This window comes from Mastigoproctus giganteus, chromosome 6 (assembly GCF_048544385.1).
Source record: "Mastigoproctus giganteus isolate SK-2022 chromosome 6, ASM4854438v1, whole genome shotgun sequence".
Taxonomy (NCBI): Eukaryota; Metazoa; Arthropoda; class Arachnida; order Uropygi; family Thelyphonidae; genus Mastigoproctus; species Mastigoproctus giganteus.
Genome location: NC_143580.1, coordinates 227,874,758 through 228,018,936, shown reverse-complemented (window position 1 = coordinate 228,018,936; position 144,179 = coordinate 227,874,758). Strand labels below are relative to the sequence as shown.

The following is a 144,179-nucleotide window of genomic DNA, read 5'->3' as shown; positions in this document are numbered from 1 at the left end:
ATAAAACTGCCTCCTGCCTGTCGTGTCTCTCCTTTCTGTATACATTGTGCTCCACATACTCAAATTCTGCATCCTTTATGCCTCAGAGATTTCATGTCTTAGATATCTCGACAACGACTGCATTTGCTGACTTAATTGGTACTTCAAAATCATCAAATTTATTTACTATGCTCCTACTCGTGATGTATATGCAAGTATACAGGCACCTGTTCCTACTCGTTGTTACCCTAACACAGTCCATATTTCTTCTTTCCATTTCCTTGTTTCCATAAATTTTCTTGTTTCATGATGATCCACAGCATGCCTTGAATTGGCCAGTACCTTGCTATTTGTAAGGAAGGAGAGGACAGAAGTTTACTAAACTCTAACAGGGAGCTAAATGATTTTGTAATAACAGAGAACAAAGTGAAGAAGAAATTGTTGAAGTAAAACATAAAAAAGGCGCCTAGGGGCAGATGGAATCTATCCAGTTATATTTAAGGAGGCAGCGAAGGAAGTAAGCAAACCCTCAGCTATAATTATGGAAGGTCCCCGTGGACTGGAGATGTGCAAATGTGTCCCAAATTCACAAAGGTGGTGAATAGGGTCACGCAAATAATTATAGACTTGTTAGTTTAACTTCTGTTCGGGGAAAATAATGGAGTCACTAGTTAAAAAAAGTGATGCAAGATCACCTAAACAAGACTGCAGTAATAGTACAGACACAGCTTGGATTTGTTAAGGGAAAGTCTTGTCTGACAATTTGATTGGATACTACGATATAGTCACAAAGGAACTAGATACAAAAAATAATTTTGATATCATATACTTGGATTTCAGCAAAGCTTTTGTCACTGTTGCACATGGAAGAGTGCTGTACAAATTGGAGCAGTATGGCATTAAGGCGTTTGCTGCAATGGATAAAGGGATAGTTGAGTGAGAGACTGCAGAGAATGGTAATAAATTGGCACTGCTCCATGTGGGCTAATGTTATTAGTGGAGTCCCCCAGAGTTTGGTGCTGGACCCATTGTTGTTTTATGCATTTATTAATGCTATCGATAAAGGCATATAAGGCTTAATATCCAAGTTTACAGATGATACAAAGGTTGGCAGGGTTGTTAATGATAGTAAAGACAGTATGCTAATGCAACAGGATCTAGAAAAGTTAGGCAGATGGGCTGAGAAGTGGCATCTGAAGTTTAACATTGACAAATGCAAAGTACTGCATATGGGTAGCAGTAAACCAAGAGAAACATATTTAGACTCCGTGCCTCACAGCTGGTTAATAGAGGCGCTGAACGTCTACAAAGTCAATCCGATAGTGACAAACTTCCTAGTAGAAACGATGGCGAAATGGAGTACCACCATTAAGGCAGAGAACATCACAACCACGCCAATCCTCATCAGGAGAGGAATCTTTCAGGGAGATGCTCCGAACCCATTGTGGTTCTGTCTAGCACTTAACCCGCTATCCGCCATACTGAACAGTAGCAAGTACGGATATAACCTCAAAGAAGGAAGGAAGAACCTGTACACCCTCACCCAGATGATGTACATGGATGACATCAAGCTCTACGCGGGAACCGAGAAGCACCTCCAGAAACTACTCCAGATCACCGAAGAATTCAGCAATGATATTGGGATGGAATTTGGTCTAGACAAATGCAAGACCCACGGATTGCACCAGGGAAAATTAGCCAACCGAAACTACCAGCTGCAGACTGGTAAAGAGATCGAAGCCATGGCAGAGGGAGAGACCTTCAAATACTTGTGGATGATGCAGGCTCACCAGTTACAGCACAAGAAAATTAAGGCCTGCCTGACCGAAAAATACCTTCAGAGACTAAGAAGCCTGCTGAAAGCAAAGCTGAACGGAGGGAATAGAGTTAAACCCATAAACACCTATGCAGTTCCAGTCCTAACATACTCCTTCGGGGTCATATATTGGACTAACACTGAGCTGGAGGATATCATGAGAAAGACAAGGGCAATGATGACCAAGAGCCGCCAACACCACCCGAAATCTGCCGTGCAGAGATTGACAATTGCCCGGGAAGAAGGAGGAAGGGGCCTGATAGAACTCATTGAGCAACAGAAGACAGCGATTGTTAACTTGAAGGATTACTTCCAGAAGCACACAACAGCACTCCACTATAAGGAAGATAGATAAGCGGTATACCCCACTTATGGTGATATACTCCACCATAAGCCATAAGGAAGATAGATAAGCGGTATACCCGACTCAACCTAAGTGAAGAGCCCTCCTCCCCAACCTCCTACAAACGAAGCTAGAAAGATGGGCAAAGAAGACATTCCATGGCAGACGCTACAGTGATCTCCATTAAGATCACATAGGCAAAATTGCTTCCAAAGCATGGCTCACAAGCGGGATGCTCTTCCCCGAGACTGAAGGATTCATGCTCGCCATCCAAGACCAGGTAATCAACATCAGGAACTATAGAAAATACATCGCCAAGGAACCCGGAGTGTTCGATGACACATGTCGATGACCACCTGGCCTCAGAAACGATCCAACACATCACCGCGCAGGATGCAAGGTGATCCACTCATAGACACGACCAGGTAGCCAGGATAATACATCAGAAGCTAGCAAGGAAATACCAGTTGATCAAAGAAAATTACTACAAATACGAACCCTAGGCAGTACTAGAGACCCCAACCCACAAGCTGTACTGGGACTGCGCCATAATAACGGATAGGACAGTCCCTACTACAGACCGGACATAACCCTTGTGGACAAGATAGAAAAGGCTACCTATCTGATTGATATAGCGGTGCCCAACACTCGCATCCTGCAGAAAACCCATGGGAAAAAAATCAGGAAGTACACGAACCTAAGACAGGAGATCAAAGAGATGTGGCATATGCAACAAGTAACGACCATCCCTATTTTCGTGTCAACCACAAGTACGGTGCCAAAGACCCTACATAACAGCCTAGCAGCAATAGGTCTCCCAGCGAACACCTACAAGGAACTTCAGAAAGTCACAATTCCGAACACCTGTAGGATAGTCAGAGAGTTCCTGGAACAACAGTGACACCAGACATAACAACAACCACCCTGTGTACTTGGTAGCAATACCAGTCACGAGGTGGTACCCCTCCCCAATTAGGGAGAAATAAATAATAATAATATGTGCTCTACAAGGTCATCTATTTTTACACCTGGCCGACATGCCCTGCTCCTAATGTACCTATCGTTTTTGCACAATATATTTTCTTGTTCCCTGACAATATTATCACTGGTAATAACTGCCTGGTGTTAGCAAACTCTGGCGTTGAGTTGGAAAGCTGAGAGCTTTACAGGCCCCTTTTTTTTTTATTCCTTTGGGCATCCATCCTATTTTTCAATCTCTTATGAATGGCCATCATAAACCTGAATTTGCGCGAAATTTTTCACATTCTTTGCACTGAACACACACAAAGACATCCTACCCATACAGTCTACTACTGGGTAGCACAGTTGGTAGAATCGTCTTCCTCCCCACACCTGATAGAAAAGACCAGAGTTCGAGTCCCCTCAATGACACGAGGAATTTTTATGGACCTTTTTCACAACGTGGTTCAGTCAGTCGGTCTCTTGTGTGGGTAGCATAGTTTTTCTTCTGGAAACACGGGTTTTTAATCCAGCAAACACAAAATCGACCCAAAGCAAGCACACCTAATTTATAGAAAGTATACAAAGAGAAATATGGCCTCAGTCGCTGATGCTCTTAAAACCCTACAACAAAATAACAACAACGACATCCTCCCTGGCTTATCACGTCCCATTTTAACAGTAGCCACTGGCAGAGGTGGAAGTGATTCTTGCACTGCTTCTATTCAAATGAGCAGAAGTCTGAAAAACAAGATGCAGGATATTTCAGAGACTGCTGGTAGTCATTGCGTTACAAGTAAACACATCGGTTGTGTTAGGGTAGCTAAGAATAGAAACAGGTGCATGTATACCTGCGTGTACACCAATGCTAGGAGTTTGGTAAATAAATTTGATGAATTTGAGGTATTGCTCAAAACATCAAAGGCAGATATTGTTGGGATATCAGAGACGTGGTGTCACACAGATATAAGTAATGCGGAACTGGAATTTGGGGAATACAATGTATATAGAAAGGATAGACAGGACAGGAGGGGAGGAGGGGTTATGCTATTAATTAAGAAACACATAAAGTCAAAGGAAGTGAAGCCAGTTGACATCGATGGACAGGGCAGTGTCGAGTCAGTTTGGTGTGACATAAGCATAGGGAAATCAAAATTGAGAGTAGGAGTGTGCTATAGGCCTAATGACTCTGATGAGTATAATAATATATTGTACAGGGAAATAGAGTGGGCCAGTAAATCAGAGAGTCTTATAATGGGGGATTTTAATTTCCCAGATATTGACTGGAATTTGTGGGTTGGTCACTCGCACACTAGCAAGGCTTTTGTGGATTTATTGGATGATTGTTTTCTACATCAGCATGTTCGTGAGGCAACAAGAGGGAGCAATACTCTTGATCTGATTATCAGTAGTGATTCTTCATGCATTACGAACCTGCAGATAAATGAACCACTAGGTGGCAGTGATCACAGTGTGTTGAAGTGGGATTTACTCAAGGAGGTAACTACCATCAGAGGTAAAGGGAAGGGTTTTTGTTTTCGTAAAGGCGACTATGATGGTCTGAGGCAGTATTTAAATTCTATACAGTGGGACCAAGTGATGATGTTACCAACAGCAAACTCAAAATGGGAAGCATTCAAGGAACTAATCTTGGTGGCTACCAGGCTTTACATACCAACTAAGAAATATTGTTCAAGGTTTAGGCCTAAATGGTTGTCAGATGGACTAATGAGACATGTGGCAGAGAAGAAAAATGCATGGGATACATACAAATTAATGGGTGACATGGAAGCCTATGATAGATATAAGTTGGTCTGTAACCAAGTCACAAAGGAGATTAGGCAGGCAAAGGCAGACTACGAAAAATCCTTGGCAAAGGATGCAAAGAAAAACAGAAAGGAGTTCTTTACATACTTGAACTCGAGAAGGAAAGGGATGAATCAGATTGGTCCACTGGATATTGATGGTACAACAGTTGAGGATCCTGCTCAGGTGGCTAACAATCTAAACGAGTATTTTGCATCTACATTCACGCATGAGGAGTTATTCAGGAAGGAGAATGATGTAGGTAAAGTAAACATTGGCAGTGAGCTGGATGATTTTGTAATAACTGAGAGGAAAGTGGAGGAGAGATTGTTGAGGATAAACATAAAAAAGGCACCTGGGGTGGATGGGATCTATCCAGTTATATTAAAGGAGGCAGCAAAGGAAGTAAGCAAACCCCTAGCCATAATTATGAGAGCTTCTTTGGACTCAGGGGAGGTACCCATAGACTGGAGATGTGCAAATGTAACCCCAATTCACAAAGGAGGATCAAAGGCTGACACAAGTAATTATAGACCTGTTAGTTTAACTTCTGTTCCAGGTAAATTAATGGAGGCACTGGTTAAAGAAGCACTGCAGGATCATCTAGACAAGAATTCAGTTATAGCTCAGACGCAGCATGGTTTTGTTAAGGGCAGGTCTTGCCTGACCAATTTGATTGGATACTATGATGTAGTCACAAAAGAACTGGATGCAGGGAATAACTTTGATATTATATATTTGGATCTTAGAAAGGCTTTTGATACTGTTGCACATGGAAGACTGCTGCACAAATTGGAGCAGTGTGGCATTGGAGGCAAATTGCTGCTATGGATAAGGGGATGGTTGAGTGGCAGAAGACAGAGAGTGGTAATCAATGGACACTGCTCAACGTGGACTAATGTTATTAGTGGAGTTCCTCAGGGTTCAGTGTTGGGTCCGTTGTTGTTTTCGGTGTTTATGAATGATATTGATGATGGGATATCAAGTTTAATGTCTAAGTTTGCAGATGATACAAAGGTTGGCAGGGTCGTTAAGGACACTACTGACGCTATGCTGCTGCAACAGGATCTGGAAAGGTTGAACAGATGGGCTGAGAGGTGGCAAATGAAGTTTAACATTGACAAATGTAAAGTACTACATATGGGTAACAGTAACCCTAGAGCAATGTATCAACTCTGCGGTACTACACTGACAGTGGTGGAGAATGAAAAGGACCTGGGGGTAATTGTGCAGGCAGATATGAAGTTCTCTGAGCAGTGCAGACGAGCTGCAAGAGTAGCTCATGGTGTCTTGTCAATGATATACAGGAATTTTTCTAGCAGGGATAAGGAGGTGATTATTCCCTTGTATAAGGCAATGGTTAGGCCACATCTTGAGTACTGTATACAGGTCTAGAGGCCTCATTTCAGGAAGGATGTAGAGCTGCTGGAACGGGTACAGAGAAGGGCAACAAGATTAGTAAATGGAACAAAGGGTTGCTCTTACGAAGAAAGGCTTAAGTTTTGCAAATTACAGAGTCTGGAGACTAGGCACCGGCGAGGTGATCTGATAGAGGTGTATAAGGCTTTGAATGGTTTGAGCATGCTCAATGCCAATGGGATTCTTCATCTTTCTCAGAATAATCACCTCAGAGGGCATAAATTCAAATTGAGGAAGGACGGATGTCGGATAGATGTGCGGAAATTTGCCTTTGGCCAGCGGGTGGTTGGTTGGTGGAACCGACTTCCATCACTTGTTGTTGAAGTTGATAGCCTAAACAAATTTAAAGCTCAACTGGACAGGTATTTCGAACGATCGGAGGGGTGAAATGGGAGAGGGTTTTTTTTTTTTTTTTTTTTTTTTTTTGGCTGATGCTGAATAAGCTTGCTTTCTTGCATCATATGCCTCTACTAATGCTAATGCTAATGCTAATGCTAATTTTACTCCGTAAACATCGCCCAGGTATCACATTTTGTATGGCCGTGATTCGTAGGAGACTGCCCCATTCAATTCTCCCTTGAGCCATGGCACTCCCTCTACTTTGAGCTCGTTGCTTAGCTGCTCTGGTCTGAGGCAGGATTTCCATTTATATTCAATTTAATTTGATAATAATAAACTAATAGTTCCCTAAATGAAATCATATATATGATGGTATCATGTTTACGTTTCACTTTACTCTATACTGTTACGTTCGTAGAATTTTAAACAAGATTTAATTTGATTAGATTTAAATTAGATTAAATTTTCTTAAAAATCATAAAAATATGCCAGCCAGATTTGAATCTCAGACCTACTTATTGACCACAATTAAAACATTACAATTCTATCACCATTCATTTCCCTATACTAAAGTGATACGATGTTCGCGCCAAATCACCCATATAAAAGTTCTACGAATCTTAATTCGAAACTTATAAAATCTCTCACTAAATTTAAAAATAAGCTGAAGAAAGTAACAAGCTAAACTATCGAACACAATTCAATAAGTTAATTAAAAAAACGACAAAATTTTCAAAAACACTTAGCCGTATCAGGAGGGGGTGGCATGATTTTTTTCTGCTATAAACTCCGATTTTTCAGTCAACAAACAGCAAATCGACCACAGAACACACACAATTAGACATTATATACAGGCAAATGGCCTTTAAATCTTAAAATGGATTAAAAAAGCCCAAGTTGGATTATATCGAGACACCTGATTTTAAAAGACTTGAAAGAGCCTGAATAACTAGGATTATCGCGTATGGTGATGTGGAGTTTTAGTTAATCCTCCAGACGACAGAAAACTTCGTCAATAAAGGAGACCGAATTTGCTCTATAAGCGAAAGCTGTGCACACAACCTCTTGCTGAATGGTGCATAGTCGGTGCACAAGATTCTAAGATTCGCGGTTTGAAATCCGCTCACATACGCAGCAACAGATATAATCAACTCCAGGGGCTCACATGTGGTGAGTATGGGCTTGGCACACCAGGTTCCTGAGCTAGATATCATCATTCCTCTCTTTCTTGGTGATTCCCTTCCACTTCTGACTCTTATTTTCTCTCTCATGGAGTAGCTCATTGAGTATTGTCAATGATATACAGGAATTTTTCCAGCAGGGATAAGGAGGTGATTATTCCATTGTATAAGGCAATGGTCAGGCCACACCTAGAGTACTGTATACAGGTCTGGAGGCCTCATTTCAAGAAGGATGTAGAGCTGCTGGAACGAGTACAGAGAAGGGCAACAAGATTAGTGAATGGAACAAAGGGGTGCTCTTACGAAGAAAGGCTTAAGTTTTGCAAATTACAGTGTCTGGAGACTAGGCACCAGCAAGGTGATCTGATAGAGGTGTATAAAGCCTTGAATGGTTTAAGCATGCTCAATGCTGATGGGATTCTTCCTCTAGCTCAGAAAAATCACCTGAGAGGGCATAAATTCAAATTGAGGAAAGACAGATGTAGGATAGACGTGCGGAAATTTGCCTTTAGCCAGCGGGTGGTTGGTTGGTGGAACAGACTCCCATCCCTTGTGGTGGAGGTTGATACCCTAAATAAGTTTAAGGCTCAGCTGGACAGGTATTTTGAACGAACAGAGGGGTGAAGTGGAAGTGGGTTTTTTTTTTTTTTTGGCTGATGCTGCATAAGCCTTGCTTTCTTGCATCAAATGCCTCTACTAATGCTAAAATGCTAATGCTCTCTCTCTCTCTCTCTCTCTCTCTCTCTCTCTCTCTCTCTCAGGGTGAATCTCAGGCATTTTCAGCAAAAGCCTCAGGCTTCCTTGCACCATATGGCTAATAATAATAACCTTAAGAAAAATACAGCACACATACACTGATGATCTAAAACATTATGACTAGCGAGTCGTTATGCAAATCAAAGCAACTGCAGGTGAACTACGGCGCGTGCTTGGGTCGGGACACGGTATAAAAAACATCAGATACTGAGCTACGTTAATCAGTGTTACTCTTGTTCTTCAGATGAGAAGGGCAGCGGACTTAAGCGAGTTTTACAAAGGTCAAATTGTAATGACCAGACGACTGGGTCGGAGCGTATCGGAAACGACACGGCTGGTGGAGTGCTCACGGTCAGCCGAAAGTTGTCCGAGGAGGGAAGACCCATGAACCGCCGTCGAGGTGTTGGACGACCACGGATCATCGATGCTCAAGGTACGCGAAGGCTCTCCTGAATGGTACGTGGCAACAGAAGGGCGACTGTGGCGCAACTTGCCGGTAATTGGAATGCTGGTGAGGGCAGTAATGTGTCACAACACAGTACATAGAACCCTGCTGAAAATGGGGCTGCGTAGCCGCAGGCCGCTCCGAATGCCCATGCTAACCACAGGTCACTGGCGACAGCGCCTACAATGGGCATGCAAGCATCGAAACTGGACCTTGAGTGATTAGAAGAAGGTCGTCTGGTCCGATGAATCACGTTTCCTGTTGCACCATGTGGACGACCGGGTACGTGTGCGTCGTTTACCTTGGGAAATGATGGCATCTGGATGCACCGTGGGATGAAAACAAGCCGGTGGCGACGGTGTCATGCTTTGGGCGATGTTCTGCTGGAATACCCTGGGTCCAGTCATCCACGTACCGGGCTCTGATGTCTACCACCTACCTAAACATCATTGCTGACCAAGTACACCCTTTCATGGCAACGGTCTTACCCTCTGGCGGTGCCGCCTTTAAGCAGGATAATGTGCCATGCCACACCGCACGGATTGCTCGAGATTGGTTCGCGGAACATGAGGAAGACTTCCAGTTATTGCTCTGGCCTCCAAATTCCCCAGACATCAATCCCATCAAGAATCTGTGGTTTGTGTTGGAACAGCAACTCCGATCTGCGGCATCTCAACCATGGACCTTACAGGAGTTAAAGGATCTGCTTGTTACATGTTGGTACTAGATACCACAAGACACATTTAGAAATCTTGTAGCATCTATGCCTCGCCGAGTACAAGCTGCTTTGGCTGCACGTGGAGATCAACATCATATTAGGTAGGTGGTCATAATATTTTGACTCATCGGTGTATACATGCTATTCTGGCATCTGTAAAGCTACGTGAGTTAGTCGACAATGCCTCCCCATTCATCTTAATTCCTTCCCACTTTTAATTTTTTTTCTGAGCCATGAACAACAAATAGCGTGAATAAAGAGTGAGTAGTTCAACTACAGATTCACCAGGAAATCCATTTCATCTCATAGTGGAGTTCATTGTTCATCTGTAGACTTCAAATCGCCATTCTTCGTCTGCTGTTCTAAATTTTGTACATTCCTATGGATGAATCATTCTTGAACAGAACGGTATTGCATGGAACATTATCCTAAATTTTATATTTATATTAAACGTGTGTTCTGTGGTCGATTTTCTATTTGCTGGAAGAAAAATCCGACACTGCTGGAGAGAAAATAAAGCTTCCCTCACCTGAGACCAAGCCGACCGGGCTAGCCGAGTGGGTAAAGTACCTGCCCGGCAACCCAAAGGTCGCGGGTTCGATTCCCGCCTCGGGCTTGGATCACTGTACTGCAAAAACCTTTGGAGGTGCAATATGGCCACAGAAGCCGATGCGCCAACAACTACCAAAATCAAAAAAAAAAATCAATCACCTGAGACCAACTAACTCAGCACCTTGTGAAAAACGACCATAAAAATTCCTCGCTCGTGTCATTGACGAGATTTGAACTCAGGTGTTTTCCACCCAGTATAAATAATATATTATTACTATTTGCTTATTATAAAAGAGGCAATCATTTAATTTGTGGACTGGTGCAAGATTTTATGTTTACCGCGCGAGCTTTCCATAACTGCCGTTAGAGACGCTCTCCCTGATCGCTACTGAGCAGACTCTGTGCGCATGCCAGTACTTGACGATCTAGTGTTGACTGAAGAGTTTTTTGAGATGCGTGTCACTGACGATCATTTTGAAGCAAGTATCATGTCGGACAAACAGATTGGACAGCGATATATGATTCGTTATTGTATCAAACGGGCTTAAATGCATCGGAAATAGTTAAAGAGATGATTGAAGCGTATGGTAATGAGTGTCATGGTAGAACGGCAATGAAGGCTTGAAGTGGTTTCAACATCAAGACAACGCCAGGCCCCATATGCTAATATTGGGCAGGCAGTAATCATTGCCATAGTTGCCAAGGTTCTTCCACATCCCTTATTCATCGGACTTAGCCCCTTTTGATTCCCTCTTATTACCACGTCTGAAGAAAGCTCTGAAAGGCAAGCGTTTCGCGTCCAACGCAATGATGTTTGTAAAGCCACAACGGAAGCACTTCGCAATCTTTCGAAAAATGGCTTGCAAGAAGCATTTAATGCGCGGGTGCAACTGTGGCGAAAGTGTGTAAAGTTCAAGGCAGAGAAGGAGAAATCCACAGAAGGTTCAGATGATGATAATTAAGATAGTCTTCTGCACCAGTCGGCAAAATAAATGATCACCCCCCCCCCCCCTCGCATTAATCTTGGCAAAAACATGACATCTTTCAATTGTTATTAAAATAAAGGGGAAATAAGTAAAGCATATTACAAAAATGTTGATTGTATGGCACAATCGGGAGGTCCATGAAATATGTGTTTAGGATTGAATAAATATAATTCTTCAAAATGTTGAGTACTATTATTTTGTAGAGTGTGTACAGTGATGTATAAACAATGGCTTTTATATTTTATTAGTTAAGTTATTAATAATCAATTGGTTACCAGATAATCGTTTATTTACTTTTCACTTCTAATCACGGAAAAGAAAAAATCAATTAATTAAAAAATATATTTTAAAGGGACGTTTTTAGCATATTATCACTATATTTGGTATTATGCAGAAGACCACAGAAACTGGGGTTTTTTTCGTACAGCAAAACAGGCAAATCGACCAGAGAACACACGCAATTTACAGTCATAATACATATATGGCTATATGTAAGAGATTAGGAGTGACCCTAATATAATAATTTTAATTTTTTTTATTGAATTTGCAAATTTCTGAGTATGTCCCTCCTCAAATTTACAGCCTTCAAAGATCACTTACAACAAGAAACATCTTGTAATTTCACAGTCTTAGGTAGTGAGGGGATATAAAAGGAGCTTGTTCACATTACTTCTTTGCCTGTCACTAGATCTGCAGATCAAAGGTTATCGTCCCGGATAGGCTATCACTTTTACTAAATAAAAGATAAATGGGTTACCAAACACACTGATAATTTTGACTTCCATCCTTTGAAATGAGCTCTGGAAAATAACCTTGAGAGTCACGCGACAGTAGCATAAAGAACCTTTTCAAATGGAGCGAAATACCTTTCGTCAAGATGGTGTTTGTGTTAGTAAAATATGTAAACATGTACACCATTACAAGACGCAAATAAAACTTTTATATCTGGAAGAGATATTTAATATCGCTGGGAATACATAGTTACTACTCATTGCCAACAGGCTGATAATATTGATGACACGTACATCTTAAGTAATTATATTAGTCTTTTAAAACAACAATAACTCTTCCCTCTCTTCGGGATAATACAAAACAAGATTAATGGGACCACATGACCTTCCTCGTTCCCGAGTCCAGTCTTTTTTTTTTTGCTCTTCACATTTGGTACCGCAATTGTAAATAAATACTTTTTTGTTATAAAGTACTTCTAGCATGCCCTCGTTCAAGTGATGTCAACTTAGCATGCAAATCCCATGATGCCAGGAATTTTTATAGGACTTTCTCACAACGTGGCCGAGCTAAACGGTCTCAGGACGATTTTTCGTTTAGCAAATAAAAATTCGACCACAGAAAACACACAATTTATACACAAAATGGTCAATATGGTCTAAGTCTTTGTCACCTAAAACCTTACAACAACCAAGGTCTATGAGAGCATTTTACATTTTTGTACCAATATAAATAAAATACTATTTCATAAAAGTTTATCCAATTAAAACGAAATTCAAACAATTGCATAATTTGGTATAAACGTCCAATTTGCTTATGTGTACCTGCAACCACTTTTTTTTTTTTTATAGTGTGTTTGATCCAACTCCACAATGAATATATTTTCAGCTACGACACAAATGCAGGTCTCCATATTACTCAATGTCTGTTGGAATTGTCAAATTGGTTGGTTTGTTGGTTGTTGTTAAGTTTTACGTGCATCAGCAACTTAGGCATATTGCGCTGTATATAAAATATATGCAAATCACAGAACACATGCAATATCTCTAAATTGCATGTGTTCTGTGATTTGCCATTTGCTGGATGAAAAACCGTAATGTCCGGGACAAAAACCATGCTACCCTAACTTGAGACCGACTAGTTCAGCCAAATTGTTAAAAATACCTATAAAAATTCCTTACATCATCGACGGAATTCGAACTCGGAACGCGGTATGGGGAGGACTGTGATTGTACGAACTGTGCTACCCACAAGTGCAGTAAAGTAGTAGTAGTAGTTGTTGTTGTTGTTGTAGGGTTTTAGGAGCATCAGTGACCAAGGCCATATTTCTTCTTGTGCATTGTCTGTAAATTGCGTATGTTCTGTAGTCGATTTTCTGTTTGCTGGACAAAAAACCCGAGTTTCTCGGAGAAAAAACCATGCTAACCTTCCTGAGACTGACTACTCAAATAATTATAGACGCAAATAATTATAGACCTGTTAGTTTAACTTCTGTTCGGAGGAAAATAATGGAGTCACAGGTGAAAGAAGTGACGCAGGATCACATATACAAGACTGCAGTAAATAAATACATTTTCTGTTTATACTCCGGGACGACCAAACGATCAGAGGAGTTCACAAGACAGACAGAATACAAGAAACAGCACCGTATTCAGCAGTCACGGGCTTGAATCACGGTCACTCAAAGAAGTGTACTTATGCATTCGCGCGCCTAACCACTAGGCTACAGCGGCCTTAATAGATCAGGCACCGCATGGGTTTGTTAGGGGGGTCTTGTGTGACGAATTTGATTGGATACTACGATGTGGTCACAAAGGAACCGGATGCAAAAAAATAATTTTCATATCATATACTTGGATTTCAGGAAAGTTTTTGATACTGTTGCACATGGAAGACTGCTGCACAAATTGGGCGTTATGGCATTAAGGGCAAGTTGCTGCAATGGATAAAGGGAGGGTTGAGTGGGAGACGGCAGGAAGTGGTAATAAATAGACATTGCTCTACGTGGACTAATGTTATTAGTGAAGTCCCCCAGGCAGTGCTGGGCCCATTGTGGTTTTGCGTATTTATCAATGATATCGATGAAGGTATATCAGGCTTAATGTCCAAGTTTGCAGTGATACAAAGGTTGGCAGGTTTGTTAATGACAGTGAATGACAGTATGCTACTGCAACAGGATCTAGAAAAGTTAGGCAGATGGGCTGAGACGTGGCAACTGAAGTTTAATATTGACAAATGCAGAGTACTGCATATGGGTAGCAGTAACCCAAGAGAAACGTACTAACTGTGTGGTACTACACTCAGGGAGGTGGAGTATGAAAAAGACCTGTGAGTACTTGTGCAGTCGGATATGAAGTTCCGACACGCTGCCAGAGCATGGAGTTTTGTCAAAGATATATAGGAATTTTGCTAGCAGAGACAAGGTGATTATGCCTTTGTATAAGGCAATGTCAGGTCACACTTTGAGTACTGCGTACAGGTCTGGAGGCCTCATTTTAGGAAGGATGTGGAGTTGCTAGGACGAGTACAGAGAAGGGCAACAAGATTGGTGAGAGGAACAAAGGGGTTCTTTTACCAAGAGAACCCCTTTGTTCCTCTCACCAAGGATTAAAGTCTGCTATTTGCAGCATATGGTGACTAGGCACCTATGAGGTGATCTGATTGAGGTGTAGAAGGCCTTGGATGGTTTGAGCAGTCCCATTGTTGATGGGATACTTCCGCTTGCTCAGATTAAGAGCCCGAGGGGGCATAGATTCAAATTAAAAAAAGAGAGTTGTAGAATAGATGTGCGGAATTTTCCCTTTAGCCAGCAGGTAGTTATTGCTGGAACAGACTTCGATCTGTTATTGTGGAAATTGATAGTTTAAATAAATTTAAAGCTGAACTAGACAAACATTTGGAATGACCGGGTGGATGAAATGGAAGGTTTTTTTTTTTTTTTTTTTTTGGCCGATAGCTTGCATTCTTGCATCATATGCCTCAACTATACTAATGCTAACTCAGACACATAAAAAAATCCCATAAAAATTCCTCTAGAGCATCTAGAATGCTTGGATTAATAAAAAGAGCTTGTTTAATTTTATTGGCCGTGATATCCAAAAATTGGCTAATATCTTATTTGTCCGACCAATTTTGAAGTATGCAACACAGGTGTGGCCCCCTCAGAAAAAAATTATATAAATTTATTAGAACAGGTGCAAAAATCTCTCATCAGGTATTTAGCTTATAAATCAGATCTAGACTTTTATTTGTACAATTATAAAGATTGCGGTAAAATTTCCAACTGCCCCCCCCCCTCCTTGAAAGATAGAAGAAATATCCTTTTAATAGAACGGTTCTATTAAATGATGGGGTCACCATAGCTTATATAAAATATAAATGCGGTGTTATTATTATAGTAATACAGTACAGTATTTATATTTTAGGTTTTCTTTGATCCTGTTGGCTCGGTTTCAAAATAAAGTCCTTTTTTTTTATTTTGCATATTTATTTTAATTTAATTATCTATTTTATTATTATTATTTTATATATTAATACAACTAATACTAATACCAATACGAGTGTTAGGCTTACACATGCACGCGTACAACACATTATTTACGTACTGTATTTGAATGTTAGTGAAACAAAAATAATAATATATATACAGTATACATATAAACAGTTGTGTGACCTTGGTTATGAGTTTTATTTGAGACTTTAAAGAGATAGCAAACTGTAAACAAACGGTCCCAAGGACCATGTTGATAAGCCTGTGTATGAATGTACGTGTTTCTACATTGCCTCATAAACGAATCTTTAACATCTTCTCTCACATCTATAATTATTATTATTATTATTAAATCCTTACGTAAGCATATGAAACGAGAGATTTAATAACACTAGCCAATACGATTTTTACCTCCACTAATATCATCTGTTCCCAGTAAATTTTTATGCGTAGATTTTGAAAATAAGCCTTAAAATTTCCCATCACGTCACTTTTCTACATATACAGATTTTTGTGTTTACCCATAATTCCACAGTGGCGGACAAAAAACTGCATCACTTGGGAATTTTACAAATTTTGCGCTGCATTGTGGGTTGAAGATGTGTTCGAAGTGCATTTGTTAGATGGAATATATATATCTGTGGATAAATTCCAATAAAATTACTCCACCTGATATACCTAATTGCCATAAATATCTTCTCAAAGGGTAAAATGCTTAATTAATAGAAATATGAGAAATCATGCAAATGGCAATCATGACAACCAAACATATATTTTATTGCATTTGCGTGTACAAACTGAAATGACAAGTTAATTTAAGTATTATGTACTGTAATTCAGCAAAATAAGTCCTCAATATTTTGTTGTTTCTCCTCGAGCTGCAATTAAAGCCGTGCAACGATCTGGCATAGAGTTAATCAACTTCTGGATATATGGTTACCCAATTTCGTGGTACTACATCCTTACAATGCTCTCCTGCAGCTGAATCATACTTGTTGGCTTCTTCTGAGCAATTTTAGACGACATTATGTACCAGCAATTTTCAGATCTGGACTGTTGCCGGACCAGTCCAACACTAATGCCAGCATTTCTGAGATATGATTGCACATTAAGGGAGAAAAAAGAGATAAAACATTGGTGCAAGTATGTTTTAAGCCTTGTGAGATAAGAAGACAAACTCATCATTAAATCTAAATAGCATAAAACTTACCAATTTTGCTGTGTGGCAAGGTGCTGGATCCTGTTGAAAAATGCAGTTTTGGACGTCTGTGTAGTGATCCCTAATAAGAGGTTTCAGGCACTCCTCCAAGACAGCAGTGTAGGTTTCTGCGTTCAAAATTTCGTTAATAAACTTAATTCGCCCCACCCCTTTGCTTGTTATGCATCCCCAGACCATCTGACCGGCGAGGAACTTTACAGTCGGTGTTATGCAGTCAGGATGGTATGCCTCCGATTTTCGTCTTCTGACATATCGATTCCCATTCCAGGCACGCTGCTGAACCCTACTGAGGGGTGGGATATTTGCTGCTGACCCCACTTTGGGTGGAATCTTCACTGCCTGCTAACTCCTACTGAGGGTGGGATTTGTGCTGCTGACCCCCACCTGGGTGTAGAATCTTCACTGCCTGCTGCCCCTGCTGTGGGTTGGGATTTCAGCTGCTGACCTCCACATGGAGTGGGATCTTCACTGCCTGCTTACCCCTACAAAGGGGTGAGATCTTTGCTGCCTGCTGACTTCCCACTGAGGGGTGGATCCTTGCTGCTGACCACCACCTGGGGTGGTCTTCACTGCCTGCTGCCCCTACTGAGGGATGGGATTTCAGCTGCTGCCCCCCACATGGGGATGGGATCTTCACTGCAAGCTGACCCCCTGCGGAGGGGTGGGATCTTTGCTGATGACCTCCACCTGGGGTGGGATCTTCACTGCTTGCTGACCCCTACAGAGGGGTGGGATCTTTGCTGCCTGCTGACCCCCACTGAGGGGTGGGATCTTTGTTACTAACCCCAACCTGGTGTGGAAAATTCACTGCCTGCTGCCTCTACTGAGGGGTGGAGTCTGGGGGTGCAGTCTGTACTGCTGACCCCTACTAAGAGGTGGGATTCATGGACATACTGTCTGGTGCACTGCTCTATCACTGTAACTAACAACTCCTCCTTCCTATTTCTATGTGGATGCCTCTAACTATCATCTCCATATTCCTATCACTATATACCCCCAGTCCCTTCTTCCCCATCTTCTTCCTGCTATACATCCACTCTCCTTTCCTATATTTCCACGAGCTTCCCCAGACCATCAGTTCTGGGGACGCCCAGCAGGAACTAAAAGATGAATCTGGCCTGCCTCTGCGCAGCTAGAGATGTGAGACAGGGGGCAATCAAACTCGTGTCTGTTGCCCCCAGTTGCTAAATTGCCTGACGCCGGCTACTCAACACAAAAAAAAAAACACACACATCACGCCTTCACATATAACAACACTATGCACAAACGGCTGGCGATGGTGCTTCCTCAGCACAAGATGACAAAGCGTCGATTGGGGGAACCCTAGAATCCGCAAAAAAACCACTAATAATAATAATAATAATAATAATAATAAATTCAGGTTGAATTTCGATTCGTCAAAAAAGATGACGGTGTGCCATTGCTCTTTTGTCCTTGAAACATGCGTTTTAGCCCAAGCAAGTCGCTTCTTCCTCATTTGTTGGGTCAACATAGGCTTCTTCTTGAGCCGATAGGCATGCAGACCACATTCGTCTTTGGATAGTTCGCGCACTTATTTCAACACACCAGAGGTAATCTGGTATTGAAACAAGTGCACGAACACCAGAGGCCATCTCAAAGTCCAGTTTTAGATCAGGAGCACTAGCATGGCGATTACGAAGGCATAGCCGTTTGAAATATCGATCTTGGGTAGGCGTAGTCACTCTCTTACGGCCTGATCCAGGTCTTCTCTTCACATCACGCTTTAATTTCAGCACCCGGGATACTATTGACTGGTGGCAGCCTATTTTATCAACGATAGCACGCGTAGAAAGCCCTTCCTGGAACAGAGCAACAGCTACATTTTTTTTCTTAGTGTGAACTGAACATATGGAGCCATGCTTACACCTCCGCAAAATAGGATACTAATGAGCGTGTATGCCCTTCCAACGCCGCATTTATAGAAACGGCTGAGAAGCCTTGCAATTACTGCCTGATGCAATAGAAGCGTTATCTGAAGCAATACCTTTGCTTTGTGACTGTTATCAAACAATATCTTATACGTTTCACTACAAATGTAAGCTTTTTTAAGGTGACGCAGTTTTTTTTTGTCCGCCACTGTACATCTTATAACAATTTAGGGGAAATAGATATGACACCGATCTGTTGTATAACCTGCAAATAATAATGTCTGCATGGCTCATATATGGCAGTAATGTCGGAGAGGGTTAACACCTTCAATCTTCTCTCTCTCTCTCTCTCTCTCTCTCTCTCTCTATCAGTAATTGAGAGGCAGTTCTAGTGTGAGTACGTGTACACTTTATCCCCGTTTCTATTGCATATTGCTTATTTTTCCAGTGTTTTGCTTAGCTTTGTATTTTTAACATGTTTAAGCAGAAGCAAAGGAAGTGTCGGAATCACCCTGACAATTTTTGTTTCATGCGTGGTCGGTTAAAAAAAAAAAGAAAACAGAGGCAGCAGTAGTACTAAACGTGCATATTCCATACTTTGATTGCAAAACTGGTGATCATTGGCGTACCTTGGGGTAGGCGAAGGGTGTCAACCCCGGGCGGCACTTTTTTGGGGGTGACACTTTTCACGTGAGACACAATTTTATTTTTATTTTTTATTTTTTTTAATATTAGAATGTTGGAATTAAAGTTTTACTTCAATGGTCAGGAGCGGGAGTGCAGTAGCACACGCTCTTTGAGTAGACCGGGGTTCAAGCCCCTGACTGCTAAATACGGTCGATCTGCCAACCCACACTGGACCAGCGTGGCAGATTATGGTCCATTTCCATCACCATGAATTGTTGAGGAGGCTTCCATCCTGCAGTGGGTTGATAATGGCTGCAGTTTACTTTTTTTTTTTTTTACGTCGTTTTGACTTTTTGTAATATTTTTGGTGTGTATTGAGAGGGGCGGCAAACTCAGGGATCGCCCTGGGCGGAAAAAGCTCTAGGTACAAACTTGGGCTCTACATATGGTTGTTGTTATATTGGGATTTTAGGAACATCAGCGACTAAAGCCATATTGCTTCGTATATACTGTATGTAAATTGCATGTGTTCTGAAGTCGACTTTCTGTTTTGCTGGACGAAAAACCTGAGTTTCTGGGAGGAAAAAAAAAAAAAACATGATACCCTCCCCTGAGACCGATTAACTTAGCCATGTTGTGAAAAAGGCCATAAAAAATTCCTCAAATCGTCGGGACTTTAACTCAGGCCTTTCCGACCCGGTGAGGGGAGGCGATTCTACTAACCGTGCTACCCACGAGGGCTACATATGTCCTGTATTGTCTACCACAAATCTGAGGATATGGCTAACTGAGAAAATTAAAAGTATGCACTTTGCTGTTCCTATGGTGTGACGATAACTGCTCAGCCATATTGACAGTTTGCTATTTTTGAATGACAAAAAAAAATTCAGAAAAAGTAAGCACAGTATCAAATATTCTAAAATATCGACTTCATTAAGGCGTGCCAAGACCTGCTGATATCAGACCCCCAAAATCATGGGATAAAGGCAGCAGTGATGAATATAGTGAAGATTCTTGCGTTGAAAAATTGTTGGACAGTCCACTTCAACAGATTTGGACTACCAACCAGAAAATTATGACCCCAGCACTTAATTAAGCAAGAAGAGTTCAATGAATTTGTTCGTAATTCGAACTTATCTAAAAAGCAAGCAGGATTCCTTGGAGAGTATATCGAAAAGGTAATAAAGTGTTTTCAAAATATTTCGTCATGGAAAACGGTATGTGTTTCTGTAAAGATATTATCAATCTTCTGAACAAACTGGACATTAAACACAATCCTACTGAATGGCATATATTTATAAAATTTAGTTTAAAACAAGTTTTTCTGCACAATGGAAATGATTTACCATCATTCCTCTACATTGTGCTGTTGTTGGCTTGAGTCTGCGCGGTAGCACAATGGTATCATCACCGTCCTCCTCACACCGGCTAGAAAAGGCCCAGGTTCGAATTCCGCCGATGACGCGAGGAACTTTTTGGGCCTTTCTTTCACTTCGTGGCTGAGTTAGTCCGTCTCAGGCGTAGATAGCAAGTTCCCCCCCCCCCCGTAACTCGGGTTTTTCGTCTAGCAAAACAGGCAAATCGGCCAAAGAACACACGCAATTTACAGACATAAGACACACAGTACGGCAGATGAATTTAATTATTCGGGTGGCCTAAAAATAATAGTTTGTTGTTGGCTTGAAATAAACAGTGAAAGTACAGCCAAGGTCTTGAGTGCAATAAAGTACCGTGACTTTGCGTGAACTGTCTCTGGTAATCTTAAGATAATTGGATTACTCATTGATTTATAGAGTGGTTTCCCAAAATGCTGTTAGTTTTTATGTTTGTAGAACAGTCATGCAATAGGAAAATTCCCGAGTTACCCTGAGAGAGAAAGAGAGAGAGAGAGAAGTAGAAGGAAATCACCAAGAAAGAGATGAATGATGATATCCAGCTCAGGACTTCTTCCCCAAAAAACTTACTACACTCATGGACTTCAGAAACTTGTTCGCGAAAATGGACGACACTTGAAAGTGTGGTAAAATAAAAATGTTTCCCATGAGGTTAAGCATAATTAATAATAAATTAGTTTTTAGGAAACATTTAAATGTGCCAACATTTCATGCGCCGTCCTTTACACAAAGGTTCACCGCTGAGAACTGTTCATACAAAAGCAAGGAGACTACATTGGAATGTAGGAAGGATTTCTCGGCTAATTTTGTCTCCATTAAAATTAGTGGCAAAAGCCTGTGTATCTCTCAAATATTTGAAACTTATTTAATAGTAATTGTACCGCATGTAGGAACCAATAAACTAATTTCGTCAGTTTTCGAGTAGACTTTTTTTATTACTTTCAATTTATATACAACATAACATCATGAATATTACAAATGGGCTACAGTACAATTGATTAAAGTATAGTTGTAGATATTTAGGAAATATAGAAATATACATACAATATATGAAAATGAATCAGTAATAAGGCGAATTTTCATTTTTAAAGGACATAATTATGAATTCTTTACTTATTTCTAATACTTAGCATTGTTACTGTACACTGAGTGGCCACTTTATTAGATATATCCACCCTTTTCATGAAATAGTGGGCTCCTTCAGTAAGAACAACATTACGTATTACGCTCATACCATGCGATATGTAGCAGGTGGGCAGATATGTAGGGATGCTACGTGTGCAATTCAGTCAAAAAATGGGGAAGATGAAAGATTTAAGTGATTTTGAAACGGTAATCGGCACCATAAGTGCAACTATGAGCTCGAGTGTATCAACATTGGTTCAATAATCAAATAACAACCTGTCACGGGGAAACCCCGTGGTCGGAAGACAGCTCGTTTTTGAGAGAAGCCAGTGAGGGCAGATAGGATTTGTCCAAGGTAACAGATAGGCCAAAGTCAGTCAAATAAAAACTAAGAACAACAATGGTACCTAAAAAGGCATTTCAGAGCTCAAAACTCGTTGTATCTTTTCGCAGATGGGAGATCGCAGCCGATGACCAGGATTCCACTCCTGTCAGTGAAAAACAAGAAGGTACGGTTACACTGTGGGATGAAATGGAACAAGCTCTTCAGATTAGAAATTTGCAACCATCCAACTTGCAACAACTACTGGAAACAGTTGAGTGAACCTGGAACAGCATTACTGTGCCCGCTTTCCGCACCTCGGTGAGTCAGTTCGGTGATGGATACTATTAAGAAGCTATATCTAATAAAGTGGCCATTTAGTGTATGCCTTAACATTGGTTATCGCTATATAAAGTTGCTAATATTGGCACTTGAAGATACTTTTCCAAATGGCAGCTGTGACATCCGATTGAAATATGCTCTTTATCAAGCACTTTTCTGGTGAATTCAAAAAACTTATTTTTTATCCTATAAAGCTTGTCATTCGCCTGAATAAATTTTCAGAGAGAGAGAGAGAGAGGAAGTATTTACATTGAAAAATAATACATTCACAAGTTTTTTGGAATCAACCTATTTGAAGAGATATCGAATTTCATCTTATTTATTGATTGCTCTAAAGAAAAGTAAAAGGATCCGTCGTTCATGTGAAAGAACTTTAGTTTGGGGATTATATTGCAGAAAGATCAGTTCATGTAGTTTCGATTCTAAAGGTAGGAAGCAATCGTCTCTTCTTTGAGGTACTCAGTTTTGAAGGTAGTAATATTGGAACTGTAACTTGTGAAATTGGATAAATAGCATACATTTCCCCTGCAAGGTCCTCTGTTCATTTTTCTTGCTGAAGTTGTGCTGTTTTTATCTGGTCTGAGAAATCTCATAGTCCAGCACCCATCTTAGCAATAGTTTCAGTTTTAGAACATAATAGATCTGGGAGCAAGATATTTTGTAAAATAAGATGTTAGCAGTTAAAAGTCGTTCCCAAAGTTCCTTAAAATACAAGGGTTGTTCTAGAAGTTCGTGTTTTGAACATTAGGAACTAAATTATATGCTTTAAATGTAATTTATAGGTAATGTATGCCTTATTATTTTACGCTAACTGTTTCTAAAATAGCCTTTGAAATGTGTACATATGAACAACTATGCTATAAACACTTACCTGTCCGAATTCAAATTCGATTATTGAGTGAATAAAGGTGGGTTTAGTTTATCACAAAACATGACTTAATATTTGTCTATGCAATCGGTATTTACAAAAAAAAGTCTTTACATGCAAGGAGTGGCGAATGTTTGCAGTAATTTTCAAATGCTTCCGCCTTAAACGAATCAACTTTGTTGTGACACCAAGGCTTTCAGTTCAGTTCACTCCCTCGCTGGAACTGTTATTCACACCTGAAGATCTCTCAGCCTTTTCGTCCTTAGTAGGTAGTAAACAATAATCCAGTGATCCAGCTCGGTTCCTTGTCATAATTATAGTGGTTGTAACTTTCGCAGTAACCGAAACCCTCTACAGGCATTGGATACACCATCCCAACGGGGACCATGGAGGCGACGCCAAAGCCAATGTAGCGACAAGTAACCAAAGCAGCATGACGAACTCTCTTCCATGTCTGAAAGAAAACAAAGACTTGAACAGTAAGCACGAGACGTTTTTGATAATAGATATTAATTAAAATAATTTTTGGCAAATTGCATTAGGCAAAAATTGGCAATATGTGTGTTTGTGCGACAAACACGCATATGTGGGCATAATCCTTTTTCGGCGGTCGAAAAAGGATTATGCCCACCCACGAGTCGACCTACAGTTACTATTATCATTTGAAGCCAAATAAAATCACCAAGAATTTGAATCCATTATCCATTGAAAACTCAAAAACAATGTTGTCTACTTTTGGATTTAGTATTTGGTTCGTTATGATTGTTTGTTGGTTTTTAGAAGCATTAGCAACTAAGGCCATATTGCTCCGGGGATATGCGGTGGTCATTCCCTGACCTTTCCGCATCCTCCGTATTTGGTGGTCACGAGCTCGAACCCCCGTCTAATCAAGAAGCGTGTGCTACGCACTGCTGCTCCTGCCCATCTGGCTACGGAGGCGCCGGTTCCTTAAGAAATAATAGATTGCCTCAATTGTTAATTGATGAAAAACGATATTAATAACTGTAGGTCGATTCGTGGATAACCATAGTCATTTCTGAAATTATTGTAAGCCGAGATTTTTCTCCAATGACAATCCCTGTCATTGGAGAAAATTGTGTAAATTGTGTGTATCGCGTGGTCGATTTGCCTCTTTGCTGTACGAAAATCCCGATTTTTTTCAGGAATCAAACCTATGAAACACTAATCTGAGACAGACTAACTCATCCACATTGTGCAAAAGGCCCAAAAAGATTCCTCACGTCATATGCCGGGATTCAAACCCATGGTTATTCCATCCTATATGGGGAGGACCGTGATTATATCAGCTGTGCTACCCACGAAGGTAGCACAGTTGATATAATCCTGGATTTAAATGGCATCGATGGTATTAACCTGGACTTAAATGGTATCAATTAAGGTAATGTGTTTGAAACCATTTGGGAAGGTAAGGATTCGAATATTGTAAATAACGTGAGGAAATTGAAGTCTCGACTAACGACACATTTTTACAGATATTGGTTCTCATTGTAAAAAAACAGTATGAGAAATCTAACGTACAAGTAAGAAAATGATCTTCTATATTTTAGAAATTTAATCCGAAAATTTAAAAGAGATACAATACCCTTTAAATATATACTGTATATATTGTATATATATAATAAATAAAATAAGCCTCCATTTTTGATATGTGGTGTCGTTGTGTGTCGCTGCACGATTTCAACTGGTGCTAAGTTAATCTTAAGATTTTAAGTAATTTTGTGCTTTTTACTTCAATACTTATGTAACTGTTTATTGCTATAGAACTATTCTTTTGACGGAATCCTATTACAGTAAGTTTTGCAAATTATATTTTTTAATCTCTGAAAGTTTTCATTTCGCTTTAGTAAGTTAAGCCTAACTTAACAGGGTTAACACATAGCAACCTCTCATTCATGTACACACGTGATTGTTGTTATTTTGAAAGGTTTTCGATAATTGCAAAAGTCAGGGAACCTCAGGTCTACTGTGAGTGTGATATGATGAGCAGCCGAGGTGTAGCGTCTATAGAATCATTTTTCAAACGTTTGTTCGCAATTATAGAACTCGATCTAGAAAACAGAAATTGATAAAAATGTTTTTCTCGAAAGCTTGCAGTCTCTGCCAAATCAGATCCGGTCAATCGTTGTATTGCAGCACTGTTATCATCGATTGAGACTTCTCCCATTTCTCTCTTGGGCAGCACAGTTACAATAATCACGGCTCTCCTCCGGGTGGAATATTTATTGGTCTTTTTTACAATGTGGCTGAGTTAGTCTCAGGCGAGGGTAGCATGGTTCTTCTTCAGGAAATTGGGGGATTGTAGTCTAGCAAACCGACCACAGAACTCACGCAATTTACACTATTATATGCAAAATTTATACTTATCTATTATTTCCTCCTAAATAATATGTCTTGCGAGGTATCGTGAACCGATGGAGCTTTCAAAAATCGCATGCTGTTTATCGATTATTGAAATTATTCGATTTTAGCTAACACTAGAAAAACCAGAGTTTTTGGGAAGTAAAACCATACTACCCTCCCTTGAGAGGGACCAGCTCAGACAATTTATAAAAAAGGCACATGACAATTCCTCGAGTCATTGGCCGGATTCGAACCTAGCATGAGGTGAATTGGCGCCATGTTCCTAATGTAATTTGACACGTTATCAGTGACAGAGTGAGACCATTATCTAACAAAAAATGTCATAAGTTTTGCTGTGTCATTCCTTGTTAAGATAACTTTCAGTTTTGTAAGGAAGAAGGTCAGGATGTTTTCTCAGTTCCACACTGTTGACTAACGTATTTTAAGTTTGCACTTCCTTAGTAGTGATAGCATAGACACACGCAACATATATCTTCTTGGATAAACACGTTCAGTTGTTGCTGCACTCTTAGAAGCTGAAACAAAACCTGAAAATATCTTTATTGTATAGATTATTTTTCAACAGCTTTTTTTGCTTTTTTTTTTTATTACTGTTAGTATTATAACGGCTAAATGATGCAAGGAAGTGGACTTGCTCTGCATTTGCCAAAAAACAAAGAAAAAAATGGGGGAAAAAAATTCATATAATGTCCTTATGACTTCGTCATAATAATTAACTGGATTGGAGAAGCAAGACTTCCCCTTCACGAGCCCATGCTATGATACATTAAGGATACCATTCCTGTCGAGGTGCTCCTGTATCGTGTGTTGAACCATAGATTCCATGATCTTATTCATCAATAAAGTGAAACTCACTTATTTTATTAATTTTAGGATATTCAATTGTATGTATGTATATTATATATTGAATTCCTCCCCACATAGTGTGGAAAAGACCCGAGTTTCAGTCCTGTTGATAACGTGAAGAATTTTTATGGGCCTTTTTCACAACATGGCTGAATTAGTTGGTCTCAGGCGAGGGTAGCATGGTTTTTTCTCCCTAAAACTCGAGTTTTTCGTCCAGAAAACAGAAAATCGACCTCATTATCGCCTTAGTAGTTGATGCTCTAAAACCCTACTACAACAACATAACTGCGCAAAGATTTGAATCCAGATAGCATTAGTATTTGGTGAATGAGATCTAGGTCATCATTATTTACTAATCTGATGCTGTTGTATGACGCAGTTGATAATCTTACAGCATATTCACATGACAATACGGTTAAAATTAGTACTGATTTTATTTAATTCCACTCTTTTGTAAACATCTCCGAAACATGCAGATTAAAACAAAAGAAAATAAACCCAGAAATAACAAAATATAGAATGCTAGTTATCTGAATGTGAAGAATTCAATGTGTAATAATTTTTTTATTCTGCAGACGAGATCTAAGAGAATGCAATCATGTAATATTCCCCCATCATGCCTTGCGCATTCCATGGGAAGGCATACAAAATGCACCGGCGGCGGGTGTGGGTGACTGCCAAGAATCACCCACACCTTCCTAGGGTTATCGCAGCTGAAAAATTTCAAGCTCAGCTTATATAAATTGTCTATAAATTCATTTCTGGCATTTACAGAGTCCTGTATACTTCACAAGAGTACAGATGGTGTAGTTGTGGGAGACCACAGGTGGCGCCTTACCCTAAACACTATGCCACTATGTCCAGAAATTCATTTAACAATAGAAAATCCAGTACAAAATATACATTAAGTGCAATGTATGGTTTTAAAAAGAGGTTTTAACGAGCGAAGAATTCGAATATGGTGCATATAAATGAAAAAGAACGAGTGAATTGGAAGAAGAAAAAACTAGATTAAGCGGATCTCTTGTGAAATATTTGAAAACAAATGATGATTATGAAGTTAATTTTAGTAGTAATGAAAATGGAGAGCTGTTGGAGATCAACCATGATCTCCAACAGCTCTTCAATAAAACTTAAAGGGGACGTCAGTTCAATAGTCACTGAGGAAAATCGAGACCCTTTTGCAAACATCGGAATCTCATCGACGTGAGCATAGTGTGTGTTGTATCACTCAGAGTAGTGGAGAATGCAAAAGGGTAATTGTGCAGTCAGATATGAAGTTCTCTGAGCAGTGTGGACAGGCTGCCAGGACAGTTCATGGAGTTTTGTCAATGATATACATATTTTTTTGTCAGCAGGGATAAGGAGGCGGTTATTCCGTTGTATAAGGCAATGATTAGGCCACGTCGCGAGTACTGCATACAGGTATGGAAGCCTCATTTTAGGAAGGATGTAGATTTGTTGGAACCGGTGCAGAGATTAGTGAAGAGAACAGAAGGGTGGTCTTACCAAGAAAGGCTTCAGTTCTGCGAAGTGCAGCGTCTGGAGACTAGGCACCTGTGAAGTGATCTTATTGAGCTGTTTAAGGCTTTGAATGGATTGAGGAAGTCCAATGCTGATAGCATTCTTGCTCTTGTTCAGATCACACACACGTGAGGGCATGCATTTAATTTGAGGAAGGGTGATTGCACGATAGCTGTGCGGAAGTATGGCTTCAGACAGCGGGTGGTTGAGTGTTGGAACAAACTTCCATCCGATGTGGAAGTGGGTAGTTAATAAATGTGAGTAGTTTAAATTCAAGGAAGAAGTAGACGACCATAGAGGATGGACAGGTGATATGTAGAGTACCCAAAGGATGACAAAAACAGGCATTTTGATAATTTTCACTACTGGTGTTGGCCTATATTCTAAGAACTGCGTTTATTTGAATGTCAGTTATTTTAAATAAAACAGACACCATTATGTTAGTGGTATGTGGCAGCCTAGTTAGTATAACAGGGTCATCTTCTACTCCTTTGGAGAAGTCTGGGTTCGATTCCGTTGACGACTGGACTAATTTCTAAAGTTCTCTTCATTCCAAGCCTGCAAAAAAAATTAGCCGATCTCAGGCAGAGGGTTAGTAATTTACCCTTGAGTTATTCTCGGATCTTTTGGTTCATATGCCCATGAACACACACTTCTACAGATATAATACACTTATTTTTTTTTTTTTTTAGTTAGTTGTTGGCGTATCGGCTTCTGTGGCCATAAATCACCTCCCAAGGTTTTTGCAGTACTGTGATCCAAGCCCGAGGAGGGGGGAGTCGAACCCGCGACCTTTGGGTTGCTAGGCAGGCACTTTACCCACCCGGCTAGCCCGGTCGGCATAATTACGTTATGGCTCTGCTTGTTTTATGCCTGAGAAAGTTCTTGTACCTGTTTGGTGATAACTGTGTTGGTTTAATTTGAAAACGTTGCATTAAAAAAATTAAGTTAATTTTTGCAGCCAAGCGTGTTTTAAATTAAGTACAGAAATGGGTTAACAGTAGAGAAAACGTTTCATATTTAATGAAATAATGCCTGTTTACAAAGAATTCTTGTATTTGCTACGCCGCACTCAAATCATAGAATAACATTTCATGCGCCACAGAGCCTCTGATAAGAATCAGGAAATAGTTGTGATATATGTTGACAGGTTTATGACCTTTCATACACATCATAGTTTATTTTGATTGTCAAATTAAGATGTGAATCATTTCAAAGCAGAAGCATTCTTGGAACATGGAGATATGTTAGTTCCGTGTTAATGAAGCATGCGACACTTTGGACTAGCTAAAATGAAAGTATCGAAATCAAGGTTACAGAATGAAATGTATGGACTTGAAGATTTAACTTTTTTTTGTTGTTGTTGTTCTTGAATTTGTGTGTACACTTGAATTTTTCCATTCCATCACTTCGTGTTTATTTTTGTAATTTTATTCTTTCGCGATTTCTGGAGCGTGATATAATTTTTGGACCCGGCTTATTTGGAATTATTTTAATTTTGGGATTTATAATGCAATAGGAGGTAGTGACCAAGTCGATCTATTTCACTGAATAATTCTGGATTTTTCCCTTCCATCACTTCATGTTTACATTTGTAACTTTTGTTTAGCTTAGGGCTTCGCATTACAAGGGGCCTCGCTCCATCTTAAAAAATCCTTTTTTAATATTGTCACAGGTAAACTGTAAGAGAGAAGGGCCTGATACATGTTATAGCTTAGGGTCACAACAAGTTTAAATCCGGCCCTGGACTAAGATCATATTGCGCTGTGTTATATCTGTAAATTGCGTGTGTTCTGTAGTCGATTTGATGTTCGCTGGACCAAAAATCCGAGTTTCCGGGAGAAAAAACGATGCTACTCTTGCCTGAGACAATTTACTTAGTCACATTGTAAAAAAAAGCCCATAAAAATTCCTCCTGTTATCTACGAAATTTACTGCGGTCTTTTCTATAAGGTGTGGGGGAAAGACGGTGATTATACCAACTGTGCTACCCATGAGGTCAGTGCCGGATTAAGGCACGGGCTAGAGGGCCCTTACCCGGGGCGCCATTCTTTAAGGGGCGGCAAATTTTACAAATCATGAAAAATATATATATCCTTAGTAAAGGGGGCGCCGAAAACCCTTTCTGTTCGTGGCACGAAAATACCTTGGTCCTGCACTGCATGTGGGCAAACCATCGTGGCGTGTATGTTGTCATGATCATCTTAATGATGGCTGGGAAAAGAAAAGCATTTTATGGAGTTCGTTTTTCTGATCATTTCTGGCTGAAAATGATAGAGGAGGTGAAGTATCTATTGATGATGAAAATACACACTAAATTTTTGTTTTATTAGATACAATTTTTGATATATGAGATCAACAACTCAGTTTAAAATCTATGCACACGGAATAAACATCATTACCACTAGCACTGACAAATTATGCAAGAAAGCAAGATAATCGATGTAACAAAAAAAAAAAAAAAAAAAACAATTTATTAGGACCACCAGGAAAGTTATTTCATCTACCCGTGTGTATTGTGTCTGTAAATTGGGTATGTCTTTGGTCGATTTCCATGCTTTTCTGGACGAAAAACCCTGGTTTCCGGTGTTTTTCTGGCAAAACTCGGTCTCGGGAGTATTTGACAAAGTTCTCCCCCCCACACCGCGGGGGGAAACTTTGTCAAAAACTCCCGAGACCGACTAACACAACCACGGAGTGAAAAAAGCCCATTAACGTTCCTCGCGTCATCAACAGGATTCGGACCCCGGCTTTTTCCATCCGGTGTGGGGAGGACGGTGACGATAACACAGTTCTACCCGCCGAGATCATTCCCTTCAATAGTTTGTCTACTTCTTCCTTGAATTTATTTACACTATCAACTTCCACAACAACAAATGGAAGTTTATTACACCAATAAACCACTCGCTGTTAAAGGAAAACTTCCGCATTATCTATTCTGCAACCGTCCTTCCTCAATTTGAATTGTTCCCCCCTCCTCATGTGTAATCTGAGCCAGAGAAAGAATCCCATCAACATTGAGCTTGCTCAGCCCATTCAAAGCCTTAAACACCTTAATCAGTTACCTCGCAGGTGCATAGTCTCCAGACGCTGCAATTTGCAGAACTGAAGCCTTTCTGGGTAATAGCATCCCTTTATTCCCCTCACCAATCTCGTTTCCCTTCTCTGTACTGTTCCAGCAGCCTGCGTCCTTCCTAAAAGGGGGACTCCAGACCTGTTCTCAAGGTGTGACCTTACCATTCTTCTTCTTCTTCTTCCTTGTCTCTGCTAGAAAATGTTCTGCATATCATTAACAAAACCCCATGAGCTCTCTTGGCACCTGTATGCACTGCTCAGAGAACTTCGTACCTGACTATGCAATTACCGCCCTGTCTTTTTCATTTTCCACAACCCTGAATGTAGTACCACACATTTGATATGTCTTTGCATAGCAACTAAGAAGTACTGTTCAAGGTATAGGCCTAAATGGATATCAGATGAACTAATGAGACTTGTGACAGAGAAGAAAAATGCATGGGATGCATATAAATTATCAGGCGACAAGAAGTATATGGTAGATATAAACTAGTCTGTAATCAAGTCACAAAAGAGGTTAGGTAAGCGAAGGTAGATTACAAGAAATCTTTGGCGAATATGCAAAGAAAATCAGTAAAGGCTTCTTTATTTATATAAACACTAGAAGAAAGGGGATGAATCACATTGGTCCGTCTGATATCGATGGCTCGACTTTTGATGATCCTGCTGAGGTTGCTGACAAACTGAACAGTATTGTGCATCCACATTTACACATGAGGAATTCTGTAGGGAAGTGGAGGCTAGAAGTTTATCAAACTCTAACAGGGAGCCAAATTATTTTGTAATAACTAAGGCGAAATTACTGGAGTTAAACATAAGAAATGCACGTGGAGTGGATGAGATCTATCCAGGTATATTAAGGGAGGCAGCGAAGGAAGTAAGCAAACCCTTAGCCATAATTATGAGAACACCCTTGTATTCAGGGGATGTCCTCACAGACTGGAGAAGTGCAAATGTATCTCCAGTTCACAAAGGGGGATCAAAGGGTGACACGAGTAATTGCAGACCTATTAGTTTAACTTCTGTTACAGGGAAAATAATGGAGTCACTGATAAAATAAACAATACAGGATCATCTAGACAAAGCTGCAATTATACTTCAGACACTGCATTGGTTTGTTAAGAGGAAATCTTGTTTGACCAATTTGATTAGATACTACGATGTGGTCACAAAGGAACTGGATGCAAAAAATCTGTCCACCACCTGTCTATAGTCTGAGTTTAACCAGATTCAATCCCAGACTCTCAAAACAAGTGACAGGTGGTGAAAGTACAGTGGTGTCACAGAGACACTGGAATATCTGCAGCGGGAAAAAAAAAAAATTGGGATAGATTACTGAGTAAATCAGTTATTTAACAACACTGAATGACTCACCTTTTTCTTCTGTTTTTTCTTCGTTTCCTTGTCTGTTTTTGTTTCTTTAACAGTCGGCTTGATCTTTGGAAGCTCACTAGTATGGTCGTTTGCCACAAGGTGTTCCCTGTCTTCTGCTGTGTGCTTCCAGAACTTCACTTTCCTCACTTTCTTTATCTTTTTGGGAAGCGGAGTTTCCTGGATTAACAAATCCTCTCCATCATCTTCGCGCACTTCCACAATGACGTCTAGATGTTTCCTGTGGAACAGTCGAAAATTCTTCTTTCCGTGCCTCGTTTTGCATGCCTTTCTGTTGTCCGTCATGCTAGGTTACAAAGGTCGCACTATAAAAATAAATAAATAAATAAAAATAATAAATAAATAAAAAAACAACAGTGGTTACTCTTCATGTTACAGAACTGAGTTTACAAATGATTAAAGGGTGTTACAATCAGTTAATAAGAAGTTTGGATTCGTTGCATCATGTCGCACACCCCAAAAAGCCTATAGGATGATTAGAACGTATGTACAAGGTCATAAAAGTGATATTGTTCTAAGTCAGATATTCGGGACTTTCCTTCTACTTTATGGTGACAAGATGTTGATGGTCAGAACCAGGGCAATTAAAAAATTAGTTAATGTTGATGTTCTATTAGTCCGATTTTATTGAAATTTGGGAAATATCGACAAGTCGTTCTAACAGAGCGAAATATAAAATTTCATGACAATCCATTCTCGGGTAGTCCAGTTATTACATGCGGACGGACAAAAAAATAATACTTGCTAGATTTCTATGGTCCAATTCTAATGACATTTGGGAATACCTTGAAAATCGTTTCAAGAGGCCTAAAAATAAAATTTAATGAAACCCCATCCACTGGGAGTTGAGGACAGAAAAAAAAAGTATTATTATTACCGGGTTTTAGTATTAGTATTAGGATTAGCCATATAGTGTAAGGAAGCTACAAGCTTTACTTGCATCGGCCAAAAATCTAGTCTAAACCTCTTTCCCCTTAATTTGAATTTGTGATCCTTAGTTCTGGAATTTGTTATAACAGTGAAAATTCCGCCTTCATTCATTTTACTAATTCCTCTCAGAGCCTTATAAACCTCAATCAGGTTCCCTGTGAGGTGCCTGGTTGATAAGCTGTAGCCCACATAATCGAAGTCTTTCCTCGTACGAGCATAATTAAGAACATGATTTTCTGTTTGCTGGACGAAAAACCCGAGTTTCCGGGAGAAAAAACCATGCTACCCTCTCCCTCTCATTACTCAACCACGTTGTGAAAAAGACCCTTAAAAATCCCTCACTTTATCGACGAGACTCAAACTGAGGTCTTTTCCACCCGCTGTGGGGGAGGACGATGATCCTACCAACTGTGCTACGCACGAGGGCTAAAACCATATGAACGAAACAAATTTTTTCAAGAAAATATATTTTTTAGTGTGATCATAAATTACAAAGTTTTTTAAATGATTTATAGATTTTTCCCAAATATAATTTGAGAACTCGATACCAATGTGCTAGAGCTGAGGTGTGTGGCCAATTATAATAATTTTGAATAACGATTCAGGAATTTATGAAAATATTCTTTTAACCTTTTTCATTATGTATCTGAATGGCAAACATAAAGCTAGTTAATTTTTAAATTTTCTAGACAAGACCTATTAAACCATAGTCATTCCTCTCTTTCAACTCTCCAAAACTGGTATACCTTTTAAAAGCCTTCATGCCCTCATGGGTAGCACAGTTGGTATAATCACTGTCCATCCTCTCCACACCGGGTGGAAAAGACTGGAGTTCGAATCCCGTAGATGACGAGAGGAATTTTTATGAGCCATTTTCACAATTTGACTGAGTTAATCGGTCTCAGACGAGTGAAGACGGTTTTCCTCCGGAAACTCGGGTTTTTTGTTCAGCAAACAAAATCGACTACAGAACATAGGAATTTACAGACATTATATATATTGAGCAATATGGCCTTAGTCGCTGCTCCGCCTAAAACCCAACAACAACAACAACAAAAAAGCATCCATTCCATAAATCTGAATTTATTGAAGGGTTCAATCCATTTTCCTAGGTATTCACAAGTAGCTTTATACATATCAAACATTTTATCTTTAATTATCATCTCTTCACCCTGTCTTTGTGATCAAAGACAGGGTGAAGGCAGGCTCGGACCATGGTCTTTTCGAGCCCCGGGCAGAAAGATTTTTCGGCGCCCCTTTACTATGGATATATACACATTTTTTCATGATTTGTAAAATTTAGGGCCCCTTAAAGAATGGCATCCCGGGCTCGCCACTGACTTAATGGAACAAATTTCTGTTCAGTATATAATCATATACACTGAGTGATCACTGAATTATGACCACCTACCTAATACTTCGTAGGTCCTCCTTTTGCCCTCGGTACAGAAGCTATCCGACGTGGCATTCATTCAACAAGATGTCGGAAGCGTTCGGTAGATATGGCCAACTAAGCTGTGAATAATGCGGTCAGCAATGCAGGTATGGAGTTGATTGGTGTATTCAGACGCCTGATGTGCCTTTCCATAGTGTCCCACAAGTGCTCTGTGGGATTCATATCGGCAGAGTTCGGAGGTCAATCGATATGCTGGAAGTCAGAACTGTGTTCCTCAAACCATTCCTGCACAACAAGTGCTCAATAGCTCGGCGCATTGTCATCTTGGAAGACACCATCGCCATTCGGAAAAAAGTGTAACATAGCGGGGTGTACACAGTCAGCAAGCAGTTTACGATAGCGAAGAACTGATACGGTGTTCCACATGCACCAGGAGTCCAAGTTCCTGCCAGTGAAACATGCCCCACACCATACAACCACCTCCACCTGCCTGCACTTTTGATACCATGGATCAAGAGCGTCATATTGTTGACTCCAAATCCGTACACGACCATCCACGGTATGGAGTAAATAACGTGACTCATCCAACCAGCACACCTTCTTACAGTCTTCTAACGTCCAACTTCCATGCTCTTTGCACCAGGCGTCTTTTACGCCGATGAACCTTGGTTAGGAGAGGATTCCGTACGGGTCGTCTGCTGGTACACATGGTCATGCCAGACATTGTTCCGGGTTGGCCCATGAGTATTGGGTAGTCAACTCTTCAACAGTGTTGCGCCTGTTCGCCTGTATGAGTCGTCGGACCCGGCGCCCACCTCTAACATCAACCTTTTGCAGTTTTGTCGTCTGGTCGTTGTTTGGCCATTTTGACGCCAGGCCTGTTACACATTAATTACGGCGGCTCTCGAACACCCCCACCAGTTCAGCCGTTTGGGAAATCGAGGCACCAGCTCGTCGAGCACCCACAATCAGAGTCCGATAAATCTTTCCTTTAACCCTTCACGCTCGAAATTTTACTGCCTACTGAACCACTGACACCTTATCTATGCTATAGGTTGACTAACTCCGCTCTCTCATACCTCACGTGGTCAACGGGTCGAATTCAGTTTTCATAGGGGTGATAATAATTCAGTGATCACTCAGTGTATATCTCTCTTCCATTTTCGCTCGTCTGGTGCACATTACTCTGTTACGCAATTTTCGGAACATTTAAATTTTTAATAATTGTTTTTTCATCATGCCAAGAACATTATACATAATGTGGAAGTAATCTTCATTTAATGATGAATAAAAAATGTCCAATAATTCGAAATTTTTTTATACTCTATTGATCGCTAGGTGTGAATTTAACCACACCTAGCGGCAATAACTTTTTATATGGTACCTCTTTCAAAGAAAGGAAGGGAAATATATGTCCAAATTTCATCCTTATTTTCTTAGGAGGAGGAGGTCTTGGTGAGCTTATGCGCATAAGTGGTTTTTTAGTCACTAGAAATGCGAATGCCTTTTATAAAATTAAATTTCATAGATCACCCCACACCGGGTGGAAAAGTCTTGACTTTGAATTCCGTCAATGATGCGAGGAATTTTTATGGGGCTTTTCCACAATGTGGCTGAGTTAGTTGGCCTCAGACTAGGGTAGCATGGTTTTCCTGTCCTGGAAATTCGGGTTTTTCGTCTAGTAAAAAGCAGTAAATTCACTACAGAATGCAATTTACAGAAATGTTACATAGGCCTAAGTTGCTGATGCGCCAAAAGCGCTACAATAACCAACCAAATCTTACTTTAAGATTGAAATTGCATTCCTGCAAATTGTGATGATAAAAAACTATTGTTTAAAATTTCGGAAAACCGGGACATTCACGTGCACAGAAAAGACACTTTCAGGACAGTGGAAGAAAACATTTTAAACATGGGCGTCTGGTCACTCTACCCTATCCCACCACAAATAGACCATTCCAGCAGGGCCGGTCCCTAAGATGGTGCTGTGAGTGGAATGCACCTTGTACTTCCGATAGAAACGGGCCGAAATTCAAATAAACGGACTCCTCAGTCCAGAGTTAATTCTTGCACCCAGATTACCTGAATTTTAAGGCCGGCCCTACATTCCAATCTTGTGCCCACGAATCAGCTTCCTTGTTCGTGACACTTCCATCCAAGTTTAAGATATTTTATTATTGAAAGGAACTCACGTTCTTACTAATAAAATATCGTCGAGAAAATAAAATAGCATCTTACGTTATCATTTAACTACTATCTCCATATGTAGTATATACAATCTTAAGATTTACAGAAAGTGCTGATCAAGACAGCAAAGGCAGATATTGTTGGGATATCAGAGACATGTTGTCGCACAGATATGCAGTGCAGAATTGGAATTTGGGGAGTACAATATGTACAGAAAGGATAGATAGGCTAGGAAGGGAGAAGGGGTTATGCTGTTAGTTAAGGAACCCGTTAAAAAGAAGGAAAGGTATCCAGTTGGCATGGGTGGACAGTGCAATATTGAGGCAGTTTGGTGTGACATAAGCACTGGGAAAGGAAAAATGAGAGTAGGAGTGTGTTATAGGCCTAATGAGTACAACGAACACCTGTGCAGAGAAATAGGGTGGGCTAGTAAATCAGAATATCTTGTAGTGGGGATTTTAAATTTCCAGATAAAGACTAGAATTTATGGGTTGGTCACTCGCACGCTAGCAAGACTTTTGTGGATTTATTGGAGGATTGTTTTCTACATCAGCATGTTCGAGGAGCAACGAGAGTGAGTAATACCCTTGACCTGATTATCAGGTTTATTCATGCATTAAGAATTTGCAGATAAAGGAACCACTAGGAAACAGTGATCACAGTGTACTGATGTGGGATTTACTTAAAGATGTAACTACCATCAGGGGTAAAGCGAAGGGTTTTTGTTTTCGTAAAGGTAACTACAGTGGTCTCAGATAGTTTTTAAGTTCTATACAGTGGGATCAACTGATGATGTTAAAAACAGTGAATTCTAAATGGAAGCCTTCAAGGAATTAATTTTGGAAGCTACTAGACCTAAATGGATGCCAGATGAACTGATGAGACTCCTGGCAGAGAAGAAAAATGTGTCGGATGCATATAAATTTTCAGGTGACACAGAAGCCTATGGCAGATATAAGCTAGTCTGTATTCAAGTCACAAAGGAGGTTAGGCAATCGAAGACTGGTTACGAGAAATTCTTGGCAAAGGATTGAAAGAAAAGCAACAAAGACTTCTTTACTTATGTAAACTCTAGAAGGAAGGGAATGAATCGGATTGGTCCATTTCATGTTGGTGGTTCGACTGTTTATGATCCTGCTCAGATAGCTGACAAACTAAACCAGTGTTCTGCATCTACATTCACACATGAAGAATTCTGTAAGGAAGGGGAGGACAGAAGTTTATTAAACTCTGACAGGGAGCTAAATGATTTTATAATAACGGAATGCAAAGTGGAGGAGAAATTGTTGAAGTTAAACGTAAAAAAAATTGCACCTGGGCAGATGGAATCTATCCAGTTATATTGAAGGAGGCAGCGAGGGAAGTTAGCAAACCCTTAGCCATAATTATGAGAGCATCCTTAGATTCAGGAGATGTTCCCATGGACTGGAGATGTGCAAATGCATCCCCAATTCACAAAGGAGGTTCAAAGGCCGAGACAAATAATTATAGACCTATTAGTTTAACTTATATTCCGGAGAAAATAATGGATTCACTGGTAAAGAAGTGATGCACGATCACCTAGACAAGACTGCAGAAATAGATCAGAGACATCATGGGTTTGTTAAGGGAAAGTCTTGTCTGACCAATTTGATTGGATATTACGATGTGGTCACAAAGGAACTTGATGCAAAAAATAATTTATTTTTATATCATATTCATGGATTTGAGGAAAGTTTTTGATACTGCTGGACATGGAAGACTGCTGTACAAATTGAAGCAGTATGGTATTAAGGGCAAGTTGCTGCAATGGTAAAGGGATGGTTGAGTAGGAGACGGCATAGAGTGGTAATAAATGGACACTGCTCTACGTGGACTAATGTTATTAGTGGAGTCTCCCAGGGCTCGGTGTTGGGCCCATTGTTGTTTTGGGTATTTGTCAATGATATTGATGAAGGTATATCAGGCTTAATGTCCAAGTTTGCATATGATACAAAGGTTGGCAGAGTTGTTAATGAAAGTAAAGATAGTGTGCTACTGCAACAGGATCTAGAAAAGTTAGGCAGATGGGCTGAGAAGTGGCAGCTGAAGCTTAACATTGACAAATGCAAAGTACTGCATATGGATAGCAGTAACCGAAGAGAAACATACCAACTGTGTGGCACCACACTCAGGAAGTTGGAAAATGAAAAAACCTGGGTGTAATTGTGCAGTCAATTATGAAGTTCTCTGTGCAGTGTAGAGGGGCTGCCAGAGCAGGACATGGAGTTTTGTCAATGATATATAGGAATTTTGCTAGCAGAGACAAGGAGGTGATTATACCTTTGTATAAGGCAATATTCAGGCCACACCCTGAGTACTGCGTTCAGGTCTGGAGGCCTCATTTTAGGAAGGATGTGATTTGCTAGAACGAGTACAGAGAAGGGCAACAAGATTGGTGAGAGGAACAAAGGGTACTCTTACCGAGAGGGGCTAAGTTCTGCAAATTACAGCGCCTGGAGACTAGGCACGTGCGATGTGATCTGATTGAGGTGTATAAGGGCTTGAATAGTTTGAGCAGGCTCAGTGCTGATGGGATACTTCCGCTTGCTCAAATTAAGAACCTGATTGGGCATAGATTCAAATTGAGGAAAGGCAGTTGTAGAATAGAGTGCAGAAGTTTGTCTTTAGCCAGCGGGTAGTTGATCACTGGAACAGACTTCCATCTGTTGTTGTGGCAGTTGATAGCTTAAATAAATTTAAGGCTGGACTAGGCAAACATTTGGAGTGACCAGATGGGTGAAATGGGAAGCGTTTTTTTTTTTTTTTTTCTGGCTGATGCTATATAAGCTTGCTTGCTTTCTTGCATCATATGTCTCAACTAATGATAATGCTAATGTTATTGCACCCACTAGAAGAATACTAGAAAGGAAGCTAGAAAAATGATTGGCATGCTATTGCTAAGTGATGGAAGCTAGAAAAATGATTGGCATGAAGGAAGCTGTGAATCTTTTGTTAAAATGGAATCTTCAAACTATTCTTTTTTTTGTGTTTTAATCTGTTTGGTAATAAGTTAATTTAATAAATTTTAATCAACGAACAATGCACGTACTTAATGTGGAAGAAAAATAAATCATTGAGCAGAATGAGACCTAATCACGATAAGCGTACAGCTGTGCACAACTACACAGTGAAGGAACACGAAAATTACTACAATTATTTAATTTATGCCACCAGAAAAATATTCATGGAATACCTTTGAGTGTGGCGCTGGTGTTTGGCTGCCCTAAACATTTATAATGAAGACTTAAAATCTTCTGGCCAATTGGTGGCTTTACGGAATATAAAAATAAACTATTTTTAATTGATAATTTCTGTTCGTAAAATTTTCACCTCCGCGATGCATTATAAAGGAAATTAAAACCTAGTTAGGAAGTTGAGTCATGGCAAAGTTTACCAACGTAACCTTAGCTAACATCATGCCTTCCTGATTGATGAAGGCATAAATCACATTTAGCAACAGTCCAATGGTGCTTAGCAAAGTTCATTTTTATTGATAAATACAAGTCATTTCTGTATTATTCTAAAGTTAGAATACCAAAAACAATATCTAAATGCAAAACTTATGTTATATTGCATTCTCGTACTGAACCTACGTACAGTCACCCTATCTGTAATACTGTATATAAATCAAATTAAGCTAAACGAAATATCATAAATAACACGATTCACTGTTAATTATGAAGGACAAGGAGCCCACATTTTTAACCTTAGCTAACATCATTATGTGAAAGAAGAAAAAATTGCCTGTGTTCTGTGGTCGATTTTCTGTTTTCTGGACGAAAAACCCGAGTTTCCGGGATAAAAAATCATGCTACTCCCCCGTCCTGAGAACGACTAACTGAGCCATGTTGTAAAAAAGGCCCATAAAAACTCCCCACTTTATCGATGGGACTCGAACTCTGGTCTTTTCCACCCAGCGTAGGGAGGATTCCTACCAACTGTGCTACCCACGAGGGCTTATATTCTACCTACTGTACTTAAAGTAGGTTCTAATCCGACTAGATTTAGGGGTTGTTTTTATGCTGTTTTTCAAAACCCTGTAGGAAAGGCCTGGGTTCAAATCCAAGACGGACAAGGAGCAGTTTTTATGAGCGTTTTTACATAATGGTGGAATTAATTGGGAGAAGGTTTTTTTTATATGGAAAGTGGATGTTTTTCATCCACTGAAACTGGCAAATTGACTACAAATGCCCTTTATTTTCAGATTTTCTTGTCGTATTTTTTTAAGCATAATAGAAAATAACGGGTTAAGTTTTTGTGTACGTTCTGAGAGAATAGAAAAGAGAGAAAAGAGATTATTTTCATGTTTCGCCGCACTAAAATAGTTCTGTCCCTATTAAAGCAGTGGTTTCATTCACAATGACGTCATAATGACTTATTAATGAATTCAAACGACTTATATATGCTGTAACTGGCAATCATTCAATCATGCAAGAACCACTGTAGCTGTGATATGCAGGATGACGCCAAATTGGATTAATATACAGGATATCACGTGGCAGCTGAAGGGATTTTTTTTTGCTGTTATATTGGCAAGCCTTGAAAAATCGCTCGATTGTCAAGAAACAAAAAAAAAACACTCATGATGAAAAAATAAACCCATTTAATAATCAAACTATGTTTCTGAGATACTGTCAAAATTAGAGAAGCTTTGAAAGTTTTGAAACTGTTTTTTATGCCCTTTCTTTGGAGTTATATTGTACAGAGTATCTTGACATTGTAATTCTGAACAGATTCTATTAATGAACCCCGGTGTTTGGGAAAATATTACCTCCAAATTTTTACTCAGTGTACAATTGGTAGAATCACTAACCAGTCAATATTTTAAAATATATATTAATTCCGAACTAAAATCTATTTTATTCAAAAAGAAGCTAATCCACTGAAGACGTTCATTCCAAACATAACAGATCCCAGATAAAAGATCCCAAACGTTTCGTTATCGAAAACGAGTACAGTGAATCTCTAATGCATGGTACAATGACCCTCCGAGCAGGAGACATTTATTACCGAATCAATTTCCCGTATGAACTGGGTCATTTAACCCCACTGCCATTGGGCTCCATCTATAACTGCAAGAAGTTCCAACTCTGACTCAGGCGAGGGTAGCGTGGTTTTTTCTCCCGAAAAGAAAAGGGTTTTTCGTCCTGTAAATAGAAAATAGACCACAAAACACACACAATTTGCAGATAGTATACACGGAGCAATATGACCTTAGTCGCTTATGCTCCTAAAACCCTTCAAAAACCAACTCTGATAGTATCACAATGACTTTTCATATTTACTGTTCTTATTCTTACGTCCTCAAAATCTCTTAGAAACACCTTTGAGGTTTGATCATTTACACGATCAGTAGGTACAGTCCTAATAGCATTATGCATGTATCATTTTAATAGAAATAACAAAATAATTAGAAAAGTTTAAGGCGAAACTAAAATATTGTCAATAGGAAAATTAAAATTCGTATAAAGTAACCTCATTTATGAATCAGCAGATTAAAACACAGTTTTTCTTGGTAACCAATCACTTCAAGGGGAATATTTCAAAAAAGGTAAGCACACAACTCCCCTCTGAAGGAGACTTATCTCCCACAAACCGAAGCACGAGTACCACTAGTATAAAACACCAAAGACAGGGGACTCACAAGTACCACCTTTTCAAGGGGCATCAGCACTTGTGAACTTCGAAAAGGATCTTGTTTCTTATTTCGTTCACTGCTATCGAGCCAAATGCCAATGGATGTCCTTATAAAGACCCCCGAACACAAAAAGAAGTAATTCGTGAATATTGGAGTATCTTCGTAGGGATATTGCATCGCTCTACCGACTAACTCAGCCATGTTGTGAAAGCAGCCCATATGAATTTCTCCCATCATTGACCCGCGAGGGCAACCCCATTTGTTTGGTTGTTATAAAGTGATTTTCTCTAAATCAGACAAGTTAAGAGAATTATTTGTGTAAATAATAAGTGTTTTTATATTCATATTTGTAGAAACATTTTAAAGAAATTAATAAAATCACACTTTTATTTGTAATATCTATTGCTTTAATTGAAATTTTAATTTTTTCCTCTGCTTCACTATCCTTTTTAGGCACTATTATCTCCTTCGTAATCCTATTCATCTACCCATTTTTCAATCTTGCTACTCCATTACAGTAACAGATATTCCTGGTCTAATATTTGTGCTTCATGTCGTGTGGCAATCGTTTCCTGTTTTTATGCACGAAAGTTATAAAAATACGAGGAAAAACTTCCATAATCATAATCTGACAGTAACGGGTAGAAAAAAATTCTTGTCACGTATTCAAAATACCCCCGCCCCCAAAGCATTAAATATATGTAGATTATGAAGGCATGGCACACAACCAGTACGATCAGATAACTCTTATATCATTGTCACACTTTATGACCCAGCAGAATTTGGATGAAACTTTTCATATCTTGGAAAACGGGTTGTTGTTTGGGTAACAGGGCTCTTATTACCCACTTTTTATTCAACTGGCAGTTAAAAAAAAAAAAAAAAAACATGTTCAGAAATATGTATTAAAAAACGACGAATTGCCTGAGAACAGTTATCAACTGAGACCTTTCACTTAAATGAAAAGTCAGTAGGATCAAATACACTGAGCGGACAGAAATCATGCGATACCCACCTAGTAACGGGTAGGCCCACCTTTTGCCCGCATAAGGGCAGTCACACGGCGAGGCATTAGTCCACTAGTTCACGAAAGCGTTGCACAGGTTTTTTCCATCCATGCTTGCTGCACCGCTGTCCATAATTTCGTCGCATTCCTGAGTGGGGGATCCAAAGCTAGAACGGACCTTTCCGCAGCATCCCAAAGATGCTCCACAGGGTTCATGTCTGGTGAACAACGAGGAGGCCATTCCATGGTGGTAAAATCTGCGGAATGCTCTTCGAACCACGTTCGAAGAGCATTCCGCACCTCGTCACCACGGCTCTGTGAAGAGGCGCATTGTCCTGCTGAAAGAGTTCATTGCCCTGTGGGTGCACGATGACCATGACGCACCAGAGGTCCCACCGTGTGTCAGTTTAACACGCCCCAGACCAATACAGACCGTCCACCTGCCTGAACAGTTCCTTTTGACATGACGGCTTCAGAGCTTCGTGCGGTTTTTGCCAGACACGCACCCTCCCGTCCTCTCGAAATAACTGGAAACGGGACTCATCGGACCAATCTCCAATCATCCAAGGTCCAGTGCCGATGTTCTTTCGCTCAGTTGAGGCATACAGTTCTGTGTCGTGGTGTTAGCAATGGGACTCTGGTGGGTCCCATAACCTATTGCGGCTACTGATCGCCTGATGGTCTTGGTGGAGACGTTTCTGGCACCTCCCTCGGTTGAAGTCGGCAGTGATTTGTTCCACTGTCGCTCTCCGGTTGGCTGAAACAATGAGAGACAGACGTTGACGACCACCTTCATCCACCACCTTTCTCTGCCCACAGCGTTGTCCATTACGAGATGTTATTCCTGATACACTCTTGATAATGTTGAACGGGGATAGTGTAATTTCTGTACCGTGATAGAGTAACCTATGCATCGGACACCCACTATCATCTCTCTTTCGAAGAAGATAAATCGTGACGTCTATCCATACTGATATCCAATTACCGTCTACGTGAATGAAGTGTACCTATATACCTGCCAAGCGGTGGGTTCGTCGACCAGCGAGAGGGGTAACAGCGTCGCTTTGCCCAGGTACCAGGTGTCCCATGAATTCTGTCCTTTCAGTGTATATTCTCCTGATATTTATAACACTAAAGAATAACGCCGAAACTAAAAACTTGCCTGACACGATTAATATCATCCTAGACAGGATCTTTCCTCCAGGCAACCCTACCCTACCCTAGAGGATGATCTTCATGCTCGAATTACATTGAAAAATTCTGTGTATAATTCCAAGAAGGCTACCTCTCCATTCTCACTGGAAGAGTTATAAACAGTCATTAAATATGTCAAAGGCATTGCCATTTTTATTAAAAATGTCAATGCCTTTGACATTTTTAATGACTGTTTCTAAAATATCCCGGCAGTGTCCTCTTTGAAAACATTTTCATCAACAGAGTTGTAAAATCATTTCTTAAGAGTATTCTGCTAATGTTTAACTAATGTCTCCTGAAGGGAAACATTTGTTAAACTATCAACTCCTCAACATCCAAATACGAGCTGGCCATTTTTATTGACTTCGAGATCGCGTTCAATTCCTTTTGGTGGAAAAGCACCCTCGAACGACTAACTGTAGCTCCCAACTCCTCTCTTTAGTTCGAAACTCTTTCCACGACAGTCAAGTTTACAGAGGGTGGCCCCAGAGTTCCATTCTCGGACCGCTGATGTGGATTCTGGTATTAAACGACTGGCTAATGAGAACTTTTTCAAACACACATATCATTGCGTATACAGACGATGTTATTATTATTATCAGGGGAAGATCAAGAGCAATAGTTGAATCCAACGCCAAAATTATTCTACAGGATCTTAAAATTGTGCCAAACTGAACAAGTTAAATATTAATCCACTTAAAACTATAATGCTTCTGTTGAAAGATAAATTAGATCACAACAGACCTCCACAAATAAAAATTAATGATCCTCAACTTCCTTTAATAACAGAAACGAAATATTTGGGATTAATATTGGATGAAAAATTAAATTTCAATGCCCATCTTTCTCATCTGAGGACTAAAGTTAAAAAATACTCCAGAGCTCTCATGCATATTACTCGATAGGACTTTCGACAATGTATCCATGCAGACGTCATGTCTCATCACCGGACATGGATTGCTGAACGATAAATTGTGCACATTCGGACTTCATCATACTAACCTGTTTTTGCAGACAACGTGAAGACTGGCAGCATGTTTTATTTGACTGTGACATTTATGAGGACTTAAGAATTCCCTTAAAAACTTGTGTTAGAGTTTTCGCCCTGGATTGGAATATCACCTTGTGGAAAACAAAGAAATTTACTCCACCTTCCAGAACTTAGCTCCGCTTCTTTTTGAAAGACGCCAATGTATTGGACAAACACCAACTGTTTCCATCTGATTTTACCCCCTTTTTTTCCCATTTCTTCACTGTTTGTATATGCTAAGTAAGGATCTCCGGCTCCCTGGATTTGGGTTTCCACCTTGGAGGTGGATTATGTGTCTTCTTCTGAGGACCAACAGGGGTTATTGAGGCCTCCCTACCCGCGGAAGGATGGGTTGCTGTGGAGGCTTTTTTGGTTTTGCCTCTTATAAATTATAAATTCACAGGGTCCAGTATGCAAACTACAGATTTAAATGGCGGAGTTGAACAAACGCTCCTGTTGCCGCCAAACCTATGACTTATATACACTGAATGGACAGAAATCATGGGATACCTACCTAGTAACGGGTAAGCTCATCTTTCGCCCGGATAAGGGCAGTCACACGGCGAGGCATTGAGTCCACTAGTTCACGAAAGCATTCCACAGGTATTTCCATCCCTGCTTGCTGTACCGCTGTCCATAATTCTGTCGCATTCCTGGGTGGAGGATCCAAAGCACAACTGACCTTTCCACAGCATCCCAAAGATGCTCAATAGGGTTCATGTCCGGTAAACAACAGGGACGCTATTCCATGGTGGTAAAATCTGCAGAATGCTCTTCGAACCATGTTCTGGTCACTACGGCTCTGTGGGGAGGCGCATTGTCCTGCTGGAAGAGTCCATTGCCCTGTGGGTGCACGATGACCATGAAGGGATGCAGATGGTCTACAAGGATGGACATGTAACCTCGACCGTTCAAAAATGTGTCTAGACGTACCAGAGGTCCCAACGTGTGCCAGTTGAATATGCCCCAGACCATTACCGACCGTCCACCTGCCCAAACAGTTCCTTGTTGAAACGGGTGCATAGTTTCGTGCGGTTTCCGCCAGATGCGCACCCTCTCGAAATAACTGGAAACGGGACTCATTGAACCGTCTGCAATCATCCAAGGTCCAGTGCCGATTTTCTTTCGCCAGTTGAGGCGTAGAGTCCTGTGCCGTGGTGTTAGCAATGGAACTCTGGTGGGTAGGTGGCTTCCATAACCTATTGCGGCTAATGATCACTTGATGGTCTTGGTGGAGACGTTTCTGGCACTTCTCTCGGTTGAAGTCGGCAGTGATTTGTGCTACTGTCGCTCCCCGGTTGGCTGAAACAACGAGACAAACGTCGACGGCCACCTTCATCCACCATTTCTCCACCCGCAGCGTGGATTATAATCACCGTTGTTCACGATGAGATGTTATTCCGGAAATGGTGTAAATCCGATACACTTTTAATACTCTCGAACGGGGACAGTGCAATTTCTGTACGACCTCTGCGATAGAGTGTCCCATACGTCGGGCACCCACTATCATTCCTCTTTAAAAGTCAGTTAACTCACGACGTTTATCCATACTGACATCGAATTAACGTCTACATGAATGCAGGGAATCTATATACCTGCCAAGCGGTGGGTTTATCCGTCCACTAGCGAGAGGAGTGACAGCGTCGCGTTGCCCAGGAAACAAGTACAGTACCCCATAAATTCTGTCTTTCAGTGTACATACATACAGTGTTCTTTTCTGTAATTAGGAGTATTCTACTTTGGTTAACCTTCTTGTGCCCTAAAAAAGAAAACCATTAAATATCCACGGGGAAAACTCCGCACCTCAGCATGAACTCAGCTAACTAAAACTATTATGAAAATTTAAAAATTCCTCTGATAAACAGCGCCCTTCGAACCGAAAACCTTTCCAAATGTGTGAAAAGAGGTAAAGCCACTATACTTTGTACTATCACGGCGGTCGGCCTTCTCAATTATCTTTTTTTTTTTTTTTTTTTTTGTGAAAACCCCAAACACGAAAGGTATCAAAACCTATAGTACTTAGTACCGTGCATGGGTTGAAGGAGAAGTATGGGGGTGGGGGATGCCGGAAACTTTGCTCTAGAGACTAAACATGGGTTTCACCACTTCAAGCCTCCAATAAGCAAAGTGGTGGTATTTCACTGGTTGATGAAAGTCATCTACCACCTGAAAATCTGAAAGTTGAATTAAATTATTGGTAAAATATTTTAAGATATAAAGTGCTATTCGCCCCGAGTATTTTCTTAAATACCATGAAATGAAAATGTTAATACATTTATAGAATTTTAAAATGGCTCCCGATTTGCAAAGGTTTCTCTACCCTTGTTTTCGGTTTCACATTATTGTCACTTTGAAATGTTCTTCATTTGGAAGGCATGGTAAATAAAGTAAGAAGAAAAAGAAGATATTTTAGTGGCGTAACTAGGGTATGGAAAATGTGGCCTCATCCATAATTCTAATTTCGTCCGTACTGGGACCTGTGCCTTTGTTCCACCCCCCCCCCCCCTCTGAAGCGCGGCGCTACTAAACTTCGCTTAATCTGGCTTCTTGTGCAGATCTAGATCTAGTGGTGTGGGGTTGTCAGTCCCTGTTTGAACTGTTAACCCATTCACTATTTTGCTTCCTTAATGAAAACAAAGGCGCATTTGTTTTATTTTGCCATAGGCACCAAAAATCGTCTTTACTCTACCAATAATATTGATTATATTTATTGATGAAAATCCTGTAATAATGATTTTGTCTCCTGGAATTAAGTATTTTTCTAAAAACATAACTTCATTTCGGTGTCATAAAATAAATTTATGAGCCATTAACTAAATTTTATTTTTATGACTTGGGGCATCTATATTTAAGTGATGCTTTAATCATTGTGTTTTGTCTGCTATATGTATCTTATTTGTGTAATATTGTCTAATTTGGCACTACTTGCTTATGTGTCCTCTCCAGAAAGTTCAGGCGACTCTGGGACCGGCTCCTCCAGAGTTTATCTCCCTACAACACAGTGATTATAATCACCGTCAATGATGTGAGGATATGAGCTTTTTTTTTCATTTTCATTCTTTGGCTAAGTTAATCGATCTTAAGCGAGGACAGCAAGTTTTCCCCAGAAACTTGGGTTTTTCGTCCAGCAAAACAGAGAGGAGAACATACACAATTTACAAACATAATACACACGAGTAGATTCTCGGGTGGCCCTAATGCGGTAGTTTTTAACCCGATTTGGTTATGTAAAACAAATAAATAATTAGCCCTAGAAGATGTGGACTGTAGAACTTTGTGGCAAGACACTTCTGATATTTAGGCCCCTTAAAGGAAAAAGGAGAATGGATGATGGAGATATTTGCACGTTGGCTGGTGAAACAGGAACAAGGGGACACAAATATAAAATTTACAAAGCAACAGAAGATTAAATCTCGCGACGATATCCAAGATCAGATAAGTACAGTATGCAAACGGTGTTATTGACCTTTGTGCAGAGTGTTGTTGATCACCGTTTGACAAAGTTCAAAGTGGAATTGTATTGTTACTGGCGCAGTATTTCATTTTATTATGTTTTGGTTGGGGACACAAATATAAAATTTTGGAAGCAACAGAAGATTAGATCTTGCGACGATATCTAAGATCAGATAAGTACAGCATGCAAACCATGTTATTGACCTTTGTGCAGAATGTTGTTGTTCACTGTTCGACAAAGTTCAAAGTGGAATTGGATTGCTAAAAATATGTAAATTGTGACTGACGCAGCATTTCATTTTATTATGTTTTGGTTGATGCAGAATAAGTTTGCTTCTTCGCATCATTTGGCCTGATTAATACAAATAGTAAGGCTAATTTATTTATAAATGAATTGTATTTTATTTACTTACTTATTGTGCATACGAATTGTCAACTTACTATTAAATTGGGATGCGCAACTGCTAGATCCACGTCCTGCGCTCTTCAGTGGTTTTAGCGAAACTATAGCTGCTATTACAGACTCTGTGCTATCACTGAGACTTGTTACCGAATTACTCTATCACTCGATCTTCTTACTGGGTTACTTTATCACCGAGACTTTTTTTTCTGTTCTTGTCTGGTATTAGATATGACTTCCCGGACCTTTGATCACCATTTGGGCTCTGTGTTCGACATAATTCTAATCAATATTGAGGTGTTCTCTATTGATAAGCGAGACCTAACTAGTTTATGGGCTGAATTCAGTCGTATCTCCTGTATGCTCTCGTGGGTGGCACAGTTGGTATAATCACTCTCCTGCCTATGTGGAAAAGGCTCGAGTTCGAATCCCGTCAAGGACACGAGGTGTTTTTATGGGCATTTTTCATATGGCTGAGCTAGTCGGTCTCAGGCGAAGGAAGCATAGTTTTTTTCTATCGGAAACCCTGGTTTTTCTTCTCGCAAATAACAAATCGACCACAGAATATGCAATTTACAGATATATTATATACGGCACAATATGGCCTATGCGCTTAAAACCCTAAAAGCGAATAACTGAATATCTCCTGTGTATCTACGAAACACAGAAGGGTCAGCTATAATCGGCCAGTAGCATGCAAGGTGAACGCAATTGGAAAAATATTTAACATATAAACTCATATATTAAATATTTAACATTTTGTACATGTTTAATACTTTCACAAGCCTGCGATATTTGAACATGGTTCTCCTTTTTTTTTTTTTTTTAATGTTTCCGTTACTTGTGGTTAGCTATTATATATTACCTGCGTGTTATCTATTTCGAGTTCGAGTTATTAGTCTCTCGAACTCGAAATAGATAAATATATTAAATTAAATTTCAGATTAATCGCAGCGCTCGATTCTTAATGCGGAAGATTTAAGAACTAAGTACGAACGAGATTTTACTTTTGCTAACTGTCATCTTACTTAATGGGATGCTTCTTTTTGATGATTTTACTGCATTTCTAATCACAATTCCTTTAATGCAATATCATTACTGGATTCATTTTTGACATATACTGTAATCGGACATGTCATTTCTTTCTTCTCTTTTAATTTCATTTCGCAATTCCTCCCATGGCAACAACGAGGTCATGTCGAAGACTTCGTCCCACTGTTTTCTTATCAGCAGTTGATTTACTGACTTTTTACTTCCTCCATGTTGATCCAGGAGTCCAGAGCACAACTTTAAAATTCCAACTAGTAAAAGGTGAATTTGTAGTAGTTATTAAAGTTATTTTTGGAAAAATAACTTAATTTTTAATAGTTATTTTCTTGATATCACTCATATGCAGTACGTATAATCAACGTAACCATAATAATATTATTATTGGCAGACGACAACTGATTTTCTACTTTCTGTGTAATTATTATTTTTTAACTATTTTTTTAATTTTCTGTATAATTATTTTTTTAATTATAAAGTATTTTTAGTTGCAAAGTAGCAGAGTAACTTATTTTTAGTATCATTGGTAATATTTGTATACTTCTGCTGTGTAACGCACTATGAATATGCGATTTTTTGAATATAACGGCTGTAGTAATTTGCTATTCCAAAATGGAATAAATCTACTTAGTTTTATAATAATTTTATCTTTTTACTTAAATGTTTATAGACAGTGTTCTCTTAAGGCCAAGTTTACTACATATTTCATGTCCTAATTTCAATTAATGAATCTTTAACGAGTTTTTTTTTTTTTTTTTTTTGCATTTCACTCCATAATGGTAACCCAATGCAAGTTCTGTTCATCAAGCTGGATATTGCAGTAAATTAGCAAAATATTAAGAACATAAGACATTTGGCAACCGAGGTCGCGGGCCGCGACCTCGGTTGTTCTTCACCGGTGTAGGGAAGTTAGGATCTCGAGGAGAAAGATGAAGAGAAAGCATACCAGACTATTGGACTCAGGGCTGGTCTGACTTTTGACGCCCCTGAGTATTTTACGTATTTACAGTACAATTTATGCCAGTCTTTTGCTTTACATTATTGTAAACATCTATTAATTGTACTTAAAAAAGGGAGGTATTAACGTTACCTTAGGAAGATATCTGGAAGGAGAAGTTGGTGTACTCCTACAATCCTGAGGCTGTCGTTTGCTTCACTCATATCAGTACTGCTACCACATAGGAAACGCTCGTTTTATTGACGTGTAAAGTTTATGCACGTGACTTTGCTCCTACCAGTGGGAGGAGAGCATCCACCAAACAGATTAAGAGCTCGGAATCCGTACTCAGTAAGCATTCCTTGAGCGTCACTTAATCCCGGGTTCTAGAAAGCGTTCTTAAAGGATTATTTATTTCATAAATTCTTTGCTCCTTTGCCCAATAGTTTCTGGGACCTGGTAGTACAAAGGAATTTTTCATTTTCCTGCAGTCTTTATCACCGGTGACAGAGATGATGAAAACTCTCGAATTTCAGAAAGTCTTACAGGAGGAAGTTTTATGACATTGCTGCCAGTAAGCTTAATCGACTTCTGTGTTGTAAACGATGCATGAAATACACTGGTGCTCAAAATTATGGAGCACACGCAAAATGTAAATAAATTTTATTAGATTTTGACAAAATAGAGAGACGTTCTATTTACTTGAAAGAGGGGATGGGGGATCTGCGTGATTTTTCATTATATGTTAATCAGTTGAGAGACACTATTATATCACGTGGTATATTAAGTAATTTATTATCGAAATTATGCAACTTGAATTGTTTGGCATTGAACAACTTCAATGCAAAACACTTAAACTATTTTTGGCAATGTTGTTTGAGGAGTTGTACTACAAGTTTCCAATATGATATTTGATTATTTACAATAAAATGTATTCTAATTATACTATACTCCTTTACATGTACAATCGTCATGTAATTATTAATTGATTAATTAGTAAATAAAGATAGTTTATGAAAATTCCCTAGTGTTTTAAATTTTAGAATTCAATGAATTTTAATTTAGGGATTTTCCATAAACTATCTTAATTAATTAATTAATAATTATACGACAATTGTACAAGTGAAGGGTTATAGTATAATTAGAATGCATTGCATTGTAAATAATCAAATATCGTTATCAAATTGAAAACTTATAGTACAACTCCTCAAACAATGTTCTATCTCCATAGGCCTGAAGATGAGACACGGTGATTTCCCGAAACGTAGCCATAAATAGTTTAAGCGTTTGGCATTTAAGTGGTTCAATTCCTTTAAATTGTATCATTTCGATAATAAATTACTTAATCTACCACGTGATATAATAGTGTGTTAATTCGTTTTAATTGGCTTTGGTGGCTACAAACCATTCCAATATTTTAGCCAAAATATTAATTTGTGAATCACAATTGTTTATAAAGGTTTTTGTTGCTTTTAAATGTTTAAAGAAGACAAGTTGTTTATCTTTAAAACTTAAAAACAACAACCTTCTTTAAATATTTTAGATGTTCCTTAAACGTCACCGGGTTGCTGGTGTGTTTATTGGTGTGATAACAGATCTAAAAGTGAAATTCAAATTTGAATGTGACGAATTTTGCAAGTTGTTTCTTGCGTTCTGTTGTTAAAACTTCTTTTTGCATATTTTATTTTCAAAATTGTAAAACATTTTGAAGAAAAACTTTAAAATTACGCGAGCGAAATCACTGTTTTTTTAATCAGTAAAAGCCCTAATGTAGGTGGAGAGTGACTGCTACTACTTTCATGTGTAGATTGATATAGGAGGAGAGGAGTGGAAGATTTTCAAGTAAACGGAAAAGAAAAATATAAAAAATGGAAACACAGAGCTTATCTAAAAACTGCAATAATTTCAGTTTTAAATGAGTAATCTAACCGAGTGGTTTCCTGTTTATGAAACTTCGTTACCAAACAGGAAGTTGCAACGAGGCAATGTATTTTTGAGGAAATTAATCATTAGGAAATCTTTAGAAAGGGAATTTATTATACTGTACTTCTTAATCAGTTGTTATTTTACTATTGATTTGCGGCTATAAGGGTGAAAAACCGATTTTCCGGAGAAGGAAACCATGCAACCCATATTGAGGCTGACTAACTCGGCAATGGTGTGAAAAAGCCAATGTAAACTCTGTGCTGCCTGCGGGGATGTACTTAATTAAAATGTTGTCCTAAACTAAACTATAAGCCTATACTTACGAGTGCTGTACGCTTGTGAAGCTTGCTATATATATATACATATATATATATATATATTTTTTTTTTTTTTTTAAACTTGCAATCATGTGTTCTTAACTCTTGTGTAGCTGATTACTATTATTATTTTTTTTTTTCATTTTGCACCACGGGATTTTTTTAAATTATTTTTTTTTTTCATTTATTGCTATAAATTTTCTTTTTTTTTTTTTTCTTTTTTCATCACGGGATTTTTTATTTTTTTATTTATTGTTATACTGTTTTTTAAGGAAAAATAAAATTTATTTATTTATTATTATTATTATTTTTACACCGCGGGATTTTTTTCCCCTTCTCTGGGTTGGGCCCACAGAAGAATCTGGTCCACCTTTTGGCAACATCAGGTGGGTCAGAGTCTCGAATTGAGACAGTACGAGCCCCATTCGGACTGGCCCACCTTTCCGTGGCGTGGACGAGTACCCAAAATCATCTCTCCTGGTGATGATGCTTCCGGGTAGCCAAGAAGCCAGAACACACACACACACACAACAACAACAACAACAACAACACATTTCTGGCCCTTTACAGTTCATTCTGTTCTTCCCAGAATTGAACTAACGTTCTAGGAGCCGCCCCTTACAAAAACACATGTCCACATGCCGCAATTAAAAGAACACGAATTGAAGGAGCTCAAAATTGTTTTATTTTTATTCAAAGTAATCCCCACTCGATGGAATGCACTTATTACACCGTTCTAAAAGAGTCAGCGAAGGCGTCCAAAGAGAAGATGCTCAGTTCGGCTGTTACTTTTTTCTTTATGTTTTTGTCATCCTGAAATCTTTTTCCTTTGAGGGTGTAAGAGAGCGGAAGAAATCCGCTGGTGCTAGATTGGAAAGTAGGGTGGGTGGTTAATTTATACAAAGCCATGTTTTGCCAGAAATGTCTTCACAACAAGTGCAGAGTGAGCGATGGTATTGTAGTGCAACAAGAATTAACTGCCTTTCGAAATTGCAGTTTCACCTGAAAATGCACCTGTATGAACACAGAATTGACTCACTCTCCTTCAGCTACAAATTCCTTGCAAATCATACCCTATTTGAAGAAAAACATGATCAGCATCGTCTTGATTCTAGACTTGTAAACTAAACCTTTTGGACCTTGGTGATGATTTTGAAGTCTACTACATGCTCTGACACTTCGTCTCTGAGTCTTACTGAAACATTCTATACCCATGACAATACAGTCGAGAAATTAGGATTGTCTTGACAAGTCTGAATGAAATCTTCACATGATGACACTCTTCGTTGCTTCAGCTCACCCGCGAGCCTGTGCTGCACAAATTTCGTGCAGCATAGACCTTCCTTTACCCTAAATCTTCATGCAGAATTTGAGAAAGCGTCTTCGTGTTCATCTCCAACTCATCAGCTTTCATTCTGATGGTAAAACAACTATCTCCTGCCACAATTTCCCGAACTTTTGCAACTAACCCCAGGGGCTTGCATCTGGTAAGTTTGGGCTTGGCAAACCCAGGGTCCTGAGCTAGATATCATCATCCTTCTCTTTCTTGATGATCCCTCTCTCTTTCTCTCGGGGTAACTAGGGAAATTTTTTTGGCTGGTGCAGCATAAGCCTCAGGCTTCCTTGCATCATATAGCTAATAATAATAATAATAATAATAAATAATAACTCACTCCTCATTTCAACCCGTCACCACCAAATACGGAGGATGCGGAAAGGTCAGGGAATGACCACCGCATATCCCGGAGCAATATGGCCTTAGTTGCTAATGCTCCTAAAAGCCAAATAACAAACAAACAAACTCCTCATTTCGAGTTTGATGGACGCCCACTTCTTGAATCAACGCGAACCTCCTCACGTCCGTCTTAGAACTGCTTATCACCATAAACAGTTGTTAATATTTCATACTTTCTGTTGCAGCTTTTCCCAGTTTAAAGCAAAATTTGATATTCGTTCTTTGGAACGTTGCAAAATCGTGACACGGAATGTTAACACTATTCACGAAACTGGTTGTTACTTGCAACCAGTTTCGCTCTTGTAGCCACTGTCATCCTACTGTAGAACCTCTGTACCATACAACCATTTTTTGGAGGAATTTTGAACTACAACATGCATATCCTCTTATATTCAAACTCATTGCACATAACCGCAACATCATCAGTCGGGAACTTTAATGCCACACCTCGTATATATTACTTTAACGGCCCTCAACCATACGCTTATACCGTATGTACATGGTAAGCAAAAAAACGGGCGATTTTAAAAACTTAATAATTAAATAAAGAATTTATATTTGCCAAATTACCAATATGCTATCTTCAAGTACATACACTGCTCGACAAAATTAACAAAATAATATTTTTCATGAATATTTTATTGTGAAAAGGGTCTCCGAAGGCGAATATCTGATACAATAAATGCAAATTCCGAGTATCCAATTGAAATTGATCTACCACCTTACAGAGCCGCACATTATGCAAATTATTCATGCTTATGAAAACATGGGTTGCAGCCACATCACTTCATTCACGTTTTTTTAACTTCCTCAGTAGGATAGCCACATCTCCAGTACTTAGGACGATAAGTAGTCGTTTAGATGATTCTTTGAGATGGCAAGCCGAACTTCAAGCCGGGCAGTCGCGGGTGGAGGTTTCACGTTGGATGATAATAATAATAATGAATGTGTCACGCAGTGTCGTCTCGGCACCATGGAAGCAGTTTCAGGAGCTCAACCTTTACATGAACTGGCTAAGATTGCCCGAGGGCTACGTCAACTTAAACTCTATCTGGCTCTAACAGCAAGACGGAACCCTACTATGCTCTGCCATCAACTGTCTCTATCACCACTGATAACTCGGACCCATGGGGAGTGGTGTACCGAGTTACTACCAACAAACTCCCAAGAGGAGAAGTAGTCCATTCCACAATAACACCCCAAGGAATCAGGACAACGTCATGGGAACAATCCATGATGAATATCTTGGATACTCTCTTTATCAGAGATGCCGATCATCTCCAATACAACAGCAGCAAATTTGTCTGGATAATGACAATTACCATATTGACTCTGTGGAGGAAGAATTTAACACTGAAGAATTGCAGCAAGCCCTTGGCAAAATGAAGGATAAAAAATCTCCAGGACCGGATAGCATTGAACCAGAAATACTAAAAGAGGCCGCCCAGGTAAATCCACAATTTCTGCTTAACCTGTTCAATAAATGCCTAACCCAGGGATCCTTCCCAGAAAGCTGAAAAATGGCTGAACTAAAGTTAATACTCAAAAACCCATCGAAGCCTTCAGAACAGCCTAACTCGTACCGACCCATTGCCCTCCTGTCCACATTGAGCAAAAAAAAAAAAAAAATATATATATATATATATTATATTAGGGTTATCCGTAAATGATTACATTAACCCGTATTCGTGTCTGTAAATTGCGTGTGTTCTCTGGTCGATTTGCGTGTTTTGCTGGACGAAAAAACCCCAGTTTCTGGGGGGAAAAAAAACCTTACTATCTACGCCTAAGATCAACTAACTCAGCCAGGGAGTGAAAAAAGCTCACTAAAGTTTCTCGCGTCATCGACGGGATTCGAACCAGGGCCTTTTCCACCCGGTGTCCACATTGAGCAAGCTACTTGAACGCCTCCTCCATACCAGACTCCTAACACACTACACAAAAGCTGGCCTACAATACAATTCACGGTATGAATTTCGCCCAGGATGCCGCACAAAGGACGCTCTCTACCAAATAACCCAAGCTGCAGCCAACACTAATTACAAGTACTTCCTCCTCATAACCATTCACTTTGCCGGACCTTTGACATGCTCTGGTGGCCAAGCATTCTTCGCAGGCTAAGACTGGCATGCATACCAGACAACTTATAGAAGTGTATGCAAAGTTACCTTTCTAACAGGAAGATCACCATCTCCTCACCATACCAGAAGCTCACCAAGTCTATATACAAAGGCTGCCCACAGGGCTCGGTCCTCGGCCCGTTCCTCTGGAACATCGTCCTCGATGAGTTACTTGGCCTGGATCTGGACCCTGTTGCTATCCAAGCATTCGCGGATGACATTACTATCTCCATTGCAGCTGACACTAGAGCAGCTCTCAAGGCCACTCAAGCACTACACATCTTACAGGACTGGGCGACTACACACGCTCCGGATTTCCCCATAGAAATCACAATCCATACTTCTTAAAGGCACCTTGTAAATATCAAGGCCTCCTCAGATCAAGGTACAAGGAAAAACCATCAAGCTGGTAACCTCCATAAAACACCTGGGTATTATCCTGGATTCTAATATCTCCTTCTTCCCGCACCTCTCATACCTTCAAGTTAAAATCAGAAATTATGCAGTCCTAATCGTCCGAGTAAGCAGGTGTGACTGGAAACAACCGGAGAACACTCAAACTCCTGTACAAAGGGTACTAGGAAAGTTTTGCAATACAGCTTTGTTTATTTAATTTTTTCAAAGTAATTTCCTCTACATTCAATACACCTCTCCATCCTCCGAAACCAATCTTTAAACCAGTTCTGCCAAGTTTCACTAGGGAGTAAAGCACACTCGTTGTCCCAAGCCCGTAGAAGGTCCTCATCACTGGAAAACCGCCTCCCTTTTAGCTTCATTTTCACATGCGGGAACAGTGCAAAGTCGCAGGGAGCAAGGTCTGGACTGTAGGGAGGGTGCTCGAGAAGTTTCAGTCCTGTCGTGGTCAAATATTCGATGCAGGCTTTGGCGCGGTGAGCTGGAGCATTATCGTGATGGAGGTACCAGGTGTCCATTCTTGACTTTGGCCGCAGGTTCTTCATAGATCCAATGACTTTAGGCAGGCATTGTTCAGTATACCACTTAGCTGTGACTGTCTTCTGCGTGTCCAAAACGACACGTTCCACAATTCCACTCGATTTGAAAAATACAGCTATCATTTTCTTCTTTACAGATCGGGATTTTCTGACAATTACGGGTGTGTCGTCATCATCAAAGACCCAAACTTTGTTTTGAGCCTTGGTCGGCAGATCGTAATAGTACAGCCAAGTCTCGTCACCTGTCACGATGTTGTTCACATACCGAGATTGTCCCTTATCAAACTTTTTTAACATCTCCCGGCAGCAAGTCACACGTCGTGTCATCTGCTCTTCAGTCAGTTGATGCGGCACCCAGAGAGAACAAAGTTTCTTCACGTGCAAATGATCTTGCAGAATCGAACGAATTGCTGGTGCATTTAGGCCGAAAGTATCCTCTATCTGTTGGTAGGTCACTCGCCTGTTTTCGTCAAGCATTTTCCTCACAGCAGTAACGTTTTCCTCCGTAACTGACGTTCGTGGCCTTCCCGGCCTCTCAGAATCCTCCAGAGTGAAATTTCCCCTTTGGAATTCTCTATACCACCTGAATATCGTTGTACGATGTGGACAATCATCATCTAGTGCAAGAGTCATTTCTTCTAAGCACTGGTCTATGGTTAAACCACGCACGAAATTATACCGCAAAACTGTCCTTATCTCATTTCGTGACCACGATGCCATCGCAAGCACTTTACACTCTCACTACTAATGAATAACTGAGCCCATCGACTTGGCGCGGCGGCTACTTTGCACGTATGAACATGTCTCAACATGCAGCAACAAGCAGCTTCCTGTGATTCATTGTTGCGTCATATTGCAAAACTTTCCTAGTACCCTTTGTATAAAGCTATATTCCTCCCTGTCGGATCCGGGATTTGGTAAATAATTGTTCGCAATAAATGCAAACTAGAAACAATTCAGCGGCGTATATTGCTTGCCATTACCAGGGTCTGCTGCACAGTAAGCTCTCCGGCCCTCCAGATTTTTGCGGGTGTATTCCCTCTTGACTTGGAGGTTATCCGTCGAGGATTGCACTACTGCTTGTCGCGGAGCATCCCAGTACAATCTTTGGAAATACCATCTGCACCCACACTGACTGTAATCAAGGAAAGAAGAAACTAGCTGCCATGCTACTACAAATCTGGCAGCCAAGATGGGAAGAGAAGGACAAGGGCCTAATAACTAAGAAATTCATCCTGGATGTCAAACTTGTTTATCCAAAGTCGCTGCCTTGGTTCTCTCCTGGTCTCTACTGTACATATATTATAACTGGACATGGCTCTCTAAATCATAACTTGACTACCTTGGGAACCATCAATAACCCCTACTGTACATGTGGAGAAATTGAAGATTGGGACGATCTTCTTTATAACGGCCCAATTTATGACGATCTTCGAGGAACGTTATACACCGGACTCCAACACATACCTCAAGGACAGGAGCACCTGTTCATTTCTGACGAACAACACTACAAATTACTAATGGAGTGCGCCCAGAACCTCTTTGCTAGGCGCAGAACTCTACAACCAGCTCGAGCTAGGGATACAAACCCGTGAGGGACTTGCTCAAATCGGAAATAAAAAATATCTACTTGACCGTTTTACCAACATCGACTTGCTAACCCTGGAACATCCAGGGTAGAATTACCTGCTAACTCACCCATATGGTTGGGAAGGCTCCAGTGGTCTTGACCACTCCACTACAAAATATATCACACTGAGCAATCCCGCTGCGTGGTTTTTTTACCCTTCTGGAGTTATTCCCTCCTCGTTTTCGCCGGATGGAGCACACGCTCCACTGTCAATTTAAGGGATGCCTTCACCTACATCCCCTTATTCTTACTTTCACCCCCATCTTCTTCCGTACACCCTGTACTGCCGCACTCTACCTTATTTTTTATTTATTATTTTTTATTTAATTATTTATTTAATTTTAATTTTTTTTAAAATTGGTCTCCATTCAGGAAGCTCAGGCAACCCTGAGGGAGACCTGCCAGAGAAGAATGGGCAGCCTGGCTACCTCCTAGTGGTGTGTGCGGGCAACGTGGGGTTCCATCAGGGCCCTGCGGCCAAATGCCAGGACACAACAGAACCCAACATAATACTATGCATTCAACACACAACACTTTTCTGGAATTTATAGTGTCCTGTATTTCTTCATAGTGTGCATATGGCGCAGATGTGAGAAACCACAGGTGGCGCACGGCCCTAACACTATGCACACTATCTCTTAAGGTTGCTGCAGTCACAGGTGAAAACATTTCCTAATGGATTGTGTTCAGAAAGTTCAATTTAAGTGGACTCTACGCAAGGAAGCCAGTGGTTTGTATCCCATTAATCCGAAGAAACCACCGCAGAGCTAGTCGAAACTGGTGCCATGCCATGTGAATTGGAGCCCTGACAAATCGGGCACAGTTCTGTTCTCTGATAAGTCCCGTTTCAGCCTACAAACAGATTCTTAACGTGATTTCATCTGCAGACAACGAGAAATGCAGCACCATCCCTATAACATCAGAGCAAGGGTCACGTACGCTGAAGGCAGTGTTCTCGTGTGGAACGCAATAATGATCAACCGCAGTACCCCTCTTCATGTTTTTGATAGGGGTACCGTAACTGCGCAGAGGTACCAAGAACAGATCCTCGAACCCTAGGTTCGACTTTTTAGGGGTGCTTGGCCCAGATTGCCGTTCCATGCACGACAACGCCACTGAACATAGAGCTCAAGTGTTGGAGGGATATCCTGAAACTGAAAATATCCAACGACTGCCGTGGCGAGCACGATTACTAGACTTAAATATGATCGACGCCTAAGGGCGTTGCATTGCACGCCGACAACCAACTCCTCTGGCACTTGCTGAGCTAACGTGTGTGCTTGTCGAAGAATGAGATTTGTTGCCAAAGAATTTCATAGACACCCTTATATCGAGTATGGTTCACTGCTGTTAGGTCTGTTAAGCCGTTAGAGCGAATCATACGCCATACTGATGTCATGTGACCATGTTTTCGAGTATCCTGTATCGACTTCTGTAATGTGACCTCTTTTGGTAATTCTTATACACCCCTATAAATGTTCATTATACATACCCGAAGTTTCTCGCTGTCTGCTAATTTCATCGTTATTCTATGGCACACCACCACACCAAATTTTGTCCAGCTTCATCGCAAGCTGCACGAGTTACATCATGTTTTCTACGTGTTCTGTTAATTTTGTCGAGCAGTGTAGCATGCCGTTTATTTATAGATGATATGCTCGAGGTAACCAGCATCACTGCGCAGGCACTCTTCTAATCTTTCACATATGGTTTCGGCCCTCGTGGTATAATATAATCGCCGTCCCTCCCACACTGGGTGGAAAAGACCTCAGTTCAGTCAGTATAGCGATTCGAACCCAGGTCTTTTGTTTCATTGTACACCACACTGTTACCCAGTCACTGTGAAATTGTTGCTGGTGGAATTTGCGAGGGTTGCCTACCGACAAGTAGGGAAAATTTTGTTTATTCACAAAACCGTTCAGATGAATGTCATGTTGTGGACAAGAATATGTTTGGTGACACAGTCCTGCCCACCACACCGGTACCCAGAAAACCCGATTTTTAAAATCGTCCGTTTCCCTGCCTCATCCTGTTTTTTTTGTCTGTGGAAGTCTGTGGTCAAGGGCTGATTTTGCATGTTTTGCAGGCTGAAAAATTTGGAATAAATCACTGGGAAAAACCTTATTCCCCTCCCGAAATCGGCCAGCAAGAGCTTCGATTGAAGAGGGCTTTAGAAATTCATCCAGACATCGACGGGAAGCGAACTCAGACTTTTCCAAACGAGTGATAGATGGCGATGTATCGCGCCAACTAAACTGGAATGGAGGATTAAGTATAAGACTATAATAACATTCCCTAAAATCAAAAATACTGCGTAATATTTTTTTATTAAACAAACGTATTAATTTTCCCCATTTCGAATTGAGAAATACCATAGTTCACTGGTCAAACGCTAGGGTACAGTAGTACACGCGTTTGAGTGGATCCAAATATTTGGAACATTAACACAATTGTAAAATGTTTTCCTATAAGTAAATGTAGTTCTCGTTTCATATAGCAACCATAATGAGTTTCATTACGTGTCGTGCTAAAATAAAATATTTCAGGAGAAATATTCTCCTGAAGCGGACAGTTAGCATTAGTGATGGCAATTGATGCAAGAAATAAAACTTATACAGTATCAGCCAAACAAAAACACCATTTTCACATCACATGTCCAGCTCTCTCCAATATTTTTTCTAGTTTTTCCTTAAAATTATTCGAACTATCCACTTCCATAAGACCAGACAGTGGCGGTCCCAGGCAAGGGTTAGAGGGACTATAGTTCCCCTTTTGTTCAAAATGATGTGGATTTTTTTCCTCTGCTACATCATTAAAATTTAATGATATTCCAACCAGTGCTTGAACTCCTCCCTTTAATGCTTTAGCTCATTCCTTTAGAAAATTCTGGGACCACCACTGACCTCAGATGGAAGTTTGTTCCAACAATCACTTACCCGCTGGCCGAAAGCAAATTTCTGTACATCTATCCTGCAACCATCCTTCCTGAAGTTAAGTTTATGTCCCTTTATGTAGGTTGTGAGAGAAAGGGGAAGGATCCATCAGCATTGAGCTTACTCAATCTATTCATAGCCTTAAACACGCAATTAGACCGCTCAGGTATCTAGTGTCCCTAAGCTGCAGTTTGCAGAGCTAAGGTCTTTCTTAGTAAGAGCACCCTTTTGTTTCTCTCACTGATCTCATTATCCATCTCTGCACCCATTTCAACAGATCTACATCCAGTTGTACAATGTCTGCTCGAGACTTAACTAAAATTGTAATGACGTGTCAAAAAAATAACAATCCTCCAAGATAAAAACGAAATTACTGTTTGCTCTCCTAATCACACTGTCCACAAAATGCAGTGGACATAGTAGATACTATGTCTACTGCATTTTGTGATTAGGAGAGCAAACAGTAATGTCGTTTTTATCTTGGAGGATTGTTATTTTTTTGACACGTCATTACCATTTTAGTTAAGTCTCGGGCAGACATTGTACAACTGAATGCGGATCTGTTGAAATGGGTGCAGAGATGGATAATGAGATCAGTGAGAGAAACAAAGATGCAGTGTCATTCTTGTCTGCTTCATAAGCTCTCTGACACTCGGTTAATGAGAGGGTTGTAGACCGTGACCAATAAGCCTTCCGAGCGTAGCCAAACAAGACAGGCAGTGTACTCATTGCAGTACATTTTAGGTGCATTCATTATGGAAATGTATTTCGGGGGTTAAAAATTTCTATATTGTAAATCAAGAAATGTTTATCAAAACATTAAGGATGGATTTACAGAGGCGCAGTTGCTTCAGGGTCCCAAGAACCTAGAAAAAAATGCAATTAATTTTATTTTTAGGATCTATAATGATATATGCGCCATGATCCAAGCCTACCTAAATCCGGCATTGAGTGAAATTTTGTATTAGATTTTTTTAAGCTAAGGAAAGGTGTATAGGAGTAATGGGTTAGCTTTCCGTCATGAATTTCATGCAGAGCTCCAGAAAAATTCTAAATACTGTAGGTCCAGAAATTTTGAACCTCAGGAACAGTTATGAAAAGTTAGTGAAGCTGGAGAAAGGTAATGCTTCAAGAAGGATGGTATTCATTCATTATACTAAAGAAGGGTGCATATGAGAACAGTAGCTCTTTGGGAATGCTAAACATTCCTCATGATGGACCAAGATGGCAAGTGGACTTTCTGAGGGACTATTTATGGGCCCCCCCTGTTTCTGATCTTCCTTGATGAGTGTCGGATATATAAGCTGTCAAAGTTAGGTAATAATCTGGAGGTAGTAAGGTTGGTTAACAACAAGAGGCCATGTTGCTTCAAAACTAGAGAGGTATACCTCTGTGGTAGGAGAGACAAGAATTTGGAACCACGAAAATAAAATCTTAGATAGTAATAGAAGTTTGGATTCATGAAGTTTACCTTCTGGCAATGTGCTATAGATTTTTGGAATAAATTACCTGATAAAGTGGCTAAGCTGAATAGTTTGGTTAAGTTTAAAGCGCAACTGAAGAGTTATTTTTGTAATGGAGAAAGTATAGCAGTGATTGGAATTTTTTTATTTATTTTTTTGGAAATACAGAAAAACAATAAAAGTTTGCTTTCTTGCATAATGGTTTCATTCTTTTACTGATTACATCTGTTTAATGTTCGTATTAGCGAGATTATCCCTCATGAGGCTACAACCATCACTTACAGCCGTATCAAGCTCCATTGTCTTTCAACATGCAAGACAATAATTCCATTATGAAGAAACAGGTTTTCCTTCTTAGATTTCCTACCTGTAGAGTTGGACAGTATCTTTTGTGAAATTGAACATGAGAATGCATTATGTATTCCAGATGATTTTATACTTTCCTACAAGTTGGTTGTAGAATTTTAGGAGCAAGGCCATATTGCTCCGTGTCTATAAATTGCGTGTGTTCTGAGGTCGATTTTCTGTTTTCTTGACAAAAAATCCAAGTTTCCGGAAGAAAAACCATGCTACTCTCACCTGAGACTGATTAACTCAGCTACGTTGTGAAAAAGTCCCATAAGAATTCCTCACGTCATCGACGGGATTGAAAATCAGGTCTTTTCCACCCGGTGTAGTGAGGACAGCGATTCTATAACGAGAGCATCTAACTTGCACTAGTGGCGAAATGTTTTCTGTTACTATAGGGGCGTTAACCTGTTGTGATGTATTACTCGCTAAAGGAAAGAGGGGGACATATCTTAGAAACGACTTGATTCTTCTGCGGTCTGTAACTAGGATTAAATACGATGAAGTTATCTTATCTTGACGTAAGGATTTCATATCCACATACCAAAAGCTCTTCCAAGAATATCTTTAATGTTTAGAGGAAGTTTATTAAAAAAACAAGTGGGGAAAATAAATACTGACGCCGTTTTGGCAAAAATATTTGGCTTTTAGGATCTGTGACAGATTCTACCACAGCATTTCACTCATTTAGCAAATAATATTGTATAATCAATACGACTACCTTCGTGATGAATTATTAATAAGGAGTTGATGTAATAAATTATCTATTAATATTACTTCATATTTGCAGTAATGGCGGATGAATATTCTCACGGAAACGAGAAATATATTGTGAAAAATGATAGGTGGAATAGGAACAGGATATGTCGAATAGGGGCCAAAGTTGATGACGTTGTAGAACAGATATCATCTTTTAAGGGCACAAAAGATGATATTCTTGTACATGTTGGCAAGGGTTGGAGATCTGCAGACTAAACAAGTACACTGAAAGGACAGAATTCATGGGATACTGGTTCCTGTGCAACGCGACGCTGTCACCCCTTTCGCTAGTGGATGAACCCACCGCTTGGCAGGTATATAGGTACACTGCATTCACGTAGACAGTAATTAGATGTCAGTATCAATAAACTTCGTGAGTTAGCCGACTTTGAAAGAGGGATGATAGTGGATGCCCGACGCATGGGTCACTCTTTCGCTGAGCTGTTACAGAAATTGCACTATCCCGTTCGACAGTATCAAGAGTGTATCGGGAATACGCCATTTCGGGAATAACATCTCGTAATGGACAACGCTGTGGGCGGAGAAACTTTGGATTCAGGGGAGGTACCCGCGCACTGGAGTTATCCGACTGTATCTCCTCTTCACAAAGGGAGATCAGAGGGTGACACAAGTAATTACTGACTGTTAAACTTCTGTTACAGGGAAAATAATGGAGTTACTGGTAAAATAAGCGTGTAGGATCATCTAGACAGGCCACAATTATAGTTCAGACACAACATGGGTTTGTTAATAGGAAATCTTATTTGACCAATTTTATTGGATACCACAATGTGGTCACAAAGGAACTGGATTCAAAAAATAATTTTGATATCATATACTTGGATTTCAGGAATGTGTTTGATACTGTTTCACATAAAAAAGATATCGTACAAATTGGAGCAGTGGGGCATTAAGGACAAGTTGCTTCTATTGATAAAGGGATGGTCGAGTGCAAGAAGACAGAATGGTAATAAATGGACATTGCTCTCCGTGTACTAATGTTATTAATGGAGTACCCCAGTGTTCGGTGTTGGGCCCATTGTTTTCTTTAGTTATCAATCATATTGATGAAGGATCAATGTCTAAGTTTGCAGATGATACAGAGATTGGCAGGGTGATTAATGGCAGTATGCTAGTGCAACAGAATCTAGAAAAGTTAGGCAGATGGGCTGAGAAATGGCAATTGAAGTTTAACATTGACAAACACAAAAGTACTGCATGCGGCTAGCAGTAACCCCAGAGTATTGTACCAGCTGCTTTCTTGCATTATTTATCACTACTAATGCTAATAGTGTTGCTGTCACTGAGGACGTCAGTTCTTCTACAAAACAATTTATAATTCGTGAATCTCTGAAATTCAAATTTCTATTCTAGAAGCAGAAACACGAACGAAATTACAGAAAACATGCTGAAAACGGGAATATTCGCTATTTTATATCTTATTGAAATCAGAGGCACGTTCAAATGAAAGCTAATTCTATTAAATCATGGGCCGTCCCTCTTTGGTTATGAATGCTGGCTTTCCACTACCGTGTGGAAAGGTTGGAATCCCAACTCGACGGGACCGGGGAGGGGTACTTTTGTGTGCTTTATTCCACTACATGGTCGACTTACTTGGCCATATTGTGAAAAAAGGTTGCATGGCTTTATCTCACGAAAAATTCGCTTTTCATCCAGCAAACAAGCAGATCAACCACAACATACATGCAATTTACAGACACAATGTAATGACTTACAGCCTATCATTTTTAAATGCTATTTTCCCCACTTATCCAGTTCTCGTTCGTATTTGTGAAATGATAGTTGCATTACGTGGGGAATATGTCTCTGCTTGCTATTGGCAGTATGATGAAGAAATGGAAGCCCAGAGCTGGGTTTTTGTGTCTCCAAGAAAGGAACAGCAAAATACTGACTAACAGAAGCAAACACATCTGAGATGATTGGTAAACTGTTCTACAACTGTGTTCACTTTTACAGATATGATAACCGATTCACAAACTGATTTGGCACACCAAAACCTCAACTGAGAATAAAAGAAAATCTGTCTACAGTACTTGCTCTTCTAGTCTGTTGCATTGATGTATAAAAGGCTGCTGCATAATAGTCACCGTTTGAGTGTGTTTTCCCAACTGTGAAGTCGGGAAGAGGCATCATGATCTGGGTGTGTTCCTGGTAGTTGGGACCAGGCGACTGCTGTAGACGAGAGATCAGACAAGGGTGCATAAGTACACATGCTTTGAATGACGGGTTCAAGTGGATGACTGCTAAATACGATGCTGTTTCTTGTATTCTCTCTTTCTTGTGAACTCATCGGACCATGTGGTCGTCCCTGAGTATAAACAAAAATATTTTATTTATATTTTTTGTCGTGGAAACATGAATGCTGTACCCTACATTGGCATTCTGGACAATTCTATGTGCCCTACATTGTGGTAGTTTTTATGAAGTGGCCTACACTCTTTCCAAGATGGTATTGCTGCATGCCAGGAAGAAACGATTGTGAATGCTTAATTTAATGAGAAAAATATCGGAATATTGCAGTGGCCAGCAGAGAGGCCGATCTCATCCAAAATCTTTAGGATGAAACTGAATGCAGAAATAGAAGACCAAGGAGACCCTCATCGTTAGTGAAATGCATGGGTGCGTTAAAGGAGTGGGACAAATACCACAGCTCTATCGAATATTACTTTTCCCTAATGAGTCGAAGCAATCGTTGCGACAAAGAATTATTACATTCGTAGCTATTTATCAGTCTCACAAATTTCAATGGTATGTAGATAATATAGAAATCTCAAATGAGGTTCGTTTAGATTGGTTTGGTTTTTTTTTTTTTTTTTTAGGAGCATTAGCAACTAAGGCCATATTGCTCCGGGAATATGCGGCGGTCATTCCCTGACCTTTCCGCATCCTCCGTATTTGGTGGTGACGGACTCGAACCCCGGTCTAATCAAGAAGCGTGTGCTACGCACTGCTGCCCCTTCCCACCTGGCTACGGAGGCGCCTGTTCGTTTAGAACGTAGCTTGATTAAGATATGTGAGTGGTATGGTGTGTAGGTAAACTATGCTGTTTGAAGATAAAGTACCCAAACCTACATTGGCATAATTGTTTATTTACGAATTCGAAATATGTACGTAATGGAGTCAAACGTTTAGTGGTATTTTCCCCACTTCTTCGGTGACAGCTTTTTCTGCAGTATCGTCACTAAAGGTCACAAGAACTTGTTTTGACATATCTCGACGCTTCTTGTTCATTGTTGAAACAGAGCAAATTGCGACAAACTGTAACATGTTTAGATATGTTATCCTTACAACGTGGTAAGCTGTTTTGTCCGTTATTTTTACTTAACACGTGTTTTCTCGTCTCATTGCATTTCGAAATGTTTGTGCGCATTAACATTACTTTGAAATCATAAAAACTACAAGTGCAATTTGATATTCTTAGAATAGTATATGGGGACTGTAATGGGCCATATATAAATTTTGATAGGCACCATCATTTGAAAGAGGGTAGGGAGTCTATCAAGTGATCAGTGATCTGGATGGGCCTCAAATTCAACAAATGAAATTGTGTCATGAAATTACTGAAGATTAAATATTTATGAAATCGCTGAAGAAACTTGCATCTCTGTCAGATAATATCGTGAAACAGTGAAAACAGCTAGCAATCGCTTCTGATTTGTCCGAAGCGAATACACGAAATTCTCAAACATATGTTTGAGATGCTCGATGGGATTGATGTCTGGGGAATTTGGAGGCCAGGAAAATACCTAGAAATCTTCATGTTCCGCAAACTAATCTTGGACAATCCAGGCGGTGTGGCATGGCGCATTATCCTGCTGAAAGACGGCACCACCAGAGGGGACAACCGTTGCCATGAAAGGGTGTACCTGGTCAGCAATGATGTTTAAGTAGGCTGTAGACATCAGAGTGCCCAGCACATAAATGACTGGACCCAGGGTATCCCAGCAAGAACATCGCCCAAAGTATGACACCACTGCCACTGGCTTGTTTTCGTCCCTAAGTGCATCCAGGCACCATTGCTTCCCCAGGTAAACAATGCACACATACCGGGCCATTCACATGGTGCAACAGGAAACATGATTCGTCGGACCAGAGGAAACACAATTCATCTACCATCTGGGAGAGCCTTCGCTCACCTCAAGCATCGATGAGCCGCGGTCATCCAGTACCTCACTGGCGGTTCGTGGATTCCCCCTCCTCGGACCACTTTCGGTAGGTACTAACCACAGCTGACCATGAGCACCCCACCACCCGTGCCGTTTCACATATGATCTGACCTAGTCATCTGGCCATTACAATTTGGCCTTTTTTCCCATCTGAACAATAAGAGTAACACTGATTAACGGAGCTCAGTATTAGGTGTTTTTTATACTGTGTCCCGACCCGTGCATAGTTCACCTGCAGTTGCTTCGATTTGCATAACGACTCACTGGTCATAATGTTTTGGCTCATCGGCATGTATTCACAAGCAACACAATGTTCATAAGTATTGTGTAACAATAGATGCAAAGCTAGCACAGGCTGTTTAAAACTAACAGTAATGCATTGAAGTGACATTTAATCAACAAATTTTTTTATCCATATAATTTGTAAGGAAAAAAGAAATTAGATTTCCATTTGTCCAATTTTAATGAAATTTGGAATGGTAATGACAAATTTCTAAAAGGTCCAAATTTTCAAAAAATTTAATGGAAATGCATCCATTGTGATTATATTTTTATTTGTATTTAAAAAAAAATATAGTCTCTACCGTTTGTCACCCCATTGTTACATCCGGACACACATAAAGACAATATGCGATATATATATACCTATGCAAATGTGCCTAAAAACAAAAATTCTGTCTTGAAGGGACTTGAAATAGGGTCTTTTCCAGTGTGGAAAAGTGATCATAGGCCCTGTACCGCATGTAAAATATATGACAGATGACTTTTAATTTAAAAACGTATAACAGATCAATTTTGATGATAAATACAAATCGCATCTGATAAAAATCAGATACTGAAGCAGAGTTGCAAAAAGTTTGCATACTTTGTGTTTACAAAAACTAAAGTGACAAGATTAAGGGAATGTTAAAAATTTTGAGCTCGAATGCTGTTATTTGCACACAAAGGCTATCTCAAAGTTGATAATAGTCAGGTTCTGAAGAGGCTATTTTTCTATGGTTACCCTGAATGCATAGTTCTGCACTTTACTTGAAGGGTCAGACAAACTGTTGTTTCATAAATGAATAATTATATTTTTATTTGTATTTGAAAAAAAGTCCATACCATTTGTCACCCCATTGTTTTGTTAATTCTTTGCAACTTGACTATTCTATCACATGCACATTCACGATAGCTTATGCCATGTAATACTTCTCAATCATTTGTGATTGTGTATTTCTCAAAATTTTGTACATTTCATTGCAACTAAATGTTATTTTCAATTATTTAAATATTTTAAAAATAACTTTAAAATGATAAAAATATCTTCAGATGTGTTAATACTTCTGTTATTAATGAAATTAATAAAAGTAATGTAGGTGAAGAATCTTGCATCAGAGAAAGTCAACATGCAAAGTGCTTTGCTCTTGCAGGTAGCACATTTGGAAGAATGGGTTCTCCTTCACACCGGATGTAAACTTCTCAGGCCATCTTCAAGGCTGTATCAGAGTATAAAATGAAATTTATTTATGGTTCCCCCCTCTCCAAATTAAAACTGCTTCAGAAGACCATATTAGCTTACATAAGAAATATGGCATACTTCTTACTGCACAGCCAGCATATGAGCTGTCAAATGTGAGGGTACAGTAGCATATGTATTTCACTTTAGTGTAGTTCAAGCTAAAGTAACTGCTAAATAAGGTGCTGTTCCTGTATTCTATTTTGTGAACTCTTCTGAACCTACGTAGTCACCATGGATGCGATTACATAGAGAGAATTTATTTAAATTTACAGCCACACTCTTCGAGAACATTATTAGTCTTTTTGCAAAAAAATGACTAATGTTCCTGAATTCTCTTGGCACACCAGAAGCTTCAATCTTATGGAAAATCAAAACAAATAAAAAGCAGCATGCAGATCCTATTAGAACTTCGGTGACCTAAAGAACTGAAAAGCTAGTTTGGTGGGGGGGGAGAAAGAAACTACAGTAGACTCTTGATTTTCCGGTACAGATGGTGAAAAAAAATCCCGGATAATCGCTTTCCCAGTTAATCCAAAAATATTGAAAAATGTTCAGCAACCTACATAAAAAAATATGCGATAGATAAAAAACAAAAAATCTTACCATGCACTACTTGCATGTCCAATATGATGCTTCCCTTTATTTTTTTTACGATGTTGCGTATGGTTTGGTCACCATTATAATGGTTCATTAAAGATTTAATGGATGCACTATTTTAAAACTTTTGAATAATTTCTCAAGTTTTTGTTTAATTGAAAGCACAACTCTTGCATTTGCCCATTATTTTTGAAATTTCTAAATAAAAAAAAATTTACTATAAAAAATTGATATCCCTGATAAAATAACAAAACAAGATGTCTTTTTGCAGTGCGATGGAACACAACAATCAATGCGACACTAAAACAAACTAAACATGTTTTTTTTTCTTTTTTTTTGAGTGGCGGCTGTGAGGACAGCGGGGGTTGCAAGATAATAGGTACATTGATCTCCCAATAATGACTTATAATGCCGCTTTCTGTTGCTTATTTCCGACTTGCAAAACATCTGTTTATACCTATTCTAATTATTACTTGAATTTTATGATTTCTGATTGATTTTTTTTTATTTTTTTTTTATTTGGTGTCTTGAAGTGTTCCAGTTAATCCAATCCTGGTAAATTGAGAGTCTACTATATACCTCAACTTTTGTTTTTACCTCAAATATTAATTTTCTAATTGATTTCCAAATGAACACTGCAGTAACAAAACTACTAAACAAATTGAAAACATAAAATGGGTATAACTGGACATGCTCAGTGGGCAGGGTCTTGATTTCATCATAGATTAAATTTAATTTTACTAACTGAAATTTTTTTGGCAAGTAGCAAAGACCTTGTATGAACAAGTCATGTATAGTATGTCTACTAACAAGGGGTTTTCCATATCATGTATGAAAAGTCTTACAAAATTGAAGAAACTTAACTTGGCAGTGGTTGTGCTAGTTTGTTGCAATGCACAAACCTTTTATTGTTTATGGATTTCTTGGATTCTGCTTGCAGTATGTCAATATATCATATTTTTTAACAGCTTTTTATGCTTATCATATCTAAAATTTTATTTATTTTAATAAGAAAAATAAATATTCGAAAACTGGTGTGCTTTTTTACACATTATTTGTTAAAAACTTAAAAATATTAATTCTGGTGAAGGAGACAAAAAAAAAAAAAAAGTCAGCCATAAAGTATAAACATGAAACTAATAGTCTTCCATTTTCCAGTGCAGAAAATGGTTAAGAGAACGAAATTTAAAAATTACACATGCACAGATATTTCTGTTAATATATCTTAAATGTGTATATATATATATATACAGGGTGATTCACTGCCAGTGTGACAAACTTGCAGGAGTTGTAGGGGGCACAAAGACGAATCGGAATCACACAGCATTGCAGGGTCCGAAATGGCTTCGTCATGCAGGAGGTCGCGTAAGCAAAGAAAAAGAACAGAAACAGCAACTCATTAGTGTAACAGAAATCATTTTAATGACAAGTTTTACATTGGCAAAAAGCCATGCTACACGTGTTCGAAAGTTCGACCAGAAGCAGTCACACAAGCTTCACAGCGCCGCTGCATGGAATCCCTAACGTTCTGGAAGATTCCTGGCATGTCTCGAATCTCCCCGGCAGCTACAGAGATGCAAGCGACGAGGTCTTCAACTGAATCAACGGGGGTCTCGTACACCAATGTCTTCATTTGACCCCAGCAGAAGTCCAGGCATGATAGGTCCGGCGATCTAGCAGGCCAATGAACTGGACCACCACGACCTATCCAATGCTGTCCAAATGTAACGTTTAGGTGTTGGCGGACGTCATTGGTGCAATGTGGGGGAGTCCCATCATGCTGGAACCACATTGAGCGGCGCAACGACTGAGGAACATGTGCTTCTTCAATAAGTTCGGGCAGGACTTGCTGTAGAAAGATCAAGTATGCCCTACCGTCCAGACAAGGGGGCAGAAGGTACGGTCCAATGAGGTGGTCTCCAACAATGCCGGCCCAAACATTGACAGATGTTGTTGTTATTTGGTTTTTAGGGGCATTAGCAACTAAGGCCATACTGCTCCGGGAATATGTGGTGGTCATTCCCTGACCTTTCCGCATCCTCCATATTTGGTGGGCACGGGCTCGAACCCCGGTCTAATCAAGAAGCGCACTGCTGCTCCTGCCTACATTGACAGAGAAACGGCGTTGAGTTGCACGTGTTCGCGTACCATGGGGGTTCTCCAAAGCCCACAAATGGGCGTTATGTTGATTGAAGGTTCCCTCTCTTGTGAAACTTGCCTCATCCGTGAACTTGCCACATCCTGCGTCCGTATTGGACGCAGCAAATGCGCTGTCTGCCGCACTCTGTTGAAGAAACCAAGTAGCAAAAGTCCTCCAGAGTGGATAATCCGCAGGTTCCAATGATTGGACACGTTGCAGATGGTATGAACTCATTTGGTTTGTTGACAGTATCCTCCATACATTGGATTGGGAAATACCCAATTGTTGGCCTATCGCTCGAGTACTCGTACTCGGATTGCCTTCTGCAAGACGTAGGACATTCTCCTCACTGTCTGCCGTCCTCCTCGTTGTTCGCTCTCGATTCATGGTACCTCTCGTGAAACAACCAGTCTCACGTAACCTTCTGTGCACACGTGGGAAAATCGTATGATGAGGAGTACGCCTGTGCGGGAAACGTTCCTGGTACAAGCACAGAGCGGCACACCCATTACAGTCCGCAGCTCCATATGTGAGGTGCATGTCGGCCAGTTCAACGTTTGAATACTCGTCCATCCTACTGCCTCGGGAACCGGTTCGCAAATGCTGACTTCCAGCGGGATTGCTGTTCACGCGACCTCCCGTTCAACGTCCTCTACCGCATGACGAAGAGCATTTCGGACCCTGCAATGCTATGTGATTCCGATTCATCTTTGTGTCCCCTACACCTCCTGCAAGTTTGTCGCACTGGTAGTGAATCACCCTGTATATATATATATATATATAGCAGGTATAGCAAATGGTTAACTGTTATAGTAGTAAGATGGTCAATAGAAAAGGTGATGCAAACGATGAAAACCTAAACAAGAACCCAAAGGCAAAAAACCATATCTGACATGGGAGGGAAGAACTGATTAATGCCATCAATGTCTAGATAATACATTACATCAGTCTTAATATATAAGAATAAAGTATGAAGGAAAGGTGGTAACTAAGGGCTATAAGAGCCGTTCTAGTAATCAAAGCTGACTCTGGTCCAAGGTAAAATCTGGTAGGGAAGACATAATTATTATAAGCACAATGATTTTGTGCAGCACAAAATCATTTTGCTTATAATAATTATGTCTTCCCTACCAGATTTTACCTTGGACCAGAGTCAGCTTTGATTACTAGAACGGCTCTTATAGCCCTTAGTTACCACCTTTCCTTCATACTTTATTCTTATATATATATATATATATATATATATATATATTCCATTTTCAACTTGATGAAATCAAACTTAAGTGTGCAAAATTTTAAAATTATGCTTGAATGCTTTTTTCCACTTAGTATTGTGTTTGGCACAATTAGTTACTAGCAGAAGTCTATAAAATTGTTTTCAGATAATTATTCTGGGAAAGATATAAAATAATCCTCCTAAGGATAGGACTATGCTTTATTTAGAAAGTCGTTTATAGTCAAGCATAATTGATGCACTTCCATGAACTAGAATGTTATGGAAGTACTTTTTACTTTTTTTTAATCCATAGGATTTTATTTGTTACAGGTTACTTCTAGGAAATGGATGAGCTAGAATGGCAATCAGTTGACTCTGGTAAAAATCTGTGTGGTGCTGCATGCCTGAGTTGGAGAAAAGCGACGTGCTGTACCTGTCTGGCTGTTTCATGCAGTTACTGTGAAAACTGTAAAATATCGCTTAAAAAACAACTTGAGCAAAACTAGGGTTATACAGTAAACCCTTGCTAATCCGGAGTAAATGGGGGGAGAGGTCATCCGAATTAGTGAAGCAAAAGATAGCCCCACAAATAAGTGGAAAATTTAATGATATAGGTAGTGCTGATGAAAATAAAACAAAACTGTAGAGCCTTTATATAAAAACTATAAAAAGACAATAGTTTTTATGTTGTTATTGTCTTTTCAACATTTATCAGATGGCGCTGGTGTCGCACACCGATGCAACCTGATTGTTGCTGTGAATACCACTTAAATACAAGTTCTTACAGCAACTTGTAAGAACAAGTTGTTATAACCAAAATAGATGCAATCAGACTGAACGCTTCTTTTGGCTTTTTTAATGTCTCTATTTAATACACTGCTTTTATCATTCTCCATATCGAATTTTAAAGTAAATGTCTCTATAGGTTCTTTAATATCTGACACAGCCTGTTAGCCAATACCAAATTCTTCAGTAATTTTTTTTTTCAGGAACACCATTTTCCAAGTTAATGATAGTTAAAGTGAAGTGTTTTCTTTTTATTTCACTTTTTAATTCTTTAGAACCCATAATTATATAAAATATGTTAACTTTGTACATATATACGTATAAAGTATGCAAATGAAGCAATATACAAGAGCATCCATCCGAATCAGTCAACAACAATATTGAGCAACACACAAGACAATGTAACGTATGTTCCATCTCTCTCTGCACAGTCAATCAGTGCGCAGTCAGAGTTACTCGTCTGCCTTCCTAAATCCTGTCTTTCAAAGTACTCAACTGAACAGAATTTTCATTTTTCAATCCCGATTAAATGTAACCGGATTAGTGAGAGTTTACTGTATTTAGAAAGGTAAAGAAAGTTTGTTATAAATTTTCAACAAAAAAAGTAATTTAACCTGGCAGTGGTCATATGGGTCCTGCCAAATGTCACATCAATTGACAGGTTCCATGCTACCACTGCCAGATTAGATTTCTCTGTATGTCTGTGTAATAATAACAAAATAAATTAATTACAAAGCTCACCTTGATATATTTCCCTGTCCATCCCAATAAATATAAAAGAAATTAAATTCAAGAGGAAACATTTTTCTGCACAAATAATTTTTTTTTAAAGTTTTTCTTACACTTTCTTTTGTTATGAGCATCGAGTTAAAAAAGTTCAGACATCTAATCTTAAATAGAAACTTTTTTTGCATTTAAAAAATCAAAAGGAATTTAAAATTAATTTAAATTCCTTTTTATTTTATTTTTTAATTGACATATTAACAAAGTAGTTTAAAATCAATTTAAGAAATCAAAAATCATCAGGAAAATTAATTATTTTTATAACCATAAATTTTATGTAAATGCAGTGAAATTTATGGCTGCATTTACATTAACTACAATATTTTAGCTTGTCATTATAGAATCAACACAAGCTATAAATATATTGATTCTCAATAATGGCCAGAATGATGATAAAAAGGATAAACAACTTTGAAATCAGAAGGCCTTTATTTATTTAAGAAACATGAGGCTTATTACATACAAAAACAAGTATCATACAGAATTTCTTTGCTATTTACAGACTTGGCACTAGTGGGACAACCAGAACAAAATAGATGCAATCAGACTGAACAGCTCATTCATAGAAGCAGCATGCAAATGCTGCTACCAGTTTACCCACAGCACCATCATTTGGGATAACTCTCTGCAGCTAATGGTACCAATATGTTTCTATTTTTGGTTTTCATCTACCATTTAGTATTTGTTTACCGTTATGAATATTACTGTCGTGGGAATCCTCTGTTTTTGCTGTTTGAACCCTTAATTCGTTCATACTATCTTCAACTCGGATGTTGGGATTTAAATGAGGATCCAACAGAGGATCCACATCTGCACTGGCTCGTCCAAGCCGAAGCAAGAGTAAGATCACAGTACATAATGCTATAAAGCCTAACATTGCTAATACCACCCATTTCTTATAATGAACATGGGGATCTTTGCGACGATTTCCTCCTAAAATAATTCTGGACCTATAACAAACAAGTAAATTTTATATACATTCATATTTCTGGATTTTTATATCTTTGAATAAAATGTAAATGGATAAATGGTGTAATAAAATAAATTTCTTATTTATAATATAATTTGTAACTTATAAAAATCATTTATTTTTCACAAATTATTTCCAAAAACATCTGTGTATGATAATTCTGAGTACAACCACCATTTTTGCACAGCATTAATGGTTTTCTGAATAAATCAAAGAAAAACAAATTTGCAATAGATAGTATGATATCAGATTTACTAACAATTTTTAACATCTGCAGAACAGAGCATTAATCTTTGCTACACATAAACAACAAGGTTAAAAAAAAAAAAAAAAAAAAAAAAAAAAAAATCGCAAATGGAAAAAAACAGAAACTGGAACCAGACTGTATATGTATGGTTCTTGGTTTGGGATGATCAAAGTGAATCTATTTTTTGAGGTCAGTGCGATCACCTTGAACCAAGAATCAGATGTAGTTATCATCATTTCATCCAACTTTTCTTGTTACCTTTATTCCTTTGATTACATGTCCAAGTGGAATTTCTCCCTGTGCTCCTCTCTAACATTACCCAGATTTGGTCCACGTGAAAATGCAAGTAACATCTTCATTTTTGTCCTGCATTCCATTTTTCCATAATTTTCAATCAACTTGTCAACTAGTTATTTGTAATTTTCACTCTTAATATTAAATCTTATTCAACAAAGTGAAACGACTGCCAGTCATTCTGTCTTCCAGTTCTGAAGCCAAGATCTGCCTAACTTTTAGACTAATAAATATGCTACTTTGCCATCTTTTCACTTTTGCAGCAAACAATTTTGAGAAAACAGATTGTATATATCTAAAGGTGCCACCTTGAGGATTCAGTGCTATAACAAATTGTTTGGTAAATCTCAGCCTGACACCTGCCAAACAATTGTTGTTCTGCCTTAGAGTGGCAAAAGCAAGACTTTGCTTCTTGGAAACAAGGAATCGTGTACTTTTACATTATGTACACCAGCTGCAACTCAGTTCTGGCGAACTATCCTCTTTTTTTTGTGTGGCTGATCAACTGCCTGCTCTCAGAGAGAGAGCAAGGATACTTAGTGAACCCAGCTTGAAAGCCCAAATGGAATCTCAACATCTAGTCCCCACAGACATCCCATTTATTCTTTTCATACCTGATCTTCTGTAACTCATGCTTCACATTTATGTAGTCTTTTCATTGTGAAGCAACAGCTTTCTAACTTTTAATTGGACTATCTATGAAACAGTGCCACACTTCTGGATTGTGACTAATAACAATTTTTTCTTAAAAACCAATTACCGTATTTCTTCGATTCCAAGATGTACTTTTTTTCCCCTATAAACATCTCTAAAAACGGGGTGCGTCTTAGAATCAATGGCATCTTACAATCACAGTTTTTTTTTTTTCGAATTTTTCCGCACTTTGCGCAGCACCACACAAAACGTGGAAACCCCGCCTCAAAGTTTGACCATTATCGCATTCTCCAATTTGTGAAACCACCCACGCCACTTTATTCTCCAATGGAATTGGAGAATAAAGTGGCGTGGGTGGTTTCATGTGCTTTTGAAATGTGAAGCCACCATTATTTCATTATAGTGGAGCTCACTCAGCGAAAACTAGGAAGTTTCATTTGTATCTTCGAAAGTATGTAAGAAGTGGAGTTACTGTATTTTGTTAATTTTGATCCCTTAAATTGCAGCCATTATCAACCCACTGCAGGATGGAAGCCTCCTCAACAATTCATGCTGAGGGAAATGGACCATAATCTGCCACGCTGGTCCAGTGCGGGTTGGCAGATCGGCCGTATTCAGCAGTCATGGGCTTGAACCCCAGTCTACTCAAAGAGTGTGTGCCGCTGCACTCCCTCTCCTGACCACTCGGCTACGGAAATGTCAAAAAGATTGCACTACGAAGCCACATTGAAACAAAAAGTTATTGTGTATGCAAAAGAACATGGAAATAGAGCTACAAGTTGACATTTTGACATTAGTGAAGTAAATGTTCGTTGTTGGAGAAATGATCGCAATTCCATATTTTCGTGCAAAGCAACAACCAAGTGCTTTACAGGACCTGAGAAAGGAAGATTTCCACAAGTCAATGAAGCTGTGATACGTTTTGTAATGGAGACACATGCAAAAGGATTACCCATCACTCGATAAGCCATGCAATTGAAAGCCGGAGAAATTGCCAAGTCCCTCGAAATAGAGAAAATAATTTTTAAAGGCAGTCACGGCTGGTGCGACAGACTCTTGCGTTGTAGTGGATTATCGTTAAGGTGGCGAACATCTATCTGAAAGTCTGCAGGAATTTTTTCCTGCAGACTTGCAACAGAAGCTGATTTGATTAACTTTCAGCGACAGATGATGAAATTAAGGAAAAAAAAGAAACTGAGTTTAGTCAAATTGGAAATGCCGATGAAACCCTGGTCTTCTTCGATATGCCTCAAAATTACATCATCAACACTAAAGGTGCTAAAGAAATGAAGATTATAAGCATGGGCTATGAAAAAGCATCACCGCTGATGGTCGAAAGTTGCCATCATATTTAATTTTAAATCGAAAAACCATACCAAAGAATGAAATTTTCCCCAAAGATGTTATTGTGCATGCACAAAAAAATGGATGGATGTCGGCAGAGTTTATGGAAGACTGGCTAAATGTGTGTGGAATAGACGTCCTGGAAGTCTTTGTAACCCACCTAGCATGCTAGTACTTGATGCATTTCGTGGACATTTGTCTGAACAGGTCAAAAATAAAATCATGCAAAAACGTGGTGACTTAGTTGATTCCTGGTGGCATGACTAGCCAATTGCAGCCACCCGACGTTTCAGTCAACAAACCATTTAAGGATTACTTGAGAAACGAATATGAATCCTAGCTGTTGACTGGCAAACTTCCATGACACCTTCCAGAAAATTAAGAAAGCGCTGGCATCAAAATTGGCAGAATGGGTATCAACAGCTTGGAAGCTGATCCCAGAAAGAAAAGTCAAGCACTCATTTAAAAAATGTTGCATCACCAATGCTCTCAATGGCTCAGAAGAATCTGACCCTGAATGAACAGTCAGTCTGCACGGGTAGCACACAGTGGTATTGTGACCATCCTCCCCTCACCAGGTGGAAAAGGCCCGGGTTTGAATCCTGTCGATGATGCCAAGAGCCTTTATGGGCTTTTTTTCACTCTGTGGCTGAGTTAGTCATCTCAGGCATAGATAGCAAGGTTTTTTCCCCCGAAACCCAGTGTTTTTCAACCAGCAAAGCAGGCAAATCAACCAGGGAACACAAGCAATTTATAGAATGATATATATATATATATGGGTAGATGAAATAACTGTCCGGGTGATCCTAATAGATAGTTTTTTTTTTACTTAACAGTCTTCTGAATTGTAATCCCAATCATCCTGTTCACCAGATTTGTCATCCAGTTCTCAAGACTTTTTCAAAAACTGGATTGGGAACTGGTAGATCTTCATTGTAAAGGATTGGAACAATAGAGGATAGTACAGAATACACTACAGCTTTTCAATCTGCAGATTTTTTAAACTTGGATTTATCCACCTTACAAAAGCAGCGGTCATCATGATGATTTGTGTGCTGAGAGGCATAATCAAAATAATCAATATATGCAAATTAGTTTATTATGAAATCTACAACAATTAACAATAATCAAAACATATATATATTGACTGAATGTCATTTGCAAGTGGTAACAGCATTTTATCTTTAGTTTCAATAATGGCAGATCGAATCCCTGAACTGTTTTTTCCTTCTTTAGTTTTCTTGTTGTCAATTTTGTAATCGCTAATCTGCATATAACTCATTATGAAAATGCCATAATCAATATGACTCTTGATTATGTCCTCTACCAGGTTTGTGGGCTCTCTCCATATTGAAAGTATAGAAAAAGGCATACACTTACGGCCACCATAAAACTATCCTCTTCCAACAACTCTTGAAGCCCATGTGAGTAGCACAGTTGGTAGAGTCGCTGTCCTCTCCACACTGGATGGAAAAAACGCTTAGTTCAAGTCCTGTTAATGACACGAGGAATTTTTATGGACATTTTCCACAATGTGGCTCAATTTAGAATTTAGTAAACTTCTGTCCTCCCCTCCCCTTCCTTACAGAATTCCTTGTGTGAATGTAGATTCAAAATACTCATTCAGTTTGTCAGCTCAGATAACTGACAAACTGAATGAGTATTTTGCATCTACATTCACACGAGGAATTCTGTAAGGAAGGGGAGGACAGACGTTTACTAAACTAACAGTGAGCTAAATGATTTTGTAATAACAGAGAGCAAAGCGGAGGAGAAATCATTGAAGTTAGCATAAAAAAAGGCACCTGGGGCAGATGGAATCTATCTAGTTATATTGAAAGTGGCAGCGAAGGAAGCACACCCTTAGCCATAATTATGGGAGCATCATTAGAGTCAGGGGAGGTCCCCATGGACTAGAGATGTGCAAATGTGATCCCAGTTCATAAAGGAGGATTAATTTTGCATATATTAGCATATATTATATCAAATATGCTATATTTGATATATAGCATTTGATACCAATTTTAACCGGCTTTGTGATGATATTTTTCTACAGCACATTTCTGGAAGTTTCGACCATAAAACAATAAAATCAATTTGCACTTTGCATTTTATTGGGCTTTTCTGTTACTGTAAGCAATTATAAACGGGTAGTAAACTCAGTGTTATTGCATTTGCGAAAATATCGATAGCTGGAATTGTGTGGTTTTTTTTATGTTATTATGGCGAAATGTGTTTCCCCTTTACTGAAATCTTCAATCATATAAAAAACAAATAAATTTCAAAATCTTCTTTTCATTCCTTTTTTTTAAAGCTTCGTAAACTTGTTACTCTGCACAAATCATGTTAGTTTCAATTTGTGCGTTCCATTAAAAAATGTTTATGCATGCTATTGAAATTTATAAAGAAAAGAGATTATCTTGGAAATAAACGCCTCTTGAAGCATTTCTGAGGACGACGACTCCTTGTGCAACAAACCGAGTGTCGAGCCAATAATGAGTGATCAACGAGTGTGCCTTTTAGTGGATAATGATGAAGAATAACATTTGTAAGTCATAAGTAATTTCTTTATTATTATAATTTGCTTAATTTTACATTTCTTTGGATAAATCAATCATTGCTTAAATAAATTAATTAGCTAACTAATTTCATTGTTGAGAACGTAACCCCTATTTTTAACATTAAGTCTCTGGGAAAAAAAATGCCCGCTTTATGAGCGCGTGTCAGGAACAAATGAACTCGTAAAGTAGGGAACTACCTGTAATAAACTTTAAGGGGGACATGCAAATTTTGTAGCTGCTACTGTTTTAATATTCTTTGATGATGCTTTAACCATAAAAAATGTATTACCATATTCTGTAGTTTTACATTTTTTATGATTATATCTAAGACACCCACAGAACAGTTTTCATTAGACCAATCACACCTATTTTAAAATTAATATATTTGTAAAATAAAATCAAGCTTACTTAAACCAACGTCCCAACCATTCAAGTGCTGATCGTCTCTTGTATTTATCTTCATCATGATCTACAGCAGTTCGATAACTGTCCTGATCAGTAGCATCATACATTTTGCGGGGAGGAGAATAGTGAGCTAAAAGGAATAAGATTTTGCAGTATTATAAATAAAGAACAAAGACTACAATCACGAAAGTAAATCACAGTGTACTAGCAGTATGCTAAAAATGTATAAATTGTTACCAGAATACTGAAGCAACACAAATCAAGAAAGCACAAGAGATGATAAATTACTGGGTTACTCCCTGAATTAAGAACCAAATTTATAATCATGTGTGCCAACAAAGCTCCACGAGATAAACAGTGTTTTCATGAATAAACAACCTTCAGATATCTATTTTTTCTCTGATCAATCAAAAATGATAATGTTTGTTCTCTCAATATTGAATAAGAAACTAATTACAAAATTCTCACCAAGTACCATAATTTTCAGACTATCGGAGCAAAAGCTGAAAATAAATTGGTTAGTCTGTTAGTTCCTTTAAACAATGACATTTGTTCTGTAAAATAATGCTGCCAATAATTTAGTGTTTGCACTAAGAGTCCATCATTACTGTACCTTTGTTTAAAGTTGTGCCAATCTTGCAAGATAAAGACTACAATGAATTTAAATGAAAGAACTAGCAGTTCAACCTCACAGCCACTAGACCAACCTGTAAAATTTCTTAGTTGCCATGGCAACCATTTTTGTCGAGCCTCGGATTAACATTTAGAGATGAAAAATGAATTCAGGGGTAGTAACAGACAGCTTTCAGTTTTTCATATCATAAATTCATTTATCACTATTCCTAAAGGGATAGGCTTAGCAACATTCTTAGTTTAGGTCTGAAATTCGGCTGTTTTATTTGTTAATTACACCACTCTGCATGGTTTTCAATGTTTGCAAACTAATGGCTGTTTTCAGAAAGAAATGTTATTCATTTTTTGTATAACGTACTATTTTTTCACAAATCACTTAAGTTGATGTTGTGAGTTGTATTATTGAACGTATTAAGTATAAGTAAATTCTGGTAATTTGTACACTAAATCTTCACATGGTGGCAACACTGCCTTCAGTCATTTGTTTCTTGACCTTGAAGACATCGTGCAGCAGTGTTTATCAGCGTGAGCTCAGTTTATTTTTGAGGCTATCGTGTCAAACTTGTGCTGAAAAGTGAGCAAAATGTCTTCACGCAGGTGTTTGAACACTTTAAACTTATTTTGTTATATTTGTGGAAGTTATGTAGTTCTCAAGCAAAGAAAATGTATTACAGAATTTGTAAAAAAAATGAGTACTGTGCTTATTTTGGAGTGAAACTCTGTGATAAGCAATAGGCTCCACAAAGTTTGCTGAACATGTGTTGAAGCACTGATATTGTGGAAAAATGGTAAAAAGAAAGCTATGCCATTTGCAATTCCCATAATTTGGCTGGAGCCTACAAACAACTATGATGACATACTTTTGCTTAATTAACATAGAGGGATACAATGCAAAGAGTCAGAAGGGCATTGTGTATCCTAATATTCCATGTGCCATTAGACCAGTCCCACATGGAGATAAAATGCAAATTCCACACCGTTCACTTATATTGGAGAACGTAGCAGCAGAGAGTGCTGAAAGTGAAGCTTCTGAAGATGAAACTGAAGTCGGCGAATCCATCCCTCAATTGTTTTCATAGCATGAACTCAATGATCTGGTAAGAGGTTTAAATTTACCAAAGGAATCTAAAGAATTCCATGGTTCTAGACTTAAGTCAAAAAAATTAGCATGTGGGATATTTTTCTCATGGTAAACAAGTCCTCTACTTTTCTCAGGACAATTCTATGGTTTTTTGAATCAATATAAATGACTTAATGAACTATTTAGAAATTAGTCACAATCCTACACAGCAGAGACTTCTTATTGCCTCATCAAAGAAAAGTCTCAAATGTGCGGTGCTCTACAATGGAAATAAATATGGGTCAATTCCAGTAGCTTACTCTGTTCATTTGAAAGGAAGATATGAGAACTTGAAAAAGTTGTAGATAAATATTAAGTATGAAGAACATGGTTGGTTGGCCTGTGCTAACTTTAAAGTGATAGGCATGTTACTTTGACATGCTTTTTTATGTGAGTGAGACAGTCGGGCAAAGAGTAAGCACTGGAATGTCAAGGTCTGGTCAAAAAGAATAGTTTGTTACCTGGATCAAAGAATGGATTTCATAAACCAATAGTAGACCCAAAAACTGTCCTCTTTACACATCAAACTAGGTTTGATGAACAGTATGTGAAAGCTTTACCTAAGGAAGGTCCCTGCTTCAACTACCTTTGTATTAAATTCCCATCAATCACTCAAGAGAAGCTAAAACAAGGTATTTTTGTTGGGCCTCAAATTTGCAAACTGATGAGGGACCAAGATTTTGAAGGATCCATGAAAAAGAAAAGCAGGTATGGATTAGCTTCAGGTCTGTTGTTGGGAGCTTCTTAGGGAACAACAAAGATCCAAACTACAAGAATATAGTTGAAAATATGTTAGCAAACTTCAAGAAGCTGGGCTGCAACATGAGTGTCAAGGTGCATTTTTTTTTGTACTCCCACATTGACTATTTCCCAGAAAATCTAGGAAGTGTTAGTGAAGAACAGAGCAAACTGGAAGGCAGAATGCAATGTGCTATCGTCAGCAAAACTATGAATAAGGTTTCCAGTCAATGGAAGAAGGTCATTAATATACAAGAGGAAAAGAGTGAGTGAAAGACCTCAACCTTGGGGAACAAGATTGAGTTCTTTTTGCATTAGTGGAGAAGTTAGCAGGCAGACAGACATACATTTTGCTAGTAGAATATAAACTTACTGGCCATTTAGTGTAATAGAAGTAGTTAATAAATTCATACCTGTGGAAAATGATGCACCATATGGTTCTGGTCTAGTTTGATGAATATCCATAGAAATTTGAGAGCTGCCAGCAACACTGTTTTCTGTACTGTTTGAATATCTTGTTTTATTGGCTTCAGAATGAGGAGAGGACTCTACAGATGACTGAAGATTTTGCTGTATCTGAAATTCTTGTTCTTCCTTTTGAGATGGTCTCAAAGTGCCGTCTTCTATCTAAGTAGAAGGAAAAATTAAATAAATAAATTCAAATGAATGGTAACAACATACCTGGCAACTTTTTGAAATGCGAATCTGTAAAAGCACCAAAAAAAAACAACATTCTAATGTTTCTTCCAAATTAATAATAAAAATAATTAATGTTGTGTAGAAATTAAAAGTACCCTTACTATGAGTGGTTGGTTGTAGGATTTTATGTGCATCGGTAACTAATATGTGCATAAATTGTGTGTTCTATGGTCGATTTGCTGTTTATGAAATGAAAAATCCGAGTTACCGGGATAAAAAAACTATGCTACTCTCATCTGAGATTAACTAACTCAGCCATGTTGTGAAAAAGACCCACAAAATTCCTTGCCTCATTGACAGGATTCAAACTTGGGTCTTTTCCAACTGGTGTGGAGAGGATAGCGATTTACCAACTGTGCTACCTACAAGGGCACTCTTACTATGAAAGGCTTGAGTTCTGCAAATTAAGTACTCGGAAAGTAGGCACTTGTGTGAGACCTGATTAAGGCTTTAAATGGATTTCAATAAACTAAAAGATCAGATGAATTATCAGAGGGGAGAGACAGCAGGTGATGTGGATTTTTATTTGATTATTATTTTATTATTTTTTTTTGTTTTGGTAGATGCTGTACAAGCATGCTTCCCTGCTTCATTTTCCACTACCAATACTAATAAATGGAGCAATTTTCCTGTGGTGCTATGTTACATACGACACCACAGTAAAATTACAATTCATTAAGAAATCAATTAAATATGTTAACAATAAATTTATCATTTATATATACTTTACTTTTTCTATTTGTTCAATTACATAATAATATACTACTGAAAACTAAGTTCTGGGACCTTTTCTGTTGGAAGGGGCTGCAAATATATGCCTCATGTATTGTGTAAAAGAAAAAGAAGCCAAAATGATTATTTAATACTACTTACAAAAACAATACATGAGGCATTAATTTCATTTAAGTATAAATGAAATTAAAAGAGAATATTTGTGCTTCCTTGTATTGTATGCTACTACTAATACTAATTTAATATAAACATGTAATATATACAGAAACGTAACTCCCTAAGAATTTCATGAATTGTTTTCATTTGATGAAGAAGATAAATGAATTTGTGGTTTTAAAAGGTGAGCAGTGATTTATACATGTGTAAAAATTTATATATAATATATTGTAAATATATTGGTATTATAATTCGCTTCTAACCCTAAAATGCGTGCCTTTAATTCAAGTTTAAGATTTTATACTCGGCACATAAGTCAAAGATTGACTTATTATAGTAACTTAAAAAAAAAAAAAAATAAGTTGTACCTGAAAGTGTTAATGAACTAAAAGGGTTGCATACTGTTCTTATTCCAATAACAATAAAGTCAGTGCCAAATGTGAGAATACTCAGCATCTTAAACTGTTCTGTTGAAATCTGGGTGTAACTTTAGGCACTACCTACTTTAGGTAGTGCCTGTGGCAAGTGCCTTACTTGCACACCCCTAGCACCAGGCCTGAATACTGTACTTCAAATAACTGAAATCTATTCTGTTTGTAGGCAATAATAATCAGTCTTGTATCATCATGGATTAAAAAAAAAAAATTACATCATTCACATACTGTAATCTTCCAATCACCATTTTATTATCCATAGCAGTAAACAAATGTTCTGTGATGTTTGAAGTAGTGGGATTTTATATACATTAGTTTTAAAGCAAAAAGTTTAGTTTTTGAAATTCTGGAAAACTTCTCTGGTGACTCTGACAACACTTTCCCATGCCCTTCAAATATTTTACCATTCCACATCAAAATATTTACTAATGTACGATGGTACAAATCCTGGATATGTTAAATAACTGAAGCCTCAGACCTCCTTGCACCATATGGCTAATAATAACAGTAATTAATAATGATATCACCTTCACACTACCTCAGCAATAAATGGTATAAGGTCCTGAAGAGGATTATGTGGTTCCATCCCCCCCACATGCAAAGAATGCTGTGTTTTTGCCACCATTTCCACAGATGCTCCTGAACCAAAACATAAAGGACTACTAAGGTACACTGGTATCAATCTATGGACACACTGGTATAGATCAGGGAATAAATGAACTAGCAAATAGCTATAACAAATGTTCTATTATGTCTGAAGTAGCGGGATTTTACATACATCAGTTTTAAAGCAGAAAGTTTGTTTCTGTAATTCTGGCAAACTTCTTTGGTGACTCTGACCACACTTCCTTTATGACCTTCAAATGTTTCATGTCAAGGGCCCATATGGTCCACGGGAAACTCAGAAATTCTCTTGTCCGTCTGTGTACGTTGTGCAAATATATTCTAATTTTTTGTATCTTGTACTTTTCTGAAACTTTACTTTTTTTTAATCACTTATATCTACACAATTACTTTTAATTAACAGTAGCAAGTATTAACTTGAAGCAAGCTGTCATCACAAAACATTTTTTTTTTTGCTTGAGTCTGCATTATGTAGTCAATAAACATCTTACTAATCACTAGAATTAACTTTCACATCTCACCTAAAAACATCCAAAAACCCTTAAGAGCTTAAGATTATTAAGAAATGTTAAGAACTCCCTCACTGGGCTGAATTAATAGCTACACTGGTTCAATTCATAAATATCACAATTTTATTAAATGTCTCAAAAGCTTTTTCCAGTTAGGAACTCTTTTTTACTTTTTTAAAAAACTGTCATATTTGGGCCAAGTGAGAATGCTCTCATCTGCCTACCCGGGTCATATACATAACTTGCATGTTCGCTGCTCAATTTACCTGGTTTGTTATATTTAAAAAATATAATTCACTGATAAATTATCAAAATGTTATCTCTAATTGCTAATTTGACCCTTCTCTTATCAAATAACCTTATACCTTATTAGCACAGTTATTTAATCTGAAATATAATGAGGCATGTTGGAAAACTAATGTTATACTCACGAGAGGAAGTCCCAAACCAGCTCGGGCCCAGTTAACACCAGTCAAGACAGCTCTTAGGTTATCTACCACTGGAGATATAACATTATTCTGGGGAAATATACCTGTTTTACACGTTGGACAGGTATAGCCAGCAGGAGCAGTGTGAGGGGGTAGCTGCTGTGCATAATTATCCAAACATGCCCAGTGGAAAACATCTGAAACAAAAACCATCAAACATGGAATTCTTATTTTGGTTATTCTTGCAGATTATGAAATATACAAAAAAAAAAAAAAAAAAAAAAAAAGTTTCCATCATGTCCTTATTTTGGTTTTTATATATAGCAACTAGGCTGGAGAACACCAGCACATTAGTACATTCCTGCTTCTCTCAACCTCAGATATTCAGAATCAACCTGTTGTAAGACTAGGTGTGACCTTCAATGTTTTTTTTTTTTTTTTAATGAAAATCAACATCAAGCCATGTTGTGCCAATATATCGTGTCTGTACAAGTGTTTGTGGGCCGATTTGCTTTTTCCCATTCTTCATGCTGAAAAACCCAGGGGCCTGAGCTGGATATCATCATTCTTCTCTTTCTTGATAATTCCCTTCTACTTCTGACTCATGTTTTCTCTCTCTCTCAGGGTAATTCAGAATTTTTTTTTTTTTGGCTAGTGCAGTGTAAGCCTCACGCTTCCTTGCACCATATAGCTAATAATAAACAACCGCATCTTCGATGAGGACCAAAGAGCCTTCCACAGGAAACTGGGTGAACACGAGAAAGCAGGAAACGGACCACCCAAGAAGAAGACGATCGAAGAGTTCTGGGGAAATATCTGGAGCAGTGAAGTAAGACATAACAGGAGAGCACCCTGGATAGAAGTAGAACGGAAGAAAACAAAGGACATACAAGAGATGAGAGAGTGGGAGATTCGGGAAGAAGAAGTAAAACAGTCGATCAGGAACACCCAACAACTGGCGAACCCCGGGAATTGATAACATCCACAACTACTGGTACAAGAAACTCACCTGCACACACAAGCACCTAGCAGAGCAGTTCACTCGAATGGTAAGCAACCCGGAGACAATCCCGAAGTTTCTCACCGAAGGAGTCACATATCTGAAGCCTAAAGATGAAGATACAAGAAACACGGCGAAATACAGGCCAATCACATGCCTCCCAACGATGTACAAGATCCTGACCAGCTGCATAACAAAGAAGATATCAGACCACTTAGAGAGTCAGAACATAATGGCCGAACAGCAGAAAGGATTCAAGCGGAGGAGCAAAGGATACAAGGGGCAATTAACCATAGATGCTGCAGTTGTGGAGCAAGCCTTCAAGAAGCACCACAACCTATACAGGGCCTACATCGATTACCGCAAGGCATTCGACTCCGTACTTCATAGATGGCTAATAGAGACCCTGAAGATCTACAAGGTCAATCTGATAGTGACAAACTTCCTAGGAGCAACAATGGCAAAATGGAGTACCACCATTAAGGTCGAGAACATCACAACCAGGCCAATCCTCATTAGAAGAGGAATCTTTCAGGGAGATGTTCTGAGCCCACTATGGTTCTGTCTAGCACTCAACCTGCTATCCACCATGCTCAACGGCAGCAAGTATGGATATAACCTCAAAGAAGGAAGAAAGAACCTGTACACCCTCACCCACCTGATGTACATGGATGACATCAAGCTCTATGAGGCAATCGAGAAGCAACTCCAGCAACTACTCCGGATCACCGAAGAATTCAGCAAGGACATCAGGATGAAATTTGGTCTAGAAAAATGCAAGACCCACACACTCCACCAGGGAAAATTAGTTGGCCAAAACTACCAGCTGCTGACTGGTAAAGAGATCGAAGCTATGACAGAAGGAGAGACCTACAAATACCTAGGGATGATGCAGGCTGAGCAGTTAGAGCACAAGGAAATCAAGAAGTGCCTGAGCAAAAAATATCATCAGAGACTCAGAAGCCTGCTGAAAGCAAAATTGAATGGAGAGAACACAGTTAAAGCCAAAAACATCTATGCAGCTCCAGTACTAACATACACATTCGGGGTCATAGATTGGACTAACACCGAGCTAGAAGATATCATACAAAAGACAAGGATAATGATGACCAAGAGTCGCCAGCACCACCTGAAGTCAGCAGTAGAGAGAATAACAATACCTTGGAAAGAGGGAGGAAGGGGCCTGATAGAACAACAGAAAACAGCGATAGTTAACCTGAAGGATTACTTCGAGAACACAGCACCACTCCACCAGGCAGGCCATAAGGAAGATAGATAAGTGGTATACCCCACTCAACCTAAGCAAGGAAACCCCTCCTGCCCAGACAGTAAAAGAAACAAAGTTAGAAAGATGGGCAAAGAAGACACTCCATGGCAGACACTACAATGACCTCCATCAAGATCACATTGACACCACTGCTTCCAATGCACGGCTCACAGGTGGGACGCTCTTCCCCGAGACTGAAGGATTCATGCTCGCCATTCAAGACCAGGTAATCAACACCAGAAACTATGGAAAATACAATCGCAAAGGAGCCCAGAATGTCAGATGACATGTCGACGATGCCACCTGGCCTCAGAAACGATCCAACACATCACCGCAGGGTGCAAGGTGATCACCCAGACTGAGTACACTCATAGACATGACCAGGTAACCAGGATAATACATCAGAAGCTAACGAGGAAATACCAGTTGACCAAAGAAAGTGTACCATACTACAAGTACGAACCCCAGATAGTACTAGAGACCTGAACCCACAAGCTGTACTGGGATCGCCATAATAATGGATAAGACCATTCTGCACAACAGACTGGACATAACCCTTGTGGACAAGATGGAAAAGGCTACCTACCTGATTGACATAGCAGTGCCAAACACTAGCAATGTCCAGAAAACCCACGAGGAAAAAATTAGGAAGTACACGAACCTGAGACATAAGATCAAGGAGATGTGGTATATGCAAGAAGTATCAACCATCCCAATCATCGTGTCAACCACCGGTATGGTACCAAAGACTCTGCATAGCAGCCTAGCAGCAATAGGTCTCCCAGAGAACACCTACAAGGAACTCCAGAAAGTCGCAATCCTGACCACCTGTAGGATAGTCAGAGATTTCCGCGACCAACAGTAACACCAGACATTACAACCACCCTGTGTACTTGGTAGCAGTGCCCGTCACGGAGTGGAATCCCCCTATCAGGGAGAAATAATATAAGAGCAACAACAACAATAATAATAATAATAAAACCTGGAACTCATGGGGAGAGAGGGACTGCTACTCCCTCCACCCAAGGTCAGCTAATTGCAGGCCTGATTAAAGTGGTAAATGCTATACTGTCACAGAGACAACCTGCAATGATGTGACTATAAACCTAATCAAAAATCCGTGTGAGGGAGGAATCACAGAGATAAATGGATGAATTTTTGATTTTCTTCCACATTCATATGATGGACATCATCCTATAAATGAATATATGCTGAAAAAAAAAAATCTGGATTATTCTCATTATTAAAGGTTGAGACAACAGAGTGCACTGTGATAAAGCATATTGTGTTTAATTAGGTTTGTCACAAAATTAATGAGACTGATTTTATAAAAATTTTATAGTAAAATTTTCTACTACCAAAGATTCTCTCATTCAAAGTAGCTTCACTTGGGAAGCTACACATCACCTCTGCCACTCCTTCCATCTCTGGCTGCAGTACTGGAAATCTTCTTTTGTGAGGTCCTTCAGTGCACCAGTTACAGCCCTCTAAATGTTATTGCTCATCCCAAATTGATGTCCTTTCAGGCAAATCTTGATCCTTTGGAAAAATCAAAAAAGGATTTGGCAACAGATTTGGGAATATGGTGGTTGTAGGAGCACTAGAATATTTTTGGAGATCAAAAACTCCATAACAAACATTGCACAGTGGCAGGGTACATTGCTGTTTTGCAACACCAATTTTTGACCACTTCAGGTTGAACACACAAAATCCTTTTTAGTAGCCATTCAAGAACTTCTTGTTAGAAAGTTTTACCTTGAGGTGTGAACCCTTGAAGGGTGTCTGTGATTTCAGTTTTGGCTGTTATCAAAACAATAACATTGCAATACTTATTGAAATAGAAATTGTAGCCCTTGTTTCCTTGATAAAGAAAAAAAAGGAAAAGATTCCAAACTACTCGATCCATCTATTAAATTTTAATAGACTGAGTAAGAGCTGGTTTCATTTTATTTATACTGATAAACTAAATGCTACAAGGCATAATACGTTGTGGATTGGTAATAAACTATAAAAATAGCTGTGAAATCACCATAATTTATCCGTAATAAAACTACGAAAGTAGTATGAATGGCATCGATTTAACTGTATCTCGTATTGTGACTTTCTTTTGAATAAATAATGTTTCACCAATAGAGAAGACTATTGTTACTTATTCTCGGGGGATACCACCACCGAGATGGCACTGTTTCAAGGCTAGTTGGCCATCAGCGATGGGTGGGTAGGTACCCCAGTATTGCAATCATACCAACCAATATGAGAGATGCCAGCTGGTGTATATAGTAGTAATACTGATAAACTAAATGCTATAAGGCGTAAAATGTTACGGATTGATAATACACTATAATAGTAGTGAAATCACCATAATTAATCCGTAATAAAACTACGAAAGAAGTATGAATGGCATCGATTTAATTGTATCTCATATTGTGACTATTCCTACACGGGTTACCATGTATTGCACTACTTCGAATAAGTAATGCTTCACCAATAGAGAAGACTATTGTTATTTATTCTCAGGGGATGACAGACCAACTGGCCTTCAAATGGTGCCGTCTCGGTGGTGATATCCCGAGAATAAGTAACAATAGTCTTCTCTGTTGGTGAAGCATTACTTATTACAAGGCATAATATGTTGCTATGGATAAAGGGATGGTTGAGTGGGAGAAGACAGAGAGTGGTAATCAATGGACACTGCTCCTCGTGGACTAATGTTATTAGTGGAGTCTCCCAGAGTTCAGTGTTGGGTCCATTGCTGTTTTCTGCATTTATTAATGTTTTGACGTAGAGCAGATATCATCTTTTAACGGCACAAAGGGTGATATTGTTATACACGTTGGCACTAATGATATTAAGAGTAGACTGGCAGAATTACTTAACAAATACAGGTCAATGTTGAAAAAAAGCCGTGAGTTAGGGTTGAATTTGATAGTGTCTGCAATTCTGCTCAGACATGATAGGAGGGAGTATATGATGAGACCCTTGTCGATCAATTCGGCCCTGGAGAGATTGTGCAAGGCTCAAGGGATAGAATTTTTTTCAGCATGGTCTGTGCTTGTTAACAGGAGAGGGATATACTTAAATATACTTATACTTCTACAGGGATGGGATACACTTAAATAGAAAGGGTGCAAGAATATTTGCTGATGCTATCGAGGCAGAGTTAGGTGGGTCAGAAAATTGCTAGCTTGGGGGGATACATGGACTAATAGATTAACAGTAGCCACTGGCAGAGATGAAAGTGATTCTTGCACTGCTTCTATTGAAATACAATTAGAGCAGCAGCCTGGAAAGCAAGGCAATGGGGATTTCCAGGACTGCTGGGAGTCATAGTGGAACAAGTAAATACATGGGCCATGTTAGGGTAACTAAGAGCAAAAACAGCAGAAACAGGCTTTACTTGTGTCTACACCAATGCTAGGAGTATAGTTAATAAATTTGATGAGCTTGAAGTGCTAATCAAGATATCAAAGGCAGATATTGTTGGGATATCAGAGATGTGGTGTCACACAGACATAAGCAGTGCAGAATTGGAATTTGGGGATTACAATGTGTACAGAAAGGACAGACAGGACAGGAAGGGAGGAGGGGTTATGCTGTTAGTTAAGAAACAAAATCTAAGGAAGTGCATCCAATTGATGTTGTTGGACAATGCCATGTTGAGTCTCTTTGGTGTGACATAAGCACTGGGAAAGGGAAAATTAGAGTAGGTATGTGTTATAGGCCTAATGAATCTGATGAGCATAATGAGCAATTGTGCAGAGAAATAGAGTGGGCCAGTAAATCAGAGTGTCTTATAATGGGGGATTTTAATTTTACAAAGATTGACTGGAATTTGTAGGTAGGTCACTCACACACTAGCAAGACTTTTGTGGATTTGTTGGACGATTGTTTTCTACAGCAGCATGTTCGGGAGGCAACTAGAGGGAGTAATACTCTTGATCTGATTATCAGTAGTGATTCTTCATGCATTAAGAATCTGCAGATTCTTAAGGGTTTTTGCTTTCATAAAGGTGACTATGGTGGTCTGAGACAGTATTTAAATTCTATACGGTAGTACCAACCAACTGATGATGTTACCAACAGCAAATTCAAAATGGGAAGCATTCAAAGAAATATTGTTCAAGATTTAGGCCTAAATGGATGTCAGATGAACTGATTAGACATGTGGCAGAGAAGAAAAATGCATGGGATACATATAAATTAACAGGTGACATAGAAGCCTATGATAGATATAAGTTGGTCTGTAACCAAGTCACAACGGAGGTTAGGCAGGCAAAGGCAAATTGCAAGAAATCTTTGGCAAAGGATGCAAAGAAAAACATCAGAGTTCTTTACTTATGTAAACTCTAGAAGGAAGGGGATGAATCAGATCGGTCCACTTGATATCGATGGTTCAACTGTTGATGATCCTGCTCAGGTAGCTAACAAACTAAATGAATATTTTGCATCCACATTCACATAAGGAGTTATTCAGGAAGGGGAATGCCAGAGGTGTATTAAACTCTGGCAGTAAGCTAGAAAATCTTGTAATAACTGAGAGTAAAGTGGAGGAGAAATTGTTGCAAATAAACATAAGAAAGGCACCTGGGGTGGATGGAATTTATCCAGTTATATTAAAGGAGGCAGCAAAGGAAGTAAGCAAACCCTTAGCCATAATTATGACAGCTTCCTTGGTCTCAGGGAAGGTACCCACAGATTGGAGATGTGCAAATGTGACCCCAATCTACAAAGGAGGATCAAAGAGAGACACAGGTAATTACAGACCTGTTAGTTTAACTTCTGTTCCAGGGAAATTAATGGAGGCACTGGTTAAAGAAGCATTACAGGATCATCTAGACAAGTCTTCAGTTATAGCTCAGACACAGCATGGGTTTGTTAAGGGAAAGTTTTGTCTGACCAATTTGATTGGATACTATGATGTAGTCACAAAGGAAATGGATGCAAAGAATAATTTTGATATCATATATTTGGATCTTAGAAAGGCTTTTGATACTGTGGCACATGGAAGACTGCTGCACAAATTGGAGCAGTGTGGCATTGGAGGTGAATTGCTGCTAGGGATAAAGGGATAGTTGAGTGGGAGAAGAGAGAGAGTGGTAATCAATGGACACTGCTCTTTGTGGACTAATGTTATTAGTGGAGTCCCCAGGGTTCAGTGTTGGGTCCATTGTTGTTTTCTGTATTCATTAATGATACTGATGAAGGTATATCAGGCTTAATGTCCAAGTTTGCAGACGATACGAAGGTTGGCAGGGTTGTTAATGACACTAATGACAGTATGCTGCTGCAACAGGATCTAGAAAAGTTGAGTAGATGGGCTAAGAGGTGGCAACTGAAGTTTAACACTGACAAATGTAAAGCACTGCATATGGGAAGCAGTGCTACTACACTGACAGGGGTAGAGAGTGAAAAGGACCTGGGGGTAATTGTGCAGGCAGATATGAAGTTTTCTGAGCAGTGCAGACAGTCTGCAAGAGTAGCCCATGGTGTCTTGTCAATGATATACAGGAATTTTTCTAGCAGGGATAAGGAGGTGATTATCCCCTTGTATAAGGCAATGGTCAGGCCACACCTTGAGTAGGAGGTCTCATTTTAAGGAGGATGTAGAGCTGTTTGAACGAGTACAGAGAAAGGCAACAAGATTAGTGAATGTAACAAAGGGTTGCTCTTATGAAGAAAGGCTTAAGTTTTTCAAATTACAGACTAGGCACCTGCAAGGTGATCTGATTGAGGTGTATAAAGCCTCAAATGGTTTTGAGCGTGCTCAATGCTGATGGGATTCATCCTCTTGCTCAGAATAATCGCCTGAGAGGGAATAAATTCAAATTGAGGAAAGACAGTTGTAGGATAGATGTGCAGAAGTTTGCCTTTAGCCAGCATGTGGTTGATTGCTGGAACAAACTTCCATCTGTCGTAGAAGTTGATAGCTTAAATAGATTCAATGCAGAACTAGACAAACATTTTGAGTGAGTGGATGGGTGAAATTAGGTTTGGTTTTTTTTTGGCTGATGCTATATAAGCTTGCTTTCTTACATCATGTGCCTTTACTAATACTAATCAAAGTAGTGCAATACATGGTAACTCGTTGTGAAGGAATAGTCACAATATGAGATACAATTAAATCGATGCCATTCATACTAATTTTGTAGTTTTATTACGGATGAATTATGGCGATTTCACTGCTATTTTTATAGTGTATTATCAATCCATAACATATTATACCTTGTAGTGTTTAGTTTATCAGTATTACTACTATATACACCAACTGGCATCTCTCATATTGTGGATTTATAGTTCACAACTGGGTTGGCATGAGTGCAACACTGGGGGTACCTACACACCCACCAATGATAGGCCAACTAGCGTTGAAACAGTGCTGTCTGGGTGATGGTATCCCCTGAGAATAAATAACAATAGTCTTCTCTATTGGCGAAGCATTACTTATTCGAAGTAGTGCAATACATAGTAACTCATGAAGGAATAGTCACAGTATGAGATACAATTAAATAGATGCCATTCATACTACTTTCGTAGTTTTATTACGGATATATTATAGGGATTTCACTGCTATTTTTATAGTGAATGTTGTTTATACAGATTAAAGGTCCATCCAGATAAGTTTAGTTACTATAGAATATCATTAAAGTCTTTTGAAGAACTCTTCCAGCTGGTCAGCAGGAATCTCGAGAAAATATGAATTAAACAGAAGAGAAATAATATTGGACAAATTAAGCAAATAACATTGGAGAAACCATTTATAAATTATGTGACAAAAGGAGTGTGGAGGGGGGGAGAATTAAGTTGAAACCATAGAATACCATACCATACAATTAGCTGATGCTGTATTAGCTTGCTTTCTTGCATCATATACCTCAGCTAATGCTAATACTTTATGGATGCATGCATGAGTCTTAGACATAAGTTTTTATGTATTTAATTTTGATAATAAATAAATAACGATGAACTGGAATTTTGTTATAATGTAATAATGGGAATAGGGTGAATTCTCTGTAACACACTGCTAAGTGTGTTGAAAAAAAAAACAAAAAAAAAAACCTAGTTAAAATAAACAAAACAAACAATAATTCATGATTTATAACAAAAAAAATTAGCAAACAGAAAACGTTCATACACAAAATATGATTGAGAACATTTCATTTCTGCGCATCCACATACTGCCCATTCCAGCTTTGATGGATTGAAATATGAAACTCAATCTGATCAACCACAACAGGGTTTATACCACGGTGAAGTAAGAGATGAGGGGGATTTCAAAACTCTCAAATTTTATTCCTCTGAATTCCTCAATATACAGTACACTGCTTGACAAAAAAGAAAAAAAAAAAAAAAAAAAAGAAAAAAAAGACCACGCAGTAAACATGGTGTAACTTGTGTAGCATGCGATGAAGCGGGACAAAATTTATTATAGTGTACCATAAAAAAAAATCAAAAAAAAAAAACGATGAAATGAGGAGGCAGTGAGAAACCCTGGACAGATATAAAGATTTTTTATGAAAACCCCAAACGAGAGGTATTAGAATCTATAGTACTTAATACCCTGCTTGGGTTGGAGGTTGAGAAGACGAAAGAAAATATTTGTTGACATTAGACGAACTTCTGTAGACTAATTTTCAGGAAATATGTGTGAAGGAAGGTTGCTCCAGAAAATGGCAGTTGAATGAATAAACGAGGAAGGTGAATAGTTGGTTCTGTGAGTTTGAAGTTGGACAGTAAATGGATGTTGGAAGGTGGTAGGACGTGTTCGGACTATTTTGAAAGAGAGAGCAGGAATTATAGAAGCCAATTCAGAAGAACAGTGCCCATGGAAGTATCTGTAGAAAAGGCATGCAGCAGAAACAGTATGTCTATGAGACGGAGAGTGGAGAGACTGTTAGAGAGGAGCCAATAATTAATCTAACTGCCCTCTTCTGAATGGAATCTAGAAGCCTGAGAGAGGTTTTGGGAGCACCGCCCCAGATGTGGGAACAATATTCCACGGTAGGGCAAATTTGCGATTAGCATTTGGAAGAAAAGTAACGTCGAGAGCAATATAGAAAAACCAAGTTTTTTATGCAGAGGAAGCAATATTTGTAATGTGCTTGTGCCAAGAGAGATTAGAAGTCAGGGTAATCCCCAAAAAAGATATATCATTTTGCCTAGAAATCGGAGTGTCACCAAAGATGCATAGGAGCAACGGATTCCTTTTTGCGAGATATAAGACAAGACTGAGTTTCAGAAGGATTGAAATCAACTAAGTTGTCTTTGTCACACTGGAGAATTACCTGGAGATTGGCATTTAGGGAATTGGTAGTGGATATTCAAGAAGTTGAAGCTGATTAAGCAGGGCAAGGTTTCTCAAAATGGAAAGTGGAATGCAATGTGCTATCATCGGCAAAACTATGAATAGGATTTCCAGTCAGTGGAAGAAGGTCATTAATACAAGAGGAAAAGAGTGGGTGAAAGAACTGAACCTTGGGGGGGGGGGGTTTACCAGCATTAGCGGAGAAGTTAGAAGACAGAGCCATCTACCATCACCCTCATTGAGTGATCAGAGAGAAAACTGGATAACCAATTACAAAAAACAGTTGGCAAACCATAAGATGGAAGCTTGTTTAGAAGACCTTTGTGCCAAACACGATCAAAAGCCTTTGAGATGTCAAGAGCAACTGCTTGTGTTTCACCAAACTTTTCCATTGAATTTCCATGAAATGAGGTCCATAAATGGGTGACATAAGCCAGAATATCATCAGTGGATCGACACTGACGGAATCCACACTGGCGATCATTGATCAGAAAGAAGGTTTCTAAGTAGTTTAAGAGTTGGTGGTTAATTGATTTCTCCATTACTTTATAAAGAGTAGAAGTAATTACAATGGAACGATAATTGGATAGGAGGGACTTGTCACCCTTTTTAGGAACTGGCTGGATATGAGCAAATTTTCAAGCAGAAGGAAAAACACCTTTGGAATAAGAAAGTGAAAAAAAGTGGCAAAAAACTGGAGTAAGTTCAGCAGCACACGTCTTGAGAACAAGTGGAGAAATACATCAGAACCTGGAGCTTTCTTAGCATCGAGATTCGTCAAAATCCTTCTGACATCCTTTAGACGGAAGACCACAGGAGGCATTGAATGGAGCGTGTTGGGAATGGTGGGAGGTGTTTTACCAAGATCATTAATACATGAGTTGGAAGAGAAATGGGATCCTAGCAGGTCAGCTTTATCGTTGGCTGAAGTGACAACAAGAACCATCTGGTTTTGACAGAGGTGGGAGCAGAGATGGGCAAAAGTTGCGGCCAATAGCTTTGGCAAGAGACCAGAATGCTCGTCTACCATTAGGGCAAGAAGCAAGTTTTCTACTCTTAGCCTGTTCCAAATCTAGTTTGAACTGATTAATGACTGCTTTACAATTGTTGCGAGCTTTGGTGTAGGCAGATAATGAAACTGCAGAATTGGAAACAAGCCAATTACGATATGCAACATTCTTCTCTTGAACAGCCTTAGCACATTTATTGGAAAACCAAGGTTTAGATAAAGGACGAGATTTTAGAGTGGAGTGTGGAATAAAGGATTCCATTCCTACAAGAATAATTTCACTGACACGATCTGAGCCAACGTTGGCATCAGACGTTTTGAAACAGTAGTTCGACCAAGGAAAAGCAGAAAAGAAATCTCACAGGTCATCCCATTTTGCATTCTTGTAATGCCAAACAATACGAGGTTGGGAATAGCCATGAGTAAAGGCTCCATTGGAGAAGAGACAATCACCAAGTTGTGATCTGAGGTACCTAAAGGACCACTCACTTCGACCGTGTAATTAGAAGGATTGTTTGTGAGAAAAATCTGTGTAAGGTCATTAGAAATTGCAAAGCCTCAGCATCTCGACCAGCTGTGTTTGTGTGACTAGAAAACGGATGTCAGCTGGAGTTGTGAACATTAAAATCACCAAGGAAAATTACCTCACTGTTAGGAAAGTGTGACTGGAGAAAGTCAAGTTGCAAAGAGAGGAAGTCAAAGAACTCCAAGTGATTAGTGGAGTTGGGAGAACGGTAGAGACAACATGAATTTGACACTGAGGTAGAGAGATTTTGAGACAGAGAAGATCGAAAAGAGGAGATTTCAAATTACTAGTTCTCTGACAGGGAATATCGGAATGGACATATGCACAAGTACCACCTTTGAGGCGAACGGAATCATACAGTGAATAATTTGGGCAACTGAGATGAGCAGTAGTTGAATTAACCGATAACTGAGATTCTGTCAGAAAAAGTACATGAAGTTTGGCAGACTGCAAGTGGAAATGGACATTGTTGAGATTACAATTGAGCCCACGTATATTTGTGAAATTAACTAGGAAGTGTTTGGGAAGTTTGGATCTTTTTGCAGATAAGCTTACTCTATCAGTTTGACAATTCATGGTGGATTCAATAGTAAGAAAAAGTGGGAGGCGGGCATGCTGTATGAAGTAATGAAATTTTTGGATATGGCATACACATGGTAAGAATATACCCAGATCCTTGACATAGCGTGGCCCTGACAATGCCCCCTGCATACACACTACTCAGACTCCCTCCAGTCACTATCTGGCAGAGTGGAGGTAGCAAGATTATACACTAGCTGATCCGGAAGCCTCCTAAAGAGTTACCAATAGGCTCTGTCCAGTGTACTAACTAGTGGCCAGCCTGCAAACACCGTTTTAGAGCTGTACCCTCGAAATGTAAGGAAGATTGGATCTCGCCATGATGTCCATCATAACCTCAAAAGTCATCAGTCATACTGCATGATGGAAGAGATGGGGAAGGGTTGACCGGAACTTAGCTCTGGAGACTAAACATGGGTTCCACCACTTCAAGCCTCCAATAAGCAAAGTGGTGGTATTGCACCAGTTGATGAGGGTCATCTACCACTTAGTATTGCCTGGTAACACAGAGGGGTGGCATTCCTCCATGTGGTATGGGCGCCACACCTCGAATCCTGCTTACATTGGTTCATACCTGGATGGTCACCCATGTGCTTGAGCATGGAGGTTATACCCAGGATTACTAACAGTCCCACCATCGTGAAGGTGCAAGCAGAGGATTTGGCTGCCACAGACCGTCCAGACTTTGCCAAAATTGGGTTTACTTGACTTGAATGTCACCCGAATATCAGTTCCATCAGTGTTCTAGACTCCCAGGAAGCCAGGTCATTTCTCCAATCAGCACATAACAAAACATAATATCTACTTCTTCAGCTACAATATACAGTATATGGGGAGCTTATGTGATATGTACAAAAAAATAAAATAATTTGTGCTTCTACTGGTTTGATTTTAATAAAATTTGTGAAAGTACAACAAATTATTTTAAAAGAGACATAAAATTACATGAAAATTGAGTTATTAATGCTGACAGACAGCGAAATAATTGCCAGATTTATATAAGTCCAATGTTAATTGGTCCAAATTTGGGATGGCTCAATTCTTTCTGAAAGAGCCAAGTCTAAAATTTCTTGAAAATCGGACCACTGGGAGTCAAGTCATTACATGCAGATGGACAGACAAAAACTCAGTAGTGGATTTCTACTGGTCTGATTTTAATGAAATTTTGGATTGCTCGACAAATCTTTCTAAAAGAGCCAAATATATAATGTTTTTAAAATCAACCACTAGAAGTCAAATTATTGCAGGTGGTGGAGATACGATGAAAATAATAGGTACTTTAAGCATATATGTTAACATAATAAGGAAGGAATAAAGAATGCCTAGTAGCATCTGCTTTTGGGAAGAGGGAATAACTTTTGAAAGACATGATAATAAAATCAGTAGTCTCCCCATCACTTTCACATTCCAAAAGGTTCATGTTCAAATCCACTCCCCAACACACAGGTGCATAGGTATGGCTTGCAGATTCATTTTCATGAAATAAGTATATGAGAAACTATATGAAAAGCAGCCTCAATGATGCTTTTATGATTTCAAATCTTTTGCTCTAGAAACATTTCCATAAGCGGTCTACTCAAGGGGAAGGGGGAAACGATAAATTATAATAAAATTGAATTTTCATTAATGTGCAAAAAATAGTTAAATACAGTCGAAGCTCTATATAACAACCCCCCCAGGGGAATGAGAAAATGGTTGTTCTTTGTCGATTGTTCATAAAATAGCATTAGGTTAATAAGAAATTCACCGGGACCAAACACATAGGATGTTATAACATATGAGATGTTAAAAAGCGGGTCACTATAAAGAGCTTCGACTGTATTATTAAAAATAAAAATTAATGTATTAATGCCTGAAAATTAACTATATATATCTACTATATTATACTGTACTTCTGAATATGTGATTTATTGAAGTCAATAATTTTATCTGTTTTCAGTGCTACAAAATTGTTTCTGTGCTATCCAACTGTCAAACTCCCATGTGAAACATAAACTTCACTTAAAAATAACACACACACTGCACACCAATAACAGAATTAAGTCAATCCAAACACATTGTGGGGAACAACAGGGGGTAAGATGTGGTTTGCAGTCCATCCAAATACAGGACTGCCCACACTTTATGGAATTCCCACTTTAGTCACTGTAATCTGTGAATGCAGCTGAAATGTTGCAGCAGGAAGTATCAATAAGTAAAAGCTGGAAGTGGAAAAAGCAGACAATAACTGAACTTTTCTGCTTCAGTAAATACAAATTTTAGTTTGCCTTTAACTTGGAATAAAGCCAAGGATTTTAATACATCTTAACTTTTCAACTCTTAAAGCATCAGATTTCAATTAACTGTAACTACGACAAACATAAAAACATGATATAATTAATGAAAGTGAAAGTAGCTAATTAGAGTTTGAGACAATATCTCATTGGACACAACTAAATACATCAACTGAAGGGTCACTGCACTCTAAGAAATAATTTACTGACCACTGTAGATACAGATGTACAATGTGGTTATACAAATTCTTCATCAGCATATGTCAGAAATACTCTGGAATTCGGTGTATCCTAGAACCCATTTTGAAAATTTGTGTAACAATTTCTAGCAAGGAACAATATGACTATGGTACCTTCTCCATCTTTAGTTCCCTCAATTTCCTCTTGTTCCCCAAGCTTTTGCACTCAAAAGGAGAGATTTCATAAAATTTCAGAAATGAAAAAAAAAAAAAAAAAAACCTACATAATATAATGACTGCAATATATAAAATGATCACAAAACAGGGACTCTGGAATTGTTTCAAACAGTAACAGAATCACTGTGCTCACTATATAAAGTCTAAAGGTTGATTTTGAGGTGAGAGCATGGAATACCTATTAAGTTACAAAAGTTTAATTTATTCACAAAATTTTTTATTCAAAAAGGTTTGAGCCGATAGTGTTCTCAAGGAATTTGGGAGCAAATACTCACCTTCATGATATTGCACACAATACACTAACGTTTTGCTCATGCAGTTGTCTCCTGAATGGCATGTGGATCAATCACTTATCACACAGCACTTTTGTGAATAGTTGAAATACCCCAATAAAAGAAACCACACTTCATCACTGAAAAAGGTGATGACCAGAATGTCAGTTCCATCAGCGGTAAGGAAAGTCTGAAATCACTGGCAACACTGTACATGCATCACATGGTCACATTCTTTCAGTTCATCACTGATGCTATCTTATACGGATGAAACATGTTTTTTAAGTACTTTCCTTGTTAAGCCACAAGATGCCTTCTTGCTGTAACACTTTTTTGAATTGACTTTTTCATTCTTATATAAGATCAAGAATGTCCAGTCCTTTGTCCATTGCAGAAACCCTGTTGAAACAGGCAGATTTTGGCACATCTGCAACTGATCCCACTTCCCTAAACTCGTTAAATGCTGCACTGTGTTGCAATGTAGTATGTGAATTTTGGGATACATTTCCCCAAATTTCTATTCAGCTTTTGTATATTCATCTCCAATAACTATTCCACCAGACACACTTGGCCCTCAATTTGCACACATCCAAGCAACTTGCTGTTTACATAAAGCATTACTATGTTCGTGGCATTACTGGCTGACAAGTGGGGGGCAGACTATGTGCTAGTAGTCATGTATGCCACCTAAAAGCATGTATATATGACTTTCCTACTTTCAGCACAGTGCAAATACGGGTGGTACAGAGAATATTTGCTTGCCCTGTACATAACATGCAGATTCAAAGTGAAAACTTATTATAATAAACAGAAACAAGCATTCTCTGCAATCTCTCTCTCTCTCTCTCTCTCTCTCTCTCTCTCTCTCTCTCTCTCTCTCTCACACGCACACTAATTCTCTCCACTGGTAAATGTTTGCAACCATATTTCACATTATAAAACACTGACATTAGATAAACTGAATTCTGGTATTTACTACAAATGAAATTTATTTTGTAATGTTATTTTGGAGACAATATAATGGGCAAGGGTAGGGTGTGGTTCTTTAAGTAATCACTAAACCAGTTAAAGACACGAGGCTGATTACTCATGTCTGTATATTGCACGTAACCATGGCAGTTCACACATTAAAGAAGTGGGGGGATTGCAGGAAATTTTTAATCCTATACAACTATCCCAGAATTTTCAGATTAAAATTTGATGAAAAAACCTAAACCAGAATACTTACGATAGCAGAGTAGCCTGACACTGTCACCTTCTGCCAAATTCTTGTTACACAGCTGACATGCAGGGTCATAATCACTGTCCTGCAGCCATTGTAAATATGACTGTACAATGCACTGAAAAAAAATTGTACACAGATAAAGAACAAAGAAAAATAAAACATAACTCACTTGAAAGTAGTTGGAGTGAATATGCTCTATTATGGGCTATATATAATGTATTCATAAAATTTTAGGATTTCAGCCTTTATAATAACATATCACACTATGTAAAATGTATACAAGTGCATTTATTGATCAGAAAAAAATTCTGCCTTATGCCTTCATGTAAGTTCTGGAAGCACTGCTTTTTATAATGTACAGTATGGGAGATACAGGCAAAATAAAAAAAAGATTTGCTAAACCATACAATAATATGGTTTATTAAAATATACATAATCAGTTTAAAATTGCAAAAAAAAATTAGTAAAAAAAAATGACTGATTAAGCTATTAAAATAAATTAGAAGTGAAGACCAAAATGAAAGTTAACAGCTAATGCACATCACTGAAGGTTTAGAGATTACGTGATACAAGCTAACAGATAGGCTCCTAAGAAACAGTTTTGATCCATTGTCATGTCAAGGTTAAAGCAGTTTACAGTTTTAACCTTGAAAGGTTCTGTTTATGAAGCTGTTTCTGTCAAGTTGGAGATTGATGGTGCATGAAAGTATTCATCTGTATGTGAGTCTTGTGGCAACAGAAGGGAACAAGAAAAAAGCTGCTGAAGAAAGGGCAGCTGAACCTGACCTGAGATATGCAGGAGTGTAATAATAGATTGAACAGCTTGCTGAACTATATATATTGTATATATTGCTGCATCCTACAATATAGGATTTAATATAACTTAGACTAATTGATATGTAAAGCATCAGAAGTGAGCGAATAAATAGATTCTTTTTATAAAGGTAAAAAATTCAGGGTTAGCTTAATCTCAAATTATGTACTGCACTATTCTTGTAAGTTTGAGAAAGATTAGCATTAGTAGAGGCATTTGATGCAAGAAAGCAAGCTTATGCAGCATCAGCCAAAAAAAAAAAAAAAAATAAATAAATAAAAAATAACCACTTCCACTTCACCCCTCTGTTCATTCGAAATACCTGTCCAGCTGAGCCTTAAACTTATTTAGGCTATCAACTTCCACGACAAGGGATGGAAGTCTATTCCAGCAACCAACCACCCGCTGGCTAAAGGCAAATTTCCTCACGTCTATCCTACATCTGTCTTTCCTCAATTTGAATATATGCCCTCTCAGGTGATTATTCTGAGCAAGAGGAAGAATCCCATCAGCATTGAGCATGCTCAAACCATTCAAGGCTTTATACACCTCTATCAGATCACCTCGCCGGTGCCTAGTCTCCAGACACTGTAATTTGCAAAACGTAAGCCTTTCTTCGTACGAGCACCCCTTTGTTCCATTCACTAATCTTGTTGCCCTTCTCTGTACTCGTTCCAGCATCTCTACATCCTTCTTGAAATGAGGCCTCCAGACCTGTATACACTACTCTAGGTGCGGTCTGACCATTGCCTTATACAAGGGAATAATCACCTCCTTATCCCTGCTAGAAAAATTCCTATATATCATCGACAATACACCATGAGCTACTCTTGCAGCCCGTCTGCGCTGCTCAGAAAACTTCATATCTGCCTGCACAACCATCCTCAGGTCCCTTTCATTCTCTACTACTGTCAGTGTAGTACCACAGAGTTGATACGTTGCTCTGGGGTTGCTGTTTCCCATATGTAGTACTTTACATTTGTCAATGTTAAACTTCATTTGCCACCTCTCAGCCCATCTGCTCAACCTTTCCAGATCCTGTTGCAGTAGCATAGTGTCAGTAGTGTCCTTGACAACCCTGCCAACCTTCGTATCGTCTGCAAACTTGGACATTAAGCTTGATATACCATCATCAATATCATTTATAAATACAGAAAACAATAATGGACCCAATACTGAAACCTGAGGGACTCCACTAATAACATTAGTCCACGATGAGCAGTGTCCATTGATTACCACTCTCTGTCTTCTCTCCCTCAACCACCCCTTTATCCATAGTAGCAATTTGCCTCCAATGCAACACTGCTCCAATTTGTGCAGCAGTCTTCCATGTGCAACAGTATCAAAAGCCTTTCTAAGATCCAAGTATATAATATCAAAGTTATTCCCTGCATCCAGTTCTTTTGTGACTGCATCATAGTATCCAATCAAATTGGTCAGGCAAGACTTCCCCTTAACAAAACCATGCTGTGTCTGAGCTATAACTGAAGTCTTGTCTAGATGATCCTGCAGTGCTTCTTTAACCAGTGCCTCCATTAATTTTCCAGGAACAGAAGTTAAACTAACAGGTCTATAATTACTTGTGTCGCCCTTTGATCCTCCTTTGTGAATTGGGGTCATATTTGCACATCTCCAGTCCATGGATACTTCCCCTGAGTCCAAGGAAGCTCTCATAATTATGGCTAAGGGTTTGCTTACTTCCTTTGCTGCTTCCTTTAATATAACTAGATAGATCCCATCCACCCCAGGTGTCTTTCTTGTATTTATCTTCAACAATTTCTCCTCCACTTTACTCTCAGTTATTACAAGATTCTCTAGCTTACTGCCAGAGTTGAATACACCTCTGGCATTCCCCTCGCTGAATAACTCCTCGTGTGAATGTCGATGCAAAATATTCATTCAGTTTGTTAGCTACCTGAGCAGGATCATCAACAGTTGACCCATCGATATCAAGTGGACCAATCTAATTCATCCCCTTCCTTCTAGAGTTTACAAAAGTAAAGAACTCTTTGCTGTTTTTCTTTGCATCCCTTGCCAAAGATTTCTCGTAATCTGCCTTCACCTGCCTAACCTCCTTTGTAACTTGGTTACAGATCCTTGAGGTTGTCACAGACATTCTCTCAGATATGCCAGACAAGCTGTACTTGCTATCTGGGAGTCTAAAACGCTGATGGAACTGATATTCGGGTGACACTCAAGTCAAGTGGACCCAATTTCGGCGAAGTCCGGACGGTCTGTGACAGCCAAATCCTCTGCTTGCACCTTCACGATGGTGGGACTGTTAGTAATCCTGGGTATAACCTCCATGCACAAGTACATGGTGGGTGACCACCCAGGTGTGAACCAACGTAAGCAGGGGTCGAGGTGTGGCGCCCACACCACATGGAGGAACGCCGCCCCTCTATGTTACCAGGCAGTACTAGGTGGTAGATGACTCTCATCAACCGGTGAAATACCACCACTGCTTATTGGAAGCTTGAAATGGTGGAACCCATGTTTAGTCTCTAGAGCTAAGTTCCGGTCAACCTTTCCCTATCTCTTCCATCATGCAGTATGATTGATGACTTTTGAGGTTATGATGAACGTCGTGGCGAGATCCAATATTCCTTACATTTCGAGGGTACAGCTCTAAAACGGTGTTCGCAGGCCGGCCGCTAGTTAGTACACCGGACTGAACCTATTGGTAACTCTCTAGGAAGCTTCCGGATCAGCTAGTGTATAATCTTGCTGCCTCTACTCTGCCAGATAGTGACTGGAGGGAGTCCGAGTAGTGTGTGTGCGGGGAGCATTGTCGAGGCCACGTTATGTCAAGGATCTGGGTATATTCTTACCACATGTACGCCATATCCAAAAATTTCATTACTTCATACAGCATGTCCCACCTACTTTTTCTTACTATTGAATACACCATGAATTGTCAAACTAATAGAGCAAGCTTATCTGCGAAAAGATCTAAACCTCCCAAGGACTTCCTAATTCATTTCACAAATATACGTGGTCTCAATTCTAATCTCAACGATGTCCATTTCCACTTGCAGTCTTCCAAACCCCATATACTTTTTCTGACAGAATCTCAGATATCGGTTGATTCATCTACTGCTCATCTCAGATGCCCAAATTATTCGCTGTATGATTCCTTTCGCTTCAAAGGTGGTACTTGTGCATATGTCCGTTCTGATATTCCCTGTCAGAGACTTGGCAATTTGGAATCTCCTCTCTTTGATCTTCTCTGGCTTAAAATCTCTCTACCTCATTGTGTCAAATTCATCTGTAGTCTCTACCGTTCTCCCAACTCCACTAATCACTTGGAGCTCTTTGACTTCCTCTCTTTGCAACTTGACTTTCTCCAGTCCAACTTTCCTAACAGTGAAGTAATTTTCCTTGGTGATTTTAATGTTCACAACTCCAGCTGGCTTCCGTTTTCTAGTCACACCGACCCAGCAGGTCGAGATGCTGAGGCTTTTGCAATTACTAATGACCTAGCACAGATTGTTCATTTACCTACAAGAATACCGGACAATCCTAATCATACAGCCAATACGCTTGATCTTTTTCTCACAAACAACCCTTCTAAGTACTCGGTCGAAGTGAGAGGTCCTTTAGGCACTTCAGATCACAACTTGGTGATTGTCTCTTCTCCAATGGAACCTTTATCTCATGGCTATTCCCAACCACGTGTTGTTTGGCATTACAAGAATGCAAAATGGGATGACCTGCGAGACTTCTTTTCTTCTTTTCCTTGGCCGGATTACTGTTTCAAAACTTCTGATGTCAACGTTTGCTCAGATCGTGTCAGTGAAATTATTCTTGCAGGAATGGAATCCTTGATCCCACACTCCACTTTAAAATCTCGTCCTTTATCTAAACCTTGGTTTTCCAATAAATGTGCTAAGGCTGTCCAAGAGAAGAATGTTGCATATCGTAATTGGCTTGTTTCTAATTCTTCAGTTTCATTTTCTGCCTACACCAAAGCTCGCAACAGTTGCAAAGCAGTTATTAACCACTCCAAACTAGAGTTTGAACAGGCTAAGAGTAGAAAACTTGCTTCTTGCCCTAATGGTAGCCGAGCATTCTGGTCTCTTGCCAAAGCTATTGGCCGCAACTTTTGCCCATCTTTGCTCCCACCTCTGTCCAAACCAGATGGTTCTGTTGCCACTTCAGCCAAGGATAAAGCTGACCTGCTAGCATCCCATTTTTCTTCCAGCTCATGTATTAATGATCTTGGTAAAACACCTCCCACCATTCCCAACACGCTCCATTCAATGCCTCCTGTGGTCTTCCGTCAAAAGGATATCAGAAGGATTTTGATGAATCTTGATGTTAAGAAAGCTCCAGGTCCTGATGGTATTTCTCCACTTGTTCTCAAAACCTGTGCTCCTGAACTTACTCCTATTCTTTGCCGCCTTTTTTCACTTTCTTATTCCAAAGGTGTTTTTCCTTCTGCTTGGAAATTTGCTCATATCCAGCCAGTTCCTAAAAAGGGTGACAAATCCCTCCCATCCAATTATCGTCCCATTGCAATTACTTCTACTCTTTCTAAAGTAATGGAGAAATCAATTAACCGCCAACTCTTAAACTACCTAGAAACCGTCCGTCTGATCAACGATCACCAGTATGGATTCCGTCAGTGTCGATCCACTGGAGATATTCTGGCTTATGTTACCCATTTATGGACTAATTCAATGGAAAGGTTCGGTGAAACACAAGTAGTTGCTCTTGACATCTCAAAGGCTTTTGATCGTGTTTGGCATAAAGGTCTTCTAAACAAGCTTCTATCTTATGGTTTGCCAACTGTTTTTAGTAATTGGTTATCCAGTTTTCTCTCTGATCGCTCACTGAGGGTGATGGTAGATGGCTCTCTGTCTTCTAACTTCTCCACTAATGCCAGTGTCCCCCAAGGTTCAGTTCTTTCCCCCACTCTTTTCCTCTTGTATATCAATGACCTTCTTCCATTGACTGGAAATCCTATTCATAGTTTTGCCGATGATAGCACATTGCATTCAACTTTCCATTTTGAGAAACCTTGTCCTGCTCAATCAGCTTCAACTTCTCGAAAATCTGCTACCAATTCCTTAAATGCCGATCTTCAGGTAATTCTCCAGTGGGGCAAAGACAACTTACTTGATTTCAACCCTTCTAAAACTCAGTCTTGTCTTATATCTCGCAAAAAGGATTCTTCTACTCCTATGCTTATCTTTAGTGACACTCCGATTTCTAGGCAAAATGATATATCTCTTTTGGGGATTACGCTGACTTCTAATCTCTCTTGGCACAAGCACATTACAAATATTGCTTCCTCTGCATCTAAAAAACTTGGTTTTCTCTTTCGCTCTCGGCGTTACTTTTCTTCCAAACAGCTTCTCACTCTGTATAAATCGCAAATTCGCCCTGCCATGGAATATTGTTCCCATATCTGGGGTGGTGCCCCCAAAACCTCTCTCCGGCTTCTTGATTCCATTCAGAAGAGGGCAGTTAGGTTAATTAATGATTCATCTCTAACAGAGTCTCTCCACTCGCTTTCTCTTAGACGCACTGTTTCTGCTGCATGCCTCTTCTACAGATACTTCCATGGGCACTGTTCTTCTGAATTGGCTTCTATAATTCCTGCTCTCTCGTTCAAAACAGTCCGAACACGTGCCGCCACCAGCCAACATCCATTTACTGTCCAACTTCAAACCCACAGAACCAACTTTTCATCTTCCTCATTTATTCATTCAACTGCCGTTTTCTGGAACAACCTTCCTTCATACGTATTTCCTGAAAATTACAATCTACAGAAGTTCAAGTCCAATGTCAACAAATATCTTCTTTCGTCTTCTTAACCTTAAACCCAAGCACGGTACTAAGTACTATAGGTTCTAATACCTCTCGTGTTTGGGGTTCTCATAAAAAAAAAAAAAAAAAGAGATCAACTTGTATCTATCATAGGCTTCTGTGTCACGTGTTAATTTGTATGTATCCTATGCATTTTTCTTCTCTGCCATCCACTTAGGCCTAAACCTTGAACAATATTTCTTAGTTGGTATGTAAAGCCTAGTAGCTTCCAAGATAAGTTCTTTGAATGCTTCCCATTTTGAATTTGCTGTTGGTAACATCATCAGTTGGTCCCACTGTATAGAATTTAAATACTGTCTCAGTCCATTGTAGTCGCCTTTACGAAAGCAATAACCCTTCCCTTTACCCCTAATGGTAGTTACCTCTTTGAGTAAATCCCACTTCAGCACACTGTGATCACTGCCACCTAGTGGTTCATTTACCTGCAGATTCTACCAGTCAATTATGAAGAATTATGAAATAGTATTTGCTACTTTATAATTTTAAATTCCATGAGAGTAATTTAATGAGATTAGACTTTCATGTGGTTGAACATGTCAAGACTGGAGTAGAATCCATTCTAAAAGAACACAGGCAACAGTTTAAAGTGGTAAACATTTCTTCTGCTGCACCTCTGATCCTTGTGAGGGATCTCTGAACCAGCAGTACCCTTTAATGAATCTAAACTGTCTGTTATAGTGACTTACAATATTGGATGTTTTAGTCAAAATTATACATTTTTTTAGTAAACGTGACTCTAAGGTCCTTTGGCTTTAGTGTCCCTTTTGATTTCCCCAGTCAACACTGCAACATATTTGAGGTACTGACACACACACACGCACGAATTTGACAGAATGGAGTAGAGAGACTTTAAACCAGAGAAGATCGAAATTTCCTATCAAAGTCAGATCTTCTCTGGCGTTGATAGGGAATTTCAGAGCCAACATATGCACAAGCACCACCTTTGAAGCAAAAGGAATTGCACAGTGAATAATTAGGATAACTGAGATGAGCAATGGTTGAGGCAACAGTTAATCTTTTAGTCTGTCTATCCCCCCCCAAGCTAGCAGTTTTCGGACCCACCTAACACTGCCATGATAACATCAGCAAATATTCTTGCATTCTTACATGGGATGATCAGTGCCCCATAACATGGATGACACACATTGGAGGATGTTTAATTTCTTTATTTGTATCAGCAAATATTCTTGCATACATAGGTAGCAGTTACCCCAGAGTAAACTATCAATTGTGGTACTATGCTCAGGGTAGTAGAGAATGAAAAAGACCTGGGGGTAATTGTGCAGTCAGACATGAAATTCTCTGAGCAGTGTACACATGCTGCCAGCTCATGGGGTTTTGTCAATGATATACCAAAACATTGCTAGCAGGGATAAGGAGGTTGTTGTTGTTGTCGAATTTAACGACACGTAGGTTGCCAAGGGCCATATTGTGTCTTTCTGATGGTGAATATGAAATATCAGCTTCATTAATATAACTATATTTTATGATATATTCCTATACGATTTAGGAAAGTAAACAGTTTTATTAAGATCATCTCCAAGAATCTGCAATAAATTTATTGATGACTATGTATTAGCAATTTAAAGGTGTTTAAGCATATGTTTTGAAAGTCGGGACAGTCCACTAACAAATGGCAAATGGTCAGCTGTACTTGACATGATGTACATTGGGGAGCACTGTCATTGGTTAATAGATACAGGTGAGTGAGGTGCACATATCCAATCCTTAGCCTTCCTAAAATTGTTTCTTCTCGTCTGCTTTTCCGGAAGCTGGAGAGCCATAGCTTTGATTCTGGTTTTATTTGGTAACGTTTGTTTCCTGGATAACCTCTCCAGATTACTGACCGGCTATTGTAACATGCTTTACAGATGATGGGTTTGAAATCAGTATATGGAACTTGACAATTCTGTAAAATAGAAGTATTTGGTTGTTTGGCTGCAAGATATGCTTTTTAATTTCCTGCTATCCCAGAATGCCCAGGGATCCAAGCAGAATGTCACAGTTTGGTTTTACTCATTACACACAAGTAATTTAGAATGGATTTGTTTTATTACAGGGTGAGAGGAGCTGGTATTACTATTTATGGCAGAGACAGCACTGAGTGAGTCAGCGTATATTAAAGCAGACGGAATTAGATGTTCAATAATGTGATCCAGAGCTAAGTTTATAGCATAGAGCTCAGCAGTGAAGATACTGCATTCTGATGGCAATGAGACAGAAGTGGTGAATGATGGGAAGATTGCTGCAGCACCCTTGGGTCTCAGTTTTTGATCCATCTGTATAGATTTCACATGCGTTTGAATTAGAAAGAGTAAGTTGCATGTAATTGTGCGATATTGGAAGGAGATAGGGTGCTCTTTCCCCACTGTTGAAAGTAGTCATCATATATCGCACAGATATTTGTCCAGGGTGGATCTGGTGGTGTTGTGTCCTGAAATATATTACCAATTTCTATATTCCACGATTGAGCCAGTTCCTTAAATCTAAGTGATGCGGGTCGGTTTTCATTAGATTTACTGTTGTAAAATGACTCTCATTCAGTATTGTACAGACATCTCCAACAAGAGTGAGAGCGAAGACTGCGGATTTTTGCGGCAGACATCAGAAGTAATGTTTTTCTGCAAAGATGTAAGGGAAGTTCATGGGCTTCGATGTAAAGGCTCTGAACCGGGGAGGTTCTGAACGCCCCTAGAGCAACTCTTAAAGCACTGTGCTGGATGGTGTTTAATCGTTCTAAAGTACTTTTCCTCGCAGAATCATATACTGGAGAGCCATAGTCCAAGCGAGACCTGATGAGAGCTCTATAAAGATGGATGAGGGTGTGACGATCAGCACCCCATGACACGGATGACACACATTGGAGGATGTTTAATTTCTTCAAGCAGATGGTTCAAAGATAGGCCACATGTGCTTGAAAGTTCAGTTTTCTGTCTAGTATAAGCCAAGGAAACGGAGAGTGTGAGCAAGAGGAACTGGCATGTTATTTATCTTTAGCTCTGGATCAGGATGAAGTGACCAAAGTTTGCAGAAATGAGTGGTAGTGGTTTTCTGTTCAGCGAGATGATATCCATTGCATAAGGTCCAAATAAGGAGGTGATTATCCCTTTGTATAAGGCCATGGTTAGGCCTCATACAAAGGGATCAATAAAAAGCTCTGTGTGTGTGTGTGGTTTTATTTATGACAGGGTGCGATATTGTATTACCGAAGTTATCTTGAGTACTACATACAGATCTGGTGGCCTCACTTTAGGAATTACGTAGACCTGCTGGAATGGGTGCAGAGAAGGACAACCAGATTGGTGAGGGAAAGGGAACAAAAGAGTGCTCCTACCTAGAAAGGCTTCAGTTCTGCAAATTGCACAGAGTCTTGATATTAGGCATCTGTGGAGAGATCTGATTGAAGTGTTTAAAGCATTAAATGAATTGAGTAGACAATGTTAATAGTACTCTTCCATTTTCTGAGACTATACACGTGGGGGCATAAATTCAAGTTGAAGGATGGTTGCAGGATAGATGTGCAGAAGTTTGCCTTCAGCCAGCAGGTGGTTGATTGTTGGAACAGGCATCCATCTGTTTCTGTTGAAGTGGATGGGCTGAATAAATTTAAGGGAGAACTAGACAAATTCTTGGAGGGTATGGATAGGTGAACTGGTTTTTTTTTTTTTTTTTTTTTTTGGTTTTTTTTGGCTGATGCTACATAAGCTTGCTTTCTTGCATCATTTGCTGCTACTACTACTATAAAGCAAAAATCCATTTCTTGAAAATTCAATTTTGATGGATAACAGTGAGTGCCTGATAACAAGTTAATGTCCTGGAGAGAAATCATGCTCATCAAATATTGGGCCAATACAATGCCTAATCCTGTGCAGCAAGGAGGGATCACCAGGAGTATAAGTGTGCTGGTCCCACAAGTGCAATTCTCGGAGATTCAATTGTTAGTAAAAAAAAAATAGTAAATATATTATATGGAACAGGATCAAGGAATGTCTACCAGGGGCAAAAGTTAATGATACTGTAAAACAATTATAATCTTAACGATACAAAATGGGAAACTGTTATAAATGTAGACACTAATGATATAAAACATTAAGCAATCTGAAGACTTCCTTCACATAATGAGGTTAATGACGAGAAAAAGTAACAAGTTAGGACCCATTGTGAAAGTGTTTGGAATTTTCTTCTGGCATGATGAGGGAATTTATAGCTTAAGCCATGCGCCAATCATGAGCCTTGCATGATCTTTCCAAGTAAAGATTGTGCAAAACTCATGGAGCAGAATTTTTCTCAGCATGTTGACAGAGGGAAGCGTTTTTTAATCCATAAGTAATGACGTGTCATCTGATAGACTACTGCTATTTTTAAAACTGTGATCTCTTTTAATTGATAAAACTCAAAATTCCCTCTCAGTGTACTCTCAAATGGGAAGACAACAAACATATTTCCTATGCATTAACGAAATAATCCGAATATTACCGAAGTTATCTGAAATTGAAAAGCAAGCGTTGTCTGAGAGATGGCATGTCAGTACAAGTGTAACTTTAGTCGTGCGTAGATACATTTGTTGTCTTCAGCAAAATGAGTAGTAAAGCAGATTATTCAAAAACTGTTTGTCCTATTGATAATGATTTTGAAGAAAGAGTGCAAAAATGGTATGAAGAGTGTGATAGTGATGTGGGTGAATTAGAAAGGGATGTTGATAGTGATTTCGCAATTGAAAGTGAGCACGATGCAGCATCCGAAATAGCGAAAGATAATGAGAGCGACAGTGAAAATCCTGATCCAGAATTTTAGATGTTGTTTGCACTAATGCATACATAGTCCACCAATCTTATAGGGACAATCCCTGAATACCAGAAAAATCTAATTTTTTGAAACAACTTGCAAGACAAATGAACCACATATGAGAAGAAGGGAAGCAAATCCACATGTTCCTAGAGAAATAAAATTTTGCATACACCATGTTTTGCGTATTGAAGATATGCTGTTTTAGATCCAGTTGATGAAGATGTTCTGAAAAAAAATGCAAAATCTGTTCAGTTTGTCCAAGTAAAAAAAGAATGACAAAATACCTCTGTAATTCATGTAAAAAGCCTATATGTCTTCAATATGCAAAAAGACTGTCTCCAATGTACAGAAAATGTCTAAGAAAGCATATATTTAGCATTTGTAATTATATTCTTAGTTTGTTGTTTATTTCATGTTTTATGTATATAATGATTACTTAGACTTTATTCAACATATTAAAAAAACTTAATCCTTATAAATGTTCATTTAGTTTTTTTCTCCTGCAAAATACAGTGGACATGCATTTCTTCTGTATCTGTAAGTAATAAATATTTGTTTTCCTCAAAAATAGTGTATTATTTTTATATTTTTTGTGGATCTATATTACCATAAATAAGTACATTATAAGTGTCCAAAATATAATTGAATTTCAAATAAAAACAAGTATGAAAAAATAATTTTGTTTCAAGGTAGTCTCACAGACGGCACATTAGTACCTATGTCCCAAGAATTCTATGTCGTTACTTAAGGGTTAAGAGAGGGATAAACTCAAACAGAAGAGGCTCGAGAATATCTGTTAATATTATTGTAGCAGTAATACCTTGAAAATGTATTTGAAAAGAATTTTTTGAATATGAAAAAATACTAGAAAGGGCCACATAATTCATCCACTATAGGATAGCTCTGGTAATGTCCATAGCTATCCTATAGTGGGTGATCCAAAAATAACTGCCGATGAACTACTGATGATCCCAAAAACATACCCGATGAACTGCATATTTTTTGCACCAATATTCACATATGGGTGTTCTTTGAGGCTTGATGGAATTACTGGCACTGGGAACTTGATTTTACAGAATTTAAAAGCAATGTTTTCATCTCTACAGGAGAGATGAAAGTGGTTGTGTCACTATACCAGATAATACAGATGATATAAATTCTGAACCCACTGAGGTGAATTAGAAGTGGCAATTGCAATTCAGGTAACAATTTGATGAGATTATATGAAGAAAATAATATTAAAAGTATTAATATTAATTTATTTTTATATTGATTTTCTTTACATTTCATGTAATGAAAATTATCAGTTACATTTGGATGTGTAATAAGCTTTTGCACATACTGACGTGGTGACTAGTGAGTGAAGGTTCATTCAAAGCATTCAGTAAAGGCTTTGAGTTATGTCCAACAAATCAGCCAAGTATTAACATGTATTCCAAACTTAAAGCTGACTGCAGAATGAATTTATACAACTGCAAGCTAAACAAGTCAATTAACCACAGAAACTGAAGGCAAAAATTACAATATTAATTTCCTTGCCAAATTACAGAGATAATATATGCAAAAAAAAAAAAAAAAATGCTATGTTATTCTATAATTCACACTTAACTAGCCAAGCCATGTTAATTCAGTGAGTCATTAAAATTAGCAATTAATTATATATCACAGGTATGGTTAGTCCTTTAACCTCGGATACAGCCTACCCTTCATCTCAAAAACTGGCTACCCCCTGTTCACTGATGTTTACAAATTGTGTAAATTGGTTCCTCTCACACAGTAATAGTGACTTTGCTTGCTATCACAAAGTAAAGAAGATTGTATGATCAATGAAAATGGATTGGAAGGAAAATTATCATGTATAAGTAAACAAAAAAAAAAAAAAAAAAAAAAAAAGCAGAAACTGATTAATTCATTAAGTGATATTAAAGGAAGCAGCAGAACAAATTGTCAAACTTATATTTATTATAATGGGTATATTCCTGGACACGGATGAAGTCCCAGTTAATTTTCTGTCACAGAGATTAACAGCGTTGAAACCTATTTAAAATATCTGATCCAGGAAGGAATTGGGGGGGGGGGTGCAATGGAAGCTCTCTGCTAGTTTTCATATATTTTTAATTTGTTAAATGTTACTTAATAGTGGAAAAAATAACAAAAAAGGCATGTGTGACAACAATGCATTGTATAGATTTCTGATTTAGTTTTTAAAGTTTACTTATTTTTTTTTAAATGTACCTCTCTACCTAATATGCTTTTATAATAAAAATTATAATACAGTATTTACTTTATTTTAGTACTAGCATATTTTATTTAAAATATGTGGTACACCCAAATTATTGTAGCATTTTAAGGTAACTCATATAGTGGGATAAGTTGCTGAGCCCCTGTTTAAAACTTTGTGGTACATAATACAATGTATGAGAGCTCATGGGGTTCCATCAGTAACGAGAAATTTTAAAGCAGAGACAAGGAGGTGATTATCTTATTATATAAGGCAGTGGTTAATTGCATCTTGAGACCCTTGAGACCCACTGCTTTCAGACATGTACTGCATACAGGTCTGAAACCTCATTTTAGGAAGGATGGGGATCTTTTGCACACAAGTACAGAGAACAGCAACAAGATCTAGATCTTTAGTTCTGAAAACTGCAGTGCTTAGAAACTAGGCATCTGCAGGAAGACTTGATTGACATGTTTGGCTTTAAATGGATTGAGTAAAGTAAATGTTGATGACATCCTTACTCTTTCTCAGATAAGACATGAGGGATAAAAACTGAAAAAGGATGGATGGAGGATAGATGCGAGAAAATTTGATTTCTTCTAGAGAGTGAGTCATTGTTGGGATAAATCTGGCATTGTAAAAGTGCATAGTTTAAATAAATTTAAGGAAGAAAAATTATTTAAGGGGATGGACAGGCGAGATGGTTGGTAATTTATTTATCATTTTTTTTGTTGATGCTGCATAAGCTTGTTTCCTTGTAACATTTAGCACTAGTAATACTAATTAACTTTGCAAGTAATACACAATTACAAAAAAAATTCGCATGTGTACGCTGTACATACGAAAGATGTTTTATGTGTAAACATCTTTGATGACACCAACTAAATTTCGAACAGCTAGAACCAAAATTATGAACAATGTAATTTATGCTCACATTTATTGCATTTGATTGTAGGCATTTGTTGAATAGCATGACTGCAACAATACAACTATTTGTATTGTTACAATCATACTATCATGCTGGATCATGTTACTCTGTCATACTTTGTTGCAAATTACACATGCAGCACTAACGAGATCTGCAAAACACGACAGTATCCACGCATATTACACTATCGAACCTGACTTAGCTCAGGATCTCAACATGTACAAGCGCGAGATGGTAATGCTGCGAAACAGATACTGTCAGAGATGAAATATGCCAAGGTCTATGATGACAGTGAAGAGCTCATACTAGATCGTAAATTGTATGAATCAGACTTAGACATTAACAAAACGATTGAAATAAGTAAAACAATGTGTCAAGATAATGACGACAGTGACCCTGACGAAGCATGCAGCAATGACTTGCATAGCCCTGTAACACAACTGTGAGAAGAAGGCCCCTTTCAAAACTTTTACAATCATCCAAACAGCAAGATGAATGAGGATCTAAAGCTTGCCATGCTCAACCGACTCAGCACAATTGCAAAGAAAGGCAAAAACTTGATGACCAACAAGGACTTCTGCAACTTAACAAGAATAGCCAATGACAAGCAAAAGATTCTACTCGTGCATGTAATTTGGAGTCTGTTATCCCCCAACAGCAAACTGATTCAAATATTCTTGACCGGCCGGGCTGGTTGTTCAAAATGATTCATCCAATTTCAAATGAGCATAATTCCATCATACCTATCAACCGTGTATTAACTTGGCAGACACCAAATGAAAAAGGAAATCTATGAGTTTTAGAGGTCACCATGAGATGGCTCCACTGTGACTGTGGCTCGGCAACAGACAACCTGTGAGAAAATGCTGACCGCACAGCAGAAGGCTTTTTGTGTGCTGCAGTTTGAGGTGTGAATCGGTAGTCACAGTGCAGCGTGAGTTTTGTCAACGTCATGGAACTGATCTATCAGGTGCTCAGAGCATTTGTCGGTGGTATCGGCAGTTTGAGGAAACAGAATGTTTGTATAAAGGCAAGAGCACAGGACGACCGCATGCATCTGAGGATAATGTGGAAAGAATCAGAGAGAGTTTCATATGTAGCCAGAGGAAGTCAACAAACCGCGCCAGTCGAGAATTGGGAATTCCTCAGATGACTGTTTGGCGTGTTTTGAGACGGCGCTTGATTATGAAGCCATACAGGTTGCATCTGTTGCAGGCTCTAAGGCCAAGGGACAAGTTAAACCGACTGAACTTCTGCCATCTCATGCACGAGGCTATGGAGGACGACAATTTTGCTCCCCACTTGGTGTTCAGTGACGAAGCAACTTTTCATTTAAGTGGCAAGGTGAACTGTCACAACTTTAACATATGGGGCATGGAAAACCCTCATGCAACAATCGAACATGAGCGCAACTCACCTAAAGTTAACATCTTCTGTGCTATTTCCCGGGCAAAGGTTTATGGCCCTTTCTTTTTAAACTATCTGGATATGCTGCAGAACTGGCAATTTCCCCAAATGAACGAAGATTCCGGTAACTACATTTTCAAGCAAGATGTGGCACCGCCTCATTGGCATTTGGATGTTTGCCATTTCCTCAATAAAGTGCTCCCTCGCCGTTGGATTGGTCACAGTGGACCCCATGACTTGGTGCTCTACAGCTGGCCCCCCTAGGTCACCAGATCTTACGCTGTGCAGCTTCTTTTGGGGGTACGTTAAGGATGCTGTATACATGCCAGCGTTGCCCACAACCCCGGATGAGCTCAAAAATCGCATTGTTACTGCTGTGGAGTCAGTGACAAAGGGCATGCTGCAGTGAGTATGGGAGGAATTCGAATATAGTCTTGACATTGCTCGTGTAACTATGGGAAGTCACATAGAGCACTTATAAGGTGAGAGACAAAACTAGGACAGTTTTTCTTTTGGTTGATGTATCATTAATCACTCTGTATTTGTAAACTTCAAAAATACAGTAATTTGAAATTGGATGAATCATTTTGAATGTGCTCAGAGCTGGCATAAACCAGCTCTGAGCACATCCAAGGTCATTGCCCTCAAGATATCCATTTTTCTATTTACCAAGAGGTTTCTGCTACGGGTGGCAATGGTTAGCCCAAAGCCACCTAAGTATGCCCTGAATCATAAACGTTTTTCTGCAACCAGCTGGTTTATGCCAGCTCTGAGCACATTCAAGATCACCTCCCATGATCCTTTGTGTGATCTCCTCTCCCGACTCCATTCTTTTTGCCTTTTCCATGATGCTTTGCACTGGTTGAACCATGTTATTTTTTTTTATTTTAAGTAAAACATTTACTTTAAATTTTGCTAGATATCCATTTCTCTGTTTATCAAAAGGTTTCAGCCATGGGTGGCAATGGTTAGCACAAAGCCACCTAAGTGGTATTCCCTGAATCAAACATTTTTCCACAACCAGCTGGTTCATGCCAGCTCTAAGAACATCCAATATCACCTCTCATGATCCTTTGTGTGATCTCCTATCCTGACTCCATTTTCCTTTGTTATGAAACAGAAATGATGTCAAATGACGTCATTTTTGCATCACAAAATTGTGACAAATTGATTTTACTACCGTCTGAAATTTAGTAGGTGCCATCAAATATGTTTACACATCAAAAACATAATGAACATATAATAATATCACATTTACCTGAAAATGAAGGAAGTTTTATTTTTTCTCTACCATTCTATGACTTAGAGAAATTGCAACAAAACGGAGCACAAACATGGCATGCTTAAACCCAAAGAGTGCAGGTCAAACCAGGAAATGTGGCAACTCTAAAAGTTAAAACTTGTAAGTTTAATTTCCATGGGAAAATATGAAATCCTTGATTAAAGATGCACTTCAGAAGCATATGGACAATAGAATTATGCAAAAAACATGGATTTATTAAAAGGAAATCTTGTCTAATAATCTGATATGCAATTATGAGGCTGTCACAAAATAATTGGATGCAAAGGGTAATTCTGACACAGTATATTTACACTTTATTAAGATTTTCCGATACTACTGGACCCAGTCCTGAAGGATTCAGCACTGGGTCCCTTGTTTGCAATATCTATTAATGATGCCGATACAAATAACAGTCATTTGTAAAAAACATAAATCACAGATAAAATACAAATTGCAGATGATAATTTTTTACAGATAAAATGTAACTTATTAATAACATTTTATGCTGGATATCAGTGTATATCAATAATACAAAAGGTCGGGAAGTAAATGATATTAAACAAGGTATGCTGCTTCAACAGAAGCTAAGTAAGTTATTTAGCTGGTCATAAAAATGACAGGTTAATGCACAATATTGGAAAATATAAGGTTCTGCAACTGGGTTAAATTAATCCCAGATCATCTCATTACTTGGAAAACAACAAACTTAAGTTAGCTGATAATGAAAAAGACTTAGGAATAATTATACAATCTGACAAAGTTCTCTCAGCTGTGCAGACTAATTGCAAAAACAGTACAAAGTATTATCTATAATGTATATGAATTTTGCTAGTAGAGACAGATATAATTTTGTTTAATTACTTTCATTAAGCCATGTCTTGTGAATATACTTGTATATAATTATGAAATTTATTGAAAAACCAAGGCCAAAAAGAATAAGTTTCACACAAAAATGAATATAATACCTTTTAAGAGTGGAAACGTATCATGCTGAGAAACATTTATAAATAATGCACTGCACATGCCCTCCATAAAATTAAAATAATATTTAATAATTTCAAAAAATATATATTATACATATTTTGGAAATTATATTAAACTCAATAAATACGAGATTAAATGTTTCAGCTGGGTGCTGTCAGACTTCCTCAGTGTGATAACAGATAAAAGATGAACAAAAACAACTATTTATAATATGTGGTACACAATTACATCTAGCTGTTTAGGGGCAGTTATGTCTTGTATTTTATCTTTATCAATATTCTTGTTAATTAATTTGGAAGGTGGGAAATTACACTGAGCAAGCTTCTGCATTTTCTCTCCTTGCAAACTGGATCTGTCATCAGGAGTTTGGCATGCTTACAGTGAAAGCTATGATTGTTAGATATCGAATGTTCTTTTACTTTGTATACTAGTCCTCTTATCCTGAGGGGAGGGGTGATTCCTCAATAGTTTTTTTTAGCCTCCTGAACCTGGAGAAGTATGAGGTATGATAAAACAGTTTGGGAACAACTAATATTTAGGAAATGAAGGTTAGTAGCAATTTGAAAGGCAATTTTCTTGACACTGTACACACCAATTCCAACTTTCTACAACTTCTGAATGTATTCCTAATATGATTTTTTCGAAATTGCCAGCAGATCCCATGGTGCATTCTGAATAATTTTTTAAGTCACTGCAAATCTATGACCTTTCAAGGGAGCATTAAAGTTTGGAAAAAAAACAATAAAATAAAAATCACAGGGACTAAACTCTGAGTGTGGTGGATGGAAGATCACAGTGATGGAATGCTTAGCAAAAAATTCTTTAATGGAAAGCTCTGGGTATGAAGGGGTACTGGTACTGTCGTGGTGCAATGGAAAATTCCCTGAAGTCCACTTTTCTGGCAATTTCCTCTAAAACAGCACTATGCAATCATTGTACACTGTGTATTGGAGTATTCCTAGTTCACTGTTTAACCATGCAGGGCAAATTCACAATGAAAATACCATGTTGATGTTCACATCACATTAAGACTGTCTTGCTTCTTTGGGCCTTGGAAAACACAAAAGTTTTCCAATTAGAGGACTGGGCCATACACCCTTGATGTGTAACCAGTAACAATGGAAGAAACAAAATGTGAGTCAGCAGGAGCAAATTGGTGAAGATCCTGGCATACAAGAACACACTTGGCTGAAACACGTATTTCCAAATACTGTATTAAAATTGACTGGCATGTTCCATAAGAAATACCAATTTCACTAATAGCCTTTTTAGCTAGTTAAGCATCAACCGCTCCTGATGAAGTCATGAACATGAGTAAATGAATCACTGGTTTTTGACACTGAAGGGCAGCCAGAGGATCATCTTCAACAAACAAGCAGCCTGCTTTAAACAATGTGAACCACCGTAAAATCTTTGATTGATTCTATATCTTTTCCAAAAGCTGTTAACATAAACTCAAAATCAGATCCATTCCAAAAAGCCGAGTCTGTTGTTGGTGTAGGGTTTGAGGCTTATCAGATATTTAAACCATAGACCATACTGCACCATTATGTCATGTAAAAGTGTGTTCAGAGGCTGATTTGCACATTGTGTGGGCTGAAAAACCCAGAATCAATCACAGAGAAAAACCCAAATTCTTGTCTGAGATCAACTAACTACAGCCTCTATTGAAGACTTCAGAAATTCCAGCAGTCGCAGATGGGATTCAAACCCAAACCTCACTACAAGTGTAAAAAACACTGTATTGTCACATAAGACTAAAAAGCTGAATTATTATAAAAATTCATTTAAACGATTGAAAATTCATTATATGTTGATTGAAAATTCATTATATAAAAACAATACCATAAATAAATACCAATTTTCCCCTCCTTCCAATAGTTCAGCCTTGGAACACATCTGCATGCCTTAAGTGACCAGATTGTCAGGTTAGCTAATAAGAGGGGAATATGAACACTTCTCCAGATCCAAGGAGCTAAAACAGCTAGTCACACAAGAGGACAAATATACAAAGTAAACTGTATGGAATGCCTCATAAATAGGGCAATCTTATCACATTATTTAATCCATAAAAGGGTTGAACTAATTTTTTGGCCTTTGAACAAGTGCACCCTTATGTTCCGTTTATAATCTAAAAATAAGCATTAAATAATTCAGAACTAATGACTTTTTGATGCCACCCCCCTCTTTTATATATATATATATATACACACTACAGTGGGCACACTAGTAATAATGCATTTTAAAATTTAAAGCTGTATTTTTAAATAAAGAGCAACTGGAACACTTTATACAAAAATGTTATTTGTATATGGGCTTGGCACACCCAGGGTCCTGAGCTGGATATCATCATTCTTCTCTTTCTTGGTGATTCCCTTCTCTCTCTCTCGGGGTAATTCAGAAATTTTTTTTTTTTTTTTTTGGCTGGTGCAGTATAAGCCTCAGGCTTCCTTGCACCATATGGCTAATAATAATAATAATAATAATAATAAATAATAATAACTAGACTAATGGAATTCACCCAATAAATGGTGTAGAATTTAATTTTTTTTTTTTTAGGTTCAAATTATTTCAATTCAAGCATATTAACTCGCCTGGTGAGATCGGCAAAAGGGCGTCCTTATGAAGAAAGACTTTGAATATGTGGGATGCAGAGTTTGGAAACTAGACACCTTAGAGGAGATTTGATTGAGGTGTTTTAGGCTCTGAGAGGCATCAGTAAAATGAATGAGAACAAAATTTTCAAGATTATAAATGATGCTAGAACTAGGGGACATAAATTCAAGTTATGGGGGGGAATGTTTAGATTGGACTGCAGGAAGTTTTATTTTAGCCAGCGAGTTAAAAATTACTGGAATAAGTTGCCTACATGGGTGGTAGAGGCTGACAGTTTGGGGAAATTCAAAGGTCATCTGGATGGAAGCGCATAGGATGATAGGTTTAATTTCCTTTTCTTTTATTAATTATTATTATTTATTATTATTATTTTTATCATTGTTTTATTCAGGTTTTTTTTCTTTGGCTGGTGCAGCATAAGCTATAGGCTTTCTTGCACCATGCAGCCATTACTAATACTAATATTTAATGAATCAAATCAAAAGGAAACAATTGAGGAATAATAAAATTGACATTGATATAACTTTGATAGATTTTTTTTTTTTTTTTTTTTTAAATTTAAAGGGTACTGGCATGCTTTAAATAAGGGTCTATAAGAGAATCCAAGAATATCAAAAACATGCATGCCTAGACATCCAAAAGTGAGAAAGCAGAACAGTCAATAGCCAGCAATCGCTGATTTTAATATGAGAATGTTCCAATCAGAGTTGTAACTAGAAAAAGTAAGCCCAATGCAAAGTGGGGCCCCCTGAAAATATTTGTTTTGGAAAATAAAAAATCCTTGAAAAATTGCCCTGGAAGCAGCAGCTATGAAAAGAATTATTGTTCGTAGACATAGTAAATTTTATCATAAACAACTAAAAAAAAAAAAAAAAAAAACTTACATTTTTACTCAATTAAATTTTTTTTCTGTTTCGGGCAGGAGGTCCCCTTTTAGTTGTGGACCGTATGCACCGCATTGGCATAGTTATGCCACTGGTTCAAATCCTAGCAAGAGATCTAATTCATAAAGGAAAGATAAAGAGATACCCACTATATATAGAGTCTCCTGTCTTCTTCCAATATTAATTAATAAGAAAAATAACAAAGTTAAAATAAAACAAGATTGGATATCTGCATTTAAAAGCCATAATCCAACTGCACAGCAGCTATTGCTATGATGCTGAACTGCTCTGTCAGCTGAGCTGAAATAGGAAGGAAGGAAGACCATACAGACAGATGGCTACCTTATTAAATAAAAAGGTCAGCTAGTAAAACTCAAATAAAAGAGCACACCTTCACTCCAGGAATGTGGTTGCTTCTATCCAACCAAGACTGTGTGCTGCCAACCATAATTAGAGTTTAAAGCTTTATTGACACACAAAGAGATGTAAATTGTTTTCGGTAAAGGGTAACTGATTGCTGGAATAAACTCTGGGCTAGTATTATTTGAATAACTGTTGAGAACTAAAATTATCAAACAGTATGGGCAAATGAAGTAGGTAAAGTTTTTTTTTTTTTTTTGGCTGATGCTGTATAAGCTTTCTTCCTTGAATCATTTTGCCAATACTAATAATAAAAACTTCTGATAACCCATGTGTGGATTATCTATGCATGACATTTTTTTTACCTTTTAATTTTCATTACTTAAGTCTATGAAACTTCTGACATGAGAACAGGAGGGTATAACTGAATCATGAAGGATATACAGATTTTCAACATCAAGTCTGCACTGGTGTAACAAAAAAAAAAAAAAAGGACTGTAGGCATGCGAGTAAGTTTTTAATTGATTTTCTTAATAAAGTTGAAGGTTTAAGGAAGAGATGAAATGTAGGATTTTGTTTAAGCATCTAATTGTAAGTGTTTAGATTGCAAAATTTTATTGTAAATTACACATAGAATTTATTCCTCTCATGTTGTTTATAAACATGCTGTTTCCAATATTCTTTTTAGGTTTTTTTTTTTGTATTTTTTTTTAAGTAACAGAGAGCAAGAGAATTATCAATGCATGATTTCTCATTTTAAAAAATGAATTTATTGCAGTTATTGAAGCTTTACTGAAATGCACACCACTGCAGTTTATTTCAAGCAAGAAAATTACATTCTGCCGTAAGTTGTTGGGGATACAATAAGCTGTACTTGTTCTCTGGCTAAGTTCCTACAGTAATCAAAATTATTTTAAACCATTTAGCACTTTATGAATACTTTAATAAGCTAAGACAACTTGGTGTTTTTTTTTTGTTTTTAAGCATTACCCACATGGCACAACATTTATACCACAGTTCATTTTCCTGTTCAAACTTTGCGATTCTGTTGTACGACCAAACAACACATTCTTAATACATAAAACAATGGCCAGACAAGTACCTATATGATTTTGGTTTCAGTTTTTTGTGGATAGGAAATGGTGGTGTTGGTGGTAGTAGTAGTGGCATAAGTTGCAAGAAAGCAAGCTTATAAAGCATCAGCCCCAACAAAAAAAGAAATCCTCCAACATCAATACCTATCCATCCCCTCCAATAATTTGCCTAGTTCTTCCTTGAATTTATTCAAACTATCGACTTCCACAACAGATGGAAGTTTGTTCCAGTAATCAACCATTTTACCCCAGGGGCTCACATCTGGTGAGTATGGGCTTGGAACACCTAGGGTTCTGAGCTGGATATCATCATTCTTCTCTTTCTTGGTGATTCCTCTCTCTCTCAGGGTAACTCAATTTTTTTTTTGGCTGGTGCAGCATAAGCCTCAGGCTTCCTTGGACCGTATGGCTAATATTAATAATAATCCCCAGCTGATGACAAACCTCCACATATCTATCCTGCAGCTATCCTTCCTTAATTTGAATTTATGATCCATGTGTGTAGTCTGAGCAAGAAGAAAAAGAGTGCCATCAGCATTCATTCAAGGTCTTAAACACCTCAATCACATCTCCTTACATATGCCTTTTCTCTTAGTTCTGCAATTTGCAGAACTAAAGACTGTCTTGGTAAGACCGCCCTTTCTTTCCCTTCACCAATCTTCTTGCCCTTCTCTGCACCTGTTCCAGCAGATCTACATCCCTCCTAAAATGAGCCCTCCAGGCCTGTATGCAGTATTCAAGATGCAAACCACTGCTTTTATACAATGAGATAATCACTTCCTTATCTCTACTAGCAAAGTTCCTGTATATCATGCACAAAACATTGAACTGTCCTAGCAGCCTGTCTGCGTTGCTCAGAAAACGTCATACCTGACAGCACAATTACTCCCAGGTGTTTTTTCGTTTTCCACTACATTGAGTGTAGTACCACACAGTTGGTATGTTAATCTTGGATTACTGCTACCCATATGCGGTACCTTGCATTTGTCAATGTTAAACCTCAACTGCCATTTCTCAGTCCATCTGCCTAATTTTTTTAGATCTTGTTGCAGTACCTTACCCTAATTACTATCAGTAACCACCATGCCACCTTTTGTATCATCTGCAAACTTAGACATTAAACCTGGTATTCTTCATCAATATCATTAATAAATACAGAAAACAACAATGAACCCAGCACTGAAAACTGAGGACTCCACTAATAACATTAGTCCATGAAGAGGGTAGTGGAGAATGAAAGAGACCTGGGGGTAATTGTGCAGTCAGATATGAAGTTTTCTGAGGAGTGCAGACAGGCAGCCAGAGTAGGTCATGGGGTCTTGTCAACGATATACAGGAATTTTGCGAGCAGGGATAATGAGGTAATTATCCTCTTGTATAAGGCAACGGTCAGGCCGTACCTCGAGTACTGTGTACAAGTCTGGAAGCCTCATTTTAAGACAGATGTAGAATTGCTAGAACGAGTACAGAGAAGGGCAACAAGACTGGTGAAGGGAACAAAGGGGTGCTCTTATGAAGAAAGGTTTAAGTTCTGCAAATTGCAGCTTCTGGAAACTAGGCACCAGCGAGGCAATCTGATTAAGGTGTATAAGGCCTTGAATGGATTGAGCAGGCTTAATGCTGATGGGATTCTTCCTCTTTTTAATCCTTCCAGATTACAAACCTGAGGGGGGCACAGATTCAAACTGAGGAAACAGTTGTAGAATAGATGTGCAGAAGTTTGCCTTTAGCCAGTGGGTAGTTGATTGCTGGAACAAACTTCCATCTGTTGTTGTGGAAGTTGATAGCTTAAATAAATTCAAGGCAGAACTATACAAACATTTGGAATGAATGGATCAGTGAAATGGGAAGGGGTTTTTTTTTTTTTTTTTGGCTGATGCTGTATAAGCTTGCTTTCTTGCATCATGTGCCTCTACTAATGCTAAAGCTAAAAGAGCAGTATTCATTTAATAACCACAATATATCTATCTCCCACTCACTCACTCATCCCTTTATCCAGAGCAGTAATTGGCTCTTAATGCCACACACTGCTCAAATTTGAACAACAGTCTTCTATATTCATTACTAACAAAAATTTTCCTGAAATCCAAATATATGAAATCAAAATTATTTTTGCATCCAGTTCCTCTGTCACTGCATTATAATATCCAATCAGACTAGTCAGACAAGATTGCCCCTTAATAAATAGATGCTGTAACTACAGTATAACTGCATTCCTGTCTACATCACTTCTTTTAACCTGTGACTATTATTTTCTGTGGAGTAGTCAAAGTAATCCATTTTTTTATTAACATTATGGTAAAATTTATTAAAACTGATATAATGTTATATAATGAAGTCATATTTGGAGTGTTATTTTATCAAAAAAAAAAAAAAAAAAATATATATATATATATATATATATTTGATTATTTGTGTTTTCAAATTACCTGTGATTACTCTCCTCACTATTAGTATTAGCCAATGAAGCAAAGTAGCAAACTAATACAGCATCAATAACAACAACAAAAAAAAAAACACACTATAGCCACTATAATAATTTGTCTAATCCTTAAATTTATTTAAACTACCCAATTCCACAACACCAGATAGAAACATGTTTCTCTAATTTTCTGGCTAAAAGCAAACTTATGCACATCTATCCTTCTCCGATTTAAATTTATATCCCCTTATGTTTTCATCAGAGAAAGGATACCATCAGCATTTATTTTACTCAAGTCATTTAACTACCTTGATCAGATCTCCTTCCAAGTACCTAGTTTCCAGACATTGCAATTTGCAGAACTGGATTCTTCCTCCTGCTCAGATTACACACGTAAGGAACATACATTCAAACTGAGGAAAGACAGTTGCAGAATAGATGTGTGGAAATTTGCCTTTAGCCAGTGAGTGGTTGATTGGTGGAACAAACTTCCATCTGTCGTTGTGGAGGCTGATAGCTTAAATAAATTCAAGAAAGAACTATACAAACTATTGGATGGGTGAAATGGGAAGGTTTTTTTGCTGATGCTGTATAAGCTTGCGTTCTTGCATCGTATGCCACTACTAATGCTAAATGCCGTGTTAATGAGATTGGATCACCACATGATCATCACTGGGACCAGTTCTGATTTTCAATAAAACAGAGGACACATTAAAGTATAAACCTTTCTTAGTTACCTTTCCTTACCTTTTAGTTATCTCTGTCTTCTCTGTACCTATTCCAACAGATCTATGTTCTTCCTTAAATGATGCTACTAGACATGTATATGGTACTCGTGATGTCAATTTACTGGTGCCTCATAGCATGGAATAAATAGCTCCTTATTCCCTGAAAAAATTCCTTTATATTCACAAAATGCCATTAGCTGTTCTAGCTGCCATCCTGCACTGTTCAGAAAACTTATCTTGGACTTCATAATTTCCCATAGGTCTTTTTTTGTTCTCCAATATGTTGAGCATAGTAATGCTCAATTTGTATTTTATTCTGGGATTACTGCTACTCATTAGCAATAACTTGTGCTTATCAATGTTAAACCTTAATTGCCACTTTTAAGCCCATTTGTCAAAATTTTTCTAGTTCTTGTTGCAATAACATACCTTAATTCCTGCCATTAACCACCCTTTCAACCTTTGTATCATCAGCAAACTCAGACATTAAACTTGATATGCCATCAGTAATAAATACTGAGAACAATAAGAGGCTCAACACAGACCACCAAGAGACTCCATTAATAACATCAGGCCAAGAAGAGAAGTGCCCATTTATAACCACTGTCTTCTGCCACTCAATCATCCCTTTATCTTTAGTTGACATTTTTCCCTAATGGGGAAAATTACAGTAAGTTACAGCAATTAGCCCAAGTCGTACAGCTGTGTTTGCCACATAACTGCATTCCAGTCATGGTGATTCTGCATTACTTTTTTAACCACTAACTGCATCATTCTCCTTGGCCGAGAAGTTAACTAACCTGTTAATTACTCACTTCACCCTTTGGTTCCCCTTTGTGAATAGGAGAGATATTTACACATCTCCAGTCTATAAAAACCTCAAGCAAATCCGAGGATGCCTTCATAATTATGAGTAAAAGTTTGCTTACCTCCCCTTTAATTTCTTTTAATGTATGGGGGAGGGGGGAAAGAGTAGGAGATAGGACTGAACCTTTGAGAAGAACTTTTATGGAGAAAGAACCAAACTAATAGCTGACAAATTAGAAGACAGAGCTATCTACCATCATCTGGTTCAAGAGTGAGTGAGTGGTTGGAGAGGTTACCTAACTGTAAAAAAAAAACACAAAACAAACCATACGATGGAAGCTCATTAAAAAGATCAATTGTGATCAAACACCAAGAAAATCTCAAGAGCAACTGCTCGGATTTCACCACACCTTTCCATAAAATTTTAAAGATGAGCAATATAAACCACAAAGTTGCTACTAGATCAACACTGATGGAATCCATATTGACAATGGATGCTCCCCAAACCAGAAAATTTTCATAAATTCAATATAGGGTACTGGATGCCAGTGGCAAATCTTAAATTGGTGATCCATGTGTATGGAAATTATTAGTTTGAACAAGGACATGCTGGTTTGTCTTTGCTGCAACCTTCATGGCAATGCTTTCCTTCGCTGACTGAATGACATCTCATGTCCCTCCTTTGGCACAAATGTCAAAGGTTGCTGATACCTGTTATATAATATCAACAGTAATATTAAGTTCAACCAAACTGCTTCAATTTGGAGTGGACATTTATTATAGGAATTGGCCTATAAAAAAAAAAAAAAAAAGACGAAACTAAGTTTACTATGTTTATGTAACAAGTGTGATAAATTTTTGACTTTTTTTTTTTAATAGCATTTACGAGCCTAAGTAATTGTTTCAAATAAACATTCCTGCTATTCTTTACTGTCTGATACAGACACCAGGTGGCATTCACAACCAGTGATAGTGCTTGTTGTTTGTTTGTTTGTTATTTGGTTTTTAGGAGCATTAGCAACTAAGGCCATATTGCTCGGGGATATGCGGTGGTCATTCCCTGACCTTTCCGCATCCTCCGTATTTGGTGGTGACGGGCTCGAACCCCGGTCTAATCAAGAAGCGTGTGCTATGCACTGCTGCTCCTTCCCACCTGGCTACGGAGGCGACTCAGGGATAGTGCCGATTCATTAATACAGATCTCACCGAATAAGAATTTCAGATAAGGGTCATTCCTAGTTACATTTTATCAAAATAATTCTTTAAATAAGGGACTCAGATAATCCTAAAAATTAAAAAAAAAAAAAAAAAAAAAAAAGCTCACAGGCACCTTCTTGCACACCCTTACTATTATTTTTTGGTAACGCACTGGAACAATGAACCATGCACTGTTTATGGCAGCGTGTGGAGTCAAACACATAACATAAGTCACTATGCACACTTTTAGGTCCCACAAAAAGCAAATACCTTCCCATTATATTTTACTCCCTAATGATTTCTTCCCCTACTTTAGCTGTACTGTGTTAACAAGAATGGCAAATGATGTCACTCAATTCCCACAATAATAACACCAGTTTTGTCTTAATATCGTTATCCATATTTCTACTGTACTCGTGACACGTTTGTGGTAGTCTACTGGAAATGTTGAGCTTTGTGAACAGGGCCATCTTTTCCATTAGGCACTGTGCTAAGGGCCTAAGAAAATATAGGGACCCAAAAAAAAAAAATAAGTCAAATAGAATTCATCGATTTCATTCTAAAAATAAAATTCTATAAATAAATTTTTAAAAAGATTTCTAAATCATGTATAAGTTAAGTGCAAATGCATCATTAATATACAGCCAATTCTAAATTAGCAAATATTTGCAAAGGCGGCATCGTTTTAAGTTATATCTCATATTGTGAATACCTTCACAACGAGTTGCCATGATATTGCACTACTTCGAATAAGTAACGCTTCACCTAAAGGAGAAGACTAATGTTACTTATTCTCAGTGGATACCACCACCCAGACGGCAACGTTTCAAGGCTATTTTGTATATATGTGGGATAATAACTCGACTATCCACTTGTCCCTATTAGACTTAGAAAAGCAAAAAGGTAGAGGGAAAGTAATAGTAGGAGTGGAAGAGGAAAAGAAATGGTGTAGAAGAATGAAAGGGACAGTAACTCCTTCAACTCACACCACTCAAAAACTCAAACTTCTTGAATAGGCAATGCTTCCCCAGTGGAGAAGGATGTTGTTACCTATTCTTGGAAACTCCGGACATCATCAGGCTCCCCCTGGTGCCGTTTCAGGGCTATTTGGGCCTTCTTCGGTGGGTGGGTAGGTACCCAAGTGATGCAATGATGGCAAAACAGTTATGAAGTATAACTCCACAATATGAGAGATGCCTGATGGTGTATGATGTATTAAGACTATAATGCCTCAGGCTGCGAGAAAGTCTAGACTATGTATAAGTTAAGTGCAAATGCATCAGTATTAATGATGAGTTTAGCCTTGCCTATTCGAGGAGTATGAGTTTTTGAGTGGTGTTAGTTGAAGGAGTTACTGTCCCTTTCATTCTTCTACACCGTTTCTTTTCCTCTTCCACTCTTATTATTACTTTCCCTCTACTTTTTTGCTTTTCTAAGTCTAATAGGGACAACTGGATAGTTGAGTTATTATCGCACACATATACAAAATGGCCCTGAAATGGTGCCGTCTGGGTGGTGGTATCCACTGAGAATAAGTAACATTAGTCTTCTCCTTTAGGTGAAGCATTACTTATTTGAAGTAGTGCAATATCATGGCAATTCGTTGTGAAGGTATTCACAGATATAACTTAAAATGATGCCACCTTTGCAAATATTTGCTAATTTAGAATTGGCTGTGTATTAATGATGCATTTGCACTTAACTTAGTCTAGACTTTCTTGCAGCCTGAGGCATTAGCCCTAAACGCATTATAAAGATTTCTAAAATAAATTCTTTTTTCAGCTTTTATGTTAGAAAAATTCTTAAAAACAAAGAAGTCTGAATTGTAAGATAGGGTTGGAATAAACGTGGAAACAGGGCCGTGCGGTAGATTTTCTCAGTATGATGCAAGTCTTCGAAATGCCACCCCTTAATGGTTCAAATTGTATTTTGATTTCGCTGCTTATGCCACCCCCTTACGGTGCCGCCTGATGTGGTCGCCTCTCTGTATCATAGCATGGCACAGCCCTGCGTGGAAATAGCTTAAAAATCAAATTTATTGAAATGCTTTCAAATTTCTTTAAAAATTTGATTTAACACAAGGGCATATTAACGTTTGATATAAGGCAGTGATGCCTTGGAATTAGAGTACCCAGGGCCTACGAACACCAAAATAAACCCTTGGGTGAAATATATGATTATTAATGTAGGGAGAACAGCTGTAGTGTTTTGTTTAGTCATTTGTGTACGTAATCATGAATGTATATAATTTAAGTAAAGAACCTTATTCAGTAGCATAACTAGAAAAAGTGGGCCCCAATGCAAAGTTTGGCTAAAATCCATTATTTGGGTACCACTTGTCTCTGTGCAATGGGTGTGGTTGCAGAATGGAGTGATTGTACAGTCAAGTTCGGTGATTGGATGATTATTGTGAAGGCGTTTTCTTTCCGATTGTTTTGTGTAGGGTGTTTACCCCCTATCCCGCTGTTTTAAAATTGGAAAATGAGTCACCGATTTAAAAACAGCGGCAAGTGGGTGGGGGTAAACATCCTAGGCATATCAACTAGGAGGCCAGTGAGCAGGGAAAGCAGTGAATGGCACCTGCTAATCACTCCTTTGTTCCTGTCTGTTTGTCGAAATATCGACTAGTACCCAAGATCTGGAGTTTTACCCAAAGTTTAGTGTGAGAGTCCCCCTGAAAAATAAGGGCAATAATAATACTATACTCAATAATAATGACCCCCAATAAATGGGCCCCCTATTTGACTTTTACCCCTGCAGTCACAAATTCTTAAAAATTGCCCTAGAAGCAGAAGCTATGCTAATACTAATACTATTTCACCTCTATTCACTGCATTTTCACTTGTGCTGTGCATCTAGCTAACAATAAACATGCTTCGTGTGAAAACAATTATTGCTCGTAGACATGATAAATCATAATTATTTTAGTTATGTTTACCATAAACATAACTAAAAAACTTCCATTTTTTACTCAATTTTTTTTTTTTTTTTTTTTTTTTTGTTTCAGGCAGCATAGCAGTGAGCCCCCTTCCGATCGTGAGCCCCAATGCATGGCATTAGCATAGTTACGCTACTGACCTTATTACTAGATTCCATCATGAAGACACTCTCTTCCTGCTTGATGCATGGCAGCAAAACTCGCCCACTTGGAACAGGCCAATGGATTTATGGGGCTGTTCACGTTCGCCAATAATTACTTCTAGTCAAAACGGCAGATGGTAATAGGCCGTTAGTATTTTCTATTCAGTCACGGGGTTGCCACTTCGGATTGGGTGGCATTTAAAAAAAAAATCCACCACTCTCATGCAAGCGTATAATGCATTTAAAATTTAGTTTCTAGTGCATTGAAGAAAATGTTTCTGCGAACTACCCATCTATTAAAAGGTATTTCACAGATCGCATTCTAAATAAAATAAAATAAAATACGTTTGCCACTGCTTACCTTCGTATGATTATTAACCATGCAATGTTCACATACATTGACTCGATGTTCAAAACAAAACTGGGTTGTCACTTTTTTTTTCGGGCACTTACACAGACCCATTACGTAAATTCACGCTTCTTGTACCCAAAACACAAACATTCAAAAATTTCGGAATTAACTATTTCCTACTTAATCCCACGTTAATTAAATCCTCACACGAAAATCACGATAAACCACGAATACAATCACCAAAGATTCAGTCCGAAAGAACTACATGTATATTACATGTCGTCATTAACGCCACGTAACGGATCATGATGCAGTTAAAATTGGAAGGGCGTGCGAAGCATTCTATGGAAACGTATGCGATAACGATCCCAAAAGCAAAAATAAATATAATAATATTAATAATAAGAAGAACTGAGAATTAATTTAATATTGACAAATGCGCCAAGTACTGCATATGGGTAGCAGTAACCCAAAAGAAACGTACCAACTGTGTGGTACTACACTCAGGGAGGTGGGGAATGAAAGACCTGGGGGTATTGTGCAGTCGGATATGAAGTTCTCTGAACAGTGCAGACGGGCTGCCAGAGCAGATCATGCAGTTTTGTCAATGATACATAGGAATTTTGCTAGCAGAGTCAAGGAGGTGATTATCCCTTTGTATAAGGCAATGGTCAGGCCACACCTTGAGTACTGATACAGGTCTGGAGGCCTCATATTACGAAGGATGTAGAGTTGCTAGAACGAGTACAGAGAAGGGCAACAAGATTGTTGAGAGGACCAAAGAGGTTCTCTTACCAGGAGAGGCTTAAATTCTGTAAGTTGCAGCATCTGGAGACTAGGCATCTGTGAGGTGATCTGATTGAGGTGTACAAGGCCTTGAATGGTTTGAGCAGGCTCAATGCTGATGGGATACTTCCACTTGCTGAGATTATGAACCTGAGGGGACATAAATTCAAATTGACAGTTGTAGAATAGATGCGCGGAAGTTTGCCTTTAGCCAGCGGGTAGTTGATTGCTGGAACAGACTTCCATTTGTTGTTGTGAAAGTTGATAGCTTAAATAAATTTAAGGCTGAACTGGACAAACATCTGGAGTGACCAGATGGGTGAAATGGGAAGGGTTTTTTTTTTTTTTTTTTTTGGCTGATGCTCTATAAGCTTGCTTTCTTGCATCAGCATCATATGCCTCAACTAATGCTAATGTTAATGCTAAAACAATATATGGTGATACCGCTCTTCAGAAGCCAATGAAGTTTACATCTCCATTACAACTCTTTATGGTGGCCGATAAGCCAGTGCCGCAACATTTATCCATAGCAGCAACATGTCCCTAATGCCACAATACTGTAATCTGTACAAAAGTCTTTCATGTGTTGTAGGGTTTAGGAGCATCAGCAACTGAGGCCATATTGCTCCGTGTATATTTCTCGTAAATTCCGTGTGTTTTGAGGTCGATTTACTGTTTGCTGGACAAAAAACCCGAGTTTCTCGTGAAAAACAATCATGCTACCCTCGTCTGAGCCCGACTAGAACTCACTTCAACAACGAAACAAGGCCTTCCCAAGAATTTAAAGAATTTATGCCGTCCATCAACAAATTAAGCAGTATTTCTATCTCGAAAGAGGTGATGAAAAATGCGATCAAAAATCTCGCCTCCAAACGTTCCTCGGGATACGACAACATACCGATCTTCATGATCAAAATTTCCACTGCCTATGTTCTAGACCTTCTTGTCTAATTTTTATATTAGGCCATAAAATAATAACTTTTTCCCTTTCGAATGGGCTCGCTACAAAATTTCTCCACTACTGAAATGCAAAACATTAAAAGCAACAAAGATATCAGGCCAATATTAATCTCATCCTCTGTTCTAAAACTGTACTGGTGTGCAAAATTTAAGGACCAGTCAGGTTTTCACCCGTAGCTTCTCAAAGGAGTGGCCTGGATATGGGAAAAGCATACCAAAGAAACCTCGTGAGGTACAGAAATGATGAAGGAAACAAAATGGTACAGAGGGACTTTATTCGAAAATGGCAACATAGCACTGGCTACCATGATACAGATGCATCACTGCCAAAGATGGAACAAAGGGAAGAGGTGGTTCTCAGTAGGAGATATGGCCACTGCTAATGTCGATGCAGGCTTTGCACCGCCTGTGCATATTTAGAACAATGTTGTTGATAAGTTCTTGCGGTAACATCGCCCATTTCTCTGTTAGCGCCATCTTCAGCTAGTGAACATGCCGTTAGGCGTCTCCCCAGAGCGTTCTATATGTGTTCGATGGGATTAACATCGGTGGAACGAGCAGGCCAATCCATACGAACAATGTCCTCACTTTCCAAAAGCATATCAACAGCTGCAGTGCGATGGAGTGTGGGGTTATCATCCACAAACACGAACTCGGGGCAAATGGCACCTCGGAAGAGACACACATGGGGAAGGATTACTTCAGTACAGTACCGTCTTCCAGTATCTGGAGTTGTGTACGTCCATCCAATATAACGCCTCCCCAGGCGAGAACACCTCAACCACCATATCGATCCCTTTCAGTGATGTTTGCGGGGTGATACCATGTGCCAATCTCCCGTCAGATTAGCTGACGTCCAGAATCGCTGCTGAGACTGAATCTACTCTCATTAGTAAAGAGTACCTTAAGTAAAGATTTTGTGGTTGTAACCTACAGAAATAGTGTTGGTCCTTAAGTTTTGCGCACCAGTGTATTACAGTATCAACTTGTACCAGTTGTTGATTCCAATACTTTTAATCGCTCTGTGACTCTGCCATTCTATGTACCTACACGATATTTAACCAGCTGAATTTTTATTCCACCTGCTTCATTAGGGCAGGTGGTCTCATTTGAACATTGTTTAGCTGGTAACCTACACTGTGCTGCCCTTTATTAGGTACACCCCTGATGCACACAGAAATGGTTTGTCCCACAACGTTGCAAGTCACATGACCACAGTTGTGGATATAAATGCAGCACAAAAACCTTTCTAGTATCAGTCAAGGGTACAAAACCCCAGGGGTTCACATAGGGTCCTAAGCTGGATATCATCATTCTTCTCTCTTTTTTCTTTTTTTTTTTTTTTTTTTTTGGCTGGTGCATCATTTGCCTCAGGTTTTCTTGTATGTAGCTAATAATAATAATAATAACAAAGAATGGGGAAAAGGAGTGATCTAACGGACTTCGAACGTGGCATGGTAGTAGGTGCAAGATGTGATGGACAAAGCATCTCTGAAACAACAGTTCTTCTGAACTTTTCACGCACCATAGTTTCAAGAGTGTATCGAGAATGGCGCAACGAACAGAAAACATCTTCTCAACGCACTCCTGTGGAAGAAAATCGCTTGTTGATGAGAGAGGACAGAGAAGGATGGCTAGAATTGTGCAAATAAACAGACGGGCCACAAAGTCGCACATCACGTCAGAATACAACCTTGGTGCGAAGAACAAAATATCGCAACCGACCACTAGTCGCACTTTGTCGCGAATGGGCTACAACAGCCGAAGGCCACATTGCATACCTTCGTTATCAATGAAGAACAAGAGAGCGCACCCGCCTCCTGTGGGCACAGCAACAACGGACTATTGAGGATTGGAAAACAGTTGCTTCGTCTGACGAGTCGAAGTTCCCGGTGCATCATGTTGATGAAAGGCTCAGAATTTGGCGAAAACAACATGAATCCATGGACCCGTCATGTCTGACGACTACTGTGCAAGGTGGTGGGGGCAGTGTTATGGTGTCTCGGAATGTTTTCTTGGCACACGTTGGGTCCATTGATACCCATAGATTCACGTCTGAATACCACATCTTACCTAAACATCGTTGCTGACCAAGTGCATCCGTTCATGTTGACAGTTTATCCTCAGTCAGATGGTTACTTCCAGCAGGATAATGCGCCGGTGCACAAAGCCCGAATCACTATGGAATGGTTCTAGGTACATGACAATGACTTTTCTTTGCTGCACTGGCCCGCTCAGTTCCCAGGATCTCAATCCTATTGAACATCTTTGGGATGAGCAGGAAAGGGCTGTTCGCTGCAGGCCTACACCTCCATCGAATCTCAAGGAACTGCGTGACACACTCATGTCTGCATGGTGCTCCATTCCTGCATAACGTTTTCAGCATCTTGTTTAATCCATGGTTAGACGAATTCAGACTGTTTTGAAGGCTAAAGGAGGCTCAACACACTACTAGGTAGGTGTGCCGAATAAAGTGGCAGCACAGTGTACATAGCTTTGAATTAGCAGCATATTGCTGGCTTGGTTTGGCCAAATTTAACATACAGTTCAGCATCCATATATTGTGCCATAGGAGGTATTCGATTATTTGAAAAAGGCGCCAAATGGCACATTCCACACATTCAGTTGTGTTGAGATCAAGTGAATTTAGTGGCCATATGACGAAGAACTTGCTGGAGCATTCATCAAATCTACCTAAACCCATTGCAGTCCTGAGATATGGAGTGTTCCCATGTTGAAAGATGCCTTGTCGTTCAGTGTTGACAGCCACCATATACAGTACACAGAAATTGACCTGTATGTCTCCAGGATAGTTTTGATCGATTTCAGGGCCAGGATTTCCCACACCATTAAACTACCCCTTCTATTCTGTGAAACCCTTCCTGCAGAGAGCTTCAAGAGGTAATGCCCTCATGGGTAGCACATTCTGTATAATCACTGTCAATGACGCATAGGAAATTTTATGGATCATTTTTACAACATGGCTGAGTTAGTCTCTCAGGTGAGAATAGAATGGTTTTTCTCCTGCGAACTTTGGTTTTTCATCCAGCAAAACTGCAAATGAACCATAGAATACATGCAATTTACAATTATGGCTCAATATGACCTAAAAGGGGCTCATTTCTGATGAGTATGGGCTGGCACACACACACACACACACAGGGTCCTGAGCTGGATATCATCATTCTTCTCTTTCGTGGCAATTCCTTTCTACTTCTGACTGTTGTTCTCCCTCTCAGGGTAACTCAGAAAATTTTTTTGGCAGATCCAGCATAAGTCTCAGGCTTCCTTGCACCATATGGCTAATAATAAAAGCCTTAAGAGTCAACCAGAGGTCACATGTTTAGTATGCCACACTTGAAATTATCTCTCTGCATTGTGCAATTCAAATTGTAATTGATCAGACCGTGCAATTCAAATTGTAATTGATCAGACCATGCAATCTAACTTGTCATTCACTATATGATGCTTCTGCTCTCCATGTACACTACAACAAATAAGTATGATCTTTATTGTATGGTGAACAGGCACACGCAGGTACCAAGATTTTACAATACTCTTCAAAAGGTGTACAGTCATCAGTTAACATTACTGCCATTAAATAGCACATTGATCCAGTTTTGGTTGCACGAGCATCAGCAACTAAGGCCATATTGCTGCATGTATAGTCTGTAATATGCATGTTCTCAGGTCGATTTTCCGTTGGCTGTACGAAAAACCCAAGTTTCTGAGAGAAAAAACTATGCTACCCTCACCTGTTAACTCAGCTATGTTGTGAAAAAGGCTCATAAAAATTCCTCCCATCATTGAAGGACTCAGGTCTATTCCACCCAATGTGGGGCGGACAGCAATCCTACCAACTGTGCTGTCGAGAGTTCCCATTTTTGCTCCAATTCTGCTGGCGATTGCAGAGAAGGGCAATGAGATTAGTGAAAGGAATGAAAGTGTGGTCTTACCAAGAAAGGCTTGTTTTGCAAATTGCAGTATCTGCAGGCACCTGCATGATCTGATTGAAATGTTTAAGCCAAGCTCAGTGCTGATGGCATTCTTCCACTTGCT

General features: G+C 38.8%; 2 protein-coding genes across 2 annotated transcripts; both read right to left on the bottom strand.

Annotated features, from left to right (window-relative positions):
* Positions 1 to 21,744: 21,744 nt before the first annotated feature.
* LOC150085060 (uncharacterized) lies at positions 21,745 to 52,016 on the bottom strand. The gene is made up of 3 exons (XM_090375743.1): positions 51,917 to 52,016; positions 32,507 to 32,829; positions 21,745 to 23,759 (listed from the first exon to the last, which is right to left on the bottom strand). Exons 2-3 carry the CDS (start codon positions 32,807 to 32,809, stop codon positions 23,568 to 23,570), a joined length of 495 nt encoding a protein of 164 aa, XP_090231869.1. The 5' UTR covers positions 32,810 to 32,829; positions 51,917 to 52,016; the 3' UTR covers positions 21,745 to 23,567.
* Positions 52,017 to 77,567: 25,551 nt separating this feature from the next.
* Positions 77,568 to 138,629, bottom strand: LOC150085059 (zinc finger protein-like 1 homolog). The gene is made up of 6 exons (XM_090375742.1): positions 138,384 to 138,629; positions 106,578 to 106,689; positions 89,709 to 89,902; positions 86,537 to 86,750; positions 83,636 to 83,762; positions 77,568 to 78,107 (listed from the first exon to the last, which is right to left on the bottom strand). Exons 1-6 carry the CDS (start codon positions 138,483 to 138,485, stop codon positions 77,822 to 77,824), a joined length of 1,035 nt encoding a protein of 344 aa, XP_090231868.1. The 5' UTR covers positions 138,486 to 138,629; the 3' UTR covers positions 77,568 to 77,821.
* Positions 138,630 to 144,179: the final 5,550 nt, after the last annotated feature.

Coding starts and splice junctions, on each gene's coding strand:
- LOC150085059 (XM_090375742.1), bottom strand. CDS start 138,485: ATGGGTCTGTGTAAGTGCCCGAAAAAAAAAGTGACAACCCAGTTTTGT. Junction 89,903..106,577: donor TGTCAGGCTACTCTGCTATC/GTAAGTATTCTG, acceptor TTTTTGTTTCAG/ATGTTTTCCACTGGGCATGT. Junction 78,108..83,635: donor TGGTTGGGACGTTGGTTTAA/GTAAGCTTGATT, acceptor TGTTTGTTATAG/GTCCAGAATTATTTTAGGAG.
- LOC150085060 (XM_090375743.1), bottom strand. CDS start 32,809: ATGACGGACAACAGAAAGGCATGCAAAACGAGGCACGGAAAGAAGAAT. Junction 23,760..32,506: donor AGAAAAAACAGAAGAAAAAG/GTGAGTCATTCA, acceptor GTTTTCTTTCAG/ACATGGAAGAGAGTTCGTCA.